This window comes from Salvelinus alpinus, chromosome 4 (assembly GCF_045679555.1).
Source record: "Salvelinus alpinus chromosome 4, SLU_Salpinus.1, whole genome shotgun sequence".
In the NCBI taxonomy this organism is placed as follows: Eukaryota; Metazoa; Chordata; class Actinopteri; order Salmoniformes; family Salmonidae; genus Salvelinus; species Salvelinus alpinus.
Window position 1 is genome coordinate 47,754,283 of NC_092089.1, and position 107,389 is coordinate 47,861,671.

The following is a 107,389-nucleotide window of genomic DNA, read 5'->3' on the forward strand; positions in this document are numbered from 1 at the left end:
TAACCACCCTTTTAGAATTTGTTTTTGCAATTGCTGTATATACTGAACACTTTCCCTTCTACAATTTTGTTCAATCTTTTCTGCAGGAACTGTACTGCAAGAACAGACAACAGGATGTCATATTTATATTTCTTACAGAGAATAAAAGGACATTGTCTTTCCTACACAGAGTAGCCCACATAGTCTTTCCTACACAGAGTAGCCCACATAGTCTTTCCTACACAGAGTAGCCCACATAGTCTTTCCTACACAGAGTAGCCCACATAGTCTTTCCTACACAGAGTAGCCCACATAGTCTTTCCTACACAGAGTAGCCCACATAGTCTTTCCTACACAGAGTAGCCCACATAGTCTTTCCTACACAGAGTAGCCCACATAGTCTTTCCTACACAGAGTAGCCCACATAGTCTTTCCTACACAGAGTAGCCCACATAGTCTTTCCTACACAGAGTAGCCCACATAGTCTTTCCTACACAGAGTAGCCCACATAGTCTTTCCTACACAGAGTAGCCCACATAGTCTTTCCTACACAGAGTAGCCCACATAGTCTTTCTTACATAGTGGCCCCAATTGTATTTTCTACATAAAGAAACCTCAATACTATTTTCTACATAGTTACCCCAATAGTCGTATCTACATAGTGTAACCTCAATAGTATTTTCTACAAAAAGTGACCCCAATAGTCTTTTCTAGATAAAGTAACCCCAAAAGTATTTTCTAGATAAAGTAACCCCAAAAGTATTTTCTAGATAAAGTAACCCCAATAGTCTTTTCTACATGGAGTAACCCCAATAGTATTTTCTGCATAAAGTAACCACAATAGCCTTTACTTCATAAAGTAACCCCAATAGTATTTTCTACATAAAGTAACCCCAATAGTATTTTCTACATGGAGTAACCCACTAAGGGATCTATTCAATCTGTATCTCTGAAGCGAGATAGAAATGTAAAGGTAATTTCAGATTGAGCCGATATGTGCACCGTTCAAATCAAATCAAATCAAATGTATTTATATAGCCCTTCTTACATCAGCTGATATCTCAAAGTGCTGTACAGAAACCCAGCCTAAAACCCCAAACAGCAAGCAATGCAGGTGTAGAAGCACGGTGGCTAGGAAAATTTCCCTAGAAAGGCCAAAACCTAGGAAGAAACCTAGAGAGGAACCAGGCTATGAGGGGTGGCCAGTCCTCTTCTGGGCACAGCCAGTGGAGATTATAACAGAACATGGCCAAGATGTTCATAAATGACCAGCATGGTCAAATAATAATAATCACAGTAGTTGTCGAGGGTGCAGCAAGTCAGCACCTCAGGAGTAAATGTCAGTTGGCTTTTCATAGCCGATCATTAAGAGTATCTCTACCGCTCCTGCTGTCTGTAGAGAGTTGAAAACAGCAGGTCTGGGACAGGTAGCACATCCGGTGAACAGGTCAGGGTTCCATAGCCGCAGGTAGAACAGTTGAAACTGGAGCAGCAGCACGGCCAGGTGGACTGGGGACAGCAAGGAGTCATCATGCCAGGTAGTCCTGAGGCATGGTCCTAGGGCTCAGGTCCTCCGAGAGAGAGAAAGAAAGAGAGAAAGAGAGAATTAGAGAGAGCATACTTAAATTCACACAGGACACCGTATAAGACAGGATAAGTACTCCAGATATAACAAACTGACCCTAGTCCCCCGACACATAAACTACTGCAGCATAAATACTGAGGCTGAGACAGGAGGGGTCAGGAGACACTGTGGCCCCATCCGATGATACCCCCGGACAGGGCCAAACAGGAAGGATATAATCCCACCCACTTTGCCAAAGCACAGCCCCCACACCACTAGAGGGATATCTTCAACCACCAACTTACCATCCTGAGACAAGGCCGAGTATAGCCCACAAAGATCTCCGGCACGGCACAACCCAAGGGGGGGGGGGGGGCGCAAACCCAGACAGGAAGATCACGTCAGTGACTCAACCCACTCAAGTGACGCACCCCTCCTAGGGACGGCATGAAAGAGCACCAGTAAGCCAGTTACTCAGCCCCTGTAATAGGGTTAGAGGCAGAGAATCCCAGTGGAGAGAGGGGAACCGGCCAGGCAGAGACAGCAAGGGCGGTTCGTTGCTCCAGAGCCTTTCCGTTCACCTTCACACTCCTGGGCCAGACTACACTCAATCATATGACCCACTGAAGAGATGAGTCTTCAGTAAAGACTTAAAGGTTGAGACCGAGTCTGCGTCTCTCACATGGGTAGGCAGACCATTCCATAAAAATGGAGATCTACAGGAGAAAGCCTCCAGCTGTTTGCTTAGAAATTCTAGGGACAATTAGGAGGCCTGCGTCTTGTGACCGTAGCGTACGTGTAGGTATGTATGGCAGGACCAAATCGGAAAGATAGGTAGGAGCAAGCCCATGTAATGCTTTGTAGGTTAGCAGTAAACCCTTGAAATCAGCACTTGCCTTAACAGGAAGCCAGTGTAGGGAGGCTAGCACTGGAGTAATATGATCAAATCTTTTGGTTCTAGTCAGGATTCTAGCAGCCGTATTTAGCACTAACTGAAGTTTATTTAGTGCTTTATCCGGGTAGCCGGAAAGTAGAGCATTGCAGTAGTCTAACCTAGAAGTAACAAAAGCATGGATAAATTTTTCTGCATCCTTTTTGGACAGAAAGTTTCTGATTTTTGCAATGTTACGTAGATGGAAAAAAGCTGTCCTTGAAACAGTCTTGATATGTTCGTCAAAAGAGAGATCAGGGTCCAGAGTAACGCCGAGGTCCTTCACAGTTTTATTTGAGACGACTTTACAACCATCAAGATTAATTGTCAGATTTAACAGAAGATCTCTTTGTTTCTTGGGACCTAGAACAAGCATCTCTGTTTTGTCCGAGTTTAAAAGTAGAACGTTTTCAGCCATCCACTTCCTTATGTCTGAAACACAGGCTTCTAGCGAGGGCAATTTTGGGGCTTCGCCATGTTTCATTGAAATGTACAGCTGTGTGTCATCCGCATAGCAGTGAAAGTTAACATTATGTTTTCAAATGACATCCCCAAGAGGTAAAATATATAGTGAAAACAATAGTGGTCCTAAAACGGAACCTTGAGGAACACCGAAATGTACAGTTGATTTGTCAGAGGACAAACCATTCACAGAGACAAACTGATATCTTTCCGACAGATAAGATCTAAACCAGGCCAGAACTTGTCCGTGTAGACCAATTTGGGTTTCCAATCTCTCCAAAAGAATGTGGTGATCGATGTTATCAAAGGCAGCACTAAGGTTCACCATGAATGCAGTCTCCACTAACGCGGGAACATTGCCTTTAAATTTCAATCACTCTATAACGCTGAACTTCCGTGATACAGATTCAATAGAGCCCATAGTCTTTTCTACATCAAGTAACCTACATAGTCTTTCTAACATTAAGTAGCCCCAATAGTCTTTCCTACATAACCTTTGTCTCCATGTGTTCTGTTGGAATGAGCATATCTCCACCAGGGTTAAAACCATCAGTGTGCCGGGCCCTGAAGAAACAGAGGCATTAAGCACAACCGGGCCTGAGAAAATGGCTTTTCAGCTATGTACACAGTCAATTCAAAATACTGGTTTAATTAATTTCCCCTTATGATAATGATTTCATCTGGGCCAATAAATAGACATTTTCACTTTAGTTTTATCAGCGCGCGGAATAACCCTATTTTTTTCTGCCATTTAATTCAAGTTAAAATAGGGGTATACGGGATGGGTGCATGTTTAGAGCCACACATCCACACATTCCGACTGGGGAAAAGCATCCAGTGAGTTAATAAGTAATGACTGCCCGAGATCACAGGAACCTTACACTACAGCAAAACAAGTTAAGCACAAGCTTTGATAATGACTGTTAATAATTCAATGTGTGTAATTATCCCAATGTGGAAAGCAACAATGGTGGCGGGACGCTGTAGGGATGATGAGAGCAATTACAGCGAGAGATCGGGGTCACAAGATCAAGGGGGACATGATAGGCTACCATCTTGTCGAGTCTACTTTGTTGAACGTACAGGTGTTGTTGTCGAGACAGACTCCGTCAAACTAACTTGATCTTTTGGGATTCTTTGGACGACTGACAATATGATTTATATGCCACTTCAGGTGATAGACACGAGCACAAATGACAGTATTTTCTCGAATTCCATATATTTTTCGGGGAAATGTATTCATTTAAATCAATTCATGAGACACTGCCCTAGGGTACTGCTTAACATTCACAGGTTCATAGTATGCTCTGGAGTTTTGAGGAACCTAAATGAACTGTGACCTATTGCTTCCTCAGATATGTACCTCCTTTGTTTCTGCCTGTGATTCACTCAGGGCCCACATTTTGAGGTGAAGGATTTACAACTCAAAACCATTTACATTAATGCCAGAGCTAATCACTCTATTTGTCATCTCCAGATTTGAATCTCATAATGTGCTCCAAAAACCTGGAAAGAATCTGGCGTCACACAAAATCACTGTCTTTCAACAGCCCCCTCTCACTCTTTTACGTGAAAAGGGCATTCACACGCATTCGGCATCCATTGTTGGGGGGTAAATGACTAATCATAACATCATTGAAGTGTGAAACAACAAACGCGGTGTCATTGACAACCTTTGCTCCCGAGTAGTGAGAGTTAATTTGATCTTGATGACACCAGGCTCTTTCAGGCCTTTTCAGGCCACAAGCAGCTGGAGCTAAGAGCACGAGATGAACGTGGGATGAATTCCACATGAGGAGAGAGAACAGAGGGGTAGAGTTGTTATTATACCTCTATTGAGGGGCTAAGAGGGGCTGCTGAATTGCCCTGGATTACATGTGTCTAATTCCAGCGCTAGGCCCTGTGAGCACTGAGCAGCCACTGGGCCTAGGGCCAGTATTAGGCGCTGGTGGAGCGCTGGTAAGAATAAGATCACAATTGCATTTAAAGCCCAGAGAGGGAGCGAGAGCGAGAGAGAGAGGAAGCCTATGAACCCTAATTGCCAGATGGCGAATATTTTCGCTCCCTTTCAACGGCGCATTAATTGCAGGGCTGCCCGGGGGTTGAGACGCACTGATCAGTGTGGTAGAGGATCCTGACCCTGATTATCCCCCGTTGAAGGAGGGAGGTAGGGAGGGCGAGGGGGTTGCAACAGATATTCACCCAATCATTTGCCTATCGAGCCACCTGGGCCTTGACACTAGGGGTGGCGAGTGTGGAAGGAGGGGGGGGGGGGGGCTTGGAGGGTCTGTGGGGGCAAGGGGAAGACTGGTGGGGTGGTAGGGCTGCAGGAGGCTTGAGGGGTTGTTTCAACATTCCGTGACCCCCCCCCCCATCCCACACAAACCCCCTCTACCCACCTAACTCTCCTTACAAATCCCTCTTACCCCACCACCACCACCCTAACGCCCCCTATGCGACTCGTTTACATATCTCCCAAAGATGTAATTGAATTAAATAAAGCTTTCTCGGGGGCAGCTGCCACAGCTGCTGTTTGTGGCATGTCAAAAGGGCTGCCACTTTAAGAGCACTTACATATGATCCAAATTAGCAGGTCAGATAGGCAGGCGCTCGATGACAGGGCTGAGGCTGCCAGCGCTACGAGGGGCCTACAGCTGGGAGCATTTCATTGGGAGTGAGGGGCCTTTTCAGTTTAGACCCCTGATTAGGAAGGGTGAGAGATACACACACACACACACAGATGTACACACACACACACATACACACACACACTGGTCACTGGGGGAATTAGGGAGCATTAGTTAACTGTCCCATTAGGGGCCCATAAACACAGAAGAGCAGGGGTCAGGGAGTCAGAGGATGAGCTCTCTAACCAATCAGCTGTGATTACCGTAGGACAGGAAGTGGTGCATTGGTAAACTGCCCCTCTAAAGTATACATTGAGGTAAAAAACAACAACATTTAAACACACACATTTTGAATCAATTCCGTTACATGCAGTGTTTTTCTGAGGATTGTCAAAAGTATTTATAGCCGAAATCCAAAATAGGCGCAACAGCACCACTGTCCGCCCCAGGCGCATTTGTTATTGTTTTTGTTTTGAGGAAATGAGCATCCAGCATTGTGGTAAAAATACATTATGTTACATTTTATCGCGCGTGCAATGATGTCGGATGGGGAAAAAACTGTGTTAGTTGTTTGAACTGACGTCTTTTCTGTTTTAATATCGCAAACGGACTTGGCAGTTTTACCAGCATTAAGGATGATGTTATTTCGAACCAATATCTCAATACATGTCCCAACATTAACTCCATTGTTTGTCATTGCTCATTGTGTTGTCAAATTATTTCAAAGGTATGCTTTAGTAAAGTCACTGCTTATTATAGTGTCAATAGTTTGCATTAGTTGCGCATCCAGGGGGATACGTTTATATTCCACAATGCCTGTCATAGTAATCAGCTTTTGCAAACAATTATCTAATGACTTGTCACTCAAAATCCGTCTGGCAATTATGTTTATTTTTACTGCATGGCAGTGTGGTGTTTATGACAAATGAACCATTATGTAATTGCACCTGTTTTCTTTAAGAGGTGTGCTGTTTGATTAGCTAGCAGTAGGACTGACATCATTAGACAAATTAGCCTTAAAGTTAACACGAACATTGCCAACCTTATGTAAACAACCTTGTACTTATAAAGTGGTCATCAAATATGCGGTGGCAATGTGTGAAATGTAAATATTTGGTGTCACACCGCTATCAAAATGTGTTAAATTACATATATCTAAACTATTAGATAAGTGCTTTACAGCGTATGTATAAATACGGCGAAGCTACAGATCTGAAGAGTCAAGTTAGAGGAAGTGTTTGTCATGATTCCCACTGTATTTTAAAACTCATGCCGTTTATTATTTAGTCCATTCAAGCCTCGTTGGATTGGTGTACATTGAAAAGATTATTTCCAAAACGCTATATCCACAAATGTTCCATATTTGTGTTTTTCCATCAGAAATGATTGCTTATACACACCTTCATGTGTGTGTAAAATATTACTATTCTCAGATTTTTTTATTCATAGGGGAAGTTAGGAACCAATGTAACCAATGTAAATGTTTTACATACAGATATTGCTTGATTTAACTATTTGTTAAAACAAACATTGATGTCACATGTATCATTGTACAGTTTTTTATTAAACATAGTTAAGTGTTAAATTTGACTCTGTAAATCCTAGCTCTACTACTTATTTCTCTGAGAGTGAGGCGGATATATAGCATTTTGCAAAAGAAACATGACTATTTGTCTCTCTGTAATGAAACCATCAAGTGATAGATTTTAAAACATTGAAGAACCCCGTTCCATGATTAAATAGTGAAAAAGCACACCAATCTCTTTCATAATTTCTTTAAACAATAACAGCTTATTTACCAACATTTCTGAAAATTGATATATAGCGTTTTGGAATGAAACTCTTCATCTGCCTTTATCAGACTTATCATCTATGAGTTCTACCTGTCCCTTCCAAAGCCTACCATGTTTCCTAGCTTCTACCAGAGCTAGGGAACACCACTACTAACCAAGAGAATGAGGATTGAAGTTGAGTTATCGTTACCCTTTGTGTATTTATTTGTCTTATTATTTTTCTATTACTTCTCTTTCCCCCCCCCCCTCTGCATTGTTGTTTTACGAAGCATGTGACAAAAAAAAAACATTTGATTTGATTTGAATCTAAGGCGTAATTGTTTTTTTTCCCCGCCCTGTGGCGAGCAGAAAGCCTGTGACTCAGCTGTTTCCATGCTGCATTATAGAAACTGAATGTGAAGGCACACCAAACAGGCCCTTTAAAAATGCATGAGCGCTCCCCAAACCTCCCTCTCCCTCCTTCCAATAGAGCTATCACTGGGGCCTGTTATCTCCCGAACCCCCAGGTAGAAAATGGTAATGATACCACTTAACATCGCTGCACATATGGAGGGAAAATGGAAATGCCAACAGCACCTCAACTATAAAGCAAATCAAATTGAAATATTAATCCACTGATTAATATAACATCATGAGAGCCCATTCTCTTTGTTGTTTAACAACAAAGGGTTGCAAAATAAGCAACTGCCTAAGAGGTAAGGGGTTTAAAGAGTCCCACAGAGGTGCTAAAGCCCCTTTCAAACATCATTACTGTGCATAATGTATTCACTTCCACAGTGCTGAGATTTGATATTGATGTTTACTCATTTATTTTTTAATTAATGTTCGTTGTTAATGAATTCTTTGATGAGAGGCATTTTGTAAATCATTATCCATGGAAGAGAAAAAAGGTGTGCAGCGTTTCTCGGCCGTTGAACTGGGTATAAAAATGCTAGGTGTAAGGAGAAAAAGTTGATGAAAAGTGGGGTCATTGTCAAAAACAAAACAAAAATCCCCGGTGATACATTTTTTGTTGTGGATCTGTGATCGCAACTTCTATCAACGCGGGGATGTGTGTTGAGAAGTCAACTGGGAGTTGCACGGGAGTGTTGAGCGAGTGAGATACTTAGCTAATTAAACGAATCTTACTCAAGGCTCCAAGAGGAGGAGATACAGGTTGGTTTCTCCACAGAGCCTTTGGTGGAGCCCTGTCCTTCCCCTCATCTATATTGATCACTGGGGATCTTATGGAGGACAGAAAGTGAGCAGGGAAAACAGGAAGTAAAGTGAAACCACCACCGCTCAGCATCAGCAAGAGATGTTTGAACAAACTGTTTACTCTGAGTTTTACCAACACCTCTTCTATTATTGGTGAAGTACTGTACTGTATGTGCCTCAGTTACCACCAAAGAAAGATTGTCCTATGGCCTTGGATGATACTGAATCTGTGGAACAGTAGGCGGTTTGTACCATTTGGCCATTGGTGAGTCTCGAGTCCCCTACCCCTCTGGAGACCGCTTTGAGGAAGCAGAAACCTGGACCTTGAACAGCTCTTGGCAAGGCCAGTCCTGTCTCTCTACAGATACTGTACAAGGCTGTTCAAGGCTCTAATCCTACCAAACAATTACTTGTGTAATTGGATCAATTAGGCATCCCAATTGGTCACACTGATCTGCCCCAGTTGCATTCTGGTTTGTAAATTCATGGAAAACTTAAACGCAATATAACATGTTCCATTCTGCTACTTTTCATCTCCAGTATGGGTTATTCACCTACATAAAAAAGAAAATCCGCCAAACGTTTTTTCAAAAATGTTGAAAAAGATTGTATGAAGTGTCTCTAAAGTGGAATTTGAATTAAATCTTGATCCTTTCTAGGTTTTAGGCAACATATGCAGTTTTTTTATTTAGTAGGCTTTGGTCTGTATCACAAAGATTTAAATTCCATTTCAATCATGAAAGCACTTTTCAAGTTTACATGTCTTGTCATTATGCAGTATATGTTTTTGAGACAGAGGGACAATCTTCGTGACTTATTGTGTTTGCAATATCTCAATGTTCATACAGCTTCTTTTCTTCCTACCCTTCCAGCCAGTCTCAAATGGAGCCCAGCCACACTGCTTTAACGGCACATTTATCAAAAAGTGAAAGCAAGCATGGTGCAGATGTTATGCGTGTCGTAAATGATTGCTCCCACTTTCCCGAAAATGTCGCAACTAGAATTACGGCTTTTCATCAGCCGATATATTTCACTTGTGATTAATTGCAACACTCACATTTGGATCATTTCTGCACAAGAGAGAGCATTTCTGCTTTGTGAAATTGATATAAAAGAAATGCAAATCGATGGTGTTCTTGGCACCAAACATATGCTGCCACAATGCCAACAAGCCTGCCCCTGACAACCCCAGCTGGGGGCTTGTAAGACTTGCTCTTGGCAAAAGACGTTTTTTTCCAGCCGCTTTGCAAATGAACACCAATTAATACGAACAGCATCCAATTCTAGTGCTGCACCTGGTTAAGTCTCTGAGAAGAATCGTTCTCCAAATCTATTACATGCTAAGGATCCAATGGATTGAAATTCCATAAAGATCATCATTGTATTGGTGATGTGTGTTAAATCCTCCTGAAATCCAAACCAAGACAAATAACTCTGGCCCACCATCTCGGTTCATTTTTTGTCTTGATCATCAGGTACAATGTAACATTTCCGTCCTGTCCTTTATAGCTCACCACTAACCTAGTTGTCTCTCAGCAAATGCATAGACATCTCGACTAGTCAGTTTCCCATCGACCAAATTCTGAGCTGCTGTGGTAACATCCTTGTCATTCTCTTTCTCTCTCTCTCTCTCTCTCTCTCTCTCTCTCTCTCTCTCTCTCTCTCTCTCTCTCTCTCTCTCTCTCTCTCTCTCTCTCTCTCTCTCTCTCTCTCTCTCTCTCTCTCTCTCTCTCACACACTTTCTCACTTTCTCTCACACACTTTCTAACTTTCTCTCTCTCTCTCATTCTGTCTCTCTCTCACTTTCCTGCTCTCACTTTCTCTCTCACTTTCTCTGTCACTTTCTCTCTCACTTTCTTTCTCTCTCACACACACACACTTTCTCACTTTCTCTCTCATTCTCTCTCTCTCACTTTTCTTTCTCTCTCTCTCTCACTTCTCTCTCTCTATCTCTCTCTCTCTCTCTCTCTCTCTCTCTCTCTCTCAAACTGATAGACTTATGATGGATAGGAAGCTTTAATGAGCTCTTACAAGCAATTAAGTAATCAGGGAACCCCGCTGCTCGGCGCTGGAGCTAGCGAGAGCGTGACAAATGGAGGCCCATCAGTACTGTAATCAACACAGGACAAGCTCCTCTCCTTCGCTCACCACTCCCAAACAATGACACGCAAGGACAGCGATGGGGCAACCAGCATGGCCCAGTCTCATGTTGTTGTTGTGTCTCCAAATAGGATCTGAACCGTTGGACATTGCAATGTGCTCTTTTCAAATTGTACGCACATTAGACGTTACTTGCAATACCTACATGACAGGTTATCGGCACTGAGTGGAGATAAGTGCAATGTCCATGCTATGTGATGTTTTTTCTGTTTTCTGATCAACACAAACATATTCCTATGCACGATTCCTATCAATGATATCAGTGTACAGTGGAAGCCTTTCAATACCACTTCAGTGGGTTCCAGACGTACAGGTTTATATCGCAACATGTTGTGGAAAGGAAAATTGAATCTAATTGCAAGACTTGGCCTGCTCAGCTCCCAGTCCGCCTGGGGCTACGGTATGTATGTAGTGAGCCTCTACGTTCTCAGTTTCACATTCTCACCCACCCAAAGCATGGTGTGCACCCCAGGGTGGTATGACACCTCTCCCACACTCCTGATCTACCCTGAATAATTCAACTCTTACCATACGTCTGATGTCTCCGTGTTGGATATCAGAACAGAGTTGGAGCCCGACACAATACCTTGCTTATTGAAAATCAAATATGTTGCTTATTAATAGGGCGGCTTTGGCGAACGCTACCTGGAGAAATGCCTAAGGGAGGCTGGGAGAAGGGCGCCCATAGGGTAACGCTCTCATGTGAGTGAGGGAAACAGCTGAGGGTGCAGATTTGACATCACTGAAACTGGCACAGTGAACACACACCCACACACACACACACACACAAACGTGCAAGCACACACTGTATGGAAATCAGAGAGCTAGGCCAGCCATGCATGACAAACTGTGTGTGTGTGTGTGTGTGTGTGTGTGTGTGTGTGTGTGTGTGTGTGTGTGTGTGTGTGTGTGTGTGTGTGTGTGTGTGTGTGTGTGTGTGTGTGTGTGTGTGTGTGTGTGTGTGTGTGTGTGTGTGTGAGAGAGAGCCCTGTTTATACCTGGTGCTAACATGGGTCCTTTGTCTTGATCTTGTCTACATTCTGATTGTGCCCACATTTCCAGAAATATGTCTACACATGCTATTAAAATGTGTCTGTTATCCATCCACTGTGTCTGCACTGTGTCCAGATTTCCTGGTCCCTTCCTTTATGCAAATTATTTTACAGCTATTCTTTCAAAAATAATACTTATTTATTTATTATAAGATACATATTGATGTAATCAGTCAATGGTGCCACCTGTCAGAATAATAGATATCAGAATAATGATGATTTAAATGGTTTCTCTGAACAGATCTGTCTACATTTGTAAGATATCCAGACACAATGCATGTCTGACTACCTCCGGAGGTGGGCAGGATGATCTGATCACAATCGGATCACAATGTGTCTTTTGAATGCCTACACCTGTCTAAAAATGTAGGCACAATCAGAATGTGGACAAGATCGGGACAAAGGATGCGAGTTAGAGAGAGGGAGAGAGGGAGAGAGAGAGAGAGAGAGAGGGAGATAGAGAGCTCTTAGGGACAAAGAAAAGGGCAAGCTGGCAGGAAGTGAGTCCAACCCTCAATTGACCTCTGCTTTGAGTCAATGACAGCACACAATCAAAACAAGGTTTGATGTTTGGGTGGTGGAGGTATCACAATAAAGCACCGGACCAGTTATGTTTTGGTTAGCTACCATCTGGCACGGTGCCACATGGATTGTGTTCCTTCCAATTCAAATTGGCTCAGGGAGGTACTCATGTCCTTTCATATACTGCTCATTATATTAGCCACCAAACTGAAGGTATAATAATTACTCCATCCACTGCAATCATTTCTTCCCATTTGTAAGTCATTGTGTAAGCAACAATGTTACTGATGTCTGTGGGTCCTTACAGTGAATGTACACACTGAAGAGTGAGCTCTGTTGCACTGCTAACTTGGCGTCATTTCCTCAGATTCCGTACAGATTGCACCAGCTAATTATGATCTAATAACTGGCAGACTGTCTCAATATTATTACAGGAAGAGTAGGTTTAAATGAATAGCTCATCATCTGCCCTCAGTATCAGTCATGTTGTTTTAATGATCATAATTCCACCATTAAATCTTAATAATATGTCAAGATCTTAAGGGAAGTATGTCAATTTGCTGCTGCAATTGGAATTAACCCAAGTATTGCTCAAGTTAGGTCTGTTTTTCCAAGGAGGCTTATTTTGTTAGCTATGTACACAGCGCGCGAACAGACGCAGAGCCACATCATTCTTCAGTCAGAGACACAAAAATGTATGTTCATTCATTTATTAATCTGTTGATGTAACAAGATAAAGAAGATACAATGGTTTTCTCTTTTGAATATTTGGGCACTGGCATGTGCAAATACACAACCATTCAAATGTTGGAAAAATGAACGCAGTTTTAAAGAGGTCCGTGTGTTTTCCATTTGGATATGCATCCCTAAATGAACTGATTTGCAGAGTAAATGTGCATCTCTGAATTATAAAACAACCATAAAAACACTCAAAGGACCCGTGGAGGGAGATATGGCGCTTTTGGCTGGACTTTCAGAATCTCTAAAATCACTGCTTTGAGGTGTAAATCTGTAAGATAACTTCTCCCCGAGGCTTTCTATTTGTGAGGGAGACAGACACTTGCAAACAGCTTCCAGCTAGGAATCGCTGTAGGAGACAGAGAGAACAAGAGAGCAAGACACAGAAGGAAAAAAACAATAGAGAAAAGAGAGGGAGAGGACGTGGGAGGGAGAGAGAAAGAAAGAAAAGAGAGGGAGAGAGAGAAACAGAAGAGGGGGAGAAATAGAAAGAGAGAAGGAGTGCAAAAAGGCGTCTGATATAGTGAACATCATCACTGCCATCCGGTAGTGTCTAAGTCTGTCGAGCTCCGCGCTGTACATGTCACTGGAACACTGGAGGGGCGGTGGAGCACCAGCAAGACATCTAAATCAATCCAGTGTCCGGTCGGTGGGGAGAAGGGTGGACGGGTGGTAACAGGGTGTACCCAGCCCCAGGCCTAGGGGTCACCACGGGCATGGGAGGGGGAGCAGGGGGGGTGGGGGGTGTCAATGGCCCTATTGAGGAATAGCATGAAGAGACAGCGCTAATGAGAAGAGCACAGTGTGTAAAACTCACATTAGTGTTGTACTGTGCAGTAGATAAGAGGGAGAGATACTGTTTTATAGACTGCTGTGTTTAGCAGCTTTAACTTTATGGTAATTATAGCCATCGTGTCCGTATTACAGTCTTATAATAAGTTGCTGTTTGACTTAGTGAGAGTGGGCTCATGATCTCTGTCATTATACTGTGAAGACAGATATGTGGTAATAGGTCATTGATGAACCTATGATGAACCTACATACTGTACGTACATCAGACAAAATAGTGGAAATAATAGTGTTCCATTCCTCTGAAATTCCATGAATAGAAAGGTGAAATCTAGACTAAATGGCAACAACAACAAAAAATGTCCTAACATGAGCTTTACCACACACACACACACGAACACACACACGACACACAAATATACAGAGCCCATTAGAGCAACAACGTCTCACGAACTGAGAAACACAGTTATCCCTGAATCCCCCCCTCCTCTCCAACAGATCCTCACCTACAAAACAACTCCAAAATTAGGTGAACGCTCGCTCAAAATAGGCCCTGTCCAAAATAACCATAAGCCATTACACCTCCAACACCAATTGATCAATTGTAATTACCTACCTGTGGATTAGCCTAGTGCTGCTAGTGCTGTTTCTTAGGCCCCTGGGGCCGGTGCTATAGACAGACCTGGAGCCTGAGAGCCAGTCACAGGTAGAACTCCATAGGAAGGAGGGGAGAATGAGCTTTTAATTGCTTTGTGCACTGTGTGTAATTGAAGGTTGAAGTGTGTTTGCCATGAGGAGTGTGACTTCACTTGGCCCTGTCTAATTAATCCTGTCACACGAGCCTTCTGCCTTCAATTTTCACTTTGCCGCTCAGCATCGCGAGGTGAGAATACAACTGGAAATATAGGTTGGTAACTGTCTATCGCTCACTGGGCCAGACGCAGCACAAAAACAGCAATATGAAAGGGAGAGAGAGAGACTCTGTTTTTCTCAATGTGGGGGGAACACGTATTGGGAGATGTTTGATTCAATCAAGCTTTAGCGAAGCAACTTTCCCAGTACACACATTTGATGCCAGTTTTTTTTGTTGCTATAGGGACCAATACTGTAGATTCAAGTGTATCAATATTGCTACATTAGCATAGAGATTAATTACATTTTTAATGAGTGAAATCATATAGGATGAGGGTGACTCATTCAGACGTAAAGTCTTCTTAAAGATAAGAAGTATACAGATGTAGGATCTTAATTTAACCTATATTGTCACAGCAAACAGGATTTGAACGTTTAGTCCATAATGTTACTAGATCAGCATTTAGGCTACTAGCTGGCCAAAAGTAGGCTACATGAAAAGTGCAATACTGTTAATATAACCATGTTTAAGTGCAGGTTTTCAGTGAATTTATGTCAATCATGAAGCTCATCTGCATTTCCTAAGGTGCCGGAAAATTGTTAGCAACAAAGTTATCAAATTAAGATCCTACATCTGTGGCTAAATACTTGACTTACTTCTCACTACACTAGAAAATGAACACCTACTCATAAAGTAATCACACATCCTACAACCATACCCTCTCCAGCCTACAGACACTGAAGGGCAGAGCCAGAGACAAAACAAACAACCGCCCTGCCTCCCAACAGACTTATTGCTGACATCTTTGGCCCACATTCTGCACAAAGAGTTGTCATCATCATCACTTTTTACATTTTTTTTCCCCCATTTCCACTGTTTTCCCTGCCTGGACTTGCAGGCGGAGTGAAAACGAGCCGTTGCCCATAGTGAGTCCCCCTGGCACAGATAGACATGGGATGGCCGTGCAACAGTATGTACAGCCTGCCTTCCTTCTGTTAGCAGTGCATCTGAAGATAGCAAACTGCACTGTTGCTCGCACTCCCCGATCCTGTTGTTGTCGTTGGCCAGCAGCCACCGCTATAGCGAGCCAACTGAGTTAACAGACACTTCCGCTCGGCACATAAGGAACCATCTGTTTAAAGGCAAAAAATAAATAAATAAAGAGCCTCTCTATACCACCCGTTTCCTCCCTCCTCCCATCCTTCTATGGCCATGCTACAGTAAACAGTGTTTTACAACAGGGCTACTCCTCATACTTCACTGAATAGCCAATGAAATAACGTTAAAAGTGTCTAATGTGCCTATTGTCTCTATCTTAAAGGAATGACTTAACAAGTGTTTCTCGACACCTAGATGGCCTTGATTCAGGATTCTCCTCGCTGTCTAATAGGCTTTATTTAACCTCCCATATTTCTTTTAGATTCTCTTTTTCTGTCCGCAACATTATTCATTGGTTGACTTCACACAATAAGTGTTGTTGTCTCTTATGAATTATTTCATTGTCGTGTTACTTACTAGGGCAGAAATGACAGACTCCTGCCAGAGTCTTTGAGCGGTAGATTACTGTGGTCAATGTCAAGTAGGGTTTTGAAGCCTGATGATCCTAAAGTCTCGTTGTGTTTAAACCATGGTTCCACAGTAGCCTTGGCTCTGTAAAACTCTTCAGACATGCCAGCTTGTAGCTAAATAAATATTGGCCGAGGGGCATTTGAAAAAACATATTGTCCTGGCTCGGCATCAAATCCTTCGGCCCTCTGTTGCCAAAACAAGACGACGGGGGTCAACAGCAGAATTGATCCTCACATGAGTGGGTTTGTAATGGTCAACTCAAACTCACTGCCATGGCTGTCTCTCGGGCTTTGTTCAGGTTTTGTGTATATTTCATATACCGTACATGCCATATATAGGCATATATTACAGTGTCATATATATATATATATGACGTTACATCATGTAAGCTTGTGGAGGAGCCTGGGTGTGCCATTTACAATATCACACAGCGCCTTTGTTGTTCCCAATACGGTTAACGAGAAGAGGAGGGTTCTTGGTCTTCTGTCTTCTGTTTACACCTTCAAAGAAACACATTCAGAAATATATTTGTCTCCCTTGTTTATGACATGTATTTTGAGATAGTGTTCTAAATCTGACAGGGGCCACACTGGGGTTTGTTTTTCATCATTGGCCAGGGTCTGTGTAGGCCTCCGCAGACAATTGTTTGCTTGTGTCATTTGATATGTACACTATTTGGAGCATTTTGTTAGGCTTAAAATCATAGCGTTTCTATTTTTGGTTTCGCTTCCTTTCATTGACTCTGTTAAGTTCCAATGCACATTCTTAGAATCTCGCCAGGTCCTGGATTTAGCTAACAAACCTAAGCAAACTTTTCTCTGCCTACCTTATTTATCATTAAGGAAACTTTAACATTGAGCTACAATAAAATAACTTTAAGAGAGTTATGACTAGAATATTACCACCTGTACTCAATCTCACATGTGAATGGCCCATAAATTCTCATCACAAAGAAATGAAGGTGTATTGTCATAGGTGCATTATTTAGTAGATTTGACATGGCTGCCGTGTATTAGCACAGCGAGCGCGTCTGTAAAAACTCCACAGAGAGAGAAACTGATAATTGTCTCAGAAACTATCTCTATTTCTCCTCTTAAGCCTATTTTAAGAGCATTAGGTCGTTATAAATGTGAGATGGTCTAAATTTAGCCATGCAACATCTATCATCATCTGACTACATTAGTGTACTTTCCAGGCTCTGCACTGACTAAACTCTCTCTAGGAATTAAACGAGTGGGTTACGTGACTCTTATATTAAGACTTATTTTTATAACTTCTCCCAGATACATTTTTCTTAGTGTTGTCATTATTATTATTTACACTACTGTCTATATGGCAGAACAAATATTTGTTTAACAGCTGAGGAACGGCATGTAAATGGTTGAAAAAATGAATCATGTATGTATACACTGAAAAGCAGCCGTATGGGAATTATGTAGCTAGGACTCCATTTTGTGCCTATTAAGATCCCCCCTGGATACACTTGCTGTATGTAGCAGAGCTAATGGTCCAGGGGAGGGGAAACTGTGCGTGAGGAGGTAGAGCCCTACGCTGCTTAGGTCTCTGGGCCCGGCGACAGATGGTTGGCCACCACACTGACACTGGGTGGCTGTGTGTACTAGGGTCTGTCGTGAGACTGATCTGTGGTGTTGGCGTGGCAGAGATCAAACGACATTGTGGAAGGTGAAGAGACGGGTCGAGCGCCAGGCCAACTGTGTGACACCCGGAGAAGGAGATGCGAGACGAGGCGCCGTCGTGGCAACCCTGCCTCGACTGTTGGTTTTGACAGCCTCCCGTTTGTGTGTACAAAACGTCTCCGGAGTCGAGCGTTGGCTGGCAGGGAATGTGGCACGCCACATGGTGTGTTGGGGCTGTCGTGTGAGAGTGTTAACCCTCACTACTCGTAGTTCAGGCAGGAGATGAAAAAAGTAGCCACACTAGCAATAAGTACAACAACAAATTATCACCATCATCATCATCATCACTAAATGCAAAAACAATTTTCAGATGCAGGCAGCAATCATAACTTCAAAGCTATGTGAACAATAGATGCCATACTGCCATGCAATCCCAGATCATCATCAAGACACAAACACAGTGTCAGTAAGGGGTTGTTTAAACACATCACCCATTTTGACAAAGGATATTGTGTAAACGGTAAGAAAGGTAGGCCTACATATTGAGAAAATCCTTTGAATGGCAAAGTACGTTTGTTCTCATTTAAATGGTAGTAGACAAAATGAGATGAATGTGAGAAATCCCCATTGAAAATAAGCAGGGCATCCATTCTACAACAGAACCACCCTCTGGATAAAGGATAGGACTGTCAAGCGATTATTACCCCGTCTTACATTCCCAATGATCAGATCATCTTGTGCCCACAGTCTAGTCAGAAACTACTTCGACCCGACGCTCCCACCTAAAAGCATCTCAATATCCAATTTCACAGCTTTCTAAACATGGATCACGCCCCTATTTATTACTGCCATGATCTTTGTGTCAGTTTCTGTCAGTCAGCCCCCAGTCTGCTCTTTGTGTTTCATCTGGTCCAGAACAGGAAGATGGCAACCAGATCAACAGGGGGAACAGTGTAATGAGTGTGGATGGAACCACCGGCGATGCCTAGATCTGAGAGGGCTCCTCGTCAATTACAGACGACGCTGTTCGTCTCAGGAGTCAGCAGCTTCTCTGAGACCTTTGATCCATTCGCTGTGACTGGCTACTGGAGATAACAATTACAGCAGCCTATACAGTACACAATCTGGATGGGCTCGATGCAATTGATGAAACTGTTGTAGATGTAGGCCCACCTACATTGGACATTAAAGGGCCAATGTGTATTTATGAAAATTAGTGTTTTCATGTTTTACTTTCATTCTATTCCCCATGTTTAGTGGATGAAATATGATTGGTGTGTAAAAAAATAAATATATACAGTATATACAGTACCAGTCAAAAGTTTGGAGACGCCTACTCATTCAAGGGTTTTCTTTATTTTTACTATTTTCTACATTGTGGAATAATAGTAATAATAGTAAAGACATCAACCATACATGTTCACCTATTCTGCATCTCACAAAGACACAGTGGTTGGAAACAAAAAATCTAAAAATTGGACTCATCAGACCAAAGGACAGATTTCCACCAGTCTAATGTCCATTGCTTGTGTTTCTTGGCCCAAGCAAGTCTCTTCTTCTTATTGGTGTCCTTTAGTAGAGGTTTCTTTGCAGCAATTCAGCCATGAAGGCCTGATTCACATAGTTGATGTTGAGATGTGTCTGTTACTTGAACTCTGAAGCATTTATTTGGGCTGCAATTTATGAGGCTGGTAACTGTAATGAGCTTATCCTCTGCAGCAGAGGTAACTCTGGGTCTTCCTTTCCTGTGGCGCTACTCATGAGAGCAAGTTTCATCATAGCTCTTGATGGTTTTTGCGACTGCACATGAAACTTTCAAAGTTCTTTAAATTTTCCGTATTTACTAATGATGGACTGTCGTTTCTCTTTTATTTTTTAAGCTGTTCTTGCCATAATATGGACTTGGTCTTTCACCAAATAGGGCTATCTTCTGTATACCGCCTCTACCTTGTCACAACACAACTGATTGGCTCAAACGCATTAAGAAGGAAAGAAATTCCACAAATGAACTTTTAACAAGGCACACCTGTTATTTGAAATGCATTCCAGGTGACTACATCTTGAAGCTGGTTGAGAGAATGCAAAAAGTGTGCAAAGCTGTCATCAAGGCAAAGGTTGGCTACTTTGAAGAATCTCAAATATTAAACATATTTTGATTTGTTTAACACTTTTTTGGTTACTACATGATTCCATATGTGTTATTTCAAAGTTTTGATGTCTTCACTACAATGTAGAAAATAGTACAAATAAAGAAAAACCCTTTTTTTGTGTGTCCAAAGTTTTGACTGGTACTGTATATGGAACCCGTTCAGAGAACAGAACAGAAAACTGGCAAAGAATGACATTTTTCAAGGAACAGAAATGGAACTTAGAACGAAATGAGCCACACTGTTCCGGAACAGAATCGTTATTTTAAAGCATAGGAATCGGTTAATAATGCTATTTTATGTTCCAGACATTTTTTTATATTCCCACAACAGAACACAACAAAGCACCTATGCAAAGCCCTCACTCTGCCAATCAGAAACTTATTCCAGTGTCTGCCTGCAAGCTGAAAATCTTTGCCTGTGTGTGTTTAGGCTACCTGCCCCTCCCCCCTCTGAAGCATAGTTTACTGTAGCTACTGATGTTACAAGCGTGATTCAGAGATTATGGAGAGAGATTTTTTATAAACTAGAGAAGAATGGATAAACTTTTTCAATTTTAGTGAAGGATACTATAGGCCTAGTTACCACTTTTCACGTTGGATTTATTAACTACAAAAGGTAAGATGTGTTTTTAATTCTGGTGGCGCTCTGAACACACAAGCTTTCTAGCTAGCTAGCTCAAAGGACATTCAAAGTTCCTCTACAGAAGTGGCTTCTCCTAGGTTATAATTCTGTAGACCTAGTTCATATAATGCATGTCATAGCAAGATGCCCAGCGCTTCAAGCCTCCTCCTCAACCCTCTCACGCTATTCATTATTTATTTATTTATTTTAATCAGCAGACAGTGCCTTTAACTGTACCAACAGCTGTAATGGGTCTGCTATTACAGAGGCTTTATTATCTCCCTGCTTTTCCTTGTAAAACCACTGTTGTTCCTCTGATTTACCCCTGAATGATTTATGCTCACTGGTCTGGCCACTGATGGACCAGTGGCAGGAAAGACACCCTGGCAGGAAAGATAGAAACACACTTAGGGGCTTTTTCACGGGTAAACACACCATATTAAAAGCACACTTGTTTCGAAAGCCCAAACACATTTGCTACATGGGGGTGGCCCAATGTCATTTCACTTGTCAAATACTACAGTGTCAGAGCCAATCAGGCGACTCGGCTGGCAACACAACCCATTTAACCTGAGCAAACACGGCGTGTCATAAAGCCCAAAGAGAACTTAGAGCCTCTGCAAACACCGGCGAGGTATAGCGAGGACCATCGGGCACGAATCAAGACAGCCACGGTGAACACGAGTCACTCCCGTAATGGGTTTGTGATGACTCAAGAACCAAGGGCCATCTGCTTGCTCCAGTGGGGGAGGACAGAATGGACAGAATCACAGTTCAGAGACACACGAATCATCCCATATTAGCATGACTGGTAGTAAAGGGGAAAATGTAACTACTGTCACACAATGCATAAGGTTTTTAAAAAACAAAATCTTAAAGTGATAGTTCAGTGATTTGACATGTTAAGATACGTGTTTTCTTTGGAAAGCAGTATATGGACAATGAAATAAATATGTAAAATGGCTGAACTATCCCTTTAAACCATGTTCTATGTATTGTAACCAGATAACAGGATTAGCATGGCAATTTTCAGCTCCAATACGTGAAGCCTAGAGGGCTTCCCAAAATGAACTCCTTTCTCTGAAACCTGTTTATTTCTTGGTGAAATATAATGTTATAGGATCTCTATAAGCTCTCTTCCTTAGTGCTCTTTTGTAGGGCATTCAATTTCCCGGATGACATGAATGCTCACCACGTATTTAAAACACAGAGGTTTGCATGGGATTTCAATGTGGAACTTTGAATAAACCGCAGTCAATTGTGTCCGCTCTGGAACCGTGAAGTTCATTTCAACAGCCAAAGTCAACCACAGCCTTGGACACACACAACTGATGAGGCACCAAAACAAAAAGGCTTTTTTCCGGAAGCACAAGTTTGACTGTACGGTCGTTCCACGAAAAGAGCGCATTTTACGCTCTTTTGATATTTTAAGTAGAAATTGTGCATCAATATTTTATTTTAAATGCCTGCTATATTAAATGAAATGTCCTTTAATATATACCATATAATCACATTTGTCATATGAACAGAGGCTTGCTAAAGTGAAAAAGGTCCACGTTTCGTCATCATTGCAAAGCCCTAGTTATTTTGTTGTTTTGATAAAGTCATTTCTGAAGACTATTATTTATTTAATGTGATTAGTGACTCTGTCCCTCATTTTAAGGTCAACCCTGTTACATGAACTGAACTCTCATTTTAATATGGTGAAACTATTCCTTTAAAAAAAAAAATCCCAGATAAACATTGAACATCTAACAGTCAAATCGGTGTCAAATCAGAAGAGCTGGTTCGACTATTTTTGGACATTGACTGATGTTTGTGGTGGGTAACTGAGCGGGTTGAGCATCCCACGTTAACCCTGTTACCCATAAATAGACAAGACTATAAATATTTTTGCAATTAAATTGCCACATTAAAAGCTTGTGGCACACAACACGCTTCCATTGCTCCTGTCACGAGGGGATTTATGTCTGATTTAAGATGAAATCTCCAACCCTGTTATGGTCAACCTAGTTTTTTATGTATACTTAACAAAAATTTGTTTTTCTGTTTGTAATGAAGCCCTTTGTGGGGAAAAACTCATTCTGATTGGCTGCGCCCCTGCCCAGTCATGTGAAATCCATAGATTAGGGCCTAATTCATTTATTTCAGTTGACTGATTTCCTTATATGAACTGAAATTGTTGCATGTTGCATTTATAATTTTGTTCAGTATAGTTGAACATGTGTTCTTTATGACAAAATGTTAAAATGAGGTCAAATCAACTTTTTTTTTACCAAGTTACACTTCTCAAAGCATTGAATTGGTGGAACGACCCTGTAATCAAATATGTAATCCATCATATTAAAAGTTAGGTGTTAGTAAATGCTTCAAAAAAGCAATCAGATGGATAAAGTTAAAGGGGCAATACATTGCACTATAGGCAATCAATAAAAACATCTAACAGTAGGACCTATAATAGGGTTTGCCTGTAACCTGGCCTGACAAATTAAGGCAAGCTGTGTTTTTTCATTACTTACACATCCGTTTTCATTTTTCCCCCAGTGAAACCAATTAAACAACGCTTCCTTAAATTAGTCATTGATTTTTTTGCGAGTGACACTTTACACGAGGCAATAATAACTTTAAGGCAGTGTTACTTTTTCATTACTGACACTCCAGCTTTTTAAGAGTAGGAATAAAAGACACCAACAATTGTACAACATGAAAAAAATAGTGCTTTAAATTAGACATTGATTTTTCTTTGTGTGTCACTTTTGGCTAAATGCTTTGCGGTAGAGAGTATCCCCGCCAACCTGGAAATTGACGAGTTACTTTTCTCCATTGCACTTCTCTACACCAACCCACACATGCTTGGTTGAACTGCTCTAATTGTGTTTATGTCTGTCAGTAAATCTACTGAGTAATGTGGTTTTGAAACCTTACAGAATATTTGTGTTTAATGCAACAAGAGGTTGTGGTAAGATTGGCTGTGGAAATTACGACCAAAATTCTATTTTCTATTTCAATAGTTGCCATAGATAGCTCACCAAGATCCCATACTTCTATTCTCTTTACAAATGTTTACTTGTTAAGACTTAAATAAATCAGAAAATATTGTATTCGTGGTAAAAAAAATATATATTTTCATGGGTGACAATCACGCATATACCAGTTTTTCAGCACTATTTTATTACAGAATTTTGGCTATTGCTAATCCCATCCCAACCTGTATACTTTTTACAGAACTTCATCGTGGTGACTTCATTTTTTTCATTTTTGAAGAATATAAAACAAAACATATGAATAAACAAAACAATTAAACATAGAACGCAGAATTGCAGATGCCATTATTTTTAGACTATAAAATGACAGTTACAATTAGAAGCAGCAACCAATGTGCATTTACCTGATAACACATGGAAACCCTATTTCTGATATAACATGGATCTTTATAATACTATAAAATTCAAAATATTTCTGATACCTTTTTATTAAAATGCAACCCCTGTATGCAACATTTACATAATTTGTCTACAAACAAAAAAGGAAAAAGTTAGATATTTAATTTCATTTAGCATGTTTTTCTCTTTTTTGTACGGTATGCATTCCTCACATTACCTTTGATTTTAAAAGGGGAAAGCGACATCGTGTAATAGGATTTAAAAGGAATGTTTGTTTTGTACATTTCCCACATTGTGGCCTTGAAATATCGGATAACTAGTGTTATGGCTGAACTGGTACACATCATTAACATAAAAACCATTTGCGTCATCTAATGTAGGACAAATCAGAATGAAATGTTTGTTCTAAATATGTAATTCATTAAGTCGACTGCTGGTGTGATATACATAAAAATGCAAAGACTAAATAAAGGTACAGTCTCCGCTTCATTTGTCTTTTAAATACAGGTCATTTGCATTACAGATAATAAAGTATGTTTAGGGTGAATTTGATTGCATCTGACCGTTTCGTGTCGAATTCCTACAGGTCTACACAGTCAATGCAGTTTCGAAAAGGAACCCAACATTCAGTCATATCATGATGTACTGTTGGGCAGTCAGTATTGGCAAAGGGGCACGTTTAAAACTGGTAGCAAGGCAGCATGTAGATGTCAACTAAGATTGGTATAATTACATTACTGTTTCAAGTCTATAATTATGTCACTTCACCATAAAAGTATCTTAAAAGCATGTCATTACAATACATTGCATTATTCACTTAAATGAGTAAGAAAGTACACATGATGGAGATGAAAGGGCAATTGAACAAAAAGAGGACTGAGAGAAATAATTGAGGATGCTTCCTGTAACTGTCGAAAAGATCAGGGCAATTTTTTTTTCCTTCAAGCTCTGAGGATTCACCTGCCTAGACTGCAGGAATATGTCCATATGTGACCTTTGGCCTTTGAGTCCTGTCTCATACGAATACGGCATGCTCGGGGGGGAATCCCTCCTTTAAAATCAACATAAACATCTGAAACGACCCAATTACATAGCTAGCCCCCGCAGGTTCACACACTGTCAGTCAGTCCATAAAGTGCACTCTCTATCCTGCAGTACGGCTTGGACGTCAACAAAAATGTGAAGAAAAAATGTGGAGTTTGTGAGAGAGGGTGAGTCGGGGTCCTCTGAATGACAAAGTCTTTCCCCCTGTTCGTAGTGACTGTGAAATGCATTGCAGTTCGGCGTCTTGGGGCTTTACGTTAATAAACGTAGCCCTCGCTGTACGGGTGTGGTGGGTTGCAGTAGGGCCCCGCCTCCTGCACGTAGGCCATGTTCTCGTCAAAGTGTGACAGCGGCACCGTGTCCTCCTCGTTGATCTGCCGCTCCATGTCCGTCTTCAGCACGGGCCGCTGATTGTCAGGGAAGGCCATGGAGAACAGAGCCTCAGGGTCGCACACAAATTTGTACACGTATCTCTCCCCTGCCACCTGGAGATAAGATAAGATTAGATAAGATAAAATGAGATTAACTTTATTGTCCCCAAAGGGACATTTGTCAGAGCACATGGTTGGCTATGGAGAAGAAGGTATTACAGCTAATCAAACGCAGAACCATCGTCATATGTCTCTTGTCAGGGTGCAGCCTTAGGCCTCTTTTACCTTCTGCATAATGCCTTTTTCGTAGTAATAGCGTAACGATCGGCTGAGTTTGTCGTAGTTCATAGCTGGTCGATTCTTCTGGATTCCCCATCGACGTGCAACCTTTGTTACACACATCCACGAACAGACAGACGCACATAAACAAAGGGGAAATGGCCATGGTGAAATGAATAGAACCAGAATGTCATAGAAAGATCACATGTATTATGTTTAGTTGAGGATTAGTGGCTTCAGTCTTGTAACATATTCCCTGTGCATAATAAGAGGTGAGAACATAACACACCCCCTGTTACACAACTTCCCGGTAAGAATGCAATGACGTTGTCTAAATGTCAAAGCTTACTAATCCATATTTCCTAATAACAGCAATTAGAGTGGAACCAGACTCCACACCCCTTGACAGGGATGTGTTCATTAGGAACTTGTCACCCACCCAGTGGAGCAGGCAGCAGATGTTACAGCACCTGTCTACCAGACCACACAACCTCCCATCCTCCATTCTAAAGCCCTACTCCCACTGTCTCTGTATACCAATCTCTCTCTCCCTGTCTCTCTCTCTCTCTCTAACCCTGTCTCTCTGTCTCTCTAACCCTGTCTCTCGCTCTCTCTAACCCTGTCTCTCGCTCTCTCTAACCCTGTCTCTCGCTCTCTCTAACCCTGTCTCTCTCTCTCTCTAACCCTGTCTCTCTCTGACTCTCTCATCCCCACTCTCTCTTTCTCTCTCTCTCTCTCTCTCTGCCTGGACCCAACACTAAAAACATTGCGCCCCCTTTCATGTCCTCATGCTCATTCATGTGTTACACCTGCCCGGGCCAAAGGCAAAATTTACGGCCACCCAAAGCCCAAAGTTAGCGCGTTTGGTCACCTGATGGTATGAATGGCCGCCCTGTTCGCTGCAGCTGGCTGGTCCCACTGAGTTGGGCCATGTGGAATGATGCCAAGTTACACACCCCCCCCCCCCCCCCCAACACACACATACACATACACACACACTCCACTAACCATTACCCTACCAACACTCCGGACACTGACTGTGCCTCTCTGTCTGTAATGTGAGCGCACAAACCCAGACCTGTTCCATTTCAAAGGGCTGAACCGTCAACACCGTTTATATTTTTAGGAACAGGTTAATTGAAATATTTAGTAGGCCACTCTCCGGTTGACAGTGTGTTTGATTTGATCAGATTACATACTTTTAGCACGTGGTGAGGCAATAAAAAAAGAACGTCAGTACGGGTACATTGCCTCGTTCAAAATGTTTCCTAACACATTATTCTGACCGTTTGAAGAGCAGATTTCACCTCAATGATCAGAATAATCTGGTCACTGTTGCTTGAAGGGACTAAAATACTCTATGTGGAATATGATGAGACAGACATGCTCTCACCTCCTCAGGCTCGATGAGTTTGAACTCCATGCCCCTGCCAGTCCAGGCGATAAAGTGAGAGTTGGACGGGTCGTCCAGGAGAGCCACCAGGAACTGCCAGAGCTGCAGTGAGCCTCGGCGCTGGTAGGTTGGACCTTCACGGTACAGACCTGACTCCTGCTTTATGTCACCTAGAGGGGGGATGGAGGAAGGAGGGGGATGGAGGGACGGTTGGGATGTTGGGAGGAGGTTGTCATTTCACATGTTTCAATGGCTTAAAATGTCTTTGATTGAAATTACAAGTGAAAGCAGCAGTTTATGTGTCGCCTCTTGGACGTCTCACCTTCAACCTTTTCGGGGACCACGCAGGTGTCGTCGTAGAAATGTCTCGCGACTTTATCGAACATGCAGCCTGAGAGACGAGACAGTGTTGAGAAATCGCATTGGGAAAACGGCAACTTGGACGGGATGAATAACCCAACCAACATGCATGTCTCCAAGTGTCATCCCTCACCTTCAGTCCTGCTGCTGTGAGCCAGATAGCCGTCTTGCCTCAGGTAGACAGAATGGCAGCTAGGCACTTCTGCTGGAGACAGGGGAGAATGGGTGTTAGAAGTCCTTAAGGGAGCATTAGGACAGTATCCGATATCTGACAGTAGTCAGTTACTGCTCACTCACTGCCCCTGATAAAAGAACATGTCTTCTAGCATCGCACTGGAGCTCAGTCAACACCAAGCATACAATATGAAACTAGTACTGAACAGTGTAGTGTCTTAGTCTTGGCTAAGCTCAAGGTAACCTATTAGCAGCGTTGGAGTAAATGTAGCATAACGTGTCGGCCATGTTTTCTGCCTGTTCTGTTTCTTCAGCAGTGAAGCATGATGGCTGTGATGACTTTGTTTCACTGCCGACAACTTCACCGGTACTATTTACAACAGTATAATATTATACTGTATATGTCTGGCCCTCCTACAACATTACAGCTGCTGGTTACAATCAAAGAGCCGAAACAGTTACAAAGTGAATGGTCAATAAAATGACTAATCCCGTTAATTTAATTCATCAAAGTAATGGGCTTGTAGAGGAAATTACTGCTAATGAAATTACCAGGCTCCCCTCCCATCCTCTCAACAGGCCTGGTCTAGTAACCAAGCTGCAGAATGACTGCTAATAAATTTGCCTAAATGGTCAATCTGGGATATAAAACATGCTGGAAAAGGACTCGCTCTGTTCATCCATGCCATCGAGATACATGGAAACCTGTGTAAATGTTTGCAGGGTAATGTTCATTAGACACCAAACTGAAGACAACCGACTGAAATAAACTGTCCAGTGTGGCTCAGTTGGTAGAGCATGGTGCTTGCAACACCAGGGTTGTGGGTTCCATTCCCACGGGGGAACAGTATGAAAATGTACGCACTCACTACTGTAAGATGCTCTGGATAAGAGAGTCTGCTGAATAACTCAAATGTAACTAGTGAGGACTACCTGGACATAGAAACATTTTGTTTTCTGTTGCGCTCTCTTATGAACATGTCCCTGTTGAAAAGGGCTCATGTTACAGAGAGAAGGCCAACTCAAAGGGAGCTCAGTGCTGTTTATATTGAAATTTTTCTCTGCAGTGGATGCCACATTCCACCCTGACTGGGCACACTATTACACCACTCCACAGTAATCTCTCCTTGGCTCTATCTTATGAATGAAGCCAGCAGTCCAGTGCAGGTTCATTCATTCATGCCCCGACGTGGCCTCAGGGACCCAGGGAGGGGGGGGGGGGTTAGAACACTCCACCACCCCTCCTGCGGGGGCGGACTGTGACCAGGCACAAAGATTAGAGCACCACAGGAAATGGAGCCCGGCACAGACATCCAAACCAGAACCCCCTGCGCTAATAATGGGTTAATCCAATCAACAGGCCCATTCCTCAAATGACAACTATCTGGTCTGATTAAAAAGAGGGTAGTTTGATGCTGTGGTGGGTCCAAATGCCAAAAGTATTTGGTTATATTATTGAGTGAAAAGTGTGTCCTTTGGTTGAATTTCATGATGGACAATAAAATATAAATATACAGTAGGCTACATTTTTCTATAGCTCTTACCCTAGTTATAGATTCAATAGTTGTAAAGATGGGGAGAGGTCCGGACGTAATAAAGAGATGTTCTGCTTTTTTTGACACAACACTCCACAAAGCATGTCCTGCATCCTGCAGGCTGTATGTATTGATATGTAGGCTACGTGTGAAGTTTTGAAATGTGTGTAGTTCTGTCCTTGAGCGGTTCTTGTCTATTAACGTTCTGTATTATCTCATTTGTCATGTTCTGTGTGGACCCCAGGAAGAAGAGCCGCTGCTTTCGCAACAGCTAATGGGGATCCTAATAAAATACCAAATACCAAATAATATAATGACACCGCAATATTAAATACAACATATTTTACTGTATCTCTCTGACCCCCCCCCCCCCCCCCCCCCAAAAAAAAAGAAGAAGATACCCATTACGCCCACTCACCTGAGTCATAGGTGAAATCCCTGGGCTCCTGTTTGATCATCATGGAGGGGGGGTACGTGGGGGGAATGGGCGCCCCCACCATGGCAGGGTGCTCAAACAAGGGGTCGGGGTACTCCTGCTTGAAGCCTTGTGGGGGGAACAGGATGTTGGGCTCAGACATCTGTCTGTGGTACATGGGCCTTCCGTCCCGAGACATCGACGGTGGGGAGGGGAACGAGTGGCAGGGCTCCGACAGCTGACGTCGAAATCTGACAAAGGCAAAAATATTACATTTTCACAAATTTTCATGATAACCGATTGAGACAGACGGACTGACATAAATACACATGCTTATACCTAAAGCTTGACAATTTATACAACCCTTGTGTCTAATTAGAATGGTACATCTAGATTCTGGTAAACTGTACTGAATGTACTAAAATGATCAAATAAACGTAAAATGTGCACTTGAAACTATGTCGATAATGTTTTGTTAGTGCCAGTTTAAAGATGATGTAGTGGTAGCCTACAGTACACAGTAGCTGTGTAGTACAGTACCTGTGGTCCATGGAGTAGGCGCTGTCCGGGAGGGGCTGGAGGTGGGGGTACGTCCTGTCTGGTTTGGGGGTGGGGACTGTCGTGGGGGAGCCATGATGAAGGGGGGACACGGGGGTGCTGCAGGGGGGCGTCGCTGGGCTGGAGGGCTTCATGCCTGTGGGGTGTTTGTGCTGCTGGTAGGCACTGAGAGACACACGGGGTGGAGGGATCAGTCTGATGTTGTTTTTACATTATATCCATGCATGCCATTTGACGGAAGCCATTGTAGTGTGGCCTAGTATTTGAACGCTATCCTTTTTCATATCCAATCGTCTTTTATGTTATAGTTATTGTCAAAATGACAGTTTAAAAACTTTTCGGACAAAATGTTGAATTTGAATTTTTACACATTTTCCTTCTTTAAGAAAATATATATTTTAGCGTATATGTTTAGGGTTTCAAATACTTTTGTGTCGCCTCTTCTAGAATACTTCTTCAAGATGACCCTTGACGTACACGGTACTGTAATATCGTAAGCATATATCAATGCCATATATCACAAGTCAAATCAATTCAAGATTTAACGTAACTAGGCAACTCTTGTGCCATGGGCATATTGGTTAGTTTGAAAAAGCAGTTCATTGAAATGAATTGAACTTGCACCTTAGGTAGACAGTATATTATCCTAGATCTATTCCCCAAGTCAAGTGCATCCAACTTGAAACATTTAGCACAGCACCTGGCCTTTTGTTTCATAGGGAATGACTGCAATTAAGTAATACAACATTGAAAACAGGGTGGGAAGCCAGAAGTACTGTAGTTTATCAAGCAATCATAACGAAGCAGTCATTATCCATCCAACAGTGTGGAGATATATTGGACAGCCTGTGGAGATGAAAAAAAGACTGCACAACGTGTGTTTAATGTTTATTTTAATCAAACCACATTTACCTGCAGAATCCTCGTGAGATGTCGCTACAGGTCAAATAAATACTACTTCAATATCCCACAGGATATTTTACAAACCACCAAAACCTATGATGTTCATTTTTGGGTGTTAGTCTATTTCTTTGTATGCAATCTGGCTCTGTTGGTTCCAGATAGGGGAAAGTGACTGGTGCTGTGGCTTACCTACCTGATGTTGTACAGGCACTTCTCCCCATAGTGGAGTTTGAAGGGCCGCTCCTGGCCACAGGTGGAGCCCACCTCGGAGCAGGGGCTGTGGGGCTCCTTCTTGATCTTCAGCTGCAGTCCGTGGAATGCCACTACGACATGTATGTGTGAGAGGGAGGGAAGGGGGATGGAGAGGAGACAGGTAGAAAGGTACATTAGATTGGTGATGTTGAAACATTTATTCAGTAACTCATTCATTATTTATCAGTACTCTATATGTCCAAATGTACAATAGTCATATCACCATGGAAAGTAAACCTATTTCGAAGGCCCTTCCACCACATATAAAATCCTTACTCAACACTTGGGTAATAGGTATACATAAAAGCATATCCAGTACTTCATCTTACTCCAATGCTTTCCCTAAGGACAGGGCCGGGATCTATGCAGACTATTTCTATTTCTAAGTCCAGAATCCCAGTCTTCATCACTCACTGTAACTCACTCTCTTCCTTCCTGAAATATGACAATCTCAAAGCAGGGCTAGACTCCACTAAATCCATATCACGTTTCAGCTAACTGCCAATAATGTCCAGACAACACTAACAAGGCCCATTGATCTGAGCCCACTCTCTGTACCTATGCCCAGTTCCCCACAGTGGCCTGTGCATTTAAGAAGCTGTTAAGTGCCAAATCAGTCCTGATTAACGTCCCATCATCTTGAGTCATGATCAACACTAATTCACTTGGCCACGCTGATGAAAACCCAGTCAGTCAGGATCAAGTCAGTCCTGGGTACCTGGAGAGCTAGTGTGTCATCGCTAATAAACACATGTAGGCTACGTACATGCACGAACATGCACACGCGGTTGCACCAGGCACATGCACAACTACTGAGGAGAGTATAAACCCAAAGTGCTTTACTTATGCAGAGAATAGGGCACAATCATTTCCTCGTTAAAGTTGACAGGCAGAGGTTGGTCAATTTTCATGTTAAAATCCGTATCAGACACACTGCGTCGTCAAAACAGAGTAGATAGCGATCATGAAGGGAAGTGAAAATCAATCAAACTAAACAAAAAACAAAAATTGCTTGTCTTTTCTCTGGTTATTCAGGCCAAAACCATGCTCAAATGTCTACATGGGTGATTGCCAACCCAGTGTATATTTTTCTTGAATGGGCCTTGTAAAACAAGTCCATTCCGGGGCTGATGACTGAGGAAGTAGTTTAGAGGTTGAGGAGCTGAGAGAAGCGGATGTTTTGAGTTTCTCACTGCTGACTGACAGCTTGGCCTGTGTGACAGTGTCACAGTCTCTCTGTGTGGAGGAGTCGATCTGTCAACACCCCATCTGACGCCTGGGTCCCAGGGGACTGATGCACGGGGCACGTTGTGGCAAAGCACAGGGGATGTTCACAGGTCTCGCTGGCCTCGGTGGGGTGCGACCTTTACGGGTCATCGATCGGAGGTCAAAGTGGTACTTCCTGAGGGGAGACCTTTGACGAGGTCGAACGGCGTCACAGGAGTCGCAGACACAGAGGCTGCAGCCTTATCTGACTAATTAAAGGCTTATGGCAAGAGGGACAATAAGTAACAGAGACTTATTGTTTACTGTTTTGTGATGTACATGTATTTATCAATGGACATACACTGAATAAAAATATAAATGCAGCATGTAAAGTGTTGGCCCCATGTTTCATGAGCTGAAATAAAAAATCCCAGAAATGTTCCATACGCACAAATAGCTTATTTCTCTGAAATTCTGTTTACATCCCTGTTGGTGACAATTTCTCCTTTGCCAAGATAATCCATCCACCTGGCAGGTGTGGCATATCAAGAAGCTGATTAAACAGCATGATCATTACACAAGTCCACCTTGTGCTGGGGACAATAAAAGGCTACTTTAAAATGTGCAGTTTTGTCACACAACCAAATGCCTCAGATGTCAACATTTTTGCGGGAGCATACAATTGGCATGCTGACTGCAGGAATGTCCACCAGAGCTGTTGCCAGATAATGTAATGTTCATTTCTCTACCATAAGCTGCTTCCAACGTCGTTTTAGAGAATTTGGCAGTACGTCGAACCGGCCTCATAACCGCAGACCACGTGTAACCACGCCAGCCCAGGACCTCCAAATCTGGCTTCTTCACCTGTGGGATCGTATGAGGGGGGTGGGGGTGCTGAGGAGTATTTATGTCTTTAATAAAGCCCTTTTGTGGGGGGAAACTAATTTTTATTGGCTGGACCTGGCTCCTCAGTGGGTGGGCCTGGTTGCCAGGCCGACCCATGGCTGTACCCCTGCCAAGTTATGTGAAATCCATAGATTTAGGGTCTAATGAATTTATTTAAATTGACTGATTTCCTTATATGAACTGTAACTCAGTAAAATCTTTGAAATTGTTACATGTTGCGTTGATATTTTTGTTCACTATAATTATGGTTTATGAAATTAGGTTTTTGTTATACAACACAGTAGCTTAATATGCAAATGAACTGAATGCGCTACAATGTTAAGAACAGCTCACGCGCTCTAAGAGAGGCACCTAAAATAGAGATGGAAATGTCACCATAGATTTATCAGTGGGGTGCCAAATGTACACCAATCAATATGGAAGACATCACCTGTAACGAGAACAGATAAACCTTTTTAGAATGTCAGGTCCATCAATGTTAAATTGCTGTGATTATCTACAGATTGATTTACCTAAATGACTGTGTTTCATAAGAACAAGCATTTACCACAGTTAATTACATCATTTTGAATGGATTTCATTTTGAATTTCTCAAATATTCAGTCAATTTCTTTGGCTGGTTTTCTGTACAAAATGAACATGCGTTATGCTTGCCCACATTATTTGCATTTTAATATTTTGTTTGGCCCTATTCCTTATTTAGAAACCAAAGCATACATTTGGTTCAAAACAACATTTTGATCATTGATCTTTTATAAATACAGATTTTAGTCTATTTGCCTTTTGTCTCTGACTTGACTTTAAGTGCACACAATCTCTTTCATTGATTATTTTGGTTCCCTTATTTAAATCATATTTGAAATACCTCCCAACCAGCTATGCCGTTCACAGTGAATTTTCTCAATACAGCCACTATATTAGCTGCAAGCTAATAAATGTCATTTTGGTGCCAATCATTCCAAATTACCACAAAACGCCCTTGAGGGCAACAGTTGTGTGCGTTGGGTTACAAACTGTGTATTTTGGCATTTACAGTGAAGTCTACTTTTGGCAGATATTTCTCCAGTCCATTCATAAAATAGCAACAGGGGGGGGGGGGGGGGAATCAATTTTCACAAACTAAGTGCTTGCCATTACTGATAATGTTAGTAGCTTATCTGCTGATTACATGTGGTCTCATTTTATACCACCTACAGTACTTCCTCATACCCTGCTAAGTTATGCTAATGAGAGCATGGAAACCACTAACATTGAAGGTATTAGACAAAGAAAATGTCTCCTCCATGTGCAAAGCCTTAAGATTCAGTGTCTGGAAGTTTCCCTTTCAAAGTTGATGTTAAGTATGGTTGATGGACATGGAAAAATTGTCCACAAGTGAGGTGATAAAGTGAGGACATGAATGCTTCTCTGTGAAGCGCAAAAAAAGATGTCAAAAATATCAGCTTGATCAACAGTGTTCTCAAAGTCTATTGCCACGTTTCCACCTGTTCTCAATGTATATTTCTTCATACTGTAAGAATGAACGGACTGCACATGTCATACACCTCGTTTTACCTCTATTGACCTCTAAACAATCCCACCATCCTCTCTCACTCTCTCCTTGGTGAAACCCATATTGGAGTACTGCAGGCTGGGACGCCTGCTCGAGAGCCCAACCACGGTGCCCTCACCCTCCCTCCCACCATCTGTTTGTGCCTTTCCAGTCTGCTCCGGCATGCCAACAGGACGTTTCCTATGGTCAGCAGTCTCCTACTACAATGTACACGATGGGCCCTGGATGGCTTTGAAGGACATGGGGACCTCAAGACCTTATGGATGTTACTGTGCAACCATTTTGGATCCTATAGTGGATATGTACCATACTGTATGTCTATGGAGCTCAGAGAAACTGGTAGGAGGTTCCTCAAAACCAAACAGTTCCTTGAGACAAATGTAAAAAATAAAAGTATTGAAATTAATAAAATATTCTGAGGTGAATATCAAACATGTGAGTGATAAAGGGGGGTAATGGTCATTACAGACACAGTTTCCTGCTTTCTCACTGTTGCACAGGCCTTTTGGCTCATCTAAAAGACATGTGCTAGCACTGGATCCCACTGAGCTCCACTCACTCCATGTCTGTCTCCACGCTGGCTGACTTCCTTCATAACCACACTGTGCCAACAACAGCCTCGTCTCCACTCACTTTAAATGCTCATTGTACTGTGCCACCAAGTGCATTATAACATATAGCGCATTTATGTCAAGATATATTGGATTTCTTCCAGTATAACCACCACAACACATACTGACAGTTACAGAGGATAAAATACTTGAGTTTGAGATTATTATATATATATATAAAACACTATTTGATTATTATCACTCATTGCAAACGACTCAAAATATTTTGATGTTTTTCTACATAAATAAACCCCAGTGCTATAATATCATAGCTACCTATTCTACCCCCTCTCTTCTGCCCCTGTCTGCGAATCCGCAAGACTAGCTCTCTGGAGAGCACATGTGAGAGTGAAGGTGGGGGTACTGAGAGACATGGAAAAACACACACACTCACACATACACACAAGTGCAAACACACACACACACACACACACACAAACACATAGACTCACACATACATATACAAATACAATAACATTGTGGCATCATATACTCACAGTTTTCAGTCTGGAAGTCTGGGACAAACTGCTCGTCATTGTCGGGAACTTGAGCTAGAGAAAGAAGCAGAGAGGAGAGGAAAAGGTGATTTTCATGCCGATGGACAACAGACTCATGATATCCAGTCTAACCATGTCAATCCTTTCCTTTGGCGAAAAGCCCCTAAAGACATAAAAAATCTCTTTATGGACATTTATCTATTCACGAACAAAGCAATGTAACCGCAGAATCCTCCCAATGTTTATCCAAGGTATAACGCACCGATGGACAAACAGAATGCAAACGGTGTAGCTAAAAGTTAAAATAACGGTCTCTAGGGAGAAAGAATGTATTGTTTTTCCCCCTCTTTCTCTTGATTACATATGTCCTGGGGTTGTCTAGTCTGTTTTTTGATGATGCTGTAGCTTCAGGAGTTTGCTATCTCCACGCCGATAGCAATAACACCCATTGTTAACAGTAGCTAATTGGGTTCTTCCCCACTGCTGAATCCACCTGTACCTGCCAAGTCAGCTCTGCTCCAATCCAGAGTGTTTCACCTATCATTCACACTCCTGTGCCTTCGGCTAATGCTAAGACAATGAAGGCTCTGCTCTGCACAGGGTCCAATTAGGCATGTACATATTTATATCACACATATTTGTACTTTTTAGGTCCCTGAAGTTTGACGAGTTTGGAGAATTGTGGCAAATGGCAATATGAGAAATGTAAATGTGTCATTAGCACGTCTATTTTTGCGCACAAAGAGGTGGATTCTCATTATCACTGAATCAGTATCATGTCGAGGCAGGTCTGTATCACATGATCAAGTTGTTCTGTATATTCCCTTTCAAAAGGATCTTTTCACTTTTCAAAACGAGAGAAAACGAACAATCCAAGAAAATAGAAAAAGAAAAACTCCTATTTTCTCACAATATAAGTTGTGTAAAAACAAGTGAAAAACCATTAGGTCAAGCCTTGTGTGAGCTAATGTTCACCATAAAACAATTGTCAATAAAGTACACTGTTCTGATACACACATGGAAAGATGAATTGTATTGTATGGTGCAATACTGTATAGTGATAAAGATCAACATAACAGCAACTGAAGTATAATTGTAAAACCCTGTGCTCCTGCTGACTTCAACTCTTTGTGCCAGCCATGCCCCCTCTTGTAGAGGGTGTGTGGTGTGCACTGTGATTTCTGCATCAATATGGCCATTGTAAGAACTTGAACCGTTTCATACAAAGCACCTTTTAGTGCAAAATAATGTCATACCTTGCCACTATAAATAATTACAGACCAGAACTTTCTCTCAATTCAAAATACTGGCTCCATCACAAGACCATGACTGGCAAACATTTCACCCAGTGCAAGCCGGACCACTCAAAGAAAAAACAACAACGTCTCAACCACAACCGTGTACAACTTCTTTCTACCTCAAGTTTGCTAGCACTGTGCAACACACGCGCACTTGCAGACATCACAAAGTCGCAAGGTTCAAAGCGAGAGGGGAAGAAGGATGGCGACGGACAGGCGGAAACGAAAGGAGAGGGGGACAAAGTGATGTTGCAGCCAGGAGCTGCAGCAGGATGTATGAGTCACTGGACCCAGTCTGTGAATGGGCCAGCTGATCCCTGCAACAATTCCTGGGGAGAGCACCAAAACTGGAACTCTGCCGCCATTCACAAAAAGAGAGAGAGAAAGAGAGAAAAGAAGAGAGAAAAGAAAAACAGCAAAGCCCCATACACAGGCCCTGACCAGTAGTGGCACATCCTTTGTCTTTTCCTCAGCCCGTTCTTTTCATCCCAGCCCAACACCATCATGGTCCTGTACCTACAAGTGCTGTGTGTCTGATGGTGTTCGGTTTCAAACAAATCTAGCTAGCGCGCCAACAACAGGGCTGAGATGAAAAGAACGGGCTGAGGAAAAGATTTACCGTCTCCTTTTAAAACTTTGAATTCAATAGGCCAGACTACGTCAACTATCATTTTCACATTTGTGTCAAAATTTTATTTAAAAAAATTACAGTATTCTAAAATTGCGGCAACCTCACCGAATAGATCTCAAAGTGAAATTGATACTTGAAGAACTCCCAAAAAGAGAGAGAAAAAAAGCCTTGGCCAAAATGGCCAGGTTAAGAACCCTTCAACCTCTCGGTTTGTGATGTCGGAAATTCAGTCTGTCTCCCATAATTCCTCCTCTTATTTCCAATTACCTGAATGAATAAATCTTTGAAATAGGTAGCTAGGTATTCCTTTTTATCTTAATGGACAGGAAGTCATTTATTAAATCTACTTCAATCTTGAAACGTACATCACATTGATCCATGACATGCAGAACTGTACTCCTTACAGTCATATCTATATCAGGAACCAAGGCCCTTTTTTCCCACTTAAATACTAAAATATTAAAACGACATTCTACTCTTTTACAAGCCCTGCGGTATATACTTCATAATCTAACTGGCAGAGAGTAGCTGGTAAAGTATTCCAATATCTATTTCAAAGCATACTTTTCATTTTTAAAACCCCTAAATTACACTGCAAGCATTTTTAAATGTATTAAAGAATAGATGAATCTCATCAATTATTAAGTTGCCTATCCACCTGTGCAAAGTAGGGAGAAATATGTTTCTACCTCCGTGGAAAATGTAATAAGATAACTGCAAAAAAAAAAAAAAAAAGACCAGAAAAACATTACAGTTGATTGAGTATAATAAAAATGTATATTATTGGTTAAAGATCAGCTGTATACTTTAGACCTTAACATTACGACTAGAATTATCTGCCAGTAGAGACTAAGGCCTACTGGATAAAGGAACAGGTTGTCTTGTTCAATACTAATATAGTGCAACAGTAGAGCTGAAGAAAATATCTAAACAATTTACCATAAGTACACATTTTTCTAGATGAATTTCAAATATGTGGTCTGAATATAAAACATCAAAAGTTCAATCCGTCATCAAACGTCGATTCCCCTCAAAGCTTGAGAGACCAACAAAGGACAAAAGCTCTGACACTGACATAGATTGAACCACAAACGAATGATGCCATTATTGATACCAAATGTAGCCTAATTCTAATCCAAACAATATTTGTATTAAATAGTTAGCTGACACAAGATGTTGGCATGTTTTTGTCTTCCATAATGCAGTCCACATAAATCATGTGCAGTGCAAATAAGGAGAAACATAAATGTGCGGTGCATCGAGAAGGATGTCCCACATACAGAGATACACGCTGTTATGCTATGTGTAGAAAGGGAACTTATGGTACATTTACAATACGAGTTAAGGTGATGGGATCAAATTATACAGCACAAAATGTTGTGGGCTTGTTTTGGTCCCTAAGCAAGAGGCAAGTACAAACTTCAAGATTTGTCACGCATGCATACGATCATATTGACAAGGGAAATGATAATGATTGTAAAGTAATGTAGATTACTTTTATAGAAGCTACAAAGAACTCACACGTTGAATCCACATCCTACTTCATATTTACACCACTATTTACTCAGTCTGAACCTTTGTGATTTCATGTTTTAAGACCTAATGCCAATAACATAGATTGGACATACTGCATATTATAATTTATAGGTCACTCTAAAGGTAATCAAAGCAATAGTAACATCCAAAATGTACCAACAAAAGTTAAAGAATAAAAGGCCATGTTTTTCTATTAACGCACACTGCAGCTTATTGGCAATCAATTGTAAGGAAAAAACATTGCAAACTAATACAAATGTCCCATGCAAAGAAAAGCATTTTCAATATGTAAATGATATTCAAGAGAAGATCAAATGTAGATACAAGCAGCAGACTAACACGTTTACAAACTTAGACATGCACAAACACAGGAAACATGCATCTCACGAAAATGGTACAGGCACAATATGATCAATATTCTTTACTAACCAAAACTTCTGTGCTGCAAACAGGGTGGAAAGAAGACACCCGCGCTTAAATCCTGAAGCATCACGTCTGAGTTATACCACACAGAGCAAGTCTTGCCATTAGAAAAAAAGTATGAAATAAACAAAAACAAAAAAATGAACTCTCAACAAAAAAATCTCAGTTGCTGATCACAGACCAACTGATTTTTCTAAGTCAAAAGTAAATCCGTTCTTTTTCTTCCAAAAGAAAAATAAAGAAACGGAGAAGACAGCTGATACTACAGCTATGGAGGATGATCTTTAGAGAGATGCGCCGAGAGGAAAAGAAAGAGATTGAGTGAGGTAGTGTGAGAGAGAGAGAGAGATAGAGAGTGAGAGTGAGGAGATGGTAGACGACCGGTGGAGGTGGTGCGGTGGTGGCGGCTCGTGTGCGTTAGCTCTTGCCAAAAGCAGAAGAGACAGTGAGCAGCGGACAGCTTTCTCCTGGTAATTTGTGATGACACTGAGTAGAGCCTCCTCAGTCTCCCTCAAGACCACGCTCATCACAGTCTCTAATGTATGCATGACACACAAGGTGCCTCTTCCACAGAAGCTTTAATTGGACTGCACGTTAGTAGGAATGGAACTTGGGGATGATTTTTTTGTCTACATCTCTACCTTTCCCTTTCCTTCGCTCCAATTCTCTTACTCTGTCTTTTAAACCAAGTGAGCTTGTTGAGCTTTGACACTACAGTAAATGGGTAAACACTTACCTTCCGCCAGCCAGGTCTCTTGCAGCTGACTGAGGTCCTGGAAGAGTTCTAGGAGAATAAAACAATGGAGGACAATCATGGAGGGGAAGAAAAAACAGGGCAAAAAAGCTTCAGAAACAATTCCCTCCACTATGACAGGCTGATAGGCTTAGAATGCCATTGGAGGCTTGGCTAGATGATTCAGAGGCACGTGTGTAACTAATAACAACTCAGTTTGGGTCTGTAGCCACTGACAGATGCTACTCGCAATCTTCACAGGTGAAAGTGTTGTAATTGAGATTTTGCTTAAGAGTGCAGGGGGCCACAAACCAATTGAATTTTGCTAAATGTTAAGAAGCCGTGAAATTAACTTTTTCGTCCCCTCTGCTCTACCTACCTTCAGTGTCCAGGGCCAGGTCAGAGTTAATGAATTGTATTTTTCTGTCATTTGCTGGTCTCTCGCTGTAAGACGTCTTCCCTTGTGGCCTCTAAAAGGGAAGAAAGAAATCAATGTTTCCCACTGGAGTGATTCTGTTGTGTACTAGCACACTTACACAGATGACAGCTGAGAGAGCAATAGATGTCCATCAATCACACAGCTCACACACTTTTAAACTTGACCCTGTCCCTTTTCTTTACCTATAACTACAGAGGAAATGCAACACTTTAGTACTAGTAATAACGTCATTACAATATTTCTTAGAATATATAACATCATGTATTACACAGTAATAGTTCAAATATTATGCTATCCGTACATACATCTGCACATGGAGGAGATGACTGAGCGACCAACTGAGTGACCAGCTTGCAGGTTTTACAGCAACTTAATAACACAATAATGAACAACAATGTCATGATATCTAAGTGCTGTTATATTTGTTATTTGGTCTTGGATTATACGTTAAAAAAAACGTGTCTCTCACTCACATTGGATTTAATATAAGGCACTTGTTGGTCTTGAATCCCATCCATTCTGCAACGCTAATGCTCTACTTTAATTGATAAGCAATTAGCCAGAATTGTCCGCGGAGTGTGCCGTCCGACCACCCTATATCAAGATGGATTGGGGGAAGAATAAAATGAATGGACCGTCTAAACCTACCGAGGTAGTCGACCTGAAACATTTTCATTCATAAAGGTACAAACACCTCCGCAGTGAACTTGCACTACGATTATCCCACTACAAACGTAAATAATTGATATATTAGCTGCATAGCTCACAATGAGTTGTGTTTACTCACCTTTGTAAAGAGGTAGGCTATGCATAAGGTTGTTTACAAACGGTCCACTTCTAGCTATAGGCTGTGCCAAGGTTGGCGATACATTTTGAGAACAACCACCTAACGTGACCAAAAGCTCTACATAATATTCTAAGGCAAAGGTAAACACAAAATAGAAATTAAAAGAATAGGGACACTCACCTAATTAATATGCGCCGCATTCATTCAAGGGTTTCTGCCTGTATTTAGTAAGAAACAAAAGTCAGCAATGTGAAGCCCGCTGCTGAATCTGCCGGCTGAAGCTCGCGCACACTCAGCTCTAGTGTTGCTTTCGCGCGGCTTGGCTTCGCCTCCTGGGGCCTCCCATGGAAAAAGAAGGCTCTCCGTTTCCTATTGGTTGTCAATGTCTTTCACTGGATCCGATTTCCACCCTTCAATCAGGCACAGTTTTAATCATGTGTGTTTAACTTCTAAAGAGAACAACTTGTGAAGAACAGCGTCACAACTGTGTGCATGTCTGTCTCTCTCTCTCTGTGTGTGTGTGTGTGTGTGTGTATGCGTGTGCATGTCATGTTGGTTTAAACTTTTATCACTTTGCACAATGTTTCTCAAAAATTGGGCTCTTAAAAAGCCACTTATTATACTTTTACTTTATGCTACATTTGAAAGAAGGAAATAGGTTACCTGTGTACAGAACCTGTTTTGTTTTGTTTGAGAGCATGTTTCTCAGAGCACGTTCTTGATCAAACCCACACACAGTCGCATACACACACAGTCTCATACACACACAGTCACATACACACACAGTCGCATACACACACAGTCGCATACACACACAGTCACATACACACACAGTCACATACACACACAGTCACATACACACACACACACAGTCGCATACACACACAGTCACATACACACACACCTTATGTTCTTCTATTTTCCCTAACCCCTAAACCTTACTCCTAACTCTAAACCTAAACCCTTACCCTAAACTTAAAATAGCCCCCCCACACACACACACACACACACACACACACACACACACACACACACACACACACACACACACACACACACACACACACACACACACACACACACACACACACACACACACACACACACCCTTAGCCTAACCCTAACCTTAACCCTAGCTTCTAACCTTAATTCTAAACCTAAGCCTAGCTCCTAACCCTAACCTAAAATTAACCCTAACTCCTAACCTTAACCCTAAACCTAATTCTAACCCTAAATCTAATTCTAACCTTAACCCTAAACCCCCTAGAAATAGCATTTGACCTTGTGGGGACTAACAAAATGTCCCCACAAGTATAGTTAAACACATCCACAGACACACATACACACGTACACACACTGTCCTTTCTCATTCAGAGGCAACACACACAGACGTGAGCACACACACTTTGTGACCATGGAAACAGCGTTTTGAAGTGGTTCCAGAGGGACTTGCTAAAGCTGCACCTCTCCCCTAATGTAAGGGATACATTGTTGTGTGCCTCAGACCTGCAGAAGGCACTGACCTGTAAGCAAATCACAGGTCACCGGGCAACTGAGACAAGGTTTGCATCACAAACAATGGAACACTAACACACAGTGAGAGCAGTCTGGGGCTTTACAAAAGAAAGATATCACTAACACTCACACCTGACTCCCCCCCTTACTAGCTCTGACTTTGCTGAAAGCTACTTTATTGAGGAAACATGTACTTACTATGACTATGATATGTGGTTGTCCCACCTAGCTATAAATGCACTAAATGACTGCACTAACTCTAAGTTGCTCTGATTAAGCCGTCTGCTAACTGACTAAAATGTAAATATAAAAATCTAATGATTTGGGGGAAATTCTAAACAGTTATTCCCAATATTATACAAACTCACCCTTTTTCCTCCAAACATAACGATGGTCATTATGGCCAAACAGTTCTATTTTTGTTTCATCAGACCAGAGGACATTTCTCCAAAAGTACAATCTTTGTCCCCATGTGCAGTTGCAAACTGTAGTCTGGCTTTTTCATGCCGGTTTTGGAGCAGTGGCTTCTTCCTTGCTGAGCGGTCTTTCAGGTTATGTCGATATAGTACTTGTTTTACTGTGGAATAGATATTGTTGTACCTGTTTCCTCCAGCATCTTCACAAGGTCCTTTGTTGTTGTTCTGGGATTGATTTGCACTTTTCGCACCAAAGTACGTTCATCTCTAGGAGACAGAACGTGTCTCCTTCCTGAGCGGTGTGATGGCTGCGTGGTCCCATGGTGTTTATACTTGCGTACTATTGTTTGTACAGATGAACGTGGTACCTTCAGGTGTTTGGAAATTGCTCCCAAGGATGAACCAGACTTGTGGAGGTCTACAATTTTTTTCTGAGGTCTTGGCTGATTTCTCTTGATTTCCCAATGATGTCAAGCAAAGAGGCACTGCGTTTGAAAGAAGGCCTTGAAATACATCCACAGGTACACCTCCAATTGACTCAAATTATGTCAATTAGCCTATCAGAAGCTTCTAAAGCCATGACATCATTTTCTGGACATCATTTTCTGGAATTTTCCAAGCTGTCTAAAGGCACAGTCAACTTAGTGTATGTAAACTTCTGACCCACTGGAATTGTGATACAGTGAATTATAAGTGAAATAATCTGTCTGTAAACAATTGTTGGAAAAATTACTTAGAAGTAGATGTCCTAACTGACTTGCCAATACTATTGTTTGTTAACAAGAAATTTGTGGAGTGGTTGAAAAACGAGTTTTAATGACTCCAACCTAAGTGTATGTAAACTTCCGACTTCAACTGTACATACACTGGATAGGTGCAGTGAAATGTGTTGTTTTACAGTGTCAGCCATAGTAGTATGGCACCCCTGGAGCAAATTAGAGCTAAGAGCTTTGATCACAGGCACATCGACAGATTTTTCACCTTGTCGGGTCGGGTATTCAAACCAGCGACCTTTCGGTTACTTGCACAAAGCTCCAACTGCTAAGCTACCTGATGCCTAAGACATTGATGGGGATAGGAAGTGAATTATCTTGTCACTCCTGTGGAACCCCCCGGAGGCCTGAGAAACACAGGTCAAGCGTAGGTGTCCTGTCCATCTGACACCAAGCGAAGAGGTAAACACTAGTGCCACACTCATTTGCAACATCCCTAGAGAGTTAGGAAAACAAGCATTAGCTATGTGTTCCAGTTCATATTTTACATTGTATTGAATTAGTAGCAACACCATGTAGTTACTTTGTGCAGAAGGCATTCATTTGTTTATGTATTATGTACAGTAAGCCTACAGTAAAGATATAAATGTAATACAATCAAAATTCTTCTCATTATTTTAAAAGTAATACATGCTAAAGGAAATGATTAGATTTGGTAAGGGGCATTTCTTTTAAGACTAATCATATATTGATTAAGTTGAATCAAGCAACAAGAAAAATGCATGCTAAAGGGTCATTGAAGGGTCATCGCAGGATCAGGGTGTAAACAGTTTGACAGGCATCTCTCATGGCTTGAGTGTATCCACTGTATAAATAGCTTTAGAGCAGGTGTAAGAACACTAACAGGATAGTGAGTGTCCTGTCGGTGACAGTCAACCCGTCTCAGGTGACATTGTGCCATTGAGTGCCATTAGGTGTCAACAGGGTCAAAGGTAAAAACACATGTAGATGAGCATGTCAAACGACAACAACATTTAATTGTTTTTGTGTTCTGTTCAGTTTTTGAACAGAACTACACATTGGCGTGATATACAGAGAAGAGCAATACTTTATGCAGAAAAATAACATTGTGTACAAAAATACAACTTCACTGTACAAAACAAACACTGCACTTACTAAGCAAAGTAATGGAAAAGTTGGCAGACCCAAATCTTCCATAGGCAGGATGGCACTTTGAACAGAGACAGAAATCCAATACAGTAATCTTCCATCCTTGAATTGTACTTAGAAAACATGCAGGAATGCATTTCAGTTGAAAACTTGCATCTATTCATGTACAGTTTGGGTGTCATTCTTGTGTAACAGATTTGAAGAATTTCAAATAGTGTATGGATCTGATCTGAATATGTGATCTGAATATGGCCTTCTGTTCTGTTTATCTTTGGTAGTATATTATATTGAGGTATGGGTCAGTGGTTTAGGTGAAAACTGGAGGAATGATGTCAATATAAGAAAAAGTCACTATAGATTTCTGAAATTAAAAATACAAAATACTGTTCAGGTTAACAATATCAGGACATTCTTATGGTTAGCCTTACATATATGCATATCATGTGCAAGACCAAATAGCCTCTGCAGATATCTAGAGGGAGAATACGGAGCTTCTTCTTGTCTCTGAATAACCCAGTCTTGCAAATTGATTAGACTGATTCTCATGATTGATTCTTCAATTCCAGCTCAAGTATGTCAACAGTGATTTCACATTTGGACTTGAGCTCTAATTGGTTAATGTATGCATGTATGAGTGATGTATTGGAAACATTCTCAATGGCAAACAGCTGAAAAAGACTGAACAAATCAATAACTTAAGGAGGTCAAAACCTGGTCTTGACTGTGACGATTGTACAACATGATGTACTCAATTCTATTCGTTGAAGGGGTTTTCTATAATAATAGTTAGTTGAGCAATATTATATCTTAAAAATACCTGAGTACCTGGCCTTGAAAAACAGGCCTCCCTGAACACAAAAGGTTGATTTCAGGTTGATATGATTTCATATATTGTGAGAGAAAGGCAGTAGTTGAACCCTGACAAAGTGTTTTACTTCCAAAATGACCAACACAGTACAATTCCACAGGTTCAAGAATACAGTAGATCTTGGTTATCCATGCAAGTGTATATGTCATGTGACGTGTGCATGCATTTGTTACCAATTCATTTTCCTTAATTGGTCTATGATCCTTAATGGAAATAGTTTCTATGATCCAGCTGCAAGACATTTGAGCATTAACCCGTCAAACATGTTTCGCGAGAAACCTAACAGAGCCTTTGAGATTCTTAAATCCATTCTCTGATGAAGTCAACATTGAAGAGATAGTCAGTGCCCCGATGAATTGTGAAGCAAATAACCTGAAACTTTACCTTAGACCGAAAGCTTATACTATACGTTGACTTAATATCATCACTGTCCTTATGCACCCTGAAAGATATGTTCACTTCATAAACAGTAATCCAAAGTCCATCATGCATTGGGGTGTTCAAATGCAAACACATTCAAAATATTGATGCAGATAAAATCAATACCTTACCATACAAATGACTTTCAATGATTGACAGAAATGTGTCGCTTCCTTCAAAGGACTTGATCCACATGGCACGTTGCACAAGACCACTATAAAAATGACATTTAGAAAAACATGCCATCGTAACAGTATAAAGTTATACTCTGGAAAGGTAAACAACTGTTCCAGAGGGACAATGCCACTGCGTTGGCATTGTGGAGTGGCACTGCATCATGAACCAAAGTCTCTGTCCTTGTAGTTCCTCACTCTAAATAAGTAAGGGGGGCACTGACATTTCCATGGCAGAAATAGCATGCACAGCTACAGTATGCTATTGAATGGAGCTAGGCTAACAAATTGGAATCCTAGCATCATAACCTAGCGACCCAAATGGAGCTAGGCTAACAAATTAGCATTCTGGCATCAAACCTAGCGACTTCCGTGGGTAAAAGCGCTTGTTTCTCTGGAGAAGAGGCCAAAGGCTAAGTCTCTCACTCAGTCTTTGCTCTCGCTGCATGTTCGTCGGATCACAGAGGAGAAGAAGCTGTTGCCTTGTGGGGGACCCATCAACATCGGTGCCTGGTTCTTATGCACTATTTCAATCTGGTGTGGACAGAGAGTGAAGGAAACAGGATAGAGTTACATGGTGGTATGATACTGTTGGGTGAATGCTTTCATAACATGGAGCACATGGACCCACTGAACATACCTGTACACTGTACAGCAAGGGAGGTCATGGCCTGTGTAATAATGTAATCATGCCATTCCAATAAGCGACCACAGAGAAAAGCTTGATGTTGAATTCTATGAGTATTAGACGCTAGTAGTATTTCAGAAGAAGAAAATGTTAAATTACCACAGATCAATGAAATGGTAAATATCAACCATCAAGGTATGCCCTGACCTGTACCTAGCTCATTATACTATAGCCCTCGGGGTACAAACAAGAATAATGAGCAAGGTAAATGGTATCATCAGCATTAAAGAAACCCTTTTTACTTCAAAGAGAAGCGTGCCATTCATCGTTCATGAACTCTAACACTGTAGTGGTCGCTATTGTGCGTGGGCTTGATGTCCAAATTATATTCAACATGATTGAACTTAATGTTACTGGAGTATCATTTAATTGACAAATTAACCTTTCCATGAGAATTGAGGTCAAAAAAAGGTTCAGCACAAAATAAGGACTTGAAAGAGAAGCTGGCCATGTTTGAAAGCTTAAAGGGCTATAAGAGTTTGTATTTTATGATAAAAAATTTGATTTGATTTTTCAAATAGATTAATTAAATGGGAAATTAATTAACAACAGCACAACAAAGCGGCTACCCTAGCGCTGATTTGGTAAATAGCTGAGGGATGGGGCTAGAGAACGTAACCTAACAAAGCTATCAATACTGGGACTGACCATCCATTAGATCAAAATTATAGTTTTAACCATGTTTTAAACCTACACAGCCAGTGTTTGTTTACAATTGAATGGTTTACAAACAATGGAGTAAAACAAATGTATATTTTGGGGTTCTGATGGTGTACTGTCACACCCTGATCTGTTTCACCTGTCTTTGTGTTTGTCTCCACCCCCTCCAGGTGTAGCCCATCTCCCCATTATCCCCTGTGTATTTATACCTGTGTTCTCTGTTTGTCCGTTGCCAGTTTGTCTTGTTTGTCAAGTCAACCAGCGTTTTTGTTATCAGCTCCTGCTGTTCCTAGTCTCTCTTTTTCTCGGCTTCCTGGTTTTGACCCTAGCCTGTCCTGACTCTGAGCCCGCCTGTCTGACCACTCTGCCTGCCCCTGAACCTGAGCCTGCCTGCCGACCTGTACCTTTACTCCACCTCTGGATTGTTGACCTCTGCCTACCCTGACCCTGTGCCTGCCTGCTGTCCGGTACCGTTGACCCACCTCTGGTTTCCTGACCTCTGCCTACCCTGACCCTGTGCCTGCCTGCTGTCCGGTACCGTTGCCCCACCTCTGGTTTACTGACCCCTGCCTGCCTTGACCTGTCTATTGCCTGCCTCTGTTGGAATATTAAACCATTGTCAATTTGACGTGTCTGCATCTGGGTCTTACCTTGATTCCTGATAGTGTACAACAGTTAAACTAAGATAATTAAGGATTTTATAAGTTAGTCGTCAATAATCAATGGTTATATATAAAAAAAAATTAAATGCATGGCCCTTTAAAAGGTTATGCCAGTGTACAATAGAGATGTAGTCATACATGATATAAGTGTAAATGAATGGGGTTAATTATCTTATGTATGCAAAACATGATTTGCATAACAGTTGTTGTTAATAATTAGTTGGATAACATCCCATTTTAATGAACATTTAACAGGTTGACTGATTCAAAATTCAGCATCGAGACGTCTATAACTCACCATGGAAATCACCCAACACACAATTATGTATTGTCAGAGCCTAACTTTGATTTGTGGAGTTTTGCCAACAGACACAAGTGCACTTATAAACTACTTGTTTTGTCATGCACTAGATTCTCCCATAACGACTGAAAGATCTGTATGTAAATTCTGGCTCCACTTCATCTGTGATGCTGTCAGAGGAGTCACATTGTAATTAAAAGCAAACACTGGTTTAATCAGCACAAGTTGAGCCATTTCATTTTGAAAAGTGAACAAAACGTAAAACAAAACAAACACTTGTACTTGTGCAGGGGAGTAGTTTGAGGGACCATGTGAACACATTAAAATAAAGCTCTGTGTTATTACATATCAGTTATGATAAATTACAAATATTTAAAACAACGCAGCTTCACTCTCGAGAACTTCTGCCGGGGTACTTTAAAGCATTAATATCTTATGTGGGAGCATAGAGACACCTAGATGATGAACGTTCTATATGAACCACCTGTGTGTTGCACATTGTAGTGTACAGTGCATGCATTAATACCACAATGCACGGAACTTTGACATGACTTACAGTACAGGGAGTCTGCATCCATGGCTCCCCATCAATCTGCATGGGGAGGGCTTTGGTGGTCCTGACAACGACAAACAAAAATCACTCTTAAAACATTATTCTTGACTTCTGTTATGTCATCCATCTAGATTGTTTCTATGTTGCTAGACGGTAAACAGTGTTCAAAAAGGCAGAATGTTGAATGGATGGGATAAAAGAAGGTGACTGTGGTCAGACAGTGATCAGTGGTTATGGTCAAGGGGTACTGACCTGATGGTGACCGAGGAGCACTGGGCCAGGCGTCTTCCTGCGCTCCTCAGGCCGATGTGGATCTGTCCCATCTCCATGGCTCCCTCCAGACCCACCACCTCCAACAGCTGGTCTGACGGGTCTACAGACACGGAGACATAAACACAGCTACACATAGAACTCACACCATCTCTCGACCATCCTGTTGATCTGAGCAATACAGTTTGAATGGATCCTAAGTCAAGCCATTGGTTAACTCGGGAATCCACGCACCTTGAGTAAGAAAAAGAAGAAGAAGGAGGAGAAGAAAGATGGCGAGAACAGGAGGGATAAAAGAGGCGAAAACGAGGCGTGCTTCATTTTCAAGGTGCACAGTTTGCCTTCCGTTCTCCAAAGTCTGAATATTCACTGTTGAAAGGAAAAAAGAAGAAGCAACAAGAACAACAACCAGCAGCCATAAACAAAACACCTATTAATTAGATTGCGCCGGCAATGGAAAGCAATCTTGTCTTCCTATAATTATTAATTTATTTTCTGTTTTGAAGTTATGAGCATTGATTTTGCCCCTGCTGGAAGCCCAGTGTCGCGCTGAGCCCATCTGTTTCAGTGGGCCTGTTACTCCTCCTGCTCTCAGACTACTCGTCCCGCCGCAAATTAAGCCCTGTTGGGAGTGCAGAGAGACACTAATTGAAACTAAGACCCATTTTAGGGACTTGGTGGGTATGGTAGAACAAACTAGCATGCTGTCATTGATCGTGCTGCTGTATGGTGCTGTTGCTAATGCTAGATTGCTGCTGCTAGAGCCAGGCTGATGTTCAGGGCTTCTAAGATGTTTGAGTGATGCCTTAGACACAGTATATAAATCAACCATATTTGTATTTCTATGGATGTTACTGTTGAGGGGTAGTGTCCATCTGTCACTATAGCAACAGGCTGGGTCGGCACCCTCTGTGTTAAAATGTGAATGGAGAGTTTGCCATGGTATGAGAGCTAAAAAAGAGAGTTTGTGTGCCTTCCGCACGTGTGTGCTTGTGTGTGAATACCTGTGTGTTCACACCTGTGTGTTTATGCCTGTGTGTGTGTGTGTGTGTGTGTGTGTGTGTGTGTGTGTATGCATGTGTGTGTGTATGACTTCGTGCCTGTGTGTGTGTGTGTGTGTGTGTGTGTGTGTGTGTGTGTGTGTGTGTGTGTGTGTGTGTGTGTGTGTGTGTGTGTGTGTGTGTGTGTGTGTGTGTGTGTGTGTGTGTGTGTGTGTGTGTGTGTGTGTGTGTATGCATGTGTATGACTTCGTGCCTGTGTGTGTGTGTACACAATGTGCTAGCCCCCTGACACTGGGTCCTCCAGCATGCCTTCTCACGTTAGCGCTGCTGGCTCACACAGCCCCTGGCTGACACGTATGATGGACAGCATCACCACGGCGACGGATAAACGTGTGGAACTTCCTGGTTGCCCGGGGCTACACACAGGTCATATAGTATACCCCAGAGTGCTTACTGTGGGCAAGGCCAGGAGCGTGCTCTGCTCTCAGCAACCAAGGTCAGGGCAGGGAGATCATCCTGCCCTGAGGTTTCATGAATTTGCCTATGTTTGAAAAGAACAAATGATTGGTATATGACTATCATAAACAGTGGTGGTTGTATTAGTATGAGGCTACTTCAGTTGTTTAAGTATAAACCGTTGGGGGACGGGTGGGAGACTAAGCTAACATTTGAAATTATTTGAAGATGATTTAGCAATTAAATTTTGTTAATATTTTTTTTTTAAACTTTTACCCCCTTTTTCTCCCCAATTTCGTGGTATCCAATTGTTAGTAGTTACTGTCTTGTCTCATCGCTGCGAAGGTCGAGAGCCATGCGTCCTCCGAAACACAACCCACACTGCTTCTTAACACAGCGCGCATCCAACCCAGAAGCCAGCCGCACCAATGTGCCGGAGGAAACACCGTACACCTAGCGACCTGGTCAGCGTGCACTACGCCCGGCCCGCCACAGGAGTTGCTAGTGCGGGATGAGACAAGGATATCCCTGCCAGGCAAACCCTCCCTAACCCGGACGACGCTGGGCCAATTGTGCGCCGCCCCATGGTTCCAATTGTGCGTCGCCCCATGAGTCTCTGGTGGCACAGCTAGCGATGCAGTGCCTTAGACCACTGCGCCACCCGGGAGGCCACATGATCATTTAGCTATTTGATATCGAACTGTATCCCCAAAAAAGTAAGTAAAATGATTTGAGAAAATATTGAATATGGCCTTTACTACTATAGCCCATAGAAATACATTGAATAACACATTCATGAATGGCAAAATAGACAGTAAAAAATATTTAACCCTGTATTTTTTGGGGCACAAAACTACTTCCATACTTCCATTCGTTTGACCTTCAGACGAGTCCCGTGACACTTGTGGGGGTCGTAGAGCAAAATATAGAACATCGCGTTCGCGAGAGTCTCCCTTTCCCATAGTGGTGTAATATTAGTTTTGTAGGCCAAACTGTTCGGGACGCTACAAACGTTTTCTTGAGAAGACCGGCTTGATTTTCGGCTTGTCTCATGGTCTGACAAACACTGCTGTAGCTCTGCCACCTTCCAAGGCCGACAAATGCGAATGAGGTGGATTGAGACGCAGCCCATGCAAAAAAACTGATATCTCTATCTTAAACTGACAGATTTTGATGGCGATTTTTTAAATTATGTTTCTTAGATTGAGGCACGGGTGAGTCAATAGACTCTTAAGGATTAATGAATGCGTGTATAATACGAGCTGACTGTTACAACCAGTGCAGTGCCCGTTTAATAATAGTGATGGATGCATAACTATAGCCTGGTCTGAAGTCTATAGTCATGGGAGAAAGAATAGACTCCAGTTTTCCCAGATTTGAAAAGAAAATCATGTGATCATCAGAAGCACTAGTTACACTTGTCAAATGAGAGAGACCGATTAAAGGTGTATTTTATTTCAAGTGATTTAAAACAATTTTTTTAAAGGACAACACTAGTGACACCAGCACTTCCGGACAGGTTTCTCTATCTCAAAGCCATGTAAATATATGGCTGGGCTCTCACTTATCTGTCTACTACATTCTGGCCAAGTGTTATTGGTTGAGAGTTGGTCATAGCGGAGAGGTTGTGTAACATATCATCAAGCGCTGTACTCTGAGAGAAGACCCACATTCACTCATCATGCAGTGTTTAAAAGGGCTAAAAGGTGGAGGGTGAAGTAGAAACATAGATCTTGCAAAAAATAAAAACTTGTTAGTGTTGAGCGATTAGTGATTTTTTTAAGGTCGGTTTGGTTCGATTAGTAAAAAATAATTGGTTTAGATTGCATTTACATTCAAATGATTTTAGAGCTTTTTAATAGAAATTCCAAAGCCAAAAACAGTGATCATTCAATCGCCAAAATATTCAAAATATTCCATTGTCTCGGTCAGGTCCAAACTGGGTAGACATCAATATAAACATAGAAATTTACTATGAAATAATACAATATTTCAGTTGTGTATATTACATTTTCATTCCTTAAAGTCATCATCTCATCTCTGCTTTGGCAGTAGAAGCCATACTGTACTGTCTGTAGTCATCCTATTTAGCTAGGCTAGCCTGCCTAAGTATGCTGCGAAGCTGTCTGAAGAAACCATTTTACTAGTTCTTCAAGGTAGATAAGGCATACATATCTCGCTCACTCGTAGTAGTGTTGTGTACATTCCTCTCTCATGTGGTCTATGCGGTCTCTGTGTATCTCACCTAATGCAGCAGGCATAAAGTATATCCATCTCTGTCTGAGCCAGAAAGAACAGGTGCAATAGATCATGGCCATTGTAGTTAATTACCACGTTTCTGCACTGAACTAGGTTAAATATTTGCTTAATGAAAACTACAACTCCCTTCAGCCCAGCGTCCCACTCTCATGAATAATTTGATTTCGCTCTAGGAAAACGGCACATTGGTCTCACAAAAAAACAGAACTAAATGGAATTAATGTAAATTAACTGATTAGTTGTTTAATAACTGGGGTGGGAAAAATACATTTTGGTTAATCGCTTAGCACTACAACTTGTCCTTTTCATACATCAACACCCCTTATCGTAGATAAATGGAAAATACAGTCATACAAATAATACAAATTTAGTGTTCAAAACAATCTGTTTTAAAAGAGGGGACCAAATAAAGACCAAATCATTCCTGTTCGCACGTCAACATCACTTATTTCAGATAGAAGACAAGACCGGGTCACAGAGATGTTACAGTGGCTTACGCACACAGCCAAGTCCTCTAATAGGCAGCCCACGCCTCATAATCTAGTTGTCACAGTGCAAGATTAGTCCCAGCATATCCTTGTCATTGTCAAATACCTGTCCAGGGCAGTCTCTACTCCACTGACAACATGCAGAGTGACAGAGAGGGAGTGGGTGAACGACGTTGAGACCACCTTTAGAATCTTCATGGTACATGTCTCAGGGCATCAGTCCCCCCCCCCCCTGTCCCCGTTCTAAATAATTCACCCATAGCCATTCCCTTCCACCTGAGGGGCTTGTCTCCTGGCGTCAACAGCGGGACGACTTAACAGTTCCAGAAAGGTCAGTCGTTTTTTCCCAGTTTGATCTGCACTTCGCACTCCGTGCTCTGGGTACGCGTACAGCCCACAGCCCCCATGGCCCCCAGCCCCACGGCCCCCCAGGCTAATGCACTCTGTGTTTACGGGCCCCTCTAATACGCCATTCTCTGATCTGACAAGTTGGGCCTCTCATCTTGAGCACACCTACAGCAAGGGCAACCAGCACTCACTCACTGGCCACTAAGTGCCTTTTCAGGTTCAGGCTGAGGGTTAGGATAAAACAAAAAAAATCCTTTGCACCAAATCGAATGATTTTTGGGTGAATTAATGGAAGGGAGGGACTACTGTAGTGTATCGACGGGGTGTGAATTGATCATCTCCGACCACCACTACCATCTTAACCCCCCTTGCCAAAGCTGTCATTTCTAGGGCTCTGTCCATTGCCTTTCTCCCAGTCTATAAGAGTAGAACTCAGTGAAATGGATGATGCCCTATGTTATTAGAAAGAACATGCATGATCCAAATGGGTGCATTCATCAGTGCTTGACTCGTATTGACTGAAATTAAAGAGCAGGGGGAATCTCCACTGTTTGCGAAGCACACTGGCAGATAATGGATTTGGTACTTTGATTTTAACTGAGGTGGATACATCCCAGAATATGTAGTCAATGGGTTGCCTATTATACAGTGCCGTGTACATCGCAGTGTTACTAATTCATGAAAACATCCTTGGTATGATTGTACATTTGACTGTGAGAAATTGTCACATGCCCAGTCTTGTATGATTTGACTTTCACTATACACTGTATGAATCTGATTTGGTTGATCTATGATCTAATCAAGCCTGGACATAATACACCAGCAAAACACTACCACGTACCACAGATGTAGAATCTTAATTTGATCACTCTTTTGTTGCTGAGAATCTTCCTGCGGTGCAGGGAAGGCAGATTAGTTTCGTGATTTACATAAATTCACTGAAAACCCGCACTAAAACACGGTTGTGTTAACAGTATTGCACTTTTCATGTGGCCTACTTTTGTCCAGCTAATAGCCTAACCACCAATCAAGCAACATTACGTACCAAACGTTTAAATCATGTTGCTATTATTTTGCTACAACAATGCTGGTCAAATTAAGATCCTATATCTGTACAATGCCCTTGCAATAAAATACTGTACACCTTCTAATACAAACACCTTGATCACAGCTACAGCGTCATTGTGCAAAATGGTACGCAGCATCATCTGGACATGTGTGCGACAAAAGTGTAACATTCACCATTAACTGTCAAGAGGTCTACGCATACAATTTGATGATATGTTTGATAAATCCAAAGCATCCACCTCACATAACTCACTGCAACTGCCTCTGCAATGGAATGCTGCAAAGCAAACGCAGCGTTCCATTGGAAATGAATGTACTTCTGGTGTACCAAAACGCGATGACGCTGTCGCTGTGATCAAGGTGTAAGGAGTAGCCCTAGTCAGCTGTGAATTGCACTTCCCTACATTATGCTGCTCTGTGTGAGGACAACCCTCTACATAGTATTGCCAATGAAGGTGATAAATGTGTGTTTACAGTAACTTAACCAGTGACTGAGGTGATCGTCCACAAACTAGACATGAGAAGACAATTTACCAGTTTACCGGCTGACCTTAACTCCTCCTAAACAATAATCTGTGTTAATTCATAGATTCTCATTGATGAGCTCCCATCTGACATATTTATGTGTTCAGTGCCCATAAAGGAGGCAGAATTCACACTGAGCTCCCTAAGTCTGCTCCTATTAGGCCAGGTTGTCCACTTCCGCCTACACAAGCCATTACCAGTCAAGTGACAGTGCGAAACAGTGACATTAAACCGCACCCCTTCATCCCAAACCAAATCTAAGCACTGTGATTCAACTTGTCATTGGTGAAATATTCATACCAGTGCCAGGGAAAACTTTGTCCCAAAGTTTGTCTCTGATCTGTCTAATGTGAGCTTGGACAAGGTCTTGCCTCTTAGTGTCACAGGTTATTAGGAGAAAGGGTCTTCTATGCTAAAAAATCTATACACAATATGGCAGCCAATCAGCCATTGAGTTGTAGCATTTCAAGCCTGGTGTTATCCTGTGTATGTTTGGTTGTAGTACTGATCTGTAAGAGGCATACCTGAATATGAGCAAGCCTTTGACATTTTAAAAGACCTTAAAGGACCTATGTAAAATACCCCATGTAAAATAAATGTGGCAATGTGAACAATGTTTCCTCAAAGTTGGAATTGCAATAAATACATTTCAAATTCACCAGTATCCATCATTACGATAGCTACCTTGGACAGCAAATTGAAGCTCTTTGGGGTCCAGCACTGTTGTCCTCTTATCCTGGGTCTTCTTCCCTCCCCGGCGGTTGCTCCGCCTTTTCCTGCTCTCACCCCACAGGTTGGAGCCGCCATGCATGCTGGGAATGTTTAAAATTGCGATGCCTTCCAAAGAGATGCTGTCTAGGTCCAGAGTGATGCCGTCGCACTTTACAAAGGATAAGGGTCAGGAAAGAAAGCGAGAGAGAGGGAAGAGGGAGGGAGCAAGAGCGAGAGAGAGAGAGAGGGATGACATCAAATCAATAATCAAAATGTTCCTCTTGAAACATTTGTGTAGCAATGAAATAACATTAAGTAGATCATGCTAATTATGCTTGAGCCAGAGCTTCTCAGTTAGGTGTTATCAAAACTTTACCACTCATCTGGCAGCCTTCACTGCTGAGTGATGATTAACAGTTTATGTCGAAGCCATTTGATCTTTGACAAGCTGGAAATGTCCACCAGAAGGGGACCTGCCACCAGCCATGACTCCTAACAACCTTATACTAGTACGGCATCCATATTAGGAATTCCCTCAGTTGCCAGCTGTATAATAACAGGCCACTTCTCTGTCCTCTCTCAGTGGAGTTTAAATACATGGCCTGTATTCCACACCAAACCTGCTCCCCTTCAGTACCATACTAAGTAGCCATCCACGGCTAATTAATGAAGACCTCTGCCACCGCTGATGGCTCTGAGGAGGGGGAGATGGATCGGCTAGACACCACCTTCATTATCCCTCAATATCACACACAGCAGGGCCGTGCCGGGATAATTACCTGTGTGTTGGGCTGAGGATCCGTTAGGGGAGTGGGAGGGGGAGAGGGGAGGCCTCCCTCCCTCCTCAACACTTCCAGACTGAAATTGGTACAAATGGAAGGCTATTTGTGGATCAGGAGGTGGCTGGTGCTCAGTGTCTTAAAATGGTGTGCACTAGATTAGAGGCATTATTCTCTCTCCCCGGGAGATGGTACCTAGGTGTTTGACTTTTTGCTTCTTGTTCTCACTGCATTGTGTCTGCTTTCAAAGACTCCATTTTGCTTGTTAACAGTAGGTGTTATTGTTGCAGAGACCAGTACAAGTGAGAGTAGTTTATGTAGTTTATGTTGAATTATTGCTTATTCATGCTATGACAAGTCATAGCATTAAATAGCATAAAAATACTTAGTCCCAATCTCCCAAAATTGAAAGCAGGCAGTTGTATTTACCTCAACCTCCAGAAAGTCGTGGAGCTTCTTGCATGTGGCCGAGAAGGTCTCGGAAGTGCCAAACTCAAAGTACCACAGCTTATTCTTTGTTCTGAAAAACAAGACAACAAGAAGTGTAAGGGGACTAGGAGGAAACAAAAATCTATCTCTTCCCACATCAAAATCTACTGCCATACAGTCAGCAATACAAAAAGTGGATGAAGCGATTTCCCTCTCTCTCCTCGCAATTCCTCTCTTTTAGTTAGTCTGCGTTTTATGGAATAGCTCTCTGTCTATAATAGCTTTAATTCATGTACAGTTTGTATTTAAATGTATTTATTTCAGACTTTTCACAATTGACTTGGAAGTATTCTCCACCATTGTGTATCAACAAAAAAATCTATAATAATAAAACATATTTTATTGTCACGTACACCCGAGAGGTGCAGTGAAATGTGTTGTTTTACAGCGTGAGCCATAGTAGTACGGCGCCCATGGAACTAATTAGGGTTAAAGGCCATGCTCAAGGGCACAGACAGATTTTTCACCTTGTTGGCTTGGGTATTCAAACCAGCAACCTTTCGGTTACTGGTCCAACACTAAAACCACTAGGCTACCTGCTGCCCTATAACCCGCTACAGTGAATACCATCCACTATTGTTTGAGAATTTAAAATACATTTGATATTGGATTTAAAACATATTCACAAAATCCAATCTCCAAAAACATACAACGTCATTCATTAATCATAATGTCTCACACACGCAGAAGCCCAAAGACTAACGTAAAGGCGATTAACCACTAGAGTATGTGGGGTGGGTACCTAGCATTAAAACACAGCAAGGGGTGAGAGAGGGTAATCTAACTGGCCCTTCAATTAACTGAGGACTGGGGTGCTGCTCCCCCGGGTTCCTAGGGACACATGATCCCAGAGCTAAGCCTGATGATCAATGACCCTGCTAGTTAGAGTCACCATCTGTCTTTATAACAGTGTGATACTTTGTATAGAGCCTATATGCTTTTACTTTACTGAGCCGGCTTGTATTTATTAAGCGTATCAGAGCAGGAGTGCAGATTTAGGATCAGGTCCCCGCTGTCCATTCATTACAATCTAAAAAGGTCAAACTGATCCTAGACCAACACTCCTACCCCGAGATGCTTTCTGAATACTGTCCCAGACTTTAATCTGAAGATTGGTGCAGAATGTAGGCTACACCTTAAGACAGAGCAAGCTGTAAAACAAAGCAAATGGAAACTCTGAAATACTCCACGTGGACCGATGAGTGAGAATTAATAACTGTAGGCCTAATACACAAAGGGAAATTATTATACAGAACAGAGAACAACAATATCTATGAAGACAGGATTTCTTATAGACTCTCCAGGTTTAAAAGGCCTACAAGGTGAATCAATATTACTAAACGCTCTGATAGCCTCAGTTTGGTCAGCAAAGATTACTTGTCTCAACTTATTGCACTCTGCCCATAGAGATGGTGAGCCTTGAAAGAGTCATAATAACTCACAGCTCATCCCCCTTTGAGCATGAATTAAGTGGGGGAAAGAAGATATCTATCAACATGTGTTAAGAAAGATGTTCAAACATCTTTCGCTTGGCAAAAACAGATGGAGCAGTCTTTGAATGAGGAATATTAGCTACTCTTTGTAGATTCTGTACTGTGCATGTAGTACACATTGGAGTTCAGTTTAATAAGTGAATTTAATGAGGCATTAATCAACCTCAGGAGGCTGAAGAAATCTGTCTTGTCACCTAAAAACCTCACAAACTTTTACAGATACACAACTGAGAGCATCCTGTCGGGCTGTATCACCGCCTGGTACGGCAACTGCGCCACCCACAACCGCACGGCTCTCCAGAGGGTGGTGCAGTCTGCACAACGCATCACCGAGTGCAAACTACCTGCCCTTCACCTACAGCACCCGGTGTCACAGGAAGGACAAAAAGATCATCAAGGACAACAACCACCCGAGCCACTGCCTGTTTCCCCGGCTACCATCCAGAAGGCGAGGTCAGTACAGGTGCATCAAAGCTGGGACCGAGAGACTGAAAAGCAGCTTCTATCTCAAGGCCATCATACTGTTAAACAGCCATCACTACCACAGAGAGGCTGCTGCCTACATACAGACTTGAAATCATTGGCCACTTTAATAAATGCAACACTAGTCACTTTAATAATGTTTACATATCTTGCATTACTCATCTCATATGTATATACTGTATTCTATACTATCTATTGCATCTTAGCCTATACCGCTCTGTCATTGCTCATCCATATATTTATATATTCTTATTCCATTCCATTCCTTATTCCATTAGGTATTTGTTGTGGAATTGTTAGATATTACTTGTTAGATATTGCTGCACTGTCGGAACTAGAAGCACAAGCATTTTGATACACTCGCAATAACATCTGCTAAACATGTGCATATGACCAATAACATTTGATTTGATGGCGGACTAAATGCTGCTCTAACATTCATAGCATCACATCCCATCCGTATAGAGACTGTTTATGAGCACCAATGTCTATTTACAGCTAAATGCTTGACTTTCTTTAGAGATTTCTTTGAAAGCACACCACACAGCCGACAGAAGATTTATCATCATGGGGCTTTCGCACGCGAGAGAAAAAAACAACCTTACCACAGTGCTGACATGCAGAACTGAAGACAATAAAAAATGGCCTTCTTTTCGCTGGAATCAAAAAGCCTTACAAGCGGGATGTATTAGTGTAAGCAGAGTAACAATCACTAAATTATTGATTTCCTCATTAGGAGTTTTGTCAGGGCCATTTAGCTGCTTTATAAATTAGCTTTCATTAGCCACTTGCAGGATAGCCCGGGCTCAATGTTGATTTATAATGTGCAAGATGGTCAATAGGTGCGGGAAGAGAGGAGTAAGGAGAGAGAGGGAGAGGGAGAGAGCGAGAGAGGGAAAAAGAGAGCAAAAGAGAGAGCGAAAGAGAGCGAGAGACAGTGGGGGAAGACATGGGGCGTGCTGAGAGGGCCTACTACACAATGACACATCTAGCATCTCTCAAACATCACTTCCAACAGCTGCCCTGGGCTCCATGTGCAACCCTCACCATAAATGTGTGTGCTTAGCAGACCTAACACAAGACCGGCTAAAGCAAATGCGCAATGTAGGCTATTTCAAATACTATTTGAAGCCAGGTCTGGTTCCTTCTCATGAGAGACTTGTCTATGGCAGCCGAGAACGAAAACACACAAGCACTCCTGTCGCAGACAAAACACAAATGCAGACATGAGCATCATTTGCAAACAAACAAATGTGGTGGCCTGTTCACGAGTCTATTAAAAAACAAAGCAACTTGTGGTGTGACTGAAACTAAACAATGTGCAGTCTTTACACCTGCAGTGAGCTGTTGGACAAATAATTTGCAGCACTCGCTGAGGTGAAATTGTTTTGGTTTGTTTTTGTTATTTTCAAGAGGCTCTCGCACATCTGAAGCACTGCGACCTTTAAGACACAGGGGAACTACCCAGGTTTCCAAGCAGCTGTATTATTTGGTTGCCAGGCGGAAAGTTTCTCTCTGTTTACATGAGAGGCAAACTCAAGAGGCTATTACTCTCCTCTGATGTACATTACCTTTTGTACAGTGCACCACTTATCACCACAGTAATAGGCTTAATACAGCATGTCTAAAACACATAACATACAGTACACACAGCACATACAGTTCAATATAACCAAAACCAAACACAGCACTTTCTAGACAGTCTCAAGTCGACTTTGTAGTAGTTAAAAATGGGAATAGATAGTTGACATCTGAATGTCCTGATTGTTCCCTCTACTTAATGTATGATGTCTAAAACACAAATTCACTCTTACAGTACAATATCAAGGTCATGTTTTACTGTAAACAAAACCAAAACACAGCACTTTGTCGTCCTCAAGTCTACTTAACGTAGTTAAAGAAGGGAATAGATCAAGTCAAAATCAACATATACTACTACAGCATTGTCTTCTGTCCAGTACAACATAACCAAAACCAAAACGCAGCACTTTGTCGTCTACAACTTCGTGTAGTAGTTAAACATTGGAACAAATAGAACTGATAGAGTCGACATCTGACTGTCCTGTCGATTCCCTCCACTTAACCTAACAAGAGAGCCATGGCAACAAATCACGGCCTTATCTCCCTGTTCATGAGATAATTAGGAGCATCCCATTGGCCCCATCGGATTCCCCTCCTTTATGTGCTGATAGACTGGCGCTCAGCACCATGATCTGAAACACAGCTGGAACAGGGAGAAGCTCCAGTGAGATGGCCATTGAGGATCAATGGAGAATCAACTGAAAATGATGATCTTCTGAACAGGTTGATGCTTTCAATGTGGGTCAAGAGATTTGACTTTGCAATAAAAGTGAATATAAAGGGGTTTCATTAACCAGAGTGTGTCCATAATATCATAACTCATAGTATATTGCAAATGTAAGTTCATTTTGAAGATCAGATAAACAAAGAAATGTACTTTTTTCCACCACTGAGTGCACGAGAGACAATTTGTAGCTACAACTGCATGTCAAAAGACAACACTGTCTCAGGTTTCACCAACCAGTGAAGCAAGCAGCTCCCTGCGCAGACTTAGCACAGAATTATGCCCCTGTTCTCTCCTCATCAGTCAACTCATCTACTTTATAAACCCCTGTCTCGTCACTCTATTAAAACGTCTCAAAGGCAAACAGGCTTCAGTGTAGCATGGCTAGGCTATCCCCAGGCCACAACACCATGTAATACTCTTCAATGCTCTTTCTACTGTCCACTGTTAGCATGAGGCACAGAGCCATTGATTTTTCCCTCTGACACTTAATCTAAGCCCCCATGATCTATGACCTTATTTTCACACTAATTTATTTTTGATCAGAGGTGATAAATATCACATTGACATAACCAACTCTTTGTGCATTGCATCAATGCACTGTTTTGTTTAACATGACACCACCCCGAGTGCTACAACTCTGACTGGCAGCTTGAGAAATGGCCTGTGTCGTGTTGTCTCCCCTTTCTTAAAGAGATATGCCAAATAAAACAGTACAATGAATGGGTTTGTTTGAACTACAAGCAAATGATCCCTGGGTGTATTTATAATATCAGTATCCTCCCAGCAAACCAATAGTGTTTGTCAAATTTCCCAGAACATTTGTTAAGTTGCAGCAAATGTTCTCATAACACAAAAACCGTCCAGTCTTGCGAATGATTATACAATGTTTGCATAAAACATTTGCCTGATGTTGCAAGATCGTTCCCAGAACACATTTAGTCTGTTCTTTAAAGGTTCCCAGAATGTTTCATTAGATTGTGGGAACGTTGTGGATATATGACAAGGTTCCCAAAACATTAAAACTGTCCAGTTGTGCTGACATTCAGATAATGTTTGTATCAGGGTGCACAAAAAATTCCTTTGATGTTGCAAGAACGTTGACAGAACATCGTTTCTAAGTTCTTTAAAGGTTCCCAGAACATTTCATTAGGTTATGGGAACAGGGTGGGTACAAGATATGCTCAGTTGTGATGACATTCAATGTTTAAGTTAGGTTGCACTCGACATTCCCTTAATGTTTTAAGAATGTTGACCGAACACCTGGTCCAACATTTTTAAAGGTTCCCAGAACATTTAATTAAGTTATGGGAGTTGTCTGGATGTTGCAAGAATATTCTTGTGATACTCACGTATTGTACTTAAAAGGTTGCACAGAACATACCCACAATGTTGCACAATGTTCCACAATTTCCAAATGAGTCTGTTTTTATAACTTTTATTTGTTTTAGGTTTAGCATACTATTCTATTGACGTTCACACAATATATATTTTACCTGGTCTTGGAGGTACCCTGAGGAAGACAGCTTGTCTGTCAAAACGTTGGTTATTCAATTACTGCGTCTGAGCTCCTAGAGGGTGTGGCTCTCCTTTTCTTTTTCTAGTGTTCTACTCCGCTAGCCAGCACCTCGTCTAAACATCTATGAGTTTCTTTCACCTCCAGATTAACATTGTCTTGGAAGCTCTCAGAACAGTTCAAGATCATTTCGAAAACGTTATGTTTAAGTTTGACCTAATATTACCACAACATTCTCAGCGTACATATTTCTAGTTCCTTGAAGCATAAGAAAGCAGATTGGAACACAGCCCAAATGATGTTTCTCTACAGATTTAATGGCAATTTGCATTTGAGGATTGTATTGTAGGCCAACTACAAGGTGATATAGACACACAGCATTTCATTTCATCCATGTAATTAAATGTTATCAAAAACATTTGAATGTTTTTGGGATGTTATCATCATAATGTTAATAAAACCCTACCTAGAACTTAAATGGGAATCTTAGCTAATGTTCTGGGAATGTTGATGGTTTCCTGGGATAGCTCGAATCATTTTATCTGAGTTTATAAAAAATTGTCCTTGTCGTTGGAACTTTTCTGTTACAAAGCTCAGCTCATACTATAAGGAGGGATCTTGTTTTGTTTTTTTGTCCAATATTGAAATACCAATATTTCTAGATTCATCACAATAAATGTACTGAAGTAACAGAATGGCGTGTAAGGGATATGGTCCTATCAATTGTTATAATACAGGGACTACAATAATCAGACACATAAAATCTATAAACTATCTATCTAATGTACATTATTTGCTGTCTGTTATCTGTCACCCTACACGTGAACATACTGCTGGTGGGAAGGTGTGAGAAGGGAACCGTGTAGCCAGCTGGTGGCTCTGCAGGGGCTATGGGGGACACAACAGGGACTAGGAGACTTTTGGAGAAGTGGTGGGGAGTCAATATGTGTGGCTGGGGTCTTGGACAGTAAGAGCTGCTGCTACAATGTGAGAAATCAGAGGGCATTGAGACTACTATCGGGCTTTCATCTTAGAAAAAAGGTTTCCAAAAGGGTTCTTCGGCTATCCTTCGGCTGGTTTTAGGTAGAACCCTTTTTGGTTCCATGTATCACCCTCTGTGGAAACGGTTCCACATGGAAGCCCAAAGGGTGATATCTGGAACCCAAAAGGGTGATATCTGGAATCCAAAAGGATTCTACAACTTTTGTTTCCAAGCCTGTATAGAGGTATCATATTAAATATTACATACCAACCAGTTAGAATTAGAGTCTATGGGATTTACTGAACAAGACTGGTGGCTCACTTCTGAGGTCCAGTGTGTGTGTGTGTGTCCATTCATTAGTGAGTGTGTGCGTTTGTTCATTTTTGTGTGTACAGTATATGTATGCGCATGTGTGTGACTGTGTGTACATTCACGCTGGGTCGGGGACAGAGCCACAGGTGAGATCTCTCTAAATTACACTCACAAGTGGCCATTAATTATAGATGACATCCTGGTCAGACAAACGATTTCATCCTCAAATGAGGTCTGAGGGCGGCCCCTGCCCGGGTCCACAGGGGCCCTGTGGGGAAGCGGTTTGGGAGTGTGTGTGGCAGTGTGTGAGTGGATCCAGTGGGCCCTGCGCGCACGGCAGGCTTTGATGAACACACTCATTATGCTAAAGAGCGCTCCATGCCTGGGCTTCCCTGTGCCTCCAGGAAAGGTTAACGCCAGAGTGGTTCAACAGAACAGCCACAGGCTACACGAGGGAGAGTGGTAATATAACCCGTGCTTAAGACAGTAGTAGTAATAGTAATAGACTGCCATACATCAAATACAATACCTCAGGCTTAGAACACAGGCCTGTGTTGGTGGCCATTGAACTGTTGCTAACAGGTTATTGAAATTGGCTGAAAGTGTAACTGTTTTTGAGCGTACAAAGGCAAAAAAGACGAGAAAATCTCTACCTGGCTATAAATCACGTATTTTTCTTTCTTTCCATCCATTCCCCCCCCCCCCCCCTCCCTTTCTCTCTCTCTTTCTGAGGCAGAGATTAGTGTGTAATTACATGGGAGATCAGTAACAAAGAGAGATAGAAAAAGGAGCAGTATATTTTAACTAGGCAGAGGGAGGTAGTGTGTGGCGTCGTCACGGGTCGACTGATTGTCTTACTTTTAATCCTCGACCTCATTATCACCTCTTGGTCAGGCTGCAGTCAGTAAATGAATCTATCTGCCGACGTGTCAAATCTTCACACATTCTCCCTCATAACCGCCCAGAGGTGCCAATACAGAGTGGGAGTCACCCCCGGCCCGGCCCCAGCATTCATTACATTCATCAACCAAATCCCCTCGTTTCATAATTTAAAACACAATATGCCATTATTTTGTTGCTAATTAAACCTGATCAAATATGTATGTCTTCTTTAAGGTCAACCCGATGACAAATGTAATTGATATCCTCTGAAGAAAGAGAGAAAGACTGAGAGAAAGAGAGTAGTGCAGTCTCTGTTGTGATTTCGATGGGGGAGGAAGGGAGGAATGGAGTGGGAGGATGCTTCTTCCATTCATTGTAACTTAGTAGCCTCTCATGCCAGGCCTGATGGCTGCTGAAAGACAGTACTACAGTAACTGAGAGATGGTGAATATATCTGATTTGGAAGAGTCATACATGTATGTGCAGTTCAACTGTGACATGTGGGAATGTGTGTCAGGCTGTGTTTTTGAGTTGCGACTGCTGTGAACTTTTCATGTGTCTTGGTGTTGGCTTTACACAGGCCCAAATGTTCTATCCTGTACAGACAGTGTTCTCTGCCTTACACCCACTATTGAACACTGTTCATACACTCGGAAGGAAATGGCTCCATGATAAGTTGCATTCTACTTGCAATGGACATGAGCCCCTTGGACAAATCCAACAAAATATATGCTACCTTGAAAAACTATAATCATGCATTATTCAATTGGCAAGGATAGTGTGTAATAGAGAGATCCTAAACCCATTCCCTCCTGTAAATTATTCATTGAATTCAAATAACAGATGGTACAATTTTCTTTAAATATCTCAATCATTTTTCACATGGGCTTAAAAATGGTATAAAACAATATCTTTGATGTCTTTGTATACATGTTTTTTTTGTTCCTGTGTATTCATATATATAGCCATATAGTGTTATTGATTGATATTAACAGTTTGGGAATTGAGATTTAACCCAATGATTTAAAAAAATATGCAGTGTGGCTAAACCTGTACCTTCAATGTATGGCTACACTAGCATTGGAATATGCCTAAAAACACACATACTGGAGAGAAAAAAAACACAAAACTGCAATACAAGGAAAATTTGAGTACTCTCCCATATATCATTTTGCACTGCAGCAACCCTTGCAGATCACGTAGCCTAAACGAACCTGTGGATAATAGTTTGCTAAATGTTGAACTAAAGTCAGAGTAAATATGATAAATGAATACGAATGGGATTATTAGGAGACTGTGTGTCATCACTCCGACAGATACATGATGTCAAACTACCCAAGCAAATTCAATTACCCACGCCATTACTCCTTACTGCTAGTGGAGATGTATTGGTCATGTTAAATATTGATGGGAACATAGATGCCACATTTGCTCATCTCCAACGGTGAACACATCTATTTAATGTAATCACAGATGCTAAATATGAGGCATGTCCATTTACTGCATCAAGTGACTACTGAAGAAAAGAAGAAGAAAGAGTCTATTGCAATATGAGGCTTCCAGCCATGTTTTTTAAAGGACCAATAGAGCTTTTTTCCCTGTATAGAGCTTTCTGACTTGGTGAGTATTTCTGTTCACAGGTGTCACACTACCAGAGGTTTTGAATGCCACTTTTTTTTCCCATATTGCTAAATGAATGATCCACTTCAGAACTATCCCTAGTATGTTTTAGCTGTATACATTGGTCAATCAAACAATCTAAAAGTCCCCCTGTACCAATGCAAAATCCGCTTGGCTCCTAAATATATTTGTGGTAAACAAAATAAATTCAGTAAGATATGGGCTAAAGTATGAGGAAAGAGAGAGGAGATACCAGAGCTAACCATATACCAGTTAGAAGTGGCAGCTTCACAGGTGCTGACAGTCAACAGGGAGAGAGGAGTTAACATGCAGTGTTGGTGAAGTGTTGGTTAAAACCCAACAACACATACCTGCTGTTAAAGCGTTCAGGGTGTCTCTCCCTCATCATGTGGAACCGATGTGCAATGGAAGCATCCTAAATAAGGGAGAGAAAATAACATGGATTCAGCAATGACTTTGATTTTTATACTAATTTATACAGTGGAAAAGGCCTATTAACCAATGACTGTATAAATAAGGGGTATACGTACATTACCAGTCAAAAGTTTGGACACACCTACTCATTCCATTTTTTTGTAATTTATTTGTAAAAAAATATGTTTTGGTTGCTACATGATTCCATATGTGTTATTTCATAGTTTTGATGTCTTCACTATTATTCAACAATGTAGAAAATAGTACAAATAAAGAAAAACCCTGGAATGAGTAGGTGTGTCCAAACTTTTGACTGGTACTGTATATTAGGGGTATAAAACAATACAAATATTTTCATTTTGTAATAAGCTACAAGACTAAAAGAGTTTACATTTACATGTGGGATATTGTTATTTAAATTAATTAATTTATGAGATACAAAGATGTCGCAAAATATAGACAAGATGTTGGTACTAAAATCAATACGATGGCTTTTTAACACCAATTAAAGTCAACTTCTTCCCCTCTGGTGATAAGCATCTCAGCCAACTTTCTATTGCACCCAAAAAACGACACATATGCCCGATGCATATTGATATGCCTAAACAGAACCAGGGTGTTTTTGAATTCCTGGCCAACTGGAAGGCGGGTGGTGGTTGAGGTTTGAGCCAGGGATGAGGGTATTGACAGAGAGCTTGACGAACAGCACGCCGTCTTTCCACACAGGCTAATTAATTAAACACACATTGCTAGTAATCACAGCTCCCAACGTACAGGATGCTGCCGGCTCCCGTGGCAACCAACTTGTTCTCTCTCTCTCTCTCTCTCTCTCTCTCTCTCTCTCTCTCTCTCTCTCTCTCGCTCTCGCTCTCTCTCTCACTCTTTCTCTGACCCGGGACTAGAAGTGCACCACATTGGTAGACTCACTGGTAGTGTTGGGTGTGTGTGTGTGTGTGTGTGTGTGTGTGTGTGTGTGTGTGTGTGTGTGTGTGTGTGTGTGTGTGTGTGTGTGTGTGTGTGTGTATTTGCATGCAGGCATGTGTGATGATAATGACAGACTGAGATTGACAGCTACTCTATTAATCAAGAGAATCTAAGGAAAGAAAATCTGTGCCTGTTTGTTGAAAATTCTGTGTATTCTATGAAATGCTACCAAAAAAGTAGACTACCCTTGGGCCATTTGAAGATGAAACCTCACTAGAATTTACCATGGTCTTTGTGAGTCACGATGATTGCCAAGTAAAAACAACTGACGAATAGTCTTCAACCACAAAAAGGGGGGAAAACTTCAGGAAACTTTTCGGGTTTGTTCCTATCCCCCCACTTGAGCAATCTGTTTTGACCCGCTCCATGTTGAGTGGCTCTATTGAAACGCCAGCCACAGGGATGACCCCCTGCTAGCTCTCAGTACAACATGTAGGAGAAACCAAAAAAATCAATGCCGTTTTCTTGATGTCTTTTCAAGACGCTGTTAAATAAAGACCAAAGAATTTCCAAGATCCCCGCAGACTCTATTTATCTTCAACATGAGCCAGAAAAGGTGAGATGATGGATATATCTGAAAGATTGGAACTTGATTTTCTTACAAACAGGACAATAACTGAAAACAAGAGAGTGCAAGGAAGGAGGAGTTGTTTCCCTTTTGGTTTGAAATCTGTGAAAATATACTGCAGCTCAGAAACCAGTGAGCAACCACTTCAAGTAACCTCCAAATTGAAGAAGGTACACTATAACCTTGTATACAATACGTCAAATCAAAGCAAATTTTATTGGTCGCGTACACATATTTTGCAGATGTTATCGTGGGTGTAGCGAAACGCTTATGTTCCTAGCTCCAACAGTCCAGTAATACCTAGAAATACAAAACAATACACGCTAATCCAAAAAAATCGAATAAAGGAATTAAGAAATATATAAATATTAGAACGAGCAATGTCAGAGTTCGGTGTGTATATACATTGGTGTGTATAGACATTATGGACAGTATATGAATGGAAAATGTGTTTACGGTAGTAGTTATATAGGATGAACCTTGACTAGAATATAGTATATACATAAGAAGTGGGTAAAACAGTATGTAAACATTATTAAAGTGACCAGTGTTCAATGACTATGTACATATTGCAGCAGCCTTGAGTACCGGGTGTTAGCCGGCTAGTAACAGTGACTAAAGTTCAGGGCAGGGTACTGGGCGGAGGCCAGCTAGTAGTGACTATTTAACAGTCTGATGGCCTGCAGATAGAAGCTGTTTCTCTGTCCCAGCTTTGATACACTTGTACTGTCTCCGCCTTCTAGATAGTAGCAGGGTGAACAGGCCGTGGCTCGGCTGGCTGAGGTCCTTGATGATCTTCTTGGCCTTCCTGTGACACCAGGTGCTGTAGATGACCTGGAGGGCAGGCAGCATGCCCCCGGTGATGTGTTGGGCTGACCACAGCACCCTCTGGAAAGCCCTGCAGTCCCGGATGGTGCCGTTGCCATACCAGGCGGTGATACGGCACAACAGAATGCTCTCAATGGTGCATCTGTAGAAGTTCCTATCCTTCCTGTAGAAGTTCCCGTCAGTCTCTAACTGTAACTAGATGGACTGCTACTGCAACTACATTCCACTAAAGCTACTTTGTCCCTTAGGGCCAATGTAATGTATCGCAAGGTCATATGTACAATAAGAGGACATTAACAGTAGATCATCTGAGCTGATGATACAAACATCTTCAACCTCAATCCCCAAACAGCAGTAGGACAAGGAAGTCTCACTCTCACGCTCCCTCTCACTCATCTTGGGGACGCCTTCAAATAATTACCATTGTAAAACTCTGGCACCCAAATTAATACAGGACATGTGTAATGTAATGTGCCCTCATAGCTCAAAGTTTAGTCCAATTATGAGTGGTGCTCAGGCAGCTGATGACTCTCCTTCACGGGGAGAGTAATGACTTTGACATGCGAGCCTGGGTCATTAGATGAACTGACTGCATCATCTTAGGACCTCCTCTGTGATTAGGTCTGTTCCTCAGCACACTAAGCCCTGATTGAGATCATTACACTTCACGTCACTTTTAACGTCCTCATAAAGGGATGGCACCATTAATTCCATTCAACTGGACGGAATGGCTGGATTGGAAGGATAGGAAACAGGAGGTGTGCTAAAATAGTTGACGATGTGGTCGGATGATGGTCTATTGGGAAGATTTTATGACTTGGCGTTTGGTGTAAATCTTGTAAAAATGGAAGAGGAAGTTGTAGGTGATCCTGGTACTTTGTGAAGTTCGACAGGGATGGTGGGTTTAAAATACGTTTTGAAATATACTCTCCCCATCCAACACTGTTACCCGTTCATTCACCAACCCCTGGGCTTGTGCAAGTTCAAACAGACGCCTATCGGTTTGTGCAAAGCCCCAGCCACCTTCAACGCCTGATGCAATGGCAGGTTGATGCTTATTGTCATGAATCTGAAATTAGCGATTTCCGCTGGATGGGCCAGCTGCAAAAATGGCAATATTGTAAAAATTCAGGAAAACAAAAATTATATTTTTGGTCTTAATTTAAGGTTAGGTTTAAAATCTAATTTTATGACTTGGTGGCTGTGCCAGCTGGTAACCATTCTGCAGAGCTGACTTCAGTGCAATAACAACAATAAATGCCAACCTGTGATGCAATGCTTAGAATTTTTAAGATGAAAAAAGATGTGCACTCTGCACATGAAATGTTTGAAATCCAAGAATAAGATGCTTATGATTACACTTTTCTGTGGCTCGACAGTGAAACCTTTTGGTTGCTACTGATCCTCAGAGTTTGACTCTACAGAAATGTCATTACAGAAACAATCTTTCTTCATCTGCATAATCTCTGAGGTAATTATTAGCTTGACTTGTTTTGTAATCTTTATTGTATTCAGTGTTTCTTTCCAATGGAAAGCAAGATTTGATGTGAAATGTGACACAAAATATATCACACTCAATTCCATCGAGAGCTCAGAATCTTCCTAATCCTGGGCAAACAACTTCATTTGTCAACACGTTCGTTAGATACTAATCCCACTGTTAGAAGGCCATGAAAATAGTGTTATAACAATGAAGTCTATTGGTTGCAATGGCTTAAAGTAATACTTCTGCTAAGGCTGCTATCCTTCTTTGGTTGAAGGGTATTGCAATATCTGTACATACATTCAGAAAACATGTTTTGCCTCAAGCCACGACGAATATTGAGGAATTATGAGAGAAATTATCTTTATTTATTCCAATGCTTACAACCCCTTCGTCTGTTAAGTGGACCTACCTTCGTCAATACGGGACAAAGCCAAGGTATTTGACTAACATTTCTAAGGACATGCATCCCTCATTTCCCCGTCATGTTCGAATGTCACAACACCAAGATGCCACCGTCTCCCAACCTGCAAATGTCAATTACCGTATTTCCCCTGACATTTATCAGTAATGACCCACACGAGCTGGGTGTAATCAGTGTCATTATGTTGAAGATGGACAGAGACTCTGCTGTTGATGAGTTTAAAGGTGCGTAGCACCACGCAGACGCACAAAATACAACATATTCTTCAATCAGAGGTGGTTGAAGCTTTAACACATCTCAATAAAGGCTTATTAACTAGCATTTGATCAAAATGAGTAAGATTACGCAGAAGAACATATGACTATGTTGCTGCTTTAAATTCGGTATACAGTATTTATCCAATTGAGGCCTTTATATAGATTATTCGATTGAAATGGATGATCCACGATAAGCATGAAGCTGTCAGTCATGTTGTTTTAGGTGAGAGCCTTAGATTAAACACGGCCCTCTCCTATTGACTAGTCCAGGTTGTTGACCCACTGTTCTTGCTGAAAGGGATAGATCATTTTAGATATGTGTTTACTTATCTTGAAAGCCGTCTATGGACAAGGAGTGACTGCAATCCACACTTTCGTTTTGTTAAAATAGCCACTGCCAAGATGTGCTAATATTAGGAAACAAATATTTAAAATCGCTGAACTATGCCTTTAATGTGACATATGCTCTGCATATTAGTGTAAGTAACTCACCACCCCAATAGAGAAATAGTTGTTGACGATGCTGTAAGGCACAGGGTCTCCCCTCTCTTCTTTGTCCGTGGGTGTGACGCTAATCTTCCAGCGGTCCAACATCACCTCAGAGCTGTTCTCTATGCCCCTCAGGATGTTCAGAATGCTCTCTCCCTCATAACCTAATACACAAACAACATATAGGATAGCTTATGTTGTAGATAATACCCCAGAACATAAGCTAAAACACATTATAGTATAGGCCATAAGTATTTTAATATAACATTATTCTCTGTCATTTTAGCTATTCTAACTATTTATGCCTACTGATTTATTCCTACATGAAAACATAGGTAACATTTACAGTCAAAGGAGAAAATGAATGTATGGTCAAATCTAAATTCAATATCATGAATCATGTAATTGGACAAAAAAATGAGGCCACAGATTTATGTTTCTCTCATTTAAAAAGGAATAATATAATTCATAAAAAAAATTGCTATTAAAAATTGCTATTGCATCAGTAAATTGCTATTAAACATACCTCCTCCCCATCGCAGACACCTTGCCAGGTCATTTCCTGTTCCAAGGGGAAGTACACACACAGGGGGGTTCCTGTCCAGGTTGGCCTTATCTACACAAGAGGAACAACAAAAACATCATACTGTATTATTATTACTATGCCATTGAGCAGACGCTTTTATCCAGAGCAACTTACAGTCATGCAGGGCTCCCGAATGGCACAGCAGTCTAAGGCACTGCATCTCAGTGGTAGAGGCATCACTAAGATGTGACCCTGGTTTGATTCAAGGCCGTATCACAACCGGCCATTGGGAGTCCAATGTAACCTTTACTTGACTAGGCAAGTCAGTTGAGAACAAATTCTTATTTACAATGACGGCCTACACTGGCCAAACCCTAACACGGACGATGCTGGGCCAATTGTGCGCCGCCCTACGGGGCGCAGTGGTCTAAGGCACTGCGGTCTAAGGCACCTGCCAAACTTGGACAACATTGGGCCAATCCCCCCTATGGGACTCCCAATCACGGCCGGTTGTGATACACCCTGGATTCGAACCAGGGTGTCTGTAGTGACACCTCAAGCACAGAGATGCAGTGCCTTAGACCGCTGCTCCATTCGGGAGCCCTGCATGACTGTAAGTTCAAAAGGTATGTTTAGATCGCTGCGCCCCATAGGGCGGCGCACAATTGGCCCAGCGTTGTCCGGGTTAGGGTTTGGCCGGGGTAGGCCGTCACTGTAAATACGAATTCGTTCTTAACTGACTTGCCTAGTTAAATAAAGGTTCTATAAAATTGCAAGCTCCCTGCTCTACCAACTGAGCTACAGAGGACCTCACCCCCACATTCTGACCACAACAACAAAACTGAACACGAATCCACTTTAACATACTGTATATATTTTTTATTTAACTTTGATTTGCCCAGGTCTCTGAGTAAAGAAATAAAAAATCCCATTCAGTGCAGCATGGTTATCTGACCATCACTCAAATCTAAACTCTGACATCTGTGCAACAACAGATAGACCTTGACTCGACGTGAATGTCCAGTCTCACAGGCTATTTCAGGAGTAGCATTCATTCTGTCCATGTTATTACTTCTCTTTGTTTTGATGGATAAAAAATTGAGGCAATTTTTTAAGGCAGAACCAGGAATAAGTCTTCAAGAAAAAATTGACTTCAGGCAGGCTGTTTCTCAAACGACGACTAATATGCCGATTTTGAACTCACATAATCATCCTGTTTTTACCTCCCTTGAACACGCAGGCTTGGACGTAATGAAAATGTTCATATACAAATCATAAAAGTATATTTGATGTTTTCTTGCAAAATAACAAGAGCACTGTTTATTCCACCAAAGTAATACAAAATAATAATAATTGAAACGCACAAAAAATGTCACTGTATGGCATAAATGTACAGGTTTTGAAGAAAGCACAATGAAATGTTACGGAAAGGGGAAAACTGTTATAATGCAAAAGTTATGTTATATTTAGAATCTAAATGCAATTTTTTATTATAAAATTGTGAGGACCAAATTCATACTTAGGCCTAGTTCCATTCATCCCACTAGTATAATCACTAGTATATACCAGGATGTATTCACCAGTCTGTTCACCAATGTAGCACTGGTGTGGCAGTGGAAGTGCACACTCACCTATGAAATCCAGAATCCAACCGACTGTCCCATCCCCACCACAAGCTAACACTCTGAAATCTGGAACCTCTCGGAAGAAATTCAACCTTGAACACAACAAAAAAATCATATACACAATATTAATCATGTAATGCAGGAAATAATCCCCTTTTAGAGAGAAACACATTCTTTTCTTTATCTACTATAAATTCATTAAAAATCTTCAGACATTCTGCCCTGAAAAAATGCACTATTTTGTCCAACAGTAAATTGAACTCAAGGCTACCTTATTCAAAGGTACTGTACGTGTTTTATCTCCATACTTATCCCTATTTTATCTCACATCTACAGTATATTGTAACTCTGCTGCACTGGAAAGGCCCCTATAATCTCACAAAATAACACATATCACATTGACAATTATTCCTTCAGCCAGCTAGTCTGTTTAGAGGCTAATCGGATCAAGATGGCCAATGTTCAGTCCAACTTCTTCCGTTCCTTCACAATAACAAAGCCCTAACTGAATGAGGGAGCCTCCAAGCCTCATATGGCGGATAAATGATTCGCTCAATTACTCTCCAACTGGGACTGCAAACCGCATTAGGTGCAAAACAGACGGCCGTGAACATGAAAGGCAACTTTGGGGATATTTAAATACCAAGAAACAAACACTTAATTTGGGCTAATTGCATTAGCGCTAGTGCTAATTGACAGCAGTGTGTGCGGCTGCCTCAGCCTGCTAGTGGCCACGGTGACCAGTCACTTTGCTAATGCCAACCGCATTACGTACACTTCACCAAATATTAACAAGGTTACAGCCGGGCAAGGTCATCTTGAATGTTCCCAACTAAAGATAGAGGGGCTTCTTCTGAGTGCAACACGTCTCTTAGAGCCTCGTCAATAAACATGGCCTTCCCAGCCAACAAAGCTCCAAACACAGAGAATCAATACTGAAGACACAATATGGCCGACAAGGTCAATTTCAAATCTTACGACTATGTATATATGGCGTAAAGCCATTATTTTGCCCCTCTGGGCCACTGTAATTATGAGCATAAACTAAACCGTCTACAAAAGTTTATATTGGACTTTTCCTCTTCGCAAACCATTTACATTCTGCTTTCAAAACCTAATCAAAGTCCAGCAACATCAGAGCACGGCGGTGACGTGTTCCTGCATTTCAGAACGTTCCGGAATTGGTGTGTCTAAAACAAAAGGGGCGGAACCTTGTGCATCGAAATGATCTGCTCATCTTCTTAATCATAGACACGGATAGTCCAACAACCCCAGACCCATGCCTGTGCAGCCTACAGCAGTATGCGTGATCACACATCAGCATGCCTCGCGTCACTCACAATATATCACTATTCCCACACACTGTAACCAATACTAGACTCAAGCACAGTGTTGTTGTCTAGCTGTTTGTGATCTCTGATCTCACCTTTCAATCACGTCTGCATATGAATCCGGATTGAGTGAGAGGCTCAAATTGAGAGACCTCCCTTGCATGAGATGTTGGATATTATGACTGGGCAATAGCGGAATACATTAGGGCTTTGTAAACAGTCGCTCATCCACCACTCTGATTCCACATGTAACTTGAGGATAGTAATGATAGTTGAATCATGACTGTAGAGTGTTCTGTGCACTTTAGATGATGTTGCTTAGTCTGTGTGAGATGATTAGAGCAGAACTTACCCAGGCATGGGTCCGTTCTTGGCCAGGTTGTATACCTGCCGAGGGTTTAAGAGGTACTGGAATTTTCTGTAGATCCTGGAGGAGAGGAGAGGAGAGGAGAGGAGAGGAGAGGAGAGGAGAGGAGAGGAGAGGAGAGGAGAGGAGAGGAGAGGAGAGGAGAGGAGAGGAGAGGAGAGGAGAGGGAAAAAAGAGGAGAAACAAGGAAAGAAGAGGATGAAATTGTGTCAACCAGCAATACAGTGTTGAGTTGACCCACAGAAACATCTCCCCCTTACAGCTACCACAGAACATCTGGATCGTGAAGAAAAGTCCAAATGCAAACACTTAATTGAAATGTGATCAACTGAACCCCTGTACGTAGTCCATATGCCGTTTTGCTACAGTATGATTGACAGCTCCAATGCCCTATCACAGTGTCATTGTCAGCAACTGGGAGGGCTATAGGACGAAGTCATTAGAAAGACTAATTCATTTTAATTTCAATTTCATTATATCAACTGGCTCAGTCATATTTTGATCTCATCATTTAAACAAATGAGGACTGGAGTAATAAGGAGTAGAATGAATATGTTCAGTAATAACCCAATTAGGCCCTGGGTTAAAGAAGGAGGTCTAAATCTATACACTGACAACCAGGGATGTGACAGTCAACCACAGCGCCATCTAAGAACCTCTGCTGAATCAACCAGGAGTCCGTAGGTCAATGTTATTGTGTTTCTATTTGACTAACTAAAGCCTTGAGCACTCTGTGTGCAGCCAAGCTTTGCAGCTCTTTGATTGAAGAGCAGTTCTGAGAATCTCTTTTTACAGAGAGTTAGAGTGTGCTTACCTGTCTCCCTGCTTCCCTCCACTCTTTGGATTCACAAACACTAGTAGAGGATGCGTTCCCTCTATTGTTGTGATCTATGCAACATATATCAAAACAGAAAGAAATTTCAGTCCAATTGCATATAATGTAGTAGGCTGATCTTACATTAGAGTATAGCGTAAAATCATTATTATACAGTGAATAAAAAATATTTATATTTATTTTAAAAAAATGCCTGGCTGCTTCACCCTGGCCCCTCTTGTTACTGGTAAGGTTCAAACATTTCTCATGTGAACAACAGATAATACCCAACAAAATCCCAGGAAATTGAACAACGATGCGCCTCCTAATTCAAGTCATAACCATCCCCATCTCCTGATTGGGAGAAGAGTGACATGGGGACAGAGTGACATGGGGGCCATCCTTAGGGACAAGCCTCTCCATCGCTACCTCTGGTATAGCAGTAGATAGAGAGAAGCAGTAGGCCTCTACCACGCTGGAGGCAGCCAGGGCTGAGGCGAGGCATAAACAAAACAAGCCCTAATCGCGGGCTGTAGCCTACGAGTTGGCCTTCCTGCCGCTCAGTGGCGGTGACAGTGCGCCCGTGCATCTCCTTGACACAGATGAAGCTCTTAACTCTCCCTGTCTGCTATCCCAGCAGGCCGAGCGGTGGATTAATGAGCTCCCTGTCCAGCCAGGAGTGATCCATTACTTCCTCTAATTATAAATAATAATCCTGATTATTACGCTGGTTAGCCGGAGAAGGCAGAGATGGATATGGCGGGGAGATGATTCAGGTTGATTGTCACCGGTTGTCTGTCTGTTAGATATTAGGGAGGATTTGGATGGAGCTGATTCTTGTTTTGTTCACCAGTAGAAACTAATCTCATATTAATCCCACCAGTGTCATTTCATATTATCCTGCGCCCATCAAAGGCTAAATTGTGGTTAGATTAGAAATGTCAATTTACAGTACACATTTTTCACAAATTTCGACAACATTTTGAAGAAAATGAAAAAGGTTTGGATTGTCACCTGTAGTCCTTGGCCATCCACTGTGACTGAGTTGGCTCTCTGCATCTTCCCTCTGCCTCCTGATTGGCTGGATCTGGAATCTTTCCTCACCGTAGACTGTCTTTCCTGGGGGTCAAAGTGCAGAGAGTAGAAATGGGCATCTTGAAAACAATCTAATAGACATTATCAAAAAGATAGTGCCACTATAAATATGGGAAACTGTGATCTATGTATGAGGAAATATACATATCTTTTCATAAAGCTATCCTGTGGTAAATTTGTATATAAGCAGAATATGGCATCGTTTTGAATGTTAAACTCACCAGTACGACAGGACAGATTGTGTTGGGAGGCAGGATATGGTCCTTCAGTGGTCCACAGTCACACTCAGGTTTCACATGGGAGGCACACTTATTATGAAGCTGGATAAGGGGAAACATTCAATTACAACCATATTAGTATTAGGGTGACATTCAAGATCATAACATATTGTTCAATGTTACCTTTCATTTGATTGTAATTTGAGATTAGAGTTCAGTTCCTTTAAAATGTATGGGGGCCATAAAATATAAAGTTCAGTTTGTATCAGCTATGTATAATTGGTTTTAGCTAAACACCAAGTGCTGTTGCGTAAAAAGCAAGCGCATGTTGTGTGATTTACAAAAACACAACTCCTAACACTGGGTTTATTTAAAAAAGAATGATATCAAAACACATTTTTAATGTGGTTTATTTTCTATTAGCAGAATACTGGAAGTAACTGTTACTTGGTGTAAATTGGCAAAGTGAGAGGACTCGGATAAAAGGTGCAAAAAAGAAATCATAAACAGCAAGAAACAGTGGAAAATAATGAGGAGGTGGCTGATTCTCCTCAGGGGGGGCGTACCGTGACTTGGCACCACACACAGTGAAGCCCAGTCAAACCCTGGTAACACTTAATGGTTTTGTGACACTTGTCACACTTGGTCGGGCAGTTTCCCTCCACCCAGAAATGGTGCATCACCTGTGGAGCGAGAAACAGAGAGAAACAGATGAGAAAAGCAGAACAGAAAACAAGTCAGAAATCCACAATAGTAAGAAAGAAAGAAATCAAGAATTGTAACAATACTGTCTGTGTATTGGGCATGTATTTAAACCAGACTAAATATTGTAATTAGCTATGCTTAGTATCAGAATGAGTTGTTTAATTCCATTAGTGAGGAATGAGCCCTGGATCTAAGCTCCGTGGGGCATCGCTGATCCGAGCGTGCCGATTAGTAAACACTCCAATTGGACGCACCTCTGTGTTTTTCTTGCTCTTCACGTATGTTTTGATGCACGACGGAGGAGCACGGGCCACACAGCGCTCATGGACAGTGTACTTGCAGACTGGGAGAGGTGGAACACACATTTTGACCCCCCCAAAAAATCACAAAAACAACTAAGAATAGCAAACACTAAATTGAGGTTGGAGATACACATTTCCGAGGGGCGATTTGGGTCACAAAAATGCCTTCTTAATGATGAAAAAGTGCATGGAATAAACCTTTTATGAATGTTAAAAATGAGAGTAGACATGAGGAGACAACTGTTGATGTTACCATACTCACATGAGCAGCACAGCCCTTGCTTGCCCAGGCCTATAAGCATGTTCAGACACAGGTTACAGTAGGCCGGCTTGTTGAAGTGCTTCAGTCTCCACACGTGCTGCCCATCGTCTTTCACATTCTAAAGGAAAGATGATTGATTGGTTTGATTGATTGGTTAATTATTGACTGGTTGATGGTTGGGTGATTCGTTACATGGCAGATATAAATAGGCCATGTAAAACAAACATGCCTCTCTGACATGCACAATAAGGAATCACACCGGCTCTTTTCATGGCATTTTTATCTGCAGCGCTCGACAACGTTTGGCAACTGAATGTGGCCCATGTGAAAGATTTGGATATTTTTTTACTGTTCTCCAAAGCCATCAACTTTAGTGGGGAGGATTGCCTGGGTTCTTCCCTTTAATCCCGTGTCATTAATCATGTCACCTATTACGTCAATCACAGCAAAATGACAGTCTGATGTCACTGTAAGAGACTGTCTACTTAGCCTGTGATAAGTGACGACTTGTTCAAGATCATTGAAGACAAAGGCAGCAAAAAACTGAAAAGAGGACTCCATCTAGTGGACAAGGAGAGCTGGGACATCAGTGGTGCCGTCTGACGAAGCTATTGACTAGTTAGGAAGTGGTGGGAATGTCCAGACCTTGTACCTGATTCACACCCCAACCATACTGTGCTGGCTCAAATATTGTTTCCCCACATTGTCCTTTCCAGCACGGTTCCAGCAACTATGGTGGATGAGGAACCAGGCTGTCCTTGTACAGCTTGCCTTGGCTCGGTTTGGCTTGGTAGTGTGAATCAGGCTATGGTGGGTTTAAAGGGCCAACGCAGTCAAAATTCTGTTTAGTCTGTGTTTTCTATCATATTATACAACAACAGCTGATGAAACTAACACTGTCTGATTGTTGTGTGCAACAGGGAGGGGCAATTGAATGCAAGTTTTTACAAAACAATTACATATCTAAAACATTTCTAGCTTGTCTATCTATGGGTAACAGGGAAGACGTGTTTTGTTCGACCCCGCACAGTTTCCCACCCAAAAACACCAGAAAATGGCCAAAAAGAGTAGAACCAGCTCACCTGCTTTTGCACTATTATATGACTATTAGATGTTCAACGTTTCTTTTGAAATACATATTTTGAAAGGACTAGTTCCGCCAAATGTAAACAAGAGTTCAATTCACTCAACAGGGTTAGGAACATGAGGGACATGCGTAAATGAATCACTAATCACATGAGAAATAAATCACAATCTTCATAAATGACTTTGTCAAAGCAAGAAAAAATAACTAGAGCTTTACAATGATGGTGTAACTTGGATACATTTTTGGATTAAGTAGATTGAAATCTTGGCACTTTAGCAAGCCTTTATTCATATTAAAAACAAGATGTATTGAATTCTTCATGTGGTCTATATTAAAGTGCACTTCATTTAATATAACATGCTTTTAAAATTCAATATTGGTGCATAATTTCTACTTAAAATATCAAAGGGACGCAAAAGGCAGCCATTTTGTGTAACGACCCAGTAGCTGGTTGAAAATACAATCTACACAGGACCTACAGTAATTAGCAGGTTTTGCATGAACGGAGTTTCGGCTTCCCTGGTGACATCACCAGGCGGTAAATAAGTTAATAGACCAAGAAAAAAGAGAGTTCCAAACCTGCCTGCACAGTAAAAATAAAATATTTAATTAAAATCCTATAGAGTTGAATTCAACACTGTTTTTCAGAGTTAATTTGACTCAAAATGGTGTTAAAATTCCACTGAATTGAGTTGAATTTACACTGCAATGACCGCATAATTTTACACTCCGATTTAATTTCGACACTAGAGCTCATTGACTCCTCATAGTGTTGAAAATAGTCATCCTGGGTTAAAATAAGTCAACACTGTAATTTTTACACCCCTTTTTTACTGTGTGCCAATAACAGCTAGTTTTCAGTTTCCCCTCAGACTGCTACCAGACAGTCCTAGCAAAGTTCTAGCGTGAGAAATATTTTTTGCTTAAAAGCTACAGTATATCACAAAAGTGAGTACACCCCTCACATTTTTGTAAATATTTGAGTATATCTTTTCATGTGACAACACTGAAGAAATGACACTTTGCTACAATGTAAAGTAGTGAGTGAACAGCTTGTATAACAGTGTAAATTTGCTGTCCCCTCAAAATAACTCAACACACAGCCATTAATGTCTAAACCGCTGGCAACAAAAGTGAGTACACTCCTAAGTGAAAATGTCCAAATTGGGACCAATTAGCCATTTTCCCTCATGTGACTCGTTAGCGTTACAAGGTCTCAGGTGTGAATGGGGAGTAGGTGTGTTAAATTTGGTGTCATCGCTCTCACACTCCCTCATACTGACTGGCCACTGGTAGTTCAACATGGCACCTCATGGCAAAGAACTCTCTGAGGATCTGAAAAAAGAATTGTTGCTCTACATAAAGATGGCCTGGGCTATAAGAAGATTGCCAAGACCCTGAAACTGAGCTGCAGCACGGTGGCCAAGACCATACAGCGGTTTAACTGGACAGGTTCCACTCAGAACAGGCCTCGCCATGGTCGACCAAAGAGGTTGAGTGCACGTGCTCAGCGTCATATCCAGAGGTTGTCTTTGGGAAATATGAGTGCTGCCAGCATTGCTGCAGAGGTTGAAGGGGTGGGGGGTCAGCCTGTCAGTGCTCAGACCATACGCCGTACACTGCATCAAATTGGTCTGCATGGCTGTCGTCCCAGAAGGACGCCTCTTCTAAAGATGATGCACAAGAAAGCCCACAAACAGTTTGCTGAAGACAAGCAGACTAAGGACATGGATTACTGGAACCATGTCCTGTGGTCTGATGAGACCAAGATAAACTTATTTGGTTCAGATGGTGTCAAGCCTGTGTGGCGGCAACCAGGTGAGTACAAAGACAAGTATGTCTTGCCTACAGTCAAGTATGGTGGTGGGAGTGGTCTGGGGCTGCATGAGTGCTGCCGGCACTGGGGAGCTACAGTTCATTGAGGGAACCATGAATGCCAACATATACTGTGACATACTGAAGCAGAGCATGATCCCCTCCCTTCGGAGACTGGGCCGCAGGGCAGTATTCCAACATGATAACGACCCCAAACACACCTCCAAGACGACCACTGCCTTGCTAAAGAAGCTGAGGGTAAAGGTGATGGACTGGCCAAGCATGTCTCCAGACCTAAACCCTATTGAGCATCTGTGGGGCATCCTCAAACGGAAGGTGGAGGAGTGCAAGGTCTCTAACATCCACCAGCTCCGTGATGTCGCCATGGAAGAGGACTCCAGTGGCAACCTGTGAAGCTCTGGTGAACTCCATGCCCAAGAGGGTTAAGGCAGTGCTGGAAAATGATGGTGGCCACACAAAATATTGACACTTTGGGCCCAATTTGGACATTTTCACTTAGGGGTGTACTCACTTTTGTTGCCAGCGGTTTAGACATTAATGGCTGTGTGTTGAGTTATTTTGAGGGGACAGCAAATTTACACTGTTATACAAGCTGTACACTCACTAATTTACATTGTAGCAAAGTGTCATTTCTTCAGTGTTGTCACATGAAAAGATATACTCAAATATTTACAAAAATGTGAGGGGTGTACTCACTTTTGTGATATACTGTATTTTTGTTTATTTTTTACATGAAGGTACTAAATTGTTACCCAGATATGATTTGATATTGAAATAAAAATGGCTGCATTTGGCCTAGAACTGGGCTTGAACTAAATCCTGCACACACTGTGGCTTTCCAGGACCATAATTGGACACCTCAGAGCCTTACATAGACAATCTCTATGGCTCTGGTCTAGAAAATCTGCCATTGAAAGTAAGAACAGTGATGATGTTTAGGTAACACTTTCTTGACTACTCACCGTCTCTAGTCCCAGTAGTACCAGCAGGGGGATGGTCGTGCTGCCTCCCTGGATCCACTCCTCTAGAGACACAGTACCGTCATGGTCATAGTCGATCTCCTGCATCATCTCCTGCAGAATCTACTCACAACCAATCAGAGACAGTACAGTGGGATCTGTCAACACAGATTAAATATATGACACCCTCATTCAAGCTTTACAAAGTTACAGTATTTTCTTGTTATTGATATAACTGAAACTAGGGGGCCCTAGATCTTTAGGTCTATGGATCTGCAGTATATTAAATGTTTATGAAAAATATGTATTTTACCGGCTTCAATTCTGTCACGTCCCATTCCAAGTACTCAGCAACATGCATCATTTGAGAGACGATGTGCTCCAGTTCCTAGAAGTAGAAAACAAATCTTGTGTCAAAACATATCTATGGTACAATAGCCATTCTTCAGTTGACGACAAACATCAATGGTTTTAGACTGATGAACAGCATGTAATAGTCAGTTGGTTCAATCTTCCCTCTCTTAAGGAGAGTTGTACAATGCACAACAAAAGCAGCTTGAAAACTGATACAGGCTTGATGACTTAATTACAATGGTTGCCCTACGGGAGGGCAATTATCGTCTAGTGGAGAGTCATCACATGCAACATTTACTCGCCTGCTCCTCCGCAACAAGCCAAAGCTTTTTTTTATTTAACCTTTATTTAACCAGGCAAGTCAGTTCAGAACAAATTCTTATTTACAATGACGGCCTACCCGGCCAAACCCGGACGACACTGGGCCAATTGTGTGCTGCACTATGGGAATCCCAATCACGGCCGGATGTGATACAACCTGGATTCAAACCAGGGACTGTAGTGATGCCTCTTGCACTGAGATGCAGTGCCTTAGACCGCTGCACCACTCGGGCATGTGTAATGTTACTTTAGATTATATTGTACAAAATATTCTACATTTCCATATGTCAGTGTCATGGTTAGAATGACTAAGATTCAGATTTCCAGAAGGTTCTCTACTGCATAATTGTATTTATAGAACATTAGGTAGCTATTATGTACAATTCTACCCAGCATGGTCTCAGACTAGACGTAACATAGTAAATGTAAATCTGAGACACTCAAATTAGTATGATATGTTATGTTTGGTATAGTTAAATAATACAGAAGGTTACTTAAGGCAAAAACAAAAGCAGGGTGGTTGGTCGGGGTGAATGGGTAGACTTATAACGCGAACGTCTAGCAACCCAAAAGACTGCGTGTTCGTATCTCATCACGGACAACTTTAGCATTTTAGCTAATCAGCAACTTTACAACTACTTACTACTTTTTAGCAACTTTGCAACTACAAGCATGTTAGCTAACCCTTCCCCTAGCCCTAGCCCTAACCTTAACCCCTACCACCTACCCCCTAGCCTAGCTAACGGTAGCCACCTAGCTAACGTTAGCCACAACAAATTGGAATTCGTAACATATCATACATATTGCAAATTTGTAACATATCATACGAAATGGATGACATACATCCACAAATGAATACATGCCATACGAAACGTAACATATCATTCTAATTGGAGTGTCACGGATTTACATTTACTATGTTAAGTCTACCCTTGAGCTCAGGTTGCAGCACCAAATCATTTTTCAGTACAGTAAATAACACGACGTGTATAGGACAGAACCAAACATGGCACTGGTATAGGCTTTAGCAAATAACAAAGATGATGTTTCATGTAAGGCTGTGTTCAAATGTTTGGCATATTCTTTGAATATGTATGAAGAAGGAAAAATGATTACCGAACTATCCAGAGACCCATTCCCATCTGTATCATAGAGACGAAACATAACTGTAGAGAAAGAGATCAAACATTTATGAGTTTCAATTGTTCTTTGAGATGCAATAGATGTCATTGAGACACATTTTTACTACCAATTTAGTTTCATGGATGCACTTTACTATGTTGAAGCACAAAAACTTCCTTTAGTTTTTAAGGGTACAATCAGCTATTGAACTCCCATCAATTCAAAGCAATGTTTCCCCTCATAAAAGTGTTCTTAGCATCTCAGTGTTGAAGTCTGATTGGTTCTTGCACTAGCCCCCAGCCACAACTTAACACCATCACCATGGAAACAGACAGCTCCCTCACCAGAACAGTGATTGGCTATCTAATACAAGAGTGACTGACAGACACACACACACCAGTTCTATAGTAATATAATCGTGACAACACTCTCCTCTGCCCCAAGTAATTTACATACTAATGGGTATTCCCAATACGTGGAAAAAGTGTTTTTAGCCCAGTCTCAGCGTGACGCTACCCACTCCCTCAATCTCAGTAGTGGTGCGGCTGGTGACAAACCCAGCTGGATTGAGGAGGGTGAGCTGGTGAGTTCACTAAGGACTCGAAGAGGGGGGTTGTTCATTTCATATGGGGTTGACGTCAAGCTGCTGGTTGTCAGACGCTAATTAGGAGCTAATTGACAGCTTCCTGCTGTGGTGCAGTCATGTCGGTCCACTGGGGCCGGAGGAAGGGGAAGTGAGGTAGATGCCTGGAGGAATGAGAACTCTGCTGGAGCTGGGAAGGTGTTTGTGGTTTAGAGAGACGAGAGGAATAGCATACACTCGAGTCACTCAGAAAAAGCACAGAGCTAAGTTGTCTAACCCTATGAACCTAGAGTATAAAGACTGTTATTTATTGTTGTTATCACCTCACCTCCTCTTCAAAGCCGAACTAGTACTAGTTGCAGTAACAATAACTAAATCCACTGTGGTGACATAGGGTGTATTTCCTCAATCATACAGAACCAAGGGAATTTAGCTTGCTACTGATGATGATCAATACTCACTTTCTCGATGTTTCTCTTTTTGCCATGCATTCCCTGACTTTGCACAAGGTATGTAGACCTACAGATATAGCAGCTAAAATGAATGTACTGTAAGTGTAAATTGAAACCTGTCATTCTTAGAAGAACCAGCAGAGGGCCCTATTTAGCTCCACAAGACATCATTGAGGCTGGACGGAAGGAGGGGTAGGGTGGGCAGAGTGGGATTCTCTCTACAAGGAGAGATACTGTAGCATCCAAGGCTAAACCAATGATGTGCTCCCTGGGCCAGACCAGCTAAATTATTAACACACTTAATCCTTAATGAACAGCTCTGTTCTTCAATTATTCAGCAGTTGGATGAGAATTATAAGAACACATAGAAAGTCTGATATTATATTAGATAATTGAACATCATAAATAAATAAGTACACATCTAAAGTTTAAGTAGAATAAAGAGATACCATGGCAACGCTAATAAGGGCTTTCAGTAAACATAATGATTCAAGTAGACTACAGTGAAAAGGCTAGACTGCTACTCCTCCTTAGGTAATGGGAAATATATAGCAGTGTACTGGGATGAAGCTCTATCTCATTTGGCTACGAGTGTCTGTATTTACGGTACACAAATGTCATTATTCTCACGGGTAAACCACAAAATAACATTCTTGTTCTGGAAATCCTAATTCTGCATTATAGCCAAGTGAGCGCCAGTATATTCCCCTTTTAGAGGAAAAACAATCATTAGTCCTCACACTCCAGTTTGTCCTCGGGTCGGCCACCCTCCAGCAGTGAGAGGTAGCAGACGATGTCCTTCAGTTGAACCATGCCTAGAGGTCTGGGCAGAGTCCTGGGTAGAGGGGGCACCTTCAGAGGGGTCGAGTTCCCTTTGATCAGCTTGAGGCCTGCAGAGAGAAGAAGGCCAGAGAAGAAGGTCAAAAGGTAGGCCGGTTAGGATCATTGCTGAGCTTTATGCCTCTAATGTCAACCTCAAACTGTCTTTCAAACTGTCTACCAATAAATGTAAATTCATGTTGTGAAATTGATTGCAGATGTTATATAGGTGTGGTTTTTGCCAATATTACGGTAGTAAATGTTGACTAGACAGCACAGTTTAGTTTATGATGATTGTAGGTAGTACCTCAGGACACGTACAGCTTGGACATTTTGTGAAAAAGTACAAGCTGTGGCTACATACACTGCACTCAATGACTTGCCTGTAAGCTACAGTCCACAACAACAAGGCAATCTGGGGTGGTCTGACGACAGAGTTAACAATACTGAACCAATTACAACAGTATCTATCACCAAGTGAACATACATGCTCTTTGTGGTAGGAGTAAAAACTAAAGCAGACCTAAACAACTTTAGGTTTTTATTTGTCTGCTGCTGAGGTCATAGTTTCTGTGCCTTCTCGATCTGTTCCTTTGCTTCTGTCTGAAGTAAAGGTACGGTGTTCCTAAGGGCAAAGTAGCTTTAAAGATTCAGTAACAGCGCACACAGACAACATAAAAGCTACTTTGCCTCTTAGGGACATCTGAAGGTTATAGCTGAAGTGCAGGGTCTTACCAGTAACTCTGGGCTTGTCTATGGAAGAGGGGCTGGGTTTTGGTCCCTTGTTACTGAATGATAAGAAGAGGTGTTGACAGAACTCCTCTGCCAACTCGCTCTCCAGAAACGTATGCATGAAGACCTTGAATCCTTCAAAGTCAATCTCCTGAAACAAGACACAGAACATGATCCTGGTTGGTATAATTCCCATGAAGGAATCTTTGATTACCATATCATTACCAAATCATGCGTGGGAGAACAAGGAATGCATTACCTGATTGAGTATGTCTTTCCTCTATGCAGCATTGAATAAAGACATTGGGCATCTCAATAAATCAAACTTTAAAAAAAAAGTAAGTTACTCATATCCTGTAAAGCATACAAACAACCATGGTGTGACATTTTCGGCATTTCCACTATAACCAAAGTAAGTAGTGCCTCTTACTTTCAAAAACCCAAACTTAACAAAGATATATTGGTCTGAGGTGACTATAGACCGATATCATTGTTGAATGTTGTTGATATCAAAATGACCAAGAATTGGTAGCAAGTCTGAAGTGATGGTAGTGTTCTACATTATGAAGAAGCCTTAAAATAGTTCTACAAGGGTTCATGCAATGCTAATGATGCCACATTACTACCAGAATAGTGTCTTATGGAAAGAAAGACTACCTCCTCTGGGTTATATTTCGCCAACACTCCATCTCCATGAAACTCCTGCAGCACATCTTTCAGCTTCTTGGTTGAGTCTAAAAGAAAAACACTCAACACATGTTATAACCATAAAGGCTTCCCATTAAATAGCAATTCATATCATGTCCGTGAAGGGAGATCCCACTGCGGGATCTCATCCAATTATCTCTAAACTTGGAGTTAGAGTGCAAAAGATCCAGTCTACAGCTCAGGAGGAATTAGATCTGACACCCGCCAGACCGCATCGAAATTACAGGAGGAATCACCAGACTCTGGATCCGGTAGGAGGTTAGACGCCTCTGCCTGGTCCGTTTGGTCTGGTTCCTGTCAAGGTCTCTTCCTGTATTTTCAAACTATGGGAGTGTAGCCCTAGGAGTGTCCTGGCAGGACTGGTCCATTTGGGCCCCTGGTGTAGACATTGTTTTATTATGTTATTCTAGCTGTTCCATTATGATATTTGTAGCTGTCACGATCGTCATAAGCAGTGGACCAAAATGCAGCGTGGTATGTTTCCATCCTTTTTATTAGGAAGAGAAACCTCAAATAATAAAAACAATAACGCGAAAAAACGAAACGTGAAGCTCAGAGTAGTGCTTACAGGCAACTATACCTAGACAAGATCGCACAAAGCACAAAGGGGAAATGGCTGCCTAAATATGATCCCCAATCAGAGACAACGATAAACAGCTGATACCAGGCCAACATAGATATAAAATTACCTAGATGACCCACCCTAGGCTCTCTATGGTCAGGGCGTGACAGTACCCCCCCTCGCCGGAGGAACCGGACCGTGGGTCGTCGCCGGGGACTCCAGACCGAGGATCGTCGCCGGAGGCACCGGACCGTGGATCGTTGCGGGAGGCACCGGACCCTGGATCGTCGCCGGGGACTCCGGACAGTGGGTCGTCGCCAGGGACTCCGGACCGTGGATTGTCGCCGGGGACTCCTGACCGTAGATCGTTGCCGGAGGCTCCGGACTGGGAACCCTCGCCGGAGGCTCCGGACTGGGAACCCTCGCAGGAGGCTCCGGACTGGGAACTGTCGCCGGAGGCTCCGGACTGGGAACTGTCGCCGGAGGCTCCGGACTGGGAACTGTCGCCGGAAGCTCTGGACTGGGAACTGTCGCCGGAAGCTCTGGACTGGGAACTGTCGCCGGAAGCTCTGGACTGGGGACTGTCGCCGGAAGCTCTGGACTGGGAACTGTCGTCGGAAGCTCTGGACTGGGAACTGTCGCCGGAAGTTTTGGACTGGGAACTGTCGCCGGAAGCTCTGGACTGGGAACTGTCGCCGGAAGCTCTGTGCATGGGGCCGGCACTGGTGGTACCGGGCTGGTGACACGCACCTCAAGACGAGCGCGAGGAGGAGGCACAGGACGTACTGGACTGTGGAGGCGCACTGGAGGCCTGATGCGTGGGACCGGTAGAGGTGGCACCCGGCTGATGACACGCACCTCAGGACGAGTGCAGGGAGGAGGCACAGGACGTACTAGACTGTGGAGGTCTAGAGCGTAGAGCTGGCACAACCCGTCCTGGCTGGATGCTCACTTTAGCCCGGCAAGTGCGGGTCGCTGGCACCGGACGCACTGGGCTGTGAAGGTGCACTGGTGACACAGTGCGTAGAGCCAGCGCAGGATATCCTGGACCGAGGAGGTGTACTGGAGACCAGGAGCGCTGAGCCGGCACAACCCGTCCTGGTTGGATGCTCACTTTCACACGGCAAGTGCGAGGAGCTGGCACAGAACGCACCAGGCTGTGGATGCGCACTGGAGACACATTGCGTATCTCCGCAAAACATGGTGCCTGACTGGTCCCAAGCTCCTCACAGCAACTGTCTTGCTCCAGACACCAAACCATCCACTCTACCTCATCACTCCCCTCAACTATCTCAAAATACTCCTCGCTCAGTCTATCCCAATATTCCTCTTCGCTCCCAGACTCGCCCCTCGGCTTCGCCGAACAACCCGTGTGCCCCCCCTAAAAATGTTTGGGGGCTGCCTCTCGGGCTTCTGTCGTGGTCGTGAACTTCGGAGTCGCCGTTGATCCTCCTTTCTCTCCCGGGCCCAGGATGTCTGCTCCTCCTGGCCACGCTGCTTGGTCCTTTGGTGGTGGGATCTTCTGTCACGATCATCATAAGGAGTGGACCAAAATGCAGCGTGGTATGTTTCCATCCTTTTTATTAGGAAGAGAAAACTATAATATATAATTACCTAGATGACCCACCCTAGTCACACCCCGACCTAACCAACATAGAGAATAACAGGCTCTCTATGGTCAGGGCGTGACAGTAGCTTCTGGAGCAACAAGGCTAGATTTTGAAGGATGACCATGTGAGACCATGAAACGTGTGACTGGTTGCCTGCGTGATAAACCCACCAAAATTTATTAAAAAGTATTAACTCATGCACTGTTTTTTTATCACTCCTCTACACGGTCAAAAAACTGTCACGTTGTCGTCCTTATGCTAACACTTCAAAAGGAAATTACTTAGTGTAGGTTACTTTAGGCCAAAATGCATGTCACATCAGTGTTCTTTTACACAGCACCTGGGAAAATACAAACCGCAACGTCACTGTGCAAAAAAAATCCATTCTAATAATCGTCTCTGATTATGAAGTCATAACTGCAGTGAAGTAGACTGTAGAGTATTGGTGCTCATGCGGTATCTGAAGTGAGGAAAAGTGTGCAATATCGCTCACTTCACCTTTTAATGAGAAGAGGGTGTGGGGGAGAGGCTAAAGTAAGCTGGAGGGACTGAAAAGGAGGGAGGGAGAGGTGGAAACAGCGGAAGGTCCATTGTTGCAGCTCGGAGAATGGGATATTTTATAACCTGACGCTGCACACGGAGCATAATGACTAGCTGTGAGCCCATTGAAACACGGTTATCCAAATCTCTCTATCACACACTGTCCCTCACTCTTTCTTTCCTTCTCATTACCCCCTGGTCCCAAACCCTGTCTCTTCTCAGACTTTCAGACATTATAGCGGAGCTGGATTTTTTTTAGAGGCTAGATCAGCTTTAATATTGCAGATGTAAATTGTCTGTATGATTTCCAATCCCTCATATATATATATTTTTTTTAATATATACATTTATGTAAAATATTTACAAAAAATACATGGGGGATTGGAAATGATGCAGACAATTACATTGATAGAAGCCACAATCTATCTGCAATATTAAATCTGATCTTATGTCCCCCCCACTTCTAGAACCAAAGCTGCGCCCCTGGTAAACACTGCAGAAGAAGAGAAACGATCCCAATCAGAGACAGTAAAGAGAGGCTGGAGAGTTGCTTACAGTCGGCGGAACAATTCTGTCAAAACACGTAGAACAAATAACGAGAGAGATGTCATGGCCAAGTGAAACCCTTTGCCTGCAGAAGAGATCCCAAGCAAAAAAAGCAGATTTGGACTGAGGTATGTGAATATCTAATAAAATAACCTCCAGTCAAGACGCTATATAGATTTAGGATCTTTATTGCTGCTCAAATTAGCTCTGTTGTTTTATTCTCCTCTATTATACTGGGATGAAGTTCTTATTGTTGTGGTCATGTGGGAAGTCTTTTGAGATTCCTTCCTTTTCCGAAAAAATATTTTAAAACCAAAATATATTCAATATTGCAAATAATAATGTTACTCAATCTAATTGTTACCCTGGAAACAACCAACGCAAGAAAGGTTTCAGTATATCTCACTATTCCCATTGAAAGGCAACAAAACCATCCATCTCAAAACTTGCACAGTCAAATGTTTCATTTCCAAAAATCTGAATACTTGCAGTATAACTTCAAGAGGTTCATAACTCTCTTTGGCCCGCAGGGGAAGCTTTTGTGTTATGATTAATAATGGTTTAACATAAACAGCACCAGAGCACCAGACAGATTTAATGCTTGAGCTGGTATGCTGCAAAATCAGAAGGGGCGCCAAATAACAGATTACAGACATATGGATGATTCCAAGTCATCAGAGAAAGAGGGGGTTTTGTACTGTTTGAGCTTTACACCAAATCAAGTTGGATTAGGCTGGGTTTCATAACACAGTGGCAGTGCATGGAGATATTCTCTGCTCTTATGCAGTCACCATTACAGTAACTGGGCTCTGTTATCCTGCCATAGTCAAGCAGTAGGAAAATCTCTCTCTCAGTGAGGTGGATTAGGGCATACTGCTGGGATGGGCTCTACAGTGGTTTACTAATCCAGTGTCCCATTTTATACGTGACTAGATTCCATTTTCAATGAAGTTTAAACTTGATTGTGAGAGTATAAGTGACGGTGTACACGTGTACGCACGTGCACACACACGCACACACACACACACACAAACACACTGTCAGAGACACAGACTTACATTGAGCGTACTCCTGCAGAAGGGAGAATTCAGCTGGGGTCAGAGTGACCCACTTGTCTTGGTTGGTCATTGTGATGAGTCCTCTTCTTCCTCACATCCCCAAACTATCAGCCCACAGTCCACTCTCTGGAACAGAACGTAGAAAAACATGTTGTTAGGCCTCTTTCATCATAGTCTCTTGTGGCGGACTTCTAACAGAAGGAGATTTGGTTTGGGTTCTGACATTCATTCCATCATCTCCGGTCATAAAATTGCATAAAATTACTGTATATTGATCCTCACATCATTACATTGCTATAGTATAGTATAGCGTAGTTTAGCAGAAACTAAAATGTCCATCTGTAACTAAAAGGTATATCAGTCTGTCAGTCAATTAGTCAATTAGAGACTGTGGACTTTTTTTGATTCATAATGCGTACTGAACCCCCTAATGAACGCATTTTTCATGCTATCATAAGTATTACATCAGACAAGTACATGACTCTTAGTACGACTGACAACCAAGCCAATGCTATCTTGTCCTATCCAGCACTATGTGCTATAGCTAGCTCGTAATTTGCTAAATGGCATGTCAATGTCCAACATGAACTCATCAACTCAATGCATTATTTGACGTCTGTCCTACTTACAGACGTAGGATCTTAATTTGATCACCCTGTTGCAGGAGAACTTTCCTGCAATGCAGGACATTTAAAACACGTAGTGTATTTGAGGTTTAAAAAGGTTGAAATTTCAGGCTTCATTTTCCCTTAAAAAAATGTACCAACCCCTACAAAAATGTCCATTAATTATAATCCACATTTCCTGTTGCCTGCTTTAGCAAACTGGCTCAAATTAAGATCCTTCAACTGTACCGAGGACAACATTTAGTTTATGCTTAAAGAAGCATTTATGACAGACAGTATAAGGGACATGTAAGAGTTTAATTCATGATTGTCCAGGACTGCTGCTGCTGTTTGATGACAACAGAATGATGGGCCGGCTGCCAGGGGACAGCCAGCTGGCATCACTGATTATGGACAATGCCATGGTGACAGAAGATTGGACAGTGTCAGAAAAGAGGGGATGTTATGCCACTTTTCCCTTGCAGTAGACCCCCTCCCACACACACACACACGCACGCACACACACAATCAATGGGTTAGCACAATACAAGATATGCTTACTGTAATGTTAATCTGTTCTACATTGTAACTACTTTAACTATTGAGAAGGGTTCAAAAAGCGTTACACATTCATGTAAAGAGAAATAAATCATGTGTGAGTGTGTGTGTGTGAATGAGTGTTTTGGGGTTAGTCGGTTGCTACAGTATATAGCCTGGGGTATTGTGCTCTGTGGGCTACTGAAGCTAAATGTTCCTCTCTCTTAATGCACCTGTGTTACTCTCAGAGCCAACTTCCTTCCTTTTTGACCCAATTCCTTCTGACCAATTATAAAACCTCACAGCAACAAATGCATGTAACATTACTTTACCACCTCAGTGCACAACTATTTCATAATGAAAGAGCTGGCATGAAATCATCCGTGTGTGTGTGTACTAGTATGCATGAATTCGTGTGCGTGTACGTGTGTGTCTGCGCATATATGTGTATCTGTGCACAGGCATAGTTTGTATGTGGATGTCCTGAACATACCCATAGTAAACGCACAGTTCTAAACTTAAGGAACCCTTGAGACACTTGAATATGCATGGACACGTACGGTGCATTCGGAAAGTATTCAGAACCCTTCCCCTTTTCCACATTTTGTTACGTTACAGCCTTATTCTAAAAGGATTAAATTATATTTTTGTTCTAATCAATCTACACGCAATACCCCTTAGTGACAAAGCAAAAATATTTTTTTATAATAAATAAGGTATTATATATTTGTTTTAACCTTATTTACATAAGTATTCAGACCCTTTGCTATGAGACTCGAAATTGAGCTCAGCTGCACCCTGTTTCCAAAGCTCATCCTTGAGGTGTTTCCACAACTTGATTGGAGTCCACCTGTGGTATCTTAAATTGACTGGACATGATTTGGAAAGGCACACACCTGTCTATATAAGGTCCCACAGTTGACAGTGCATGTCAGAGCAAAACCAAGCCATGAGGTTGAAGGAATTGTCAGTAGAGCTCCGAGACAGGATAGCGTACCAAAAGAAGACAGTGGACTCCATCATTCCTAAATGGAAGAAGTTTGGAACCACCAAGACTCTTCCTAGAGCTGGCCGCCCGGCCAAACTGAGCAATCAGGGGAGAAGGGCCTTGGTCAGGGAGGTGACCAAGAACCCGATGGTTACTCTGACAGAGCTCCAGAGTTCCCCTGTGGAGATGGGAGAACCTTCCAGAAGGTCAACCATCTCTGCAGCATTCCACCAATCAGGCCTTCATGGTAGAGTGGCCAGACGGAAGCCACTCCTGAGTAAAAGGCACGACAGCCCGCTTGGAGTTTGCCAAAAGGCACCTAAAGGACTCTCATACCATGAGAAACAAGATTCTCTGGTCTGATGAAACCAAGATGGAACTCTTTGGCCTGAATGCCAAGCGTCACGTCTGGAGGAAACCTGGCACCATCCCTACAGTGAAGCATGGTGGTGGCAGCATCATGCTGTGGGGATGTTTTTCAGCGGCAGGGACTGGGAGACTAGTCAGCATCGAGGGAAAGATGGACGGAGCAAAGTGAAGCGAGATCCTTGATGAAAGCCTGCTCCAGAGCGCTCAGGACCTCAGACTGGGGCGAAGGTTCACCTTCCAACAGGACAACGACCCTAAGCACACAGCCAAGACAACGCATGAGTAGCTTCGAGATAACTCTCTGAATGTCATTGAGTGGCTCAGCCAGAGCCCGGACTTGAACCCGATCGAACATCTCTGGAGAGACCTGAAAATAGCTGTGCAGCATCCAACCTGGCAGTGCTTGAGAGGATATGCATGGGAGAAGAATGGGAGGAACTCCCCAAATACAGGTGTACCAAGCTTGTAGTGTCATACCCAATAAGACTTGAGGCTGTTATCGCTGCCAAAGGTGTCACGCCCTGACCATAGAGAGCCCTTGGTTCTCTACGGTGTAGTAGGTCAGGGCGTGACTAGGCGGTGTTCTAGTATGTCTATTTCTATGTTGGTGCTAATATGGTTCCCAATTAGAGGCAGCTGTTTATCATTGCCTCTGATTGGGGATCATATTTAGGTAGCCATTTCCCCACCTGTGCTTTGTGGGATATTGTTTGTGTTTAGTTGCCTGTGTGCACATCATGACTTCACGTTTCGTTGTTTCTTTATTGTTTTGTTTGTTTCACGGAGATTAAAGATATGTGGAACTATACTCACGCTGCGCCTTGGTCCGCTCATTACGACGATCGTGACAAAAGGTGCTTCAACAAAGTACTGAGTAAAGTGTCTGAATACTTATGTAAATGTTATATTTCATTGACATTTCATTTACAAAAAATATTTTGCTTTGTCATTATGGGTTATTGTGTGTAGCTTGATGAGCGAAAATAACAATTTAATCAATTGTAGAATACGGCTGTAACGTAACAAAATGTGGAAAAAGTCAAGGGGCCGGAATACTTTCCGAATGCACTATATATAGTGCTATATATTATATATTATTGATCCAATTGTACAGAACTGACAGATGACTTAAGAAGAATATACTGTACATCTCTGAAATACATTCAGTATCTGTGGCTAAATAGACCATAATGTGGTGCCATGTATGCATTATTATGCTATTTAGACTGCGAAAAATCACAGAAGTCAATCAAATCGTTCGCTACAGGCATTGGCACTCCCTCCCATAAACGTTGATCTATTGCTTGTGTGACAAATACATATCGCTACTCTGCAATCCCTCTCTAGGACTCGTACATACTTATCGCTATCATAAATACTAGTTGTTATATTTGTCTTGTAATTCACATTTACACTCTGTTCCCTACGAGTGTTAGATATACAGGAAAGCAACATGCTTTAAAATGATTCTCATTCTCTATTGTTTATAATCCTTTTACATCAGTGGAGGCTGGTGAGAGGAGTTATAAGAGAACGGCCTCAATGTAAATGGCTGGAATGTAATACATGGAATGGTATCAAACACATAAAACACATGGAAGCCACGTTTGACTCCATTCCCTCTAGTCTGAGACGTGGACGTCAATTAAGGCAGCCCCCCCCGGACATCTCTGATTCAGAGAGGGTTGGGTTCAAAGCGGAAGACACATTTCAGTTGAAGGCGTTCCGTTGTACCCCCTTTCCCTTTTCCATTCCATTCCAATGAGCCTGTCCTCCTATAGCTCCTCCCACCAGCCTCCACTTGTACACATACAGTATAATGCACATAATCCTCATCATAATGTCCATAGAACTGCAACAACAGCATCACAGCAGTACTTCAACCCTTTAGCAAATGTCTCAATGCTGCGAGTCTAAATCCACGAGCAGTGAACTGTATTTGTAGTAGCAGCACCGTGATACTGATAGGCTTGATTCATTTCCAGTGGTGCCACCGCAGGTTATCAAACACTGTTGCTGCATCTATCAATTAATTCATCGGCAATATGATACCCGGTAGAGGATTCTACTGCAAGAGACACCAGCGATACAACTAGAGTAGCTGACACTACACATGAACAAATACACCCACTTCATTACACACCCACTAAATACACGCTCGCATACGGTCAATGAACGAACAAACAATAGACTGCAGTATCAACATGATACTCACCTGCTGGATAGCCAAGGCAGACTGCCGGGAGCAGGGAGTAGTCTTCCAGACAGATGTTTACAGATGACGCTTACACACTCTCACACACAGGCATCTTGCTCTTTCTCACACGCTCACATACAAAATACACACACTCACTCACATCATGTCCCCGCTGAATGTACTGGAGGAGAGCGTAGGTTTGTCATCAGATGGTGTGTATGTGAGTGTGTGTGTTTGTGAGTGTGTGTGTGTTAGACCCCCCCGTCTGCTGTGTGTGTAAGAGTATGCGTGTGTGGCTGTGTTTGTGTGTGTAAGTGTGTGTTTGTTTAGAAGCAGTCAGTGCTAGAGGATAGACACTCCAATAGAAAAGGGGGAGTGTGTGTGTGAGAGGGAGAGTGATAAAAAGCACAGAACGATCTCCGCTTGTCCGCAATGATAATCAGTTCCCATACTCACTGCTTACGTCACCCTTATCCCTCCTCTCCTTCTCTTTCTGCTCCCCCACTATTCCCTCGTGAGGCTGATGTCCTGAGCTCCCGCTCTCTCTCTCCCTCTCTCTCTCTCTCTCTCGCGCTTTCTCTCTCTCTCTCTCCCTCTCACTCTCTCTCCCACTCTTTCTCTCACCCTCTCCCGCTTTCCCTATCCCTCACTTTCTCTCTTCTGTTCTCTCTCTCCCGTTGCCGTTGCGCTTGTCACCATTAGCATTCAGCAGGCAGGTGGTAACCGCGGCGACCTGTGGGAACACCTCTTGATTGAACTGATGGGATGTGAAAGGGGCAAGGGCCGGGGGTCTCGGGGAGGGGGTGTCGTGCTCAACAGACATGAATCAGGAGTAATATTCTCTCATCACTGTGGTGCTGCAGCTGTGGAGGGCTATTGGATAGCAGCCCAAGGCAAATTACATTCAGAATCAATAGGAAAAATGATAGGCAGGGTCCTTGACATTTTAAATACTTCAAATACAGTATGTGTTTTCTATGGCTGTAGCTGAAATTCAAAGGGAAAAGACTGGAGGGATACAATATATTATAGTTTGACGACATGTGTTCACCAAGGAAGCACACAACATATGAATACAATAACAGCTACTGCTGAAAAGCAGTGACATTATTTCTACTCATACAGAATGTACAACTTGCTGCTGTTATGTACCAGCCTTACAAAAGAGAGAACATGTCGGACAAAACACTACGCCTCCCAGCAGTCTACTCTGCTATTTGGACCAAAGCTAATACCCACCAATTAATTTAACAGCCGCCGGATTATACATAGTCAGCTATCTATCGCCTCCACACCTTTCACATAACCTCCCAAATAATGGCTGTCTCATTGGACACTAAGCTCTCAGTGTATTGAATTGAATATCAGATGCCTGAAACAATGAGCGAAAAATAGAGGTGAAATGATTGACCAATGTGCCAAATCTGCCAATACCATTTATGTTTTCAGAAACACCTACAGGCTCTCTCTCAGTCTTTAGCCGACCGAGGCCAATGGTATTTGTGTTGTTTGCCAGTGGGCCTGGCTCCAGTCTAGGTATTGACATTTTCTCCCATGTGACAGTCGGGGGTTGGGAGAATGCGCATCACATTGGCGTAGAGAACATATCATTCCCTAGCAGTTGTTTATCACATTATATCAGCAATATAGAACATGTACTTGTCATATTCCACTCCAGGTTTCAAATTCAATATGGATTTACTATACAGTGTATTTTTAGTGCTAACCCATGATTGTGCAATTAGTGTATATAGTAGGGTGGTAGTGGCTGGCTTCTTTTTTTGGAGGGAGCATCCACGCACACGCATCATGCCATGCTATGGATGGGTCCAGTGACGCAGACCAAAACAAAGGCGGCTGAACGACATGAAAGCACCACTACGTAAATGCTAATAGAATTGCATTATGATCAACGTGCAGTAGCTAGGTGAGTCAGATTGTCTGTTGTGCCGTGCTTACATCATCCCTACTATGAATGAAAACACTCAGTCGCTGTGGGGATGAATAGTCACTCAAGCAAAGTATGAACCAGGGCATAGATTAGACCTACGTCATTCCACTTCCTGACACAATCGTTATTGATCTTAGCATCACTGTATAATTGACTGTTGTCTTCTGTAGATCATCCACCACACAGATGAGGCTTCAGCCTGTGGGCTTACTAATCAAATATTACTACTTAGCAAATATAGAGCTATATGATGAAGCTATAAACTGTATATAAGCTGTATACTGTAGACACATTATATAAGCTATATACTAAAGATATAAGCTATATTTAAAATAACTGTCCAGTGTTTCCAGATTTCTAGGAAATATGAGCTATAATTAATTACAATATGAGTGAAATAGTTTTCCTTTTGAATTATTTTTAATTAAATATGTTAAAAAGCAGCTTTTCTCTGTTGGAATGGTGTAGGAGTACTCCAACAAATAGAATGGTATGTGTGTATACCGGTCTTTAAAAATATTAATGTGGGTAGACTGCTGATTGGCCAGCTCGGCCAATGATCCAACATGACATCATGTTCTATGGCCACAAATGTGAGTATAGGACGAGTCAACAACATTATTTGGATGTGAGTTAACAGAATATTAACTTTTAAACGTTTTTTCCCTAAACAGATACTTTTACGGTATCTGTACAGTAATCCTATGACCTAGTCTCACTAATGGATGGCAAAGCATGTTGTCTCACAAATAGTACATATGGAATGAAGTATGCTATTTCAACAAACACATATAATGACTACCCCACCTAAAGCTTCTTCCCTCTCTATGCTAAATATAGCCACCGTATAGTGGTTGGAGTATAGAATGGCTGGCTGGCTATAATAATAGGATATTACATAAGTGCCATCCCCAGTATACTACAGCAACTACAATATGGGTCCCTATTCAAATCAAATCAAATACAATTTTATTGGTCACATACACATGGTCAGCAGATGTTAATGCGAGTGTAGCAAAATGCTTGTGCTTCTAGTTCCGACAATGCATTAATATCTAACAAGTAATCTAACAAATTCACAACAACTACCTTATCACACAAATGTAAAGGGGTGAATAAGAATATGTACATATAAATATAGGGATTTTGCAGTAGATGGTATAGAACAGTATATACAAATGTGATTAGTAATGTGGGATATGTAAACATTATTAAAGTGGTGTTATTTAAAGTGACTAGTGATATCTTTATTAAGTACATTTATTAAAGTGGCCAGAGATTGAGTATGTATGTTGGCAGCAGCCTCTCTATGTTAGTGATGGCTGTTTAACAGTCTGACGGCCTTGATAGAAGCTGTTTTTCAGTCTCTCAGTCCCAGCTTTGATGCACCTGTACTGACCTCGCCTTCTGGATGATAGCGGGGTGAACAGGCAGTGGCTCGTGTGGTTGTTGTCCTTGATGATCTTTTTGGCCTTCCTGTGACATCGGATGCTGTAGGTGTCCTGGAGGGCAGGTAGTTTGCCCCTGGTGATGCGTTGTGCAAACCGCACTACCCTCTGGAGAGCCTTGCGGTTGAGGGCAGTGCAGTTTCCAAACCAGGCGGTGATACAGCCCGACAAGATGCTCTCGATTGTGCATCTGTAAAAGTTTGTGAGTGTTTTAGGTAACATGCCAAATTTCTTAAGCCTCCTGAGGTTAAAGAGGCGCTGTTGCGCCTTCTTCATCACACTGTCTGTGTGGGTGGACCATTTCAGTTGGTCCGTGATGTGTACGCCGAGGAACTTAAAACTTTCCACTATTGTCCCGTCGATGTAGATGGGGGGTGCTCCCTCCGCTGTTTCCTGAAGTCCACGATCATCTCCTTTGTTTTGTTGACGTTGAGTGAGAGGTTATTTTCCTGACACCACACTCTGAGGGCCCTCACCTCCTACCTGTAGGTCGTCTCGTCGTTGTTGGTAATCAAGCCTACCACTGCAGTATCATCTGCAAACTTGATGATTGAGTTGGAAGCGTGCATGGCCACGCAGTCATGGGTGAACAGGGAGTACAGGAGAGAGCTGAGAACGCACCCTTGTGGGGCCCCAGTATTGAGGATCAGCGGGGTGGAGAGATTGTTTCCTACCTTCACCACCTGGGGGCGGCCCTTCAGAAAGTCCAGGACCCAGTTGCACAGGGCGGGGTCGAGACCCAGGGTCTCGAGCTTAATGACCTATTGGAGAGTTGGGCCTCTCATTGTGTATATGCCCCCAGAGAGGTGCATGGGAGCATGAACCTTGAAGGGATTCACAGTTGTTCTCCACAGACCTCCTCCACACTGTCCTCATGTCATCACTCATTCTAAATGGGCCTCTATGTTCTCTCAACTTCTCCATCTGTCAATTCTACAGTATAAGACAGGGTACAAGAGCACAAGACAAGGCAGTGTTATGTTTTGGAGAGATTGGAGATGGATGGGATAGTGGAGATTTGTCAGATCGATGTGTCCGATCGAGTGTGTGTGTGTGTGTGTGTGTGTGTGTGTGTGTGTGTGTGTGTGTGTGTGTGTGTGTGTGTGTGTGTGTGTGTGTGTGTGTGTGTGTGTGTGTGTGTGTGTGTGTGTGTGTGTGTGTACTACCCCCTCCAGTGCCACAGTTGGTAGCACAAGGCTATTACCATAACATGAGTCACTAGAACATTTTATGCCAGTGGGAGAAGAAAAATCACATTTGTCGTTGTGGCTCTGCCCATCAGCTGGCTGGTGCCGTTTCCACTGCTCCAGAGTCCAATGGCAGCGTGCTTTACACCACACCAGCTGACACTTGGCATTGCTCATGGTGATCTTAGGCTTTAGTGCAGCTGCTTGGCCATGGAAACTAATTTCATGAAGCTCCCGACGAACAGTTCCTGTACTGACGTTGCTTCCAGAGGCAGTCTGGAACTCGGAAGTGAGTGCTGCAACCGAGGATAGACGATTTTTACACACTACAAGCTTCAGCACTAAGCGGTCCTATTCTGTTAGCTTGTGTGGCCTACCACTTTGCGCCGCTTTGAGCCGTTGTTGCTCCTAGACATTTCCACTTCACAATAACAGCACTTACAGTTGACTGTGGCAGCTCTAACCGGGCAATTATTTGACTTGTTAAATCACTGAGCTCTTCAGTAAGGGCCATTCTACTGCCAATGTTTGTCTATGGAGATTACATGGCTGAGTGATCGATTTTATACACCTGTCAGCAATGGGTGTGGCTGAAATAGCCAAATCCACTAATTTGATGGGGTGTCCACATACTTTTGTATATATAGTGTATATTAAAATATACTGAGCTATCCCTGTCCATACTATAGGCGTTCACTCAGAATTCATCCTGGAGTATTTTTCAGTGGGGGACGTTTAAGACAAGAATAGAACAGAGATTGAATCAAGCGTTCTGACAAATAAGGATTCAGTAATAGCATTAGTGTCTATGCATTCTTATTGATGTCTGCCTGAGATCTTGTGCTGAAGGCTTGGTGTTCCCCGCGGGAGATGCAGAGATGCTTTACTCACCCAATAACTCTGTCTGCAAGTGATACACGTGGGCCTGTAGAAGACATTAATTTGTTGGATGATATCATGGAACTGTTTAGATCGTTTTAGACTGAGATAGAGAGGAAACAATCTTTTCTTTAGTCAGAGAAAAAAAAAAGTCATATTAACTACATAACAGATGTCATAAGAAGACAGCTAGTATCAACGTGTGACAACTGACAAAATGACGCTGTGGCTTCTGACGCTGTCATAACACAAAACACTGTGATGTTGATATCACTTACAGGCATGCTGTCTCTCAGTGCAGCTATTGAAGAGGCCAAAACAAAACAAGTCAGGTACAATACAACTACTGTATAATATCTCATACAGGATATCTCACAAATATTGGTGTTGTGTACTAGGTTTGACACCTATGGGCATCCTTAATGTATGATGTCACTACTTGATACATAGTATTCTGGGACTAGGGAACGGATGCACATGGTGTGCCATGCAGTAAAGTGGACATTCATGCAGTCTGAGTCTTATTGCATTCATTTACAATTTAGTTCAGTCCGTCTAATGAAGTATTAAAACGGAGACAAAACAAGTGGAAGTGGAGGAAAACAGATACTGGTTTCATTATGTTTGTAGGGGAAAAGGAGTGTTCCTAATTGCATTGCATTTCCTTTGGCACAAGGGGGTGCCTTGTGAGAGCTTGATTGTCTTTCCTTTTTCATTAGGGTAAACCCAGGGGGAGATATTCTCCCACACCCTGATTTATTTTTCCTTTATTTAACTAGGCAAGTCAGTTAAGAACAAATTCTTATTTTCAATGATGGCCTAGGAACTGTGGGTTAACTGCCTTGTTCAGCGGCAGAACAACAGATTTTTACCTTGTCAGCTCGGGGATCTTGCAACCTTTCGGTTACTAGTCCAACGCTCTAACCACTAGGCTACCTGCCGCCCCATTATAACTAACAATGCTTTGTGTAGAGATGCAACAAGCCCAATTCTACTACAGGTATCTACAGTTAAGATTCAATTTCAGATATAAACTCTGCAAAAAAAGACGCGTCCCTTTTTCAGGACCCTGCCGTTTTTTAAAATCCAAATAACTTCACAGATCTAGCTATCTTCTTATGACATCTGTTATGTAGTTAATAAAGGGTTTAAACACTGTTTCCCATGCTTGTTCAATGAACCATAAACAATTAATGAACATGCACCTGTGGAACGGTCGTTAAGACACTAACAGCTTACAGACGGTAGGCAATGAAGGTCACAGTTATGAAAACTTAGGACACTAAAGAGGCCTTTCTACTGACTCTGAAAAACACCAAAATAAAGATGCCCAGGGTCCCTGCTCATCTGCGTGAACGTGCCTTAGGCATGCTGCAAGGAGGCATGAGGACTGCAGACGTGGCCAGGGCAATAAATTGCAATGTCCGTACTGTGAGGCGCTTAAGACAGCCCTACAGGGAGACAGGACGTACAGCTGATCGTCCTCGCAGTGGCAGACCACGTGTAACAACACCTGCACAGGATCGGCACATCCGAACATCACACCTGCGGGACAGGTACAGGATGGCAACAACAGCCCGAGTTACACCAGGAACGCACAATTCCTCCATCATTGCTGTTTGCAATAAGCTGAGAGAGGCTGGACTGAGGGCTTGTAGGCCTGTTGTAAAGCAGGTCCTCACCAGACATCACCGGCAACAACGTCGCCTATGGGCACAAACCCACCGTCGCTGGACCACACAGGACTGGCAAAAAGTGCTCTTCACTGACGAGTCGCAGTTTTGTCTCACCAGGGGTGATAGTCGGATTCGCGTTTATCGTCGAAGGAATGAGCGTTACACCGAGGCCTGTACTCTGGAGCGGGATCGATTTGGAGGTGGATGGTCCGTCATGGTCTGGGGCGGTGTGTCACAGCATCATTGGACTGAGCTTGTTGTCGTTGCAGGCAATCTCAATGCTGTGCGTTACAGGGAAGACATCCTCCTCCCTCATGTGGTACCCTTCCTGCAGGCTCATCCTGATCGGCATGACAATACCATCATGACAATACCACCAGCCATACTGCTCGTTCTGTGCGTGATTTCCTACAAGACAGGAATGTCAGTGTTCTGCCATGACCAGCGAAGAGCCCGGATCTCAATCCCATTGAGCACGTCTGGGACCTGTTGGATCGGAGGGTGAGGGCTAGGTCCATTCCCCCCAGAAATGTCCGGAAACCTGCAGGTGCCTTGGTGAAAGAATGGGGTAAGATCTCACAACAAGAACTGGCAAATGTGGTGCAGTCCATGAGGAGGCGATGCACTGCAGTACTTAATGCAGCTGGGGGCCACACCAGATAGTGACTGTTACTTTTGATTTTGACCCCCCCTTTGTTCAGGGACACATTATTCAATTTCTGTTAGTCACACGTCTGTGGAACTTGTTCAGTTTATGTCTCAGTTGTTGAATCTTGTTATGTTCATACAAATATTTACACGTTAAGTTTGCTGAAAATAAACGCAGTTGACAGTGAGAGGATGTTTCTTTTATTGCTGAGTTTACATGATAGACTGATACACATACAACAGGCTTAATTGATATTTAAAGACAAACAGTACACATCTGGAAGCATCATAACCAACAGCCTCGCAAACGTATATGGCCTACACACTCTGTACATAATGTAGAACGAATTGCAGCACTACCTCTAGACTAATTGGGCTTGACACATTCTATTCAAACATTGAGTCTGGCATTTGTATGCCTTTATTTCCTAATAGAGCCTCTGAATGGTGAGGAATTCTTAGAAATGAGACGGCATGCTTTGGCTCGTCTCAAAGTGATGATAGGTGGAGTGAGTTGGAGAAGTAATCCTATCAAATTGGATTCTGAAGCCTATGGTTGTAGCTTAATTTCTATCTAAAATAGACATTGATCGGTGTCACAGAGCTTGTGCACTACGCATTTAAAGGTTACGCTACTGTAACAGAGTTAAGAGCGAATCTTAACATCACTCCACAGCTAACTTTTGTATAGCTCAAACGGCTCGTACGTTGTCAAGCGCGTGGTCATGTGTGTTGACGAGTTAGAGGGCCCTGGTTCAAGTTCAGTGAGGCAGCTCTACATACTAAGCCAGCACAGTGACACCGGTTATACTACATCTATTTTTGGACTCATGCAGTAAATGTATT

The 107,389-nt window shown here is 42.2% G+C and overlaps 2 protein-coding genes across 6 annotated transcripts; both read right to left on the reverse strand.

Annotated features, from left to right (window-relative positions):
• Nucleotides 1–23,794: 23,794 nt before the first annotated feature.
• Nucleotides 23,795–42,264, reverse strand: etv1 (ETS variant transcription factor 1). Of its 4 annotated transcripts, none has more exons than XM_071397637.1 (13): nucleotides 42,111–42,264; nucleotides 41,617–41,737; nucleotides 41,084–41,174; nucleotides 40,708–40,755; nucleotides 36,084–36,137; nucleotides 31,253–31,382; nucleotides 30,139–30,321; nucleotides 29,602–29,849; nucleotides 27,608–27,676; nucleotides 27,437–27,505; nucleotides 27,115–27,284; nucleotides 25,728–25,829; nucleotides 23,795–25,556 (listed from the first exon to the last, which is right to left on the reverse strand). In XM_071397637.1, the coding sequence occupies exons 2-13, from the start codon at nucleotides 41,659–41,661 to the stop codon at nucleotides 25,329–25,331; spliced, it is 1,437 nt and encodes a 478-aa protein (XP_071253738.1). In that variant the 5' UTR covers nucleotides 41,662–41,737; nucleotides 42,111–42,264; the 3' UTR covers nucleotides 23,795–25,328. The 4 variants fall into 4 exon arrangements, with proteins under 4 accessions (XP_071253738.1, XP_071253737.1, XP_071253739.1 ...); XM_071397636.1 differs by having other exon boundaries at nucleotides 27,608–27,679; XM_071397638.1 differs by lacking the exons at nucleotides 40,708–40,755; nucleotides 41,084–41,174; nucleotides 41,617–41,737; nucleotides 42,111–42,264 and adding an exon at nucleotides 39,978–40,516 and having other exon boundaries at nucleotides 27,608–27,679.
• Nucleotides 42,265–45,591: 3,327 nt separating this feature from the next.
• Nucleotides 45,592–99,295, reverse strand: LOC139573788 (diacylglycerol kinase beta-like). 2 transcript variants are annotated; one of them, XM_071397652.1, is made up of 25 exons: nucleotides 99,211–99,295; nucleotides 94,059–94,184; nucleotides 89,692–89,768; nucleotides 89,294–89,314; nucleotides 89,038–89,185; nucleotides 88,224–88,373; nucleotides 86,443–86,492; nucleotides 84,965–85,039; nucleotides 84,655–84,774; nucleotides 80,770–80,887; nucleotides 80,460–80,548; nucleotides 80,067–80,183; nucleotides 79,504–79,602; nucleotides 79,202–79,306; nucleotides 78,188–78,261; nucleotides 77,359–77,433; nucleotides 75,682–75,767; nucleotides 74,051–74,140; nucleotides 73,528–73,688; nucleotides 68,428–68,492; nucleotides 58,404–58,494; nucleotides 57,169–57,364; nucleotides 50,322–50,442; nucleotides 50,073–50,133; nucleotides 45,592–47,739 (listed from the first exon to the last, which is right to left on the reverse strand). In XM_071397652.1, the coding sequence occupies exons 2-25, from the start codon at nucleotides 94,126–94,128 to the stop codon at nucleotides 47,632–47,634; spliced, it is 2,367 nt and encodes a 788-aa protein (XP_071253753.1). In that variant the 5' UTR covers nucleotides 94,129–94,184; nucleotides 99,211–99,295; the 3' UTR covers nucleotides 45,592–47,631. The 2 variants fall into 2 exon arrangements, with proteins under 2 accessions (XP_071253753.1, XP_071253752.1); XM_071397651.1 differs by lacking the exon at nucleotides 99,211–99,295 and adding an exon at nucleotides 98,773–99,193.
• Between the last annotated feature and the right edge of the window lie 8,094 nt (nucleotides 99,296–107,389).

Bases quoted from the DNA above. Each gene is read 5' to 3' on its own strand.
- LOC139573788 (XM_071397652.1), bottom strand. From the start codon at position 94,128: ATGACCAACCAAGACAAGTGGGTCACTCTGACCCCAGCTGAATTCTCC. The intron at 89,186-89,293 runs GTAATGCATTCC...GTCTTGTTTCAG, and splicing joins GGAAAGACATACTCAATCAG to GAGATTGACTTTGAAGGATT. The intron at 47,740-50,072 runs GTAAGTCATGTC...TGTCCACACCAG, and splicing joins GGATGCAGACTCCCTGTACT to ATTGAAATAGTGCATAAGAA.
- etv1 (XM_071397636.1), bottom strand. From the start codon at position 41,661: ATGGATGGGATTCAAGACCAACAAGTGCCTTATATTAAATCCAAT. The intron at 27,506-27,607 runs GTGAGGGATGAC...CTCGTCTCTCAG, and splicing joins TCACAGCAGCAGGACTGAAG to GCTGCATGTTCGATAAAGTC. The intron at 25,830-27,114 runs GTGAGAGCATGT...TGTGTAACAAAG, and splicing joins AACTCATCGAGCCTGAGGAG to GTTGCACGTCGATGGGGAAT.